We start from the raw sequence: 140,813 nt of genomic DNA, 5'->3' as shown, positions 1-140,813 counted from the left end.
TCCTAACTTCCAATCTCAATCTACCCATTGCTAATTTTGCTCCATGCCCCCCAGTCCTATCACTCCCTGACACCCTCAGAAGTCCCCCCCCAGCTTTCTTGTAGCCCCCTTCAGATACTGGAAGGCCACAATTAGGTCTCAGAGCCTTCTCTTCTCCAGACTGCACAGCCCCAGCTCTCTTCTCTTGGGGCTTCTTCTCCTTAAAAAATCTCATTGCATTAAAGAATTCTTGACTACTCTCTGCCAGAAGAGTGAGGGTTAGGTGTTTAGGAGCTGACACCACAGGTGCAACTGAGAGGTCTGGAGCACAGCCCTGTGAGGAGAGGCTGAGGGAGCTGGGGTTGCTTAGCCTGGAGAAGAGGAGGCTCAGGGGAGACCTTCTTGCTCTCTACAGCTACCTGAAGGGAGGTTGTAGCCAGGTGGGGGTTGGTCTCTTCTCCCAGGAAACCAGCAGCAGAACAAGAGGACACAGTCTCAAGCTGTGCCAGGGGAGGTTTAGGCTAGAGGTTAGGAAGAAGTTCTTCCCAGCAAGAGAGATTGGCCATTGGGATGTGCTGCCCAGGGAGGTGGTGGAGTCACCATCCCTGGAGGTGTTTAGGAAGAGCCTGGATGAGGCACTTGGTGCCATGGTTTAGCTGATCAGATGGTGTTGGGTGATAGGTTGGACTCAATGATCTCTGAGGTCTTTTCCAGCCTGGTTAATTCCATTCTATTCCCTCACCCCAAGACCTCAGTGCAAAAGAAAGTGAAGGAATTACTCAGATATTTTTTCCTTGTTTTTAGGCTGCACCTCTTGAGGAACCAGTTTGGGGCTGGGGTTTTGCAGCTGGCTTCTGAGTTGTGCTGCTCTTAGGGAGCTCTGGCTGGGGGAGGTCTGCAGGGCTGGGCTCTTGGTGTGTTTCTAGGAGGGGAAGGCTGGCTCCACTCCCTGTATGCTGGTATAATTCTCTGCCTGGGTGTAAATAATGGCAGCTGCTCAAAAGGAGACAATGTGCAGGGTGCTCAGACACTTCACAAACACTCTCATCCTGCCTGGCCTTGATTTAGGAAACAGCCTTGCCATGGAGCTGCACCATGAATGGAAAATCCAGATGCATGCTCTGAAGGGGCTGGTGGGAGCCCTCTGATAGAACCACAAAGTCTGTGTGGCTGCCAAAGACCTTTAGGAGCATGGAGCCCAACCATTGGCTGACTTAATGAAGTCTGGTGCTAAACCATGGCCCTCAGCACCACAGCTCTGCCTCTCTGAAACACCTCCAGGGATGGAGATTCAGCCACCTCCCTGGGCAGCCTGTGCCAGGCTTTGAGAACCCTTTCAGGGAAGAAATTTTTCCTAATACCCAACCAAAGCCTTCCCTGGTGCAATCTGAGGCCATCTGCTTTCTTCCTGTCACTTGTTACTAGGGGAAGTGCTTCCTATTTGCACCCATGACTAGGGGAATGATGCTGTAGGATGCATTTTATCTCTGATCTGAATCCATATCCTGGGAATATGACTTACAGTCCATGTCCATTACACTAGGATGTACCAAAAGCTTCAAGCAACTGCTCTCCTTACCCCCAAGAGCCAAATTAATTCCTTTTGTGCCATACCTATGTGAGATGGAGGCTGTTCCATCTGCCCTTCTGTGCTGCCTGCATTGTGGTGGAAACCTGTGCTGCTTTGGATCATGGGATCACAGAATCTTAGGGGTTGGAAGGGACCTCCAGAGATCCTCAAGTCCAACCCCTCTGCCAGAGCAGGACCAGAGAATCCAGCACAGGAACACATCCAGATGGGGCTGGAAAGGCTCCAGAGAAGGAGACTCCACAACCTCTCTGAGCAGCCTGCTCCAGGGCTCTGTGAGCCTCACAGTGAAGAAGTTCCTCCTCCTGTTGAGGTGGAACCTCCTGTGCTGTAGTTTCTATCCATTGCCCCTTGTCCTGTCACAGGGTGCAGCTGAGCAGAGTCTCTCCCCTGCTTCTTGACACTCAGCCCTCAGATATTTATAGACATTTATTAAATCCCCTCTCAGTCTTCTCTTCTCCAGACTAAAAAGCCTCTAGGTGTGGTTCTTGGGTACCACAGCAGTGATTATCTTCCCCAGAATCCAGCTTGGGAACTTGTCCTCCCTGCCAGTACACATAGCTCCTAGCACTGGGTGGAAGCTGGGACATGGCTCAAACTTCCAAAGCTTCAGTGCAGACAGCTGATGGTTGGACTGGATGGTTTTAAATCACAGACTGGTAGGGGTTGGAAGGGACCTCTGGAGATCATTGAGTCCAAAACCCCAGCAGGAGTCCTTTCCATCTGAAGTGACTCTGTGATGCTGTGAGCTAGGAGCAGCCTGTGTGAATTATGCTCTTTGAAGCTTACTCCCCACCCAGCAGCTGCACTGAAAGATTTAGATGCCAGTTCCTTCAGGTACCTTGGGGACCTCCTCTGATCTTTGCTGTTGAGACAGTCTAGTCCAGAATGTGTTCAGAACTTCCCCTCTGCAATGCTGCTGCTTAGGCCTGAAGTCCCAGGGGCATGCAAAGTGAGCCTCACCACCAGGAGTCTGCAAAGTTTGCTCAGGCCTTGGGTGTGCTCTTGAATGCAAGTTTTGGCTGGCTGGTGCCAGGCTTCCTCTGGGGTCACACAGAGATGCAAGTGTCATCAGCAGGCGTGTGGAGGGCTGAGCCGTGCAGGCAGTGCCTGATCCTCAGCCTCGTGGCTCCCAACCGTTGCCACCTCACACTCTGCAGGCTGAGTGCTGAGATAGCAAAGCTGAGGTTTCAGATGTGGTTGAGTCCTGTGTCCAGTTCTGGGCTCCTCAGGTTAGGAAAGATGTTGAGTTGCTGGAAGGTGTCCAGAGAAGGGCAACAAAGCTGGGGAGGGGTCTGGAGCACAGCCCTGTGAGGAGAGGCTGAGGGAGCTGGGGTTGCTTAGCCTGCAGAAGAGGAGGCTCAGGGGAGACCTTCTTGCTCTCTCCAACTCCCTGAAGGGAGGTTGTAGCCAGGAGGGGGTTGGTCTCTTCTCCCAGGCAAGCAGCACCAGAACAAGAGGACACAGTCTCAAGCTGTGCCAGGGGAGGTTTAGGCTGGAGGTGAGGAGAAAGTTCTTCCCAGCAAGAGAGATTGGCCATTGGAATGTGCTGCCCAGGGAGGTGGTGGAGTCACCATCCCTGGAGGTGTTTAGGAAGAGCCTGGATGGGATGCTTGGTGCCATGGTTTAGTTGATTAGATGGTGTTGGGTGATAGGTTGGACTTGATGATCTTTGAGGCTTTTTGCAACCTGGTTTATTCCATTCCATTCCATTCCATTCCATTCCATTCCATTCCATTCCATTCCATTCCATTCCATTCCATTCTTTAACACCTCCAGTGATGGTGACTGCAAGACCTGCCTGGGCAGCACATCCCAATGGCCAATTACTCTTTCTGGGAAGAGTTACTCTTCCTGTGCAAGTGCTGGATATGCCAAGGCACTCCTGTTGGCAGGCATGGTGGACACAGAGCTGTAGAATCTGCCTGTTGTGCTTCAAGCTGGCTTTAATGCCGAGGCAGCTGCCTTAGGGCTATGTGAGGGCTGCTGTGTTACACCAGTGTCTAAGCAGCAGAGGGCTTGGAGCTTCTGGCAGAGCAAGAATGGCTCTCAGGTGTTTTGTTTGGCCAGAGACAGCAACAAAGTCCACTCAGTTCTCTAGCCACCTGTCTTATGAACCAGTGTGCTGGCTGTGCCTTTCTTCCCTTTGCTAAGGAAAACAGAAGGGCTGCATCCTGCTAAACCCATGGCTGGTCCAGCCCACTGTGGTTAGTGGTTGACCTGCCTGTGGGGAACTGGCTCCTGAATCTTCCCCCCAGTGATTTCAGTAGAGAATATTTGGTTTCCCTGTGCTTCTGGTGGTCTCTGATCAAAGATCCCCTTAAGAGTAACTGTGAAACCACCCTAAAGAGAACTCCTCCACTCCTGAGAGGATGCTGGAAGGGAAGAGAACAATGCACTTCCCCCAGGTTGTGGGAACCATTCTGCCTTGGCAGGCTGCTTGCAAGGCATTTGCTGTTTGTTTGGCTTGGGACTGGCTGCCCCTGGCAGCTGCATTTCTTATCTGCTCTTTTCTAGAACAAACTCTGGAGCTGAGGTTTGGCATTAGTCACTTTGGAGGCCCTGCCTGCCTGCCTTTTCAGCTTCTGCCTTATCTCACTTTTGGACTCCTCAACCTTTTCTACTTTGTTCCATGCCTCTTGGTTTGTTTCTCTTCTCACTGAACTGACACAGCAGAGAGCTCTTTAAAACACCCCTTTAAGTGTATGCCACCTGGATGGGTTCCTGTGCAACCTGATCTAGGTGACCCTGCTTCAGCAGGGGGGGTGGACTAGAGATGATGCCCAGGGAGGTGGTGGAAGCCTCCTGCCTGGAGGTGTTTGCAGCCAGGCTGGCTGTGGCTGTGAGCAACCTGCTGTAGTGTGAGGTGTCCCTGGCCATGGCAGGGGGTTTGGAACTGGCTGATCCTTGAGGTCCCTTCCAGCCCTGACAATTCTATGATCTCCAGAGGTTCCTTCCAGCCCCTGCCATTCTGTGTGATCCCCAGGACTGCCTGCATCCCAAAATATACCTGGGACAGCTGCTGCTGGGTACTACAGAGATTTTTCTAGCATGACTTACCTAATCCAGCTGGATGAGTTGTTCTGGCTGGTGTCTGTTCAGATGAGCAGCCCAGAGGCATCCCAGCCCACTGCTAAGATCCTGAAAGCATCCTGGGGACCTGGCACCGTGTCCTGCTTGTTAGTGCAGCGTTAACCACAGGGCAGCTGGAGGGAGGGCAGCCACAGGCAGCACCTCCAGAGGCACAGGGCTGTGTGGTCCTCATGCAGAGAGCTGAGCAATTCCCAGGGCTTTGCTTCCATTTAAAATCTTCCTGGTGATCTCCAAGTGTGGTCTTGAGAAAATCTTGCTTCTGAGGGTATGAGCAGGCAGGGTGCAAGAATCTCTCTCTCTGTCTCTGGTCTCATCTCACTTTACAAATACACAGAACTCAATATTTCACTCAGCACATGCAAATCCTGCTTCCTATCTGCTCTTGCTCTGCCTCTTGAAGGGCAGGCAGGCAGCCTGCCAGGCCAGTGCCGCTCGGCGTGCAAGGTGTTTCAGAGGTGGTCCTGGTGGCAGGATCAGAGCAGGAGAGGACAGCAGCCTACACTAACCCCACAGCACAGCAAAGGCACCCAGTGGGGATGTCAGTCTAAGAACACAGAATAAACCAGGTGGGAAAAGACCTTTGAGATCATCAAGTCCAACCTATCACCCAACACCATCTGATCAACTAAACCATGGCACCAAGCACCCCATCCAGGCTCTTCCTGAACACCTCCAGGGATGGTGACTCTACCACCTCCCTGGGCAGCACAACCCAATGGCCAATCTCTCTTGCTGGGAAGAATTTCTTTCCATCATCCAACTTAAACCTCCCCTGGCACAGCTTGAGACTGTGTCCTCTCCTTCTGGTGCTGCTTGCCTGGGAGAAGAGACCAGCCCCCTCCTGGCTACAGCTTCCCTTCAGGTAGTTGTAGACAGCAATGAGGTCTCCCCTGAGCCTCTTCTTCTGCAGGCTAAGCAACCCCAGCTCCCTCAGCCTCTCCTCACAGGGCTGTGCTCCAGACCCCTCCCCATCTTTGTTGCCCTTCTCTGGACACCTTCCAGCATCTCAACATCTTTCCTAAACTGAGGGGCCCAGAACTGGACACAGGACTCAAGGTGTGGCCTTGCAAGAGATGAGTAGAGGGGCAGGATGACCTCCCTGCTCCTGCTGGCCACACTCATCAGTTCTGTCCAGCTTTGCTTTGTGGGATTCATCTTGAAGGTCTCTTCCAACCTATTCTATTCTATTCTATTCTATTCTATTCTATTCTATTCTATTCTATTCTATTCTATTCTATTCTATTCTATTCTATTCTATTCTATTCTATCTGCATGGCATCCACCTCCTGCCATGATCTTCCCTATTCTCACCATAATGATTTTGAGCTGGAGGTGGATGTGTCTCTGGGGTGAGTTTCTTGCAGTGAGTAGAGGACCCAACCTGCCTGCTTTCATTTCAGAAGGCTGGCCTGGGGGCTTAGCCACAGGTCACATATTTTGATCAGCATTTCAGCTTGCTAGATTGAGTCACAGAGGTATTTTCCAGCCTGAATGACTCTGAGCTGATCAAGTCCAACCATCAACCCCACACTAAACCACGTACCACGGTGCCATGGTTGTGCCTTTCTTGAGCACCTTCAGGCATGGGCACTCCACCACCTCCCTGGGCAGCCTGTGCCAGTCCCTGAGCACTCCTGCAGCAAAGACATTTTCCCTGATGTCCAACCTAAACCTCCTGAACTGGTCAGGGCAGAGCTTTTCTTTCCTGCAAACCCATGTTCAGTTACACCACCCCCCCCCCCCCCCCCCCCCCATACCCTTTGCTAAGTGTAGGAGGACATCTGAGCAACTTCTGAGCTGCATCTTGGCTCAGGCTTAGGTGTGACAGAGACACAGACATCACTCATCTCTTTCAAGCACTCTAAGCCTTGCAGATGGGAGCAGGCAATTCCCTCGGGGTTAGTCTTGCTTGGCATCTCAGTGCCCTTTGTGCTGAGCCCTGGGAGGATGAACGTGAGGAGATCCCTGGCCAGGAGCACCAACAGGCAGCAAATCCTAAGACTACCTTCTGTCCTCATAGACCTGACATGTGCAGTGAAGCTGCTGAAGGCTGGTGTCAGTGGATGTGCTGACGGCCTCAGACCCTCCTGGTACCTGCTTCAGGCAAAGGCTTCTGGCTGGAGAGGGCTGCGAACTCTGTTGTGCTGGAGGGAGCTGGGATGGCAGGGGGCTGCCAAGCAGGGTCACCTGCAGTGTGTGTCAGTGAGGACCTCACACCTCCTTTTCTCAGTTTCATGTGGCTGGGCTCAGACCTGAAGGCAGCTTTCCCTTTGCCCTCCAGCCCCATCTCCACGGCAGTGGCTGCAAATACTTTGCTCCGGGCTCTTCTACCCCAGGCTGCCTCGGTGCTGTGGTGTGGCGAAGCTCTCTGTGCACTTCACTGGACACTGGAACAAACAAGCAATCAATCTCTTGGGAAGCAGTGAGGGGTTTGTTTTGGTTACCAGGGAGACTGCCAAGTGCAAATTCCACCCCAACCTGAAATAGCGATGAGCTCACGCTCTGGTGCCGGCGCTGGAGCAGCCGGATAGGAAGGGAAGCAGAGCCAGGAGCTCTGGCTGGCTGCTCTGACAGCTGGAGGCTCTGGGAGATGCTTAGCCAGAGAGGTTTGGCCTTCTGAAAGAGATCCTGCATAGGCTTGGTTGCTGAGCCACACCTGGAGGTGTGGGTGATGACATCCCTGGTGGGACCACGGGCTGGAGAGCCCTGGGCTTGGGTTAAGGTAGTCTGCCTGGACTCCAGCAAGGGCTTTGACACCGTCCCCCACAGCAAACTCCTGGCCAAGCTGGCAGCCCCTGGCTTGGACAGCAGCACTCTGAGCTGGGTTAGGAACTGGCTGGAGGCTGAGCCCAGAGAGTGGTGGTGAATGGTGCCACAGCCAGCTGGCAGCCAGGCACCAGTGGTGTGCCCCAGGGATCAGTGCTGGGCCCCATCCTCTTTAACATCTTCATTGATGATCTGGAGGAGGGGATTGAGTCCATCAGCAGTAAGTTTGCAGATGACACCAAGCTGGGGGCAGGAGTTGATCTGTTAGAGGGTAGGAGAGCTCTGCAGAGGGACCTTGCCAGGCTGGGCAGATGGGCAGAGTCCAAGGGCAGGAGATTGAACACATCCAAGTGCCAGGTGCTGCACTTTGGCCACAGCAACCCCAGGCAGTGCTACAGGCTGGGGTCAGAGTGGCTGGAGAGCAGCCAGGCAGAGAGGGACCTGGGGGTGCTGGTTGAGAGTAGGCTGAACATGAGCCAGCAGTGTGCCCAGGCAGCCAAGAAGGCCAATGGCATCCTGGCCTGCATCAGGGACAGTGTGGCCAGCAGGAGCAGGGAGGTCATTCTGCTCAGCACTGGTTAGGCAACATCTTGAGTCCTGTGTCCAGTTCTGAGCTCCTCAGGTTAGGAAAGATGTTGAGATGCTGGAAGGTGTCCAGAGAAGGGCAACAAAGCTGGGGAGGGGTCTGGAGCACAGCCCTGTGAGGAGAGGCTGAGGGAGCTGGGGTTGCTTAGCCTGGAGAAGAGGAGGCTCAGGGGAGACCTCATTGCTGTCTACAACTCCCTGAAGGGAGGTTGTAGCCAGGTGGGGGTTGGTCTCTTCTCCCAGGCAAGCAGCACCAGAACAAGAGGACACAGTCTCAAGCTGTGCCAGGGGAGGTTTGGGATGGATGTTAAGAAGAAGTTCTTCCCAGCAAGAGAGATTGGCCATTAGAATGTGCTGCCCAGGGAGGTGGTGGAGTCCCCATCCCTGGAGGTGTTTAGGAAGAGCCTGGATGGGGTGCTTGGTGCCATGGTTTAGTTGATTGGATGGTGTTGGATGATAGGTTGGACTCAATCTGTGAGGCCTTTCCCAACCTGATTAATTCTGTTCTGTTCCAAGGTGTTGCAGAGGTGACCTCCTTCACTGTCCCAGCCACATTCAATGTGTTCATCCATGAGCTGGATGAAGGGACAGAGTGGTCCCTTGGCCAGTTTGCTGATGATACCACACTGGCAGGAGTGGATGCCCCCCTGCCAGGCTGTGCTGCCAGGCAGTGAGACCTGGCCAGGCTGCCAAGCTGGGCAGGCAGAAATCCAATGGACTTGAACAAAGCCAAGTCCTGCAGCTGAGGGATAGCAATGCCATGGACCAGGAGAGGCTGGGGGCTGATCTGTTGGAGAGCACCTCTGGGGAAAAGGGCCTGAGTGTGCTGGTGGACAGCAGGATGGCCATGAGCCAGTAATGTGCCAAAAAGGCCAAGGGCATCCTGGGATGCATCGAGAAGAGTGTGGCCAGCAGGTCGAGGGAGGTCCTCTTCCCCCTCAGCTCTGCACTTGTGAGGCTTCATCTGCAGTGTTGTGTCCAGGTCTGGGCTACCCAGCCCAAGAAGGGCAGGGACTTGCTGGAGAGGGTACAGCAAAGGGCTACAAAGATGATGAAGGGACTGGAACATCTCTGATGAGGAAAGACTGAGAGAATTGGGGCTTTAGGCTGGAAGAGAGCAGACTGAGGGGGATCTCATTAATGCTAATCAATCCTTAAAGGGTGAGTCTCCAGGAGGATGGGACCAGGTTTTTTCAGTGGTGCCCAGTGACAGGGCAAGGAGTAACAGGCACAAATTTGAACAGAGGAGTTTCATCTAAAGATGAGGAGGAACTTCTTTAACCTAAGTGTGCTGGAGCAGGCTGCCCAGAGAGGTAGTGGAGTCTTCATCTCTGGAGACATTCAAAACCTCTCTGGATATGTTCCTGTGTGACCTTCTTCAGGTGAACCTGCCTTGGCAAGGGGCTTGGACCCAGTGATCTCCAGAGCTGCCTTCCATCCACTATAGTTCTTCCCAGAGAGAGTTGTTAGCCATTGGGATGTGCTGCCCAGGGAGGTGGTGGAGTCCCCATCCCTGGAGGTGTTCAAGAGGGGATTGGATGTGGCACTTGGTGCCATGGTCTAGTAGTCATGAGGTGTTGGATGACAGGTTGGACTTGATGATCTCTGAGGTCTTTTCCAACCTTGTTGGTTCTATGACTCTGAGTGTTTTGTGATCTCCCCTGTCTGGGAATTTCTTCCTGTGCAAGGATTATAGGACAAACCAGGATGCTTGACTTGTAGCTAAGGGTCAGTTTTGGACAGCTGGTTAAGGGTATTTGACAGGCAGAGCCTCAGCCCTGCTGCTGCTCCAGGAGCTGGAGCAAGGACCTGGGCAAATCTCACCCTCTTCTGCAGCATACTTGGGACAGGTGATTGACAATCTGGGCTCTGCCCTCATTTATTTCATCTTGAAGTGTCCCCAGTTTGAAGTAGACCAGGACTTGAGGAGCTGCTGCTAGAGGCAAGGTTTGGCAGCTTTGTGTTTCTGTCCATCCCTGCAGGCTGGAGGTGAGGAGAAAGTTCTTCCCAGAGAGAGCTGTTAGCCATTGGAATGTGCTGCCCAGGGAGGTGGTGGAGTCACCGTCCCTGGAGGTGTTCCAGAGGGGATTGGATGTGGCACTTGGTGCCATGGTCTAGTCATGAGGTCTGTGGTGCCAGGTTGGACTTGATGATCTTTGAGGTCTCCTCCAACCTTGGTGATTCTGTGAACAAGCCCATAAGTGACACTAAGTACTAGGAGACCCTCTGCTTGGACAGCCACTGGGGTCACCTCCTGCCAGGACACAGCAGGCAGCGTGGCAGCAACTGCTGCAAGCAGAGAGATGGCTTGGTGCTCCCTGCTGTGGATCCAGGGTGATGGAGGCTGGGGTTAGAAAAGGCTCTTGCAGGGCTGCTGGCTGTGTCAGTTAGAAGGGAAGGGCAGGACAAGGAGGTTCAACTGAAAGTGGTGCTGGACTTGGCCAGCACCAGGTCCAACCTTGCTCAGCAGTGGCAGGCAGGCAGCAGGCAAGGCTTGCTAGTGAGCTTGCTCTAGCACAGCTGAGAAGAGAATCTGGCTCAGGAGGTGCAACTTTGTCAAAGGGATATTACAGTCCCTGCTACTGCAGGAAAAGTCCTCAAGGGTTTGGAAGCCTCACCCTCTTCCCCATGGTCCTGCAGCATTCCCAGTGGGACAGGAGTGCTGGTGGGCTCTCAATGCAAGGCAGCTGCACAAGCTGCTCTTCAAAAGAGAGCAGAGCGCTGGCTCCCATCTGCTTGAGCTTTCTGGCAGTTTGCTCTGGCACTTGTGTGCAATTAGCACTGCTCTTTGGCCCCATGGAGCTGCCCCTCCGTGGGTCAGAGGGTGGTGTGGAGGGCAGGCTGACAGCTAAGCAGCAGTGGCACTGAGGAGGGCTGCTTCCCTTTGCAGGCTGTGCTGCTCCTTGTCCCTCCTTTTATTGCCTCCCTGCTACTTGAAAAAGGAAACAGAATCATGTTTTGGGCACGGCTCCAGCCACAGAGGATGGCTTAATGAGACACAGCAGTGGGTTATTTCTGTGGTTGAAATCCAGCACTTGTCTAAGGATCTCATTTTTCTTCCCCCCTGGTGCCAAGGGTTGTGCTTGACAGCCCCTAGACCTTGGCTGTTGCTCCAGCAGTGCTCACTGCGGGAAGTGCTGGAACCTGCGGTGCTGCTGTGAGACCCTTGGTGGGAGCAGACAGAAAGAGGTCTTCTCTTACCTTCCCTTCTCTGTGGGCCTGCTTGCCACACTCTGGTGGATGTCTTCTCCTTGGCTTGCCCTGGGGGAATGGAACAAAGCTAGAAATGGGTAGATTCAGATTGGATGTTGGGAAGAAGTTGTTCCCCAGGAGGGTGGTGAGAGCCTGGCACAGGTTGCCCAGGGAGGTGGTGGAAGCCTCCTGCCTGGAGGTGTTTGCAGCCAGGCTGGATGTGGCTGTGAGCAACCTGCTGTAGTGTGAGGTGTCCCTGGCCATGGCAGGGGGGTTGGAACTGGCTGAGCCTTGAGGTCCCTTCCAACCCTAACAGTTCTCTGATTCTATGTTCCCCACCATGCCCAGCAAGTGCCCATGGGATATGGTACCAGAACACAGTGAATCTGAAGCCACTCCAAGGTGAAGGAAGGGCTTTCACTTCTACCCTTGGTGGTGCAATGTGGCCCAGCCTGGCTGAACCTTTGTTGTGAGTGCTGGGCTCTGAGGAGCATGACCCTTTCTTCCCTTTTAAACCACACTTATCTGAAGCTGGAAGCTGAATCAAACCCTCCCAGTGCTGAGGTTTCTGAGAATAGCTTTTGTGACTAATCCAAGCCCCCAGGCCTGACTTGGAGGGGGACTTGGCAGCTTTGCTTTTCCAGGCAAAGAATGCCCAGCATATGTCCTGACAGTTAGTCAGAGTGCCCAAAAATACCCAGCAGCCCTGCAAGCTGATCTGCTTCAGCTCTGCCTGACAGACACAGGCTGGTGCACTGTGGGGCTCTGGGGAAGGTTATTTTTGCAGTGGCCACATAACCAGGGTCCCCTCAGCCACCCAGCACTGTCTGACAACTGAAGGGGTGTGTGGCCAAATGCTTACTGTCCTGCACCCAGGCTAATGGGTGGGCTGTGCTGCTAAACCCCTCTGGGGTGGGTTGAAATTCCCCCCTTATTACCTAAACCTACCACACCATGGAATTGCTTTGGTTGAAAAAGACCTTTAAGGTCATCAGAGGGCTGGCAGCCCTGCCATGTGAGGAAAGGCTGAGATTCACTGGGTTTGGTCAGCCTGGAGGAGAGAAGGCTCAGGGGAGACCTTGTCACCATAGATCAGTACTTACAGGGTGGCTGCCAGGAGGATGGAGACTCCCTTTGTACATGGAGTGCTACGGAACAGCCAAGGGGGGATGGGGACAAGGTACTGCTGGGCACATTCCCATTGGACTCCAGAAGAAAATATTGCCCCATGAGCACAGTCAGCCCCTGGAATCATCTCCCAAGGGCAGCAGTGGAGTGCCCTGCACTGGGCAGTTTGAAGACTCGGCTTGGCAGGGTGCTGGGGCAGCTCATTTCGCTTCTAAAAGGTTGGAGCAGATGATCTTTGGGGCCCCTTCCAACCTGACGTTCTGTGATCCTGTGATCATCAAGTCCAACCATTATCTAACTCTGCCAAACCTGCTGCTGGCTCCTGTCAGCTCTAGATCAGTGCTCAGGGCACAGCCCTGGGCCAAGGCTGGGCACTGCTTTGATGGCGTGCTGGACGATGCCCAGTTCAAGCAGCGCTTTGATGGTGAGCTGGATGTCAGGGAGCCTTCCCAGCTGGCATGCCAATGATTGGGAGGGCATGGCCTTCTCCTTGGGGCTGTGTGCCTGGCTTCACCCTGAGCAAGGCTGTGTGCCTCTGCCCAGCAGCTTTCTGAGGAGCTTTTTGCTTCCCCTGATCACCTGAGCTGGAGCCTTTTATCCTCAGTGGCTCCCACGTGCTGAATTTCTGGAGGATGCTGAGACCCTGAAATGTGTCCAGAGAGCGACAAAGCTGGGGAGGGGTCTGGGGCACAGCCCTGTGAGGAGAGGCTGAGGGAGCTGGGGTTGCTTAGCCTGCAGAAGAGGAGGCTCAGGGGAGACCTTCTTGCTCTCTCCAACTCCCTGAAGGGAGGTTGTAGCCAGGCAGAGGTTGGTCTCTCCTCCCAGGCACCCAGCACCAGCACAAGAGGACACAGTCTCAAGCTGTGCCAGGGGAGGTTTAGGCTGGAGGCGAGGAGAAAGTTCTTCCCAGAGAGAGTAATTGGCCACTGGAATGTGCTGCCCAGGGAGGTGGTGGAGTCCCCATCCCTGGAGGTGTTCAAAAAAGGCTTGGATGTGGCACTTGGAGCCATGGTTTAGTTGCCAGGAGGTGTTGGGTGACAGGTTGGACTTGATGATCTCTGAGGTCTTCTTCAACCTGGTTGATTCTATGTTTTCTCAGGGTCACAGTTCTGCCACCAAGAGCCCTTTCTTCTCCTCCTCTGGAAGTAAAGCTCCTTAAGGGGTGACACTAAGGTCACTTGGTCTTGCAGAGCACCACTTCTGGGGAGCTTTGGCTTGGCCCATTCTTCTGTGGGGGCAGAAGAAGGCCTCCCCTGCAGACCAACCTGCCCAGCAGCTTCCTGGGAGCACGAAGCTTTCCTAGAAAACATCACACCAAAAGTGTTGAGGAAAAGCTTGGGCACAGCTTGCAGTGCCTGCCAGCAAGTCCTTCTGGCTGCCAAGAGCTGTTGAATGAGTGCAGGAGGATGGCAGAGCTCCTGCAAAGCCCTGTGTGGGATGCTGGAGAGCCACGTGCGGTGTTAGCTGATGGCTGCTGTCTGCCTCGTAGTGGGTAGGCTTCCAGGGATGGTGAATGACCCAGCTTCCAAACAGTGATGTAAGCTAATCCTCCTGTGCTCCCCAGTGAGCTCTTCAACTCCATTGGGCAAAAGCATGGCTCAGCCAGCTGCTGTGCCTGGGAGAAGCCATTGAGAGCACTGAGGAGCGTGGAGAGTGTAATGAGGGCTGGGAAATATCCTTTCATGGATGGCTCCCTGGCAGCTTGGTGGAGCCTCAGCACCATGAGCATGTCTTGTGTGGCTTTGGTGGGATTCCATTGCTGTGAATGTTCACCAGACCTCATCCTTCCTGCAGTGCTGCCTCCCTGGGCTCAGTGGGACTTCAGCTCCTTGGTTAATTCAGCTCTGAAGTCAGGACTAAGCTATAGAAGAGAAAGCTGAGGCTGAGAAACCTTTGCCTCGTGTTTGGCTCCACTGATCACTCCTCCTTGTGGCTGTGCCTAAACTAGAACAAAAAAGGCCTCCTGCAGTTGGCCAAGATGGCCCTGAGGAGCTCCTCTGGCCTCACTGTGAAGCTTTTGGGGAATAACTGAGTTGTGGTGCAGCTTGCTTGGCTCCAGGGACATCAGCCCTGGAAGTGCTGCTGGTGTCTGAGAGGCCTCATTCCCTTGCCACCACTGAGCAGCCAAAGCTGTGGGCATTGTGGTGAGCTCCCCATGCCACCTTTGGATGCAGGGGGCTGGCTGGTGTGGGTGAGAGCCTGGCGCTGCAGGGGCCCCAGGATGCAAACCTGGAGACCTTCCCTGCTGCTCCCCTGTGGCAGGACACCCAGGCTGCTTTGCCTGTGCCTGCTGGCTCATCCTCCCTGGTAGATGCTGTACACCTTAGTCCTGCACCCTCAGCTGCTGTTGTGGCAAAGGAACTTGGGAGAACCACCTGCATTCTGCTCCTCTCAGGGCAGCTCTCCTCTGAGGAGCACTTCACACCTGGCTGTAGGGTACCAAGGTTGCTTTTGCTCAGGCTGGGCACTGCTGGGTGAACTGTGCATGGCAGACATAAAGCTGCTGGGAAGGGAGAGGTGAAGGCTGTGTCTGAGGCTTTTAAGCCCAGTTATTGGCTTAATGCTCTTCCAAGGCATTCTGAATGGTTGGACTTGGTGATCTTAAAGGTCTCTCCTAACCAAAATGATTCTCTGATCAGACCAGTCCTGGGGATACAGCTGGATCCTCCTCCCAAGAGCAGCAAAAGAAGTCTTGGTGTCCCCTTAGGGCTGGCTGAAGTCCAGGCACGTTCAGACCTGTGGTCTTCAACTAGCAGTTCCTGCAAGGGGGTTGTAGGCAGCCTGCCAAGCCTGTCAAACTGCTCCATGCACACTCAATCTGCTCCTCTGGAGACTGACTTGAGGCACAAGGACATGGGAGACAGAGCTGGAAAGAGAAACATGGCCCAGGTTGAACCCAGTTCATTTAAGACCAGTTTGCCTAAGATCCTTTTGGGCCTCAAGGGTCAAGACTTAGGGTCTGGAGAGCAAGTCTTCTGTGGAGTGGCTAAAGGAACTGGGGTTGTTCAGTCTGGAGAAGAGGAGGCTGAGGGGAGACCTCATTACTCTTTACTACTCCCTGAAAAGGAGGCAGGAGTGAGGTGGTCTCTTCTCCCTGGTAATAAGTGACAGGACAAGAGGGAATGGCCTTGAGTTGCACCAGGAAAGGTTTTGGTTGGATCTTAGGAAGAATCCCTTCACTGCAGGAGTGGTCAGGCACTGGAACAGGCTGCCCAGGGGGGTGGTGGAGTCACCACCCCTGGAGGTGTTAAAAAGCCATGTGGTCATGGCACCTGGGGGCATGGATGAGTGGCCATGGAGGTGAGCTGATGGTTGGACTTGATGAGCTTAGAGGTCTGCTCCAGCTGAAGCAATTCTATGATTCTATGACTTGAGCTTGTGCTGAAGGTCTAAATCCAGCTGTAGGCACCACAGCAGGCACTCAACATCCCTGCTGCTCCAAGACAGAGGCTTGGCATATTCTCTGGGACACAGCAAAGAGCACAAGAAGGAGGAAGCAGGGATGGGAGCAGGAAATGGACTTCCTCATGCAGTTGGTTCAAAGCCAAGCCTTTACTGCTCCGGTGCTGCTGCAGCCTCTCCTCACCTGGAGCCTGGCTGTCCCGGGGCTGCTGCCATGCTGTGTGGCGCCTGTGCCCCACCACGCTGCAGCTTCTCTTCTCCAACCCTGACCTAGTCAGGAGTGGGGCCAGGAGCTGAACAAAACTGTAGGCCAACGAAGCAGCTCTTGATTTATGCACAGCCTTGGTGTCACTTGGTTTCTCAGCAGCAGCCAGAGGTCTGCCATGTCTGCAACAGGTGACGGGGAAGCAGTGCCAGCCGGGAGCGTGCGTGGAAGGGAGCTGCAGAGCAGATGGCAGCAGGGAAACAAACTGGGAGCTGCCACAGGAATGGCCCTGGCAGCAGGCCAGCCTGTGGCTGGAGGCAGATGGGAACAACTCTCTTATCTCTTCCAACTTTTGCTATTTTTTGGCATGCCTTTATTTCCAGACCTGCTATCTCCTGACCATTCTACCCTGTCACCGCATCCCCATCCTTATTCCCACCCCCTCCACTTCTTATCCTGCCACAGTTTCCCCCTTTTGTTTCTACTCACACTCTGAGTTCATGAGGGGTTACCCGGTCTGCTTCCTTGGAAAGCTATTTCTAGCTCCTCTAACTCTACCTACACAGATGAGCCTGAAAGATTCTCTTGGCACTGAAAGGCTCAGCACATAGATGTGACCCAGCTGGAGTTGAGCATGGGAGGAAGGGAAAACACCCTGTGTGCCCTTGCCATGTGCTGCCCATTTCCTTCTGCACCGTTCCCACCTGGGGGCATGGGGCTCAGCTGCTGGCTGGTGTGTTCATCCCTCTGGCACAGCGATGTCCTTGAGGGCTGTGCTCTGGGTGGGGGTGCCTCCTGGAGCAGGGTTTCTCTGTCTGGTGCTTCTCTTGTCCTTGCATGCAGAGCAGGGGAGCTGAGCCAGGTTTGAGTCTTCTGAAGTGGTTTTGTGGTACTTGAAAGAGAAGGTGCCCAGTTTGGAACTGAGCTGGCTGCTTGGAAGGACCTCCCTACGGGGACTGGCTGAGGGAGTAGGGTCTTTCCATCTTGGAGAAGTGAAGGTTGTGGGGAGACCTTAGAGCAGCCTTCCAGTACCTGAAGGGGTACTGAGGAGCTGGGGAGGGACTTGTGACAAGGGCTGGGAGTGCCAGGATGAGGGACAATGGCTTTGAGCTGGGAGAGGGGAGATTGAGACTGGAGATTGGGAAGACATTCTTGTGAGTGAGGGTGGGGAGAGGCTGGCACAGGTTGCCCAGGGAGGCTGTGGCTGCCCCCTCCCTAGAGGTCTTCAAAGTCAGGTTGGATGAGGACTTGAGCAACCTGAATTGGTGGGAGGTGTCCCTGCCCATGGCAGGGGGTTTGGACCAGATGATCTTTTGAGGTCCCTTCCAGCCCCTAACATTCTATGATTCAGTTAGGTGCTGGAAGGGACCTTGAAAGCTCATCCAGTCCAACCCCCTGCCAGAGCAGGAGCACCTACAGCAGGTCACACAGGAACACAGCCAGGTGGGGGGTTTGAATATCTCCAGAGAGGGAGACTCCACAACCCCCCCTGGGCAGCCTGTTCTGTCACCCTCACAGGGGAAAATTCTTCCTCATGTACACATGGAACTTCCTCTGCCTCAGCTTCCACCACTGCCCCTTGTGCTGGCATTGGGCAGCACCCAGCAGAGCCTGGCTCCAGCCTCTGGGCACTCACCCTGCACATCTTTATAGACCTTGAGGTGAATGAGGGATGCTCACCCCCAAGCTGCCTGGGGCAGCCCCAGCTGGTGGGACTGTGCTGGTCCTGTGCTGTGAGAGCAGCAGCCTCCAGGCTGGGGTGAGGAGGTGCTGTGAGAGCAGCAGCCTCCAGGCTGGGGCGAGGAGGTGCTGTGAGAGCAGCAGCCTCCAGGCTGGGGCGAGGAGGCGCTGTGAGAGCAGCAGCCTCCAGGCTGGGGCGAGGAGGCGCTGTGAGAGCAGCAGCCTCCAGGCTGGGGTGAGGAGGCGCTGTGAGAGCAGCAGCCTCCAGGCTGGAGTGAGGAGGTGCTGTGAGAGCAGCAGCCTCCAGGCTGGGGCGAGGAGGTGCTGTGAGAGCAGCAGCCTCCAGGCTGGGGTGAGGAGGCGCTGTGAGAGCAGCAGCCTCCAGGCTGGAGTGAGGAGGTGCTGTGAGAGCAGCAGCCTCCAGGCTGGGGCGAGGAGGTGCTGTGAGAGCAGCAGCCTCCAGGCTGGGGCGAGGAGGCGCTGTGAGAGCAGCAGCCTCCAGGCTGGGGCGAGGAGGCGCTGTGAGAGCAGCAGCCTCCAGGCTGGGGCGAGGAGGCGCGGTGAGAGCAGCAGCCTCCAGGCTGGGGCGAGGAGGCGCTGTGAGAGCAGCAGCCTCCAGGCTGGGGCGAGGAGGCGCTGTGAGAGCAGCAGCCTCCAGGCTGGGGCGAGGAGGCGCTGTGAGAGCAGCAGCCTCCAGGCTGGGGCGAGGAGGCGCTGTGAGAGCAGCAGCCTCCAGGCTGGGGCGAGGAGGTGCTGTGAGAGCAGCAGCCTCCAGGCTGGGGCGAGGAGGCGCTGTGAGAGCAGCAGCCTCCAGGCTGGGGCGAGGAGGCGCTGTGAGAGCAGCAGCCTCCAGGCTGGGGTGAGGAGGCGCTGTGAGAGCAGCAGCCTCCAGGCTGGGGTGAGGAGGCGCTGTGAACCTCCCTGCACGACAGGAAAAGCAGGCAGCAGTCTGGGGCTCTTGTTTGATGGGGCAGGACCAGTGGAGGGCTGGGGTGCTGCTTTTTTCCCCTGTGCAGGCTGGCTGAGTGTGCAGTGCTGAGCAATGGTCATGGAAGCAGAAGGTGCAGTGTTACCCTCGGGGGCTGACAGGTGCTCCTCTCCTGCTGGGATTTACTGCTGCCCGCTGCTTGCTTTGATGATTCTGACTAACAGTTCATCAATGCCTGGGTTACACCAGCTCTATTTCGGACCTTCTGTGTGGTGATTGACAGCAGGATGTGTGAGCAAGCTGAGACCTCTCCTGGCAGGACTGCTGGGGCAAGAAAATACTCTGGAAACCACGCCGTGAATCATTTGTCTATCCGAGCGGATGATACTATGGCCCAGTCATGCCACGTTGCTGTCAGGCCTGTCTGAAGGGGTCAGAGTGTTCAGACCAGCTCCCTGGAGCCCTGCAGGGCAGGTTTAATGCTCAAAACACGAACACTCAAGCTTGCATGCCCTGCTGTGTGTGCCCTGCTGCGCCCTCGCCGAGCCGTTCCCCTGGGCCCGGTGGGTGCGTGGTGCCCGGCTGGCAGAGCAGGGCTCGGACAGGGCTGGCACACCTCCTTCCTGGGGCATCACAGTATCACCAAGGGTGCAGGAGACCTCAGGGATCATCAAGTCCAACCTATCACCCAACACATCATGACTAAACCATGGCACCAAGTGCCACGTCCAATCCCCTCTTGAACCCCTCCAGGGATGGGGACTCCATCACCTCCCTGGGCAGCACATTCCAATGGCCAAGCTCTCTTGCTGGGAAGAACTTCTTCCTAACATCCAACCTAGACCTCCCCTGGCACAGCTTGAGGCTGTGTCCTCTTGTTCTGGTGCTGCTTGCCTGGGAGAAGAGACCAACCCCCACCTGGCTACAACCTCCCTTCAGGGAGTTGCAGAGAGCAAGAAGGTCTCCCCTGAGCCTCCTCTTCTGCAGGCTAAGCAACCCCAGCTCCCTCAGCCTCTCCTCACAGGGCTGGGCTCCAGACCCCTCCCCTGAGCCTGTGTGGATGAAGAGGGGCTTGGAGAGGAGATGAGAGTTGTCTCAAGGTCATACAGCTAAAACCAGCCAAGGAACTGTGAGCAGCCCTGTCCTCTCAGCAAGAGCTGTTCCTCAGCCTGTCCCTGCTGCACTGACCAAGGAGGTCACCAGCCAAGGAGGCTGGTGTGTTCATCCCTCTGGCACAGCGATGTCCTTGAGGGCTGTGCTCTGGGTAGGGGTGACTCCTGGAGCAGGGTTTCTCTGTCTGGTGCTTCTCTTGTCCTTGCATGCAGAGCAGGGGAGCTGAGCCAGGTTTGAGTCTTCTGAAGTGGTTTTGTGGTACTTGAAAGAGAAGGTGCCCAGTTTGGAACTGAGCTGGCTGCTTGGAAGGACCTCCCTATGGGGACTGGCTGAGGGAGTAGGGTCTTTCCGTCTTGGAGAAGTGAAGGTTGTGGGGAGACCTTAGAGCAGCCTTCCAGTACCTGAAGGGGTACTGAGGAGCTGGGGAGGGACTTGTGACAAGGGCTGGGAGTGCCAGGATGAGGGACAATGGCTTTGAGCTGGGAGAGGGGAGATTGAGACTGGAGATTGGGAAGAAATTCTTGTGAGTGAGGGTGGGGAGAGGCTGGCACAGGTCACCCAGGGAGGCTGTGGCTGCCCCCTCCCTGCTCTAACCATGGGGAATAAAGTTCTCTGCTCTGCTCTGGTGGAAGCTGGAGAGGACTGCTGGGTGGGAGGGTGCCAGAGCTTGATGTGGGGAGCTAGAAACAGGAATGAGGATGGTTGCTGGTGGAAACTCAATGTGCGCTGCCAAAACCCCAACTCGTGTCCGTAAACACTGCTCTGTGCCCAGCAAGATTAGCACAGGAAAGTATCAGTTGTTAGGGTTCCTCTTACCATCTGAATTGTGCAAACAGTTTTGCTGGAGCTGATTGAGGAGCTGAGGCAGAACAAGCTGTGGCTGGGCTTTTTCTCCCCAGCCAAACTGTTCCAGCGTGCTGGCATTGCCAGGCTCCATCTGCTGCACGAGTGGATCCACGCTGTGCTCTTTTGGCACAGCCTGCTGTCAATGATGGCCTTTTCCAGGCCACACTGGAAACCTGGAGATGTTGGGATGCTGGTGGGATGTTGACCTTCTGTGCATGCTGCCTAAGGGGCCCTAAGATGGGTACAAAGACCCAGGGAGGTTCTCCTCCCCTTCTACTCTGTGCTGGTGAGGCCATACCTGAGTATTGTGTCCGCTTCTGGCCTCCACAGTTCAGGAGGGACAGGGAACTTCTGGAGAGAGTCCAATGGAGGCTACAAAGATGCTGAAGGGACTGGAGCATCTCTGTGAGGAGGAGAGGCTGAGGGACTTGGGGCTGTTTAGCCTCTGGAGAAGAGCAGCCTGGAAGGGGATCTGATCAGTGTTGGTCATTATCTAAAGGTGACCCTGCTCTGGCAGGGGAGCTGGACCGGGTGACCTCCAGAGGTCACTTCCATTCCCCACCATTCTGTGGTTTTGTGAAGGCTCAAGGGATCACCAAGTCCACTGCTAGAGGTGGAGGCTGTGCTTGGCCTTGTGTGTGTGTCAAGGAGCTCTTGGGACCCCTGCAAGAGGGCAGAGGTTCCTTGCTCCTGGCTGCAGCAGGACCAGTTGGGCTGAAGACGTCTGTTTGGCTGTTTGGAGGCCAGACACCAGTGAGATGGGTGCTGTGGAAGGAATGATAAACATTGGCTCTTCCCAGTGGCTGTCTGGGAGGCTGAGTGACTTTCCCACAGGCAGTGTGGAGGCAGGATTAGCAGCTGGCTGTCCCTGGCCCCCAGCCCTGAGCGTGCACCGACACCAGTCGCATAACCCAGAGCAAGGACGTGGCCGTGGAGCTGCTGCAGCCTCTGCATCCCCATGGGGACAAGCCCCGAACCAGAGCTCCCTCTGCTCCCTCTTGCCACTGGGGTGGAAAGAGGTTGGTTGGAGCTGTGGAGCTGGGGTCTTCAGGGAGCCTTGTGGCTGCCTCAGCCAAGCCCAGCCATAGTGGATGCTAGAGAAGCTCTGTAAGCATGGAACCTGACTTTGGATGTGCTGCTGGTCAGGGGCTTGCTCGCTTGGGATAGTTGGTGCCTTGAGCTTCCTCGGGGTAAAAGTTGGATTCTCCTTCTCTGGAAACTATCAAAACCCATCTGGATGTGTTCCTGTGCAAGCTGCAGGAGAGACTGAGGGAGCTGAGGGCTCTTTAGCTCAGAGAAGAGGAGACTGAGAGGTTACCTCATCATTGTTTATAAAGATGTGCAGGGCGAGTGCCAAACTGCTCCCTGCTTTTCCTGTGGTGCAGGGAGGTTCACAGCACCTCCTCGCCCCAGCCTGGAGGCTGCTGCTCTCACAGCGCCTCCTCGCCCCAGCCTGGAGGCTGCTGCTCTCACAGCACCTCCTCGCCCCAGCCTGGAGGCTGCTGCTCTCACAGCGCCTCCTCGCCCCAGCCTGGAGGCTGCTGCTCTCACAGTGCCTCCTCGCCCCAGCCTGGAGGCTGCTGCTCTCACAGCACAGGACCAGCACAGTCCCACCAGCTGGGGCTACTCCAGGCAGCTTGGGGGTGAGCATCCCTCATTCACCTCAAGGTCTATAAAGATGTGCAGGGTGAGTGCCCAGAGGCTGGAGCCAGGCTCTGCTGGGTGCTGCCCAATGCCAGCACAAGGGGCAGTGGTGGAAGCTGAGGCAGAGGAAGTGCCATGTGAACATGAGGAAGAATTTTTCCCCTGTGAGGGTGACAGAGCCCTGGAGCAGGCTGCCCAGGGGGGTTGTGGAGTCTCCCTCTCTGGAGATATTCAACCCCCACCTGGCTGTGTTCCTGTGTGCTGTGCTCCTGCTCTGGCAGGACTGGATGAGCTTTTGAGGTCCCTTCCAGCCCCTGGCATTGTGTGATTCTGCTCAGGGTGAGCCTTTATTAGCACAGGGGTTGGACTAGATGATCTCCAGAGGTTCCTTCCAACCCTCACTGTGCTGGGGTCCTGGGCCAGGTATTGTAGTTGTACCAGCAGCAAAACTGCAGTGTGACACTTGTGTCAAAGACAAGTCATACAATCATAGAATCAGTAAGGTTGGAAAAGACCTCAAGGCTCATGAACCTGTCACCCAAGACCTCATGACTACTAGACCATGGCACCAAGTGCCACATCCAATCCCCTCTTGAACACCTCCAGGGATGGTGACTCCACCACCTCCCTGGGCAGTACATTCCAATGGCTAACAACTCTCTCTAGGAAGAACTTTCTCCTCACCTCCAGCCTAAATTTCCCCTGGCACAGCTTGAGACTGTGTCCTCTTGTTCTGGTGCTGGTTGCCTGGGAGAAGAGACCAACCCCCACCTGGCTGCAATCTCCCTTCAGGGAGTTGTAGAGAGCAAGAAGGTCTCCCCTGAGCCTCCTCTTCTCCAGGAAGTCTGACCTCCTCCATGAAGGTGTCTTCTCTTCCTCCTGTGGGCTGTCAGCTGGATTCTCAGGGGTACAACCCATGCCCTTTCTGGGCCCTACAGCCAGGGGACAGCCCCTTGCCCGTTGCTGGGAGCGCAGCCACTCCAGCCCCCAGGGGGCTGTGATCCACCTCTTCCCCTCAGCACCACCAGTGCAGGATGAGTGTTGGGTCTGTAACTTATCTCAGGACTGTTATGAGGCACAATTTAGCTCCAAAGCCAAGGCCACATAGTAGTAGTGTGGGGTCAGGTTCCTAGGGCACACTTTGCCTTTGGGACTAATTTGGGTGCTGAGTAGCCGGCCAGGTATTTACATGTTGCCTACAGAGACCTAGAGGTCTCTGGATCCTATTCTTCTCCCTTGGATCACCTAAAATGGTAAGAATTTGCAAGGGGGGATTAAGGTTGTGATCTCTGGGGAGGGGAGTGGACATCTGGTAGGAGCCCTGTCCATATTAATAGCCTCCCTTTAAATGTATGTTATCAAAGGAAGGAGCTCCTGATCGGCCAGGCACCGGCCACTCTCTCACCTAAGGGGCTGCTGGTGGCTTTGGGCTGCTCACCATGGCTTTCCACAGGCACACAGGTAAAGTGGGACATGCTGCCAGGCTGGTGCTGTGGGGGAAGCCCCCATCTGAGCAATACCTGGTAAATGGGGAGAAAGGTTTTGCTTGTGACCAGGCTCCTGCACCAAGCAAAAAAGCTTCTGAGTGCAGCCTCAGCAGCCTCCAGCTGATGGTGGCAAACAGGCTTCTAAGCAGCATGGGGCACTGGTGCTGGGAGCACAGTGATGGCAAACAGGCTCCTAAGCAGCATGGGGCACTGGTGCTGGGAGCACAGTGATGGCAAACAGGCTCCTAAGCAGCGTGGGGGACTGGTGCTGGGAGCACAGTGATGGCAAACAGGCTCCTAAGCAGTGTGGGGCACTGGTGCTGGGAGCACAGTGATGGCAAACAGGCTCCTAAGCAGCATGGGGCACTGGTGCTGGGAGCACAGTGATGGCAAACAGGCTCCTAAGCAGTGTGGGGGACTGGTGCTGGGAGCACAGTGATGGCAAACAGGCTCCTAAGCAGTGTGGGGCACTGGTGCTGGGAGCACAGTGATGGCAAACAGGCTCCTAAGCAGCATGGGGCACTGGTGCTGGGAGCACAGTGATGGCAAACAGGCTCCTAAGCAGCGTGGGGCACTGGTGCTGGGAGCACAGTGATGGCAAACAGGCTCCTAAGCAGCATGGGGGACTGGTGCTGGGAGCACAGTGATGGCAAACAGGCTCCTAAGCAGCGTGGGGGACTGGTGCTGGGAGCACAGTGATGGCAAACAGGCTCCTAAGCAGAGTGGGGCACTGGTGCTGGGAGCACAGTGATGGCAAACAGGCTCCTAAGCAGAGTGGGGCACTGGTGCTGGGAGCACAGTGATGGCAAGCAGGCTCCTAAGCAGTGTGGGGCACTGGTGCTGGGAGCACAGTGATGGCAAACAGGCTCCTAAGCAGCATGGGGGACTGGTGCTGGGAGCACAGTGATGGCAAACAGGCTCCTAAGCAGAGTGGGGCACTGGTGCTGGGAGCACAGTGATGGCAAGCAGGCTCCTAAGCAGCGTGGGGCACTGGTGCTGGGAGCACAGTGATGGCAAACAGGCTCCTAAGCAGCATGGGGGACTGGTGCTGGGAGCACAGTGATGGCAAACAGGCTCCTAAGCAGCATGGGGGACTGGTGCTGGGAGCACAGTGATGGCAAACAGGCTCCTAAGCAGCATGGGGCACTGGTGCTGGGAGCACAGTGATGGCAAACAGGCTCCTAAGCAGAGTGGGGCACATTGGTGATGGTGACCTCATCCCTTTTGTCATAGGCATGGGATGGGAAGTGTTTCTGTGTCTGCTGCTGTGGGAAGGCTGGGGCTCAGCTGTTTGTTTGAGGAAGATGAAGGTGGCTCAGTGCTCCTCCTTGCAGCCAGCTTGCTGTGGCAGTTACTGCAGTGAGCAGGGGAAGCCTGCAGCAGTGGGAAGCTGTGAACCCAGGAGTCTTGCTTTGCTCTGGTGGGAGGTTTGTGGTGCCTCCTCCTCTGGATTTGTCTTGTAGAACAAATGGGCTCAGCCTCACCAGTGATAGGAAAATGTTCCCTTTCCCTTCCCACTAGCACTGACAGGCTTCTTGAGAGCAGGTTTTGCATGTCCCCTGTGGCATGGAGAAGAGTTTTGTCTTCTCTCTTCAGCCCTGACTGAACTCCAGTGGAGTCCCTCCAGTTACAGACAACTGAAAGCTCCTTGGGGTTGCCAAAAGCTTAGCTGGTGGTTAGAAGCTTTCCATGTCTGTGTGTGTCCAGCCTGTCTCCACAGCCCTGCATCACCACACACAGCAGCAGTGCTGCTGCACCTCTTGGTGAGGCATAGTCCAAGAGGTAATCCTGCCTGGAGAGAGGGCACCAGGCTTGGAGCACAGCTCCCATGGGCATCAAGCACAGCTGAATCTACCCATTTCTATTGTTATAGAATCATAGGGTTGGAAGGGACCTCAAGGCTCAGCCAGTTCCAACCCCCCTGCCATGGCCAGGGACACCTCACACTACAGCAGGTTGCTCACAGCCACATCCAGCCTGGCTGCAAACACCTCCAGGCAGGAGGCTTCCACCACCTCCCTGGGCAACCTGTGCCAGGCTCTCACCACCCTCATGGGGAACAACTTCTTCCTCACAGCCAATCTGAATCTAGCTGCCACACACCAGGAGCCAGTGGTGCTCAGGAAACTTGGCTGGAAGCATAAAAGCTCTTTAACACTGAGGAGGAAAGTCACACCATGCTGTTCAACTTCATGCTCCAAGGACCAGGCATGAGCATGAGGCTTCTGGCATGGCATAGAACTACTTAGGATCTGCTGGTGTGACAGCCAGCCAGCCAGCAGGCAAGGAGGACTCCATTTTACAAGGAGACACATGGAAAACACCAGGGGGTCAGGGAAAAGTTGCCTGTCTTTGGCTGAGAGAGTTGGGGATGTTCAGCCTGGAGGAGAGAAGGCTCTGGGGAGACCTTAGAGCTGCATCTCAGTATTTGGAGGGAGCTACAGGAAAGCTGGGGAGAGACTTTTGACAGGAGCTTATGGTGACAATGGCTTTGAGTTGGAAGAGGGGAGATTGAGACTGGAGATGAGGAAGACATTCTTTAGCGTGAGGGTGGGGAGACACTGGAACAGGCTGCCCAGGGGGGCTGTGGATGCCTCATGCCTGCAAATGTTCAAGGCCAGGTTGGGTGAAGCCTTGAGCAGCCTGGGCTGGTGGGAGGTGTCCCTGCCCATGGCAGAGGGGTTGGAAGTAGGTGATCTTTCAGTTTCCTTCCAACCCAAACCTTCTAAGTTACTGATTCTAAGTCACTCCTGGGGAGATTCTGATTAGACACAAGGAGAAAATGTTTCACAGCAGGAACTGGACTAATCTGCCCAGGGCTGGATTCCCCAGCAGTGGACACTTTGCAGATTCAGCTGGAAAGGGTCTAGGCTGTGCTTTTTTTTTCCTGAGAGGAGCTGCTCCTTCTTGTCCCTTCCAACCTGATAATGATTTCTTCTCTGACTTCATCCCACAAGCCTGCCTGATGCTGCAGCATCCTTTCGCCGCCCTCTCAGCTCTCTCTTTCCTTTCCCCTCTTCCTCAGGGAGGTGTTCTCTGGGGCAAGGACCCCCATGGATTTGCTGTTGTGCTGTAACATAGAATGCTGAAGTGGCTTCTGAGCAGATGCTGCAGCTGGAAGGCTGCCAACAGCAAGCTCCAGCTCAACCCCCACTCCCAGGCCCCGTGGGGAGTCCGTCTCCGCAGGACAGCTGCGGTGGGGTACCGCAGTGCCTGCCCTGGAGGGTGAATCCACAGCAGAGGAAAGCCTCATGCTTGGCTTTTGGGGGGCACCTGCACTTGAGAAGGGCATCCAGCTGGTGAGGTGGGGGCAGATAGGTGCATAGCTGGCAACATGAGGAGCAGCTGAGGGAACTGGGGTTGTTGAATGTGGAGGAGGCCCAGGGGAGACCTCATTGCTCTCTCCAACTCCCCGAGAGGAGGCTGGAGTGAGGCAGAGGTTGGTCTCTTCTCCCAAGGAACAAGTGATGGCCCTAGAGAAAATGACCTGGAATTGCACCAGGAAAGGTTTAGGTTGGATGTGAGAAGAAACTTCTTCAGGGAAAGAGTTCTCCAAGAGTGGCAGAGGCTGCTCAGGGAGGAGGTTGGATCCTCAGCCCTGGGGGTGTTAAAAAAATGTGCAGACGTGGCACTTGGTGAAGTGGTTTAGCAGTCGTGGTGGTGGTGGATTTGATGATCTTGGAGGTATTTTCTGGCCTGGAACTGAAGGATCTCAGAGGTCAAAGCTTCAGGCAGGCTCAGAGGGAGGTGCTGAGCAGGACTTTTGCACTTGAGCTGGTTTTGGTTAAGTTTTGAAAGGTTGGGATTTCATTTCTCGGACTCTAGCCAAAGCGCTCAGCCTTCCTCCAGGCACTGGCAGCCTGGTTAGCCTTAGCTGAGCTCTGTGTTAAGTGCAAAAGGCCTGGAGGGGGGGAAGTGTTTGCAGGACTGGAGCAGTCTGGTTTTGAATAGCATGTCCCAGCTTCCCTGGGGAACTGTGAAGATGAAATAGTGATTGAGATGCACTCAGCCATGGTGGCAATGGGACCGCAGGGAACGCTCTTGGCAAGCGCTTGAGGAACTTGGAGCTGCTCTTGTTCTAAATAAAGAAGCTTCCACTTTATCAACAGGGCAATTCTTCTTGAGTTATGGACTAAGAGACTCACATGTGGCACAGCCTGGCAAGAGCACAGCATTGCTCTCCCCTCATAGTGCCAGTCCCACCCCCCAGCAAAAAAATGACCTGCAAGTGACCTGCAGGAGCAGGGAAGGGATTTTTCCCCCCCTGGACTCGGCACTGGGGTGGTCACACCTTGAGTCCTGGGTTCAGGTTTGGAGCCCTCACTCCAAGAAGGACATTGAGCAGGTCCAGAGAAGGGCAATGAAGCTGGGAAAGGGTCTGGAGAAAAGGGCTGGGGAGGAGCAGCTGAGGGAGCTGGGGTTCAGTGTGGAGAAGAAGAGGCCAAAGGGAGAGCTCTCTGCTCTCTACAGCTCCCAGAAGGAGGCTGGAGTGAGGTGGGGGTTGGTCTCTTCTCCCCAGTGACATGGGACAGAAGGAGAGGAAATGGCCTCAAGTTGCAGTGGGAAAGGTTTAAGTTGGACATGAGAAGAAACTTCTTCCCTGAAAGGGTTCTTAAAGGCTGGCACAGGCTGCCCAGGGAGGTGATGGAATCCCCATCCCCGGAGGTGTCTCAGAGCAGCAGAGATGTGGTGCTGAGAGCCATGGCTTAGCACTAGCCTTGGTATTTCTGGTAACCCACGTGGCCATTGCATAGAGGAACGCTGAGAGGAGTCTCTGAGGTGGGAGAGCAGGGGATGGCAGGCTGTGAGCTGGAACAGGCAGGTGCAGCCAGCACCTGGGGGTGTGGGAGCAGTGTTCACTCGGTCTGCTGAGAAAAATCAGTGATGGGAAGCCAAAAAGCAGCTGCTCTTTCCTTCCCTGACTGCCAGAGCATGCAGGTGTGCACAGGGTTAACACCTTCAGCCAAACCTCCTTTCCCAAGTGGCAGAATAATCCCTCAAGTTGAAGCACAGTTTCCCTTGGTGTTTTGAGACCACACTTGAGGTTCTTCCTTGGTGGTTTCTCACATTTGAACACGTTCCCCAGAGACATGAACACACATCCTCTGCTAAGTGCTTTGCTTATCAGCTATGCTTCAGCTCCCTTTGCTGAGTGCTTGGGTTTCATCTGGCCTGCAAGCCACTGCCTTGTGGCAGACAGCTCAGAGAGCTCAGGCAGCTCAACTGAAGCAGGAGGAAGCAGCCCAGGGGCTGTGGGAGACAGCAGCTCACAGGAGGGGCAGGAGGTTGCATTAAACAGCTTTGGTGGAGTGGTGCTTCTTAGGCCTGTGCCCTTTCCATCCCAAAGCTTGCCATGCTGCAGGGTGCAGATCACAGTGCCACAGTACATTACAGCTTGGAAGGGACCTCCAGAGACCATCCAGTCCAACCCCCCTGCCCAAGCAGGAGCACCCAGAGTAGTCTGCACAGGAATGCATCCAGGTGGGGTTTGAAAGTCTCCAGAGCAGGAGACTCCACAACCTCTCTGGGCAGCCTGCTCCAGGGCTGTCACCCCCACTGTAAAGAAGTTTCTCCTCGTGTTGAGGTGAAATCTTCTCTGTTCAAGTTTGATGTAGCCCTGACTGCTGCCTGGGAGAGCTTTGTGGCTGCTCCACAGCGTGGTGTCAGCGTGACTTGAGGTGCATGGAGGCTGCTGGTGGAGCCCAGACGTTGGAGGTCTTTGGAAGGGGATGGAAGGTATGCTTGTCCAAGGGCTGAGCAGATGCTTCTGAAGAGCAAGAGATGCTCTCTGGAGACATGTGGCTAACTGGCAGCCCTGTGGTCAGGTAAATGTTAGGGCTGTATTCCAGTGGGTCCCTGTGCCAAACACCCTGACACTCGAGAAGGCCACCAGCCTGGCCAGCTGCCCTCGAGCCATAGCCAAATCCATCAGGGAGCTACATTTAGAGAAGCACCCTGCCAGGGCTGGTGGGAGAGGGACACCATGCTTGAAGGGGGATTAGTTTCTGGAAGTATTGCTGGACTTTTCCTTGAGCTTTTATTTTTATTGAGGGTCCTCTAGGCTATTTAAGGATGGGCATGTCCTGAACTCAGCCCTCTCCTCAGCAGCCTGCACTCTTCCCACCTGCTTCTCTCTCTGAGCAGAACATCCTCTGCTCAGGGAGGTCAGCCTGGGTCAGTGCCAGTCTGTCCAGATTTTTCCCTCTGTTTTTCAAACCCTCTTCTATAGAATCATAGAATTGTTAGGGTTGGAAGGGACCTCAAGGATCAGCCAGTCCCAACCCCCCTGCCATGGGCAGGGACACCTCACACTACAGCAGGTTGCTCACAGCCACATCCAGCCTGGCTGCAAACACCTCCAGGCAGGAGGCTGCCACCACCTCCCTGGGCAACCTGTGCCAGGCTCTCACCACCCTCATGGGCAACAACTTCTTCCTAACATCCAATCTCAATCTCCCCACTTCTAGTTTTGCTCCATCCCCCCCAGTCCTATCACTCCCTGACACCCTCAAAAGTCCCTCCCCAGCTTTCTTGGAGCCCCCAGAGTCAAGCTGGAAGAGGGGCTGGATCAGTGCATGCCTTCAGGGTAGGCTTTTGGGGCTCTCATGCACAGTGGTCTGCTGCCATGGAGGGGTTGCAGAACATGCTCTGGCTGTTGTGGGCTCTTGGTGTGATGCAGGTGAGCAGAGGCCACGAGCAGCCAGCACATTTGCTGGGGCAGGGTGGTCAGTGCATCTTCATTGCAGGCAAGGGGAGAGAGATGACTTTGCTGGGTCTAGATCAGGAATCATGGAATGGTTTGGGTTGGAAGAGACCTTAGACATCACCTGGTTCCAAACCCCTTGCCTTGGGCAGGGACACCTCCCACTAGCCCAGGTTGCTCAAGGCCTCATCCAGCCTGGCTTTGAGCAATTCCAGGGATAGGGAAAGTGCAATCTCTTCCAGTCTCTCATCCCCCTCTCTGTGAAGAATTGCTTCCTAATCTCCAGTCTGAATCTCCCCTCTGTCCCATTGCCCCTTGTCTTGTCACTCCCAGCCCTTGTCAAAAGTCTCTCCCCAGCTCCCCTGCAGCCCCTTCAGGTACTGGAAGGCTGCTCTGAGGTCTCCCTGGAGCCTTCTCTTCCTCAGGCTGAACAGCCCCAACTCTCTCAGCTTGTCCTCATAGGGGAGATGCTGCAGCCCTCTGATCATCTTTTTAGCCTCCTCTGGCCCCAAGCTGACAGTTCCATGTCCTCCTTGTGAACTGGACCCAGCACAGGTGGGGATGATACTGCCGAGGGCAGACCTCTCCTTGAGAGGCTGGAGGCAAACTCACGCCCTGGCTTGTGTACCAGAGGGACCTTTGGTCCTCCAGCTGACACAAGGGTAGGCAGAAGCTGGGCTGCCTGGCTGCACAGCCTGCTCCTGGGGCTGCCAGCCCCAGTGTTAATCTGTCTGTGGAGCTCCCCAGCGTGACAAATGTGTCTCCCATTAGCACAGCAGGAGTTAGGTGGCAAGGCAGGCTCCTGTTACTCCCCGAGCCGTGTGCAGGGGGTTATGTGTTCTGGTGGAAAGCAGCCCTAGCCCTGCCACCAGGAAGGCTTCAATCCCATCTGCCTTGGCCTCTGGGCAGTGGCATTCCTGCTAAATCAAGCCCCACGTGCTCCAGGAGGCTCTGCAGGCCTGGCAGGGGCTCACATAGTTTCCAGGCTTCCCAGCCCAGCGTTTGTTTCGGGTTACTTGAAGCGCTGCAAGCACAGCCCCTGGCCTAGCTGCCAGCCAGGACGTGGCTGCCTCCTGACCTTGGCAAGGTGGCACTGCCAGAGCTTGGTCCCCACAGAGGGCAGCTCCTGCCAGCTCAGCCTCCAGCCTGCTGCTGCTGGGCTGGGGGAAGCAGTTGTAGGGGAAGGGTATGAAGGCAGTGTCCAGCTCTGCTGCAGCCCTCCTGTGCCATGCTTGCTGGCACAGGAGCAAGCACATGCATGCTTGCTTCCAGGACTTGCTGTCTGGAAGGGGAACTGCTCCAACTTGCTATGGCCTGGTGTTGTCAAAAAGGTTACACTGAGATGACCCTTGGGTTTTAATCTGTAGAAGAACAGAACCACAGAATGGTTGGGGCTGGAAGGGACCTCTGGAGATCATCCAGTCCAAGCTCCCTGCTAGAGCAGGGTCACCCAGAGCAGGTCCTACAGGAATGTGTCCAGGTGGGTTTTGAAGGTCCCCAGAGAAGGAGGCTCCATAATCTCTCTGGGCAGCCTGCTCCTGGGCTCCAGCACCCTCACAGCACAGGAGTTTTTTCTGAAGTCAGTGAAACCTCCTGGGTGGTAGTTTGTGCCCACTGCCCCTTGTCCTATCACTGACAAGAGCCCAGCCCCATCCTCACGACCTCCCCTCTTTAGCTGTTGATCAGATCCCCTCTCAGGCTGCTCTTCTCCAGGCTGAGCAGCCCTGGGTCTCTCAGCTTATCCTCCTCACCTCCACTCCCCTCAGCATCTTTGTGGCTCTCCACTGAACTCCTTCCAGTAGTTCCCAGTCTCTCTTGAACCTGGGGAGTCCAGAACTGGACACAATACTCCAGGTGTGGCCTCACCAGGGCAGAGTGGAGGGGAGAACTTCCCCCAGCCTGCTGGCCACACTCTTCTTAATGCCCCCCATGAGTAGTGACTTAATGCAGTGAGTCCAGTCTCCTGCCCCAGCATCTTCCACTATCTGTCCACCAGCATCCAGAGCACAGAGATGAGGCTTAAGGGCTCTGAACTAGCAGCAAAATGTTTATGTGGGGGTAGGAACCTCCCTGGGCTTTGCAGGTGGCTGCTCATGGTGTGCTGCCAGCAGTGCAAGAGGGACAAATGAAAGGGGGAGGGGAGGGTGGCAAAGGAGATACTGGAGGCAGCAGCCACCCCTCACTTGTTGCTGTGGTGGTAGGGCAGTGCCAGGAGCTGTTGGGTTGGGTGTGGGCTTGGCTGGTGAGGTTTGGAGGGGTCGTGGAGTCTCCTTCTCTGGAGACTTTCCAGACCCCTCTGGATGTGCTCCTGTGTGACCTGTGCTGGATTCTCTGCTCCTGCTCTGGCAGGGGGGTTGGACTCAGTGCTCTGTGGGGCTCCCTTCCAACCCCTAACATCCTGTGAGCCTGTGTGCTCCCACCAGTGCTGCAAGCTCCCACTCCTCACTGACCCCTTGGCCACACATGCCACCCTGGGGACGACTCTTGGGGCCAGGTTGGGCCACACAGTTGATCTAGAGTGACTGTTGGTGGGCAAGAGTCTGAAAGCAAGCTGAGTGCACAGCTCCTTGTGCTGTGCCCACACAGCAGTCCTGCCTAGGCAGCATCCTGTGGCCAGGGGTGGGCCTGGTGGGGTCCTGCTGTGCTGTGAGGGCACAGCTGGGAACGATTTGCCCTCCACAAAACGCCCCAGAGAGCCCAGTCCCTGCCCTGTGGCTGTGAGGGGGCTTGGAGCAGCATGGCTGGAGCCAGCAGTCACCCTGCCACCCAGCTCCAGCAGGAGAAGGAAGCACAGCAGCCTCTCAACCCTGGAGCTTGGTGGGGTGCTCTAAGGTGAGGCTACAGGTTCCTAATGGTAGGAGGTGCTAACAGCAGGAAGCAGCAGCAATCTGTGTGGCCTGACCACATCCTTCTCCCTTTCCTGCTCTGTGCTGGGCTGCAGCTCCATCAGGAATAATCACATCTCTTGGCAGCCCTGCTGCCAGGCCACTGCCACATCTCCTGCCTGCTTGGCTGGTGGTGCAGGAAGCTCAAGGCTGTGTCCTGGGTGCTGGGCATGCAGGGGACACTGGGCTCTGCAGTGCTGGCCATGGGTGACACAGATAGAGGTGGAACAGCTCCTGGGGCTGCAGGACTTTGTGTAACCCAGCCTGTGTTTGTCTGAGGTGGGGCTCGAAAGTCTCCAGAGAAGGAGACTCCACAACCTGTCTGGAAAGCCTGCTCCAGGGGTCTGGCACTCTCACAGGGAAGAGTTTTTGGGTCCTTACTGCAAGAAGGACATTGAGGAGCTGGAGCAGGTCCAGAGAAGGGCAAGGCAACTGGGGAAGGGTCTGGAGAACAGGGCTGGGGAGGAGCAGCTGAGGGAGCTGGGGGTGGTTAGTGTGGAGAGGAGGAGGCTGAGGGGAGACCACCTCACTCTCAGGCTACTCAAAGGAGGTTGGAGTGAGATGGGGTTGGTCTCTTCTCCCCAGTATCAGTTGATAGAGTGAGAGGAAATGGTGGAAACTGTGCCTGGGGAGGTTTAGGTTGGAGGTTAGGAAAAATGTCTTTGCTGCAAGGGTGGTCAGGGACTGGCAGAGGCTGCCCAGGGAGGTGGTGGAGTCCCCATCCCTGGAGGTGCTCAAGAAACCTGTGGCCATGGCACTGTGGGATGTCATTTAATGGACATGGTGGTGGTGGGTTGATGGTTGGAGTCAATGATCTTAAAGGTCTTTTCCAGCTGAAACAATGATTCTAAGTGGCCTGGGAGGCTGAGACTGGATGTGTAGGCTGGGGTGGGTGTGTGGGGAGAACGTGTGAGCCTGAACCTCTGTCCAAAGTGCAAAATGTGCAAAAAGTGCAGGGTTCCCTGCACCCACTGATGAGCTGGCTGCCTGGCCATGGTGGGACATCATGCCTTGGCACAGCCCTGCTGGCATGAGCTGAAGAAGTATCTGTGCGTGTGGGGAGAGATGTCTTGCATTGCTCTTTCCCCCTCATGACTCTGTAAGTGAAAGCCTGGTGAAAAGAGGCAGCTGGAAGCTGCACAACTATCCAGCACAAAAGGCCTCAGAGGGCTGCAGCTGGCTGTGGGCTTAGGCTGGAGACATGGAAACTATTCCTGGCTCCTCTTGTTTGGCAGAGATCTCTGCACACAAATGATGCAGCACCTCAGCCAGGACCTCACCCAGGCCTGCAGTGGGCCTGGCCATAAAGCACCAAGTGGCTCTCAGCAAGTGGTTAGGCACTGAGGGGAGGCTGAGAGAATGGGTGGTGTTCAACCTGGAGAAGAGAAGGCTCTGGGGAGACCTTAGAGTAACTTTCCAGTACCTAAAGGGTCCTACAAGAAAGCTGGGGAAGGGCTTTCTACAAAGGCTTGCAGCACTAGGACAAGGGGCAGTGGACTAGGGCAGGGGAGATTTAGGTTGGACATTAGGAAGATCTTTACTGTGAGGGTGGTGGAACACTGGAACAGGTTGCCTGGGGAGGTGGTGGAGACCCCATCCCTGGAGACATTCAAGTTCAGGCTCGATGGGGCTCTGAGCAACCTGATCTAGTTGGAGATGTCCCTGCTGACTGCAGGGGGGTTGGTCTGGATGACCTCTGGTGGTGCCTTCCATCCCAGTGCATTCTGTGATCATTATCCAAGCTTGATGTGAAACAGGTAAATAAACCAGTCTGGGGTCCTACAGAGGCTGAGGGGGAAAGGCTGCTGTGGGACTTGGCCTGCACTCACAGCAGGTTGGAGCCCAGGAGACAGCTGCATAGAAACATGTTGGGTGGAAAAGCTCAACCATCACAGCACAACCATTATCTAACTCCACTCTCTGAGCCCACCCTGCCTCCCTGTCCACAGCAATCTGGCATTTGTATCTCAGATGGTTAGCAAGGGAGCTGGAAATGGTTGTGCTCCTGCTGCACTGCTGTATTGGGTTTGCATGGCAAGGGTCTGCTGGCAGGGTGAAGGGGCTGTGAGGGTGGCTTCTGCCTGAAGCAGCTCGAGGTTTCCTCTCTGTCTGGTAGAGCAAATGCCAGCTGGCTCCAAGGTGGAGCCACCAGTGGCCAAACCTCAGCCCAGCAGCACCTCTTCAGTTGCTGGAGCATGCCCAGAGAAGGGCATGTGTACAGTGCAGGAACTACACCAGCTAACACAACAGCACAAGAATGCTGACCAGGGGTAATTTGTACTGCTCTTCTTCCACAAGCCAGGAATGTCTGCTGGAAGAAAAGAAAGAACCATCTGAGGCTGCACCTCATGTCCTGGGTTCAGTTTTGGGCCCCTCACTCCAAGAAGGACATTGAGGTGCCAGAGCAAGGGAGAGGAAGCTGATGGAAGCTCTGGAGAACAGGGCTGGGGGGGAGCAGCTGAGGGAGCTGGGGGTGTTTAGTGTGGAGAAGAGGAGGCTGAGGGGAGACCTCATTGCTGGGGAAGGGTCTGGAGAACAGGGCTGGGGGGGAGCAGCTGTGGTAGCTGGGGGTGTTTAGTGTGGAGAAGAGGAGGCTGAGGGGAGACCTCATTGCTGGGGAAGGGTCTGGAGAACAGGGCTGGGGGGGAGCAGCTGTGGTAGCTGGGGGTGTTTAGTGTGGAGAAGAAGAGGCTGAGGGGAGAACTCATTGCTGGGGAAGGGTCTGGAGAACAGGGCTGGGGGGGAGCAGCTGTGGTAGCTGGGGGTGTTTAGTGTGGAGAAGAGGAGGCTGAGGGGAGACCTCATTGCTCTCTGCAGCTCCCTGAAAGGAGGTCAGAGTGAGGTGGGGATTGGACTCTTCTCCCTAGTATCAGGTGATAGAATAAGAGGGAATAGAATAGAATAGAATAGAATAGAATAGAATCAACCAGGTTGGAAGAGACCTTCAAGATCATTGTGTCCAACCTATCACCCAACACCACCTAATCAACTAACCCATGGCACCAGGCACCCTGTCAAGTCTCCTGCTGAACACCTCTGGTGATGGGTGCACCGGGGGATGTTTAGGTTGGACACCAGAAGAAACTCCTTGACTGAAAGGGCTCTCCAAGCCTGGCCCTGGCTGCCCAAGGTGGTGGTTGAATCCCCATCCCTGGAGCTGCTTCAAAGCAGCAGAGACACGGTGCTGAGGGCCAGGGTTCAGCCCCAGCCTCGGCAGCGTTAGAGACCGCTCGGACTCGTGATCCTCAAGGTCCCTCCCTGGGCGCCTCTCCTCTCACAGACCCCCACGAAGCCCTCAGGGCTCCCAGGGTGGTGAAGTTTTTGCCCTCCTCCCCTCCCGCAGGGCCTGGCAGCTACACCGTGGGCACCATGTCGGAGCGCTTCGACTGCCACTACTGCCGGGAGCCGCTGCAGGGCAAGAAGTACGTGCAGAAGGAGGGGCGGCACTGCTGCGTCAAGTGCTTCGACAAGATCTGCGCCAACACCTGCATCGAGTGCAAGAAACCCATCGGGGCCGACTCCAAGGTGAGCCGCGGCCCGCAGCTGCTCGGGGCCTCCACCCTCACAGCTTTCCACAGCTCTCCAACAGCAAGCAGTGGAGGGTAAAGAAATCCCCAGTGGGGGTGGAAAGGGCGGAGAAGGGCAAGGAGGATGGGGAGGGGTCTGGAGCACAGCCCTGTGAGGAGAGGCTGAGGGAGCTGGGGTTGCTTAGCCTGGAGAGGAGGAGACTCAGGGGTGACCTTCTTGCTCTCTACAGCTACCTTAAGGGAGGTTGTAGACAGGCAGAGGTTGGTCTCTTCTCCCAGGCAAGCAGCACCAGAACAAGAGGACACAGTCTCAAGCTGTGCCAGGGGAGGTTTAGGCTGGAGGTTAGGAAGAAGTTTTACAGAGAGAGTGAATGCCCATTGGAATGGGCTGAGGAGACTTGATAGGGTGCTTGGTTGCATGGTTTAGTTGATTAGGTGGTGTTGGATGATAGGTTGGACGCCATGATCTTGAAGGTCTTTTCCAACCTGACTTATTCTATTCTAAACCTCCTATTCTAACCCATCCAACCTTTCTTGCCAAGCTGCTGAGACAGTGGCTCGGTTCTAGGGCTGCTCAGCAAGAGAGAAGGGCTCACTGCTCACTCCTTTTGTGCTCTCTGCAGGAGCTGCACTTCAGGAACCGCTACTGGCACGACAGCTGCTTCCGCTGCTTCAAGTGCTACACGTCCCTGGTCAACGAGCCCTTCATGCTGAGGGAGAACAACAAGGTCTGGTGCAGCAACTGCACAGCTGCTGAGGATGCACCCAGGTGTAAGGGCTGCTTCAAGCCTATTATTGCAGGTACTGGTGCCAGTCAGGGGGGTAGAGCCACCAAGTTCTGCTCTAGGGCAAAACCATGGTGGGGTGGCAGGCTGTGGCGGCTGCACTGAGGGGTATGGGCATCAGAGTGGGAGGCTGGAGCAGCACAGCATGGCTTCAGCTGTGACTGTTCTTTTTGTTCAAGTGTTGAAAGGCTGCTTAGCAGTTAACCCTCATGTGGAGAGGTCAGCCTGCAGCTAGTGTTTAATGCAAGGTCCTCTTCTCGGAGTGTTTGTCAGGCAGATAAATATGGTAAGAGAATCCAGAAGTCAGAAACAGAAAGGAGAGGCTGACTCCTTGTCCACCTTTCAATCAGATCCTGAGCATAGGTAGGGTCAGGGCTTGCCCCCAGGTGCTGCCTTGCCTGGGGTGGGGACCTTGGCACCAGCCTGAGATGCCACATGACAAGTTAATTTTGTCCCTTGTAGGAGACCAAAACGTCGAGTACAAGAAGATGGTCTGGCACAAGGACTGTTTCACTTGCAGCCAGTGCAAGAAAGTGATTGGATCTGGGAGCTTCTTCCCCAAGGATGATGACTTCTACTGTGTCTCCTGCCACGAGCTTAAGTTTGCCAAGACCTGTGCTAAATGCAAGAATGTAAGTCCTTGCCTTTGCAGAGGCAGCTGCCAGACTAACCTCCCTGTGTCTTTTGAAAGCTGGGAGAGTAAACCGAGACAGATCCTGCTGAAGCTGTACCAGGCAATGCTCCAGGCTTGGGGCAGTGGCTGGCAAGCTGCCCAGCAGAAAAAGATGTGGAGGTGCTTGTTGACAGCTGGCTCAACATGAGCCAGCAAGTGCCCAGCTAGCCAAGGCCAACAGCATCCTGGCCTGGATCAGCAGTAATGGGGCCAGCAGGAGGGCAGTGATTGTCCTCCTGGCCTTGGCACTGGTGAGGCCACACAGTGAGTCCTGGGTTCAGTTTGGGCTCCTCACTCCAAGGATGACACTGAGGTGCTGGAGCAGGTCCAGAGAAGGGCAATGAAGTTGGGGAAGGGTCTGGAGAACAGGGCTGGGAAGGAGCAGCTGAGGGAACTGGGGTGGTTTAGCGTGAAGAGGAGGCTGAGGGGAGACCTCATTGCTCTCTACAACTCCCTGAAAGGAAGCTGGGGCCAGGTCAGGATCAATCTCTTCTCCCAAGTAGCAAGGGACAGGCCTTTGGGTTGCACCAGGGGTGGTTTCAGCTGAACATTGGAAGAAACTTCTTTCCTGAAAAGGTTTTCAGACACTGGCAGAGGCTGCCCAGGCAGGTGGCTGAATCCCCATCCCTGCCTTCAGAGAGGCAGAGATGTGGTGCTGAGGACCATGGTTTAGCACCAGCCTTGGCAGAGTTAGAGAAGGGTTGGCTTCCATGACCAGCCAAAATGATTCTGTGGTTCTGTGCCTGTGCTCCTTCCTTGAGCTACTGGTGGTGCAAGCTGCTGGCTGTATAATGGAGAGCTAATGGCTCACACAGAGTGCAGTGTCTGAGCAGGGGCTGCAGGCTTAGCTGATGGCAACGCTGCCGAACCCACCTGGGCACCAGCCTTGGGGGATGGTTTCAGCTCTCCAGCAGGTCTTGTGGACTCCAGCAGTAAGCATTTTATGAAACAGCTGGTTCAGAAGTTTTTTGATCAGTGCAGAACTGTGGAGTCACTGCAGGTAAACCAAGCCCTCATGAAAGCTCCAGGCATGCAGGAGTACAGACAGAGGAACTCATGTGCACCGCACTGTTTAATTTGGGGATCATCTCCACGGCAGAGCCCTTCCAACCCTCCATACACCCTGTGCTTGCATCTCCTCTCTTCCTCCCTGCCCCTCCTGAAACACATCTCTGCTCTTTGCCTCCTAGCCCATCACTTCTGGAGGCCTCACTTACCAGGAACAGCCTTGGCATTCCGAGTGTTTCATCTGCTCCAACTGCAAGAAGCAGCTGGGTGGGAAGCGCTTCACCGCCGTGGAGGATCAGTTCTACTGCGTGGAATGCTACAAGGAGTGCGTGGCCAAGAAGTGTGCTGGCTGCAAGAACCCCATCACAGGTATGTTGCATTCAGTGCAGCTTGGGCCAGTGGGTGCTTAAAGTCAGGACAGCCACCCACAGATACACACAGCTCAGGTCTAGTGTCCCAAGCCCAGCAATTTACGTGGGATCCAGCCCTGGGCCATGTGCTCTTGGGACTCTTGAGTTAAGTGACTGAGCTCCTCACCCTCTGCATGCCTCATTTCCCTCCTTCAAAACTTGCCCAACTAGAACTGTTCCCACCTGTATTTTGATCTTAAGTCTAAAAAAAGAGCTGTGTTTTATTGTACCAAAATGATATTTGCTTGGTTTCTAACATCTTTCACATGTAACAGCTCACAGAATGGTTCAGGTTGGAAGGGATGTTAAAGCTTGTGTGGTTCCAACCCCCTGCTATGGAGCAGGCTCCTCAAGGCCTCATCCAGCCTGGCCCTGAGCACTTGCAGGGAGGGGGCAACCACAACAAGCTATTCCAATGCCTCACCACCCTCACTGTAAAGAGTTTCTTCCTAACCTACTGGATGATAAAGCTGAGCCCTGAACTATGGGCACCACTCTGCCAGTGCCATGACACTTGCATTCCACTCAGCATGGGGCTGAGCCCTTTCAAGGGTCAAGGAGGTAGGGTGTTTAACCCCACTTGAGCTTGCTCTACATCTTGATGTTTCCTTCAGCCTAACTGCTTCCTGCAGAAAGAATCCAAGGGGAAAAATTCATTGCAGAGGCCAACCCCCACAAGCTGCCTGTTTCTCCAACAGCAGCAACCACTGTGGTTCAGCTGCAACTGGGGCCAGTGTTTCAGGCAGGCAGATATGGGCTGCACCAAAAAGAGTGTGGCCAGCAGGTTGAGAGGTGATTCTTCCCCTTCTCTCTGCTCTTGTGAGACAACACCCTGGATACTGCAGCCAGTTCTGCTGTCCCTAGTGGAATAAGGGCACAGAGTTGTTGGAGGGAGTCCAGAGGAGGGCCCCCAAGATGATCCAAGAGGTGCTATGAGGACAGGGTGATGGAGATGAAGGTTGGTCACAGATGACTCCACTGAGTCTTTAGAGCTACTTTCCAGTACCTGAAAGGAACCTACAGGAAGGCTGGAGAGGGACTTTTCATGAGGGTGTCTAGAGGCAGGACAAGGGGGAATGGTTTGAAGCTGAGGGAGAACAGGGTTAGACTGCAGCTGAGGAAGAAGTTCTTCAGTACAAGGGTGGTGAGACCCAGGAATAGGCTGTGCACCTCCCTGGAGGTGATCAAGTCCAGGTTGGATAAGGCCTTGAGCAGCTGACTCTAGTTGAGAGCTGTCCCTACCTGTAGTGGGGAGGTTGGAGTAGATGACCTGCATCTGGGTTGGGGTAATCCCAAGCACCAATATAGGCTGGGCAGGGACTGGCTTGAGAGCAGCCCTCAAGGACTTGGGGGTGCTGGGGGATGAGAAGCTCAAGAGGAGCCAGCAGTGAGCACTTGCAGCCCAGAGAGCCAAGCAGAGCCTGGGCTGCAGCAAGAGAAGCAGAGCCAGCAGGGCCAGGGAGGGGATTCTCCCCCTCTACTCTGCTCTAGTAAGACCACACCAGTGTCCAGTTCTGGAGCCTCTGTGCCAGGAAGGATCTGGAGGTGCTGGAAGGTGTCCAGAGAAGGGCCACGAGGATGAGCAGAGGGCTGGAGCTGCTCTGCTATGAGGACAGACTGAGGGAGCTGGGGTTGTGCAGTCTGGAGAAGAGAAGGCTCCAAGGTGACCTAATTGAGGCCTTCCAGAATCTGAAGGGCGCTACAAGAAAGCTGGGGAGGGACTTTTGAGGGTGTCAGGGAGTGATAGGAATTGGGGGGATGGAGCAAAACTAGAAGTGGGGAGATTGAGATTGGATGTTAGGAAGAAGTTGTTCCCCAGGAGGGTGGTGAGAGCCTGGCACAGGTTGCCCAGGGAGGTGGTGGAAGCCTCCTACCTGGAGGATTTTGGGGCCAGGCTGGAGGTGGCTGTGAGCAACCTGCTGTAGTGTGAGGTGTCCCTGGCCATGGCAGGGGGGGTTGGAACTAGATGATTCTTGAGGTCCCTTCCAACCCTGACACTTCTGTGATTCTATCATCTCTCTAAGGTCCCTTCCAACCAGAGCCATTCTGTGGTCTGCCAGCCTCCAGCAGGCCAGGGAGCAGCGAGGAGGGCAGGCGCCGCCCGGTGGGGGCGAACCCAGCCGCGGGGGCAGCTACTATCGCCGTCCTATAATCGTGTGTTCTCTCCTAGCAGGATTTGGAAGAGGAACCAGTGTGGTTAACTACGAGGATGAGTCCTGGCACGATTACTGTTTCAAGTGCACGAGGTGTGCCCGGGGCCTGGCCAACAAGCGCTTTGTCCGCCACGACGGAAAGATTTACTGTGCCGAGTGCCCCAAGCGCCACTAGGAGCAGACGCAAAGCGCTCTAGAACGAAACCAAAGCCCTGCTTTCCCAAAACAGCCCTGAGAAAAGGTGGTTGGTTGGTTGGTTGGTTTGTTGTTTGCATGTTAAGAATGCTAACCTTTGTTCTTCTCCATTGTAGTCCAAAACCTGAAGTAGCCTCAAGATAACTTCAGTTTGACTTTCGAAGCTCCCGCGCTGCAAAAGCCGAGGCGCAACAATCTAACTCTGCTCCCTAGTAACTCTTAGTGCAAAAGGGCTTGCAAGGACGCTAGGTTTAGCATTAGACCTTCCCCTACCTACCTAACCTGTGTGTGGCTTCAACTAAAACCCAGCTGGTGTTAAGCTTGCCTGGTGTATGTTTGAGATTAGCTCTTAGCTGAAGCGGGTTTGGCAAGGCAGGCAGCTGGGGGTCGGAGCTCCACGATGATGCTGCACACCCACACCCCACTCAATACCCAATCAATACCTGAGCTTTTCTCCTACCACACCAAACTGCAGCATGTGTATGGAATGGCTTCATCTTACCTAGAAGAACATGGGGTTTTTTTTTGGCAGTAAGATTTAGCTCTAGTTAAGCATCCATAACCTTGGTTTAGCCTTGATTTCTGCATGGGTTTGCCCAGAAGAGTTTTGCTCACCAGCTTTTTATACATGGTTGTTTAAACAAGGCTGTCTGCACACACTTAACTCCTCGTGGTTAGAGGAAGAGTAAATCTTTCAACTACAACCAAAGGGCACAGGGCATTTAGAGGTGCCTTAAAACCAGCTCAGACAATGCCAGCTCTCCTCTGGTGGCAGTGTATGCTTCATCACTTAATAAAAACGACACCCGTGCCTGCTTGAGTCCTGCAGTCTGCAAAACTCTTCCTTCGTGGTGCCAGCTTTCCTTCTCACATGATTGACACCTCTTACAGAGGAGCTACCAAAAAGACCAAGCCCCACCCCAAATCAAGCCTCATGCAGTGATACTGAGAGAGCAGTGTCAGCTGCTCTGCCACAACGCCCTGAAATAGCTGAGGACCAAAGCAACAACTTCCATAAACTAATTGATTTGGTTTGACATATGAGTGGCACTGGACCATCGGCCAGAAAGAGCCCCTTGGAGAACACATGTACAAGCCCCCATCCACACAAAGGCTCACTACCCTTCAGCAACCTCCAGGCTGATTTAAGGCAGCAACTTCCAGGCTGATTTAAGGCTTTATGCTTACCCCTAGCAGTGAAAGAGAGAGATTTAGCAGCGAGCTCATTCCCTTTTGTTCACAAGAGCCAGCCAGAAACGAAGCAGCCTTGCAGGAAAAACAAGGCAGCAGCATCTTGCTGTCTTCCTCCTGGTCACCACTCCACTGGGAACATAAATCACAGGATCACAAAATGCAGCATGTTGGAAGGGACCCTCGAAAGTTCACCTAGTCCACTCCCCTCTGCAGTCAGCAGGGACATGTCCAACTAGATCAGGTTGCTCAGAGCCGCCTCAAGCCTTACCTTGAATGGCTCCAGGGATGGGGCCTCCACCACATTGCTGTGCATCCTGTTCCAGCGTCTCACCGCCTTCACTGGTAAGAATGTCTTCCTTATATCCAGTCTCAATCTCCCCTCTTTCAGCTCAAAGCCATTGCCTCTCAGCCTACTGCTACAAGCCCTTGTGAAAAGTGCCTCCCCAGCTCTCCTGTAGCCTCTTTCAGGTACAGAAAGGCTGCTCAAAGGTCTCCCTGGAGCCTTCTCTTCTCTAGGATGAACAGCCCCAACTTTCTCAGCCTGCCCTCACAGGAGAGATGCTGCAGCCCTCTGGTCATTTCTGTAGCCTTCCTCTGGACCTGCTCCATCAGGTCCCTGTCCTTCCTGTGTGAGGGTCTCAGAGCTGGACACTGTAGACCAGAGTAGGACAGAAGCACCTCTCTTGAGCTGCTGTCCGTAACGATGCTGGTGCTACAGCAAAAGGCAAAGGCTTTCGGTGAGAAGCAAGTTACAGAACTCAGCAGCTATGAACACACCAGCAGCACAAACACACACACAGAGCCAGCTCTGAAGGTGTTAGCACCAACAGCAATTTCCCAGCCACTCCACCGCTGTCACTTTCCCAAGCACACCACTGCCACCTTCCCAGCCACACCACCACCACTGCCACCTTCCCAGCCACACCACCACCACTGCCACCTTCCCAGCCACACCACCACCACCACTGCCACCATCCCAGCCACAACACCACCAATGCCACCGTTCCAGCCACACCACCACTGCCACCATCCCAACCACACCAATGCCACTGTCCCAGCCACTCCACCACCTTCCCAGCCACTCCACCACCACTGCCACCTTCCCAGCCACACCAATGCCACTTTCCAAGCCATTCCTCCGCTGCCATCCCAACCACACCACTGCCACCTTCCCAGCCACTCCACCACCACTGCCACCTTCCCAGCCACACCAATGCCACCTTCCCTGCCACTCCACCACCACTGCCACCTTCCCAGCCACACCAATGCCACCTTCCCTGCCACTCCACCAATGCCACCTTCCAAGCCATTCCTCCGCTGCCATCCCAACCACACCACTGCCACCTTCCCAGCCACTCCACCACCACTGCCACCACCGTCCCAAGCACACCAATGCTGCTGTCCCAGCCACTCCACCACTGCCACCACCGCCCCAAACACACCAGCGCCGCTGCCGCCATCCCGGCCACTCCTCAACCGCCACCACCGCCCCAAGCACACCAATGCCACCTTCCTGGCCACACCACCGCTGCCTTCTTCCCAACCACGCAGCTGCAACTGCCAAAAAGGTTCCTAGTTTTGGGGCTCTGCAGTATGGAGCAGTGGGGGCAGCAGCAGGGTGCATCTCCAGGCAGGTCAGCATGGCAAAGGGGAGAAGCCTCCTAGTAAGGGAAACGTTCAGCATTACAGAAAGAAAGCGCTGTTCAACTGCAAAGTTTATTTAACAGGGTGCACATATGTACACAGAGCTGGTAACAGACCATTCAACAAACAATATCAGCACAGAGGAGGAAAAAAAAACCATCATCACAATATCAGCATCTCTCTGTTGGGTTAGAATGATTGTCTCTGCCAGCACGAAACTGCTATCATACAAAAATACATTTCTCCTTTTACCTAAGGCACTGCTCTAAGGCCTAAAACAGCTCTAACCGTGTTCTGAGCAGCAAACAGCAAGAGTAAGACTGCTGAGGGCTTCCTATCCTAACTGCCCTGGTGGAGGGGAGGGCACTTCTAGTGCCAGCATAACCATTTGCATTTCACCACTGAAAACACAGCTGCCCCTTGGGTGATGCTGGTTTGGATTGTTCCAGCCAATGGTTTTAAGAGCAGGATTTGAGACGGCTAGTCTTTAAAAGAGAGAGATCACTTATCCACCACATCTGTTGCAGGAGACCTAAGAAGAACAAGGCTGCATTCTGCCTTTTAGTAGCAGTTCTGAGAAGATGCTTAGTTAATCTCTTCATGCTGTTAAAAAGCAGGCAGATCTGGGTTAAATAGACTGCTGGATGCAGGCTTCAGGGGAAGGGGAATATATGTATTTATATATGTATATGCAGCTTACAGCCACTGTTACAAAGCTAGAACAGGAACACATAGGCTCAGGAACACGAACAAAACATGACTCCAGTGGTCTAATACTGTTATGTACACAATAAAATAATACTTCCATAAGTGTAGATAAATAAGCAACTCAAAAGGGAAACAACTTTTAAAAGCAATGACATGTTAAACTGCCAGACAAACAGACAAAACAAGGGACTCAACACCTGGGTCACGGGTTAGTGCATCTGCTGCAAGGTGGTTTGATGGCTGCCAACAGACTAAAACATCAGTGGGGGCACAAAACCTGCCAATATTTTGATGTCAGAGAGTTTTCTTCTCCCCTCAAAGCTGAAGGTTCTTCATTTTGTGGTTTGTGACAGACAGCACAGGAACCAACAAGTGTTGAGGGTGTTACAAAGGGAGCTCAGCTTTAACACCCTCTGAAGGAGTCTTCTATTCCAAGTGCCACCTTAGGAATATGTAAAACCTGGCCAGTGTGGCACTTTGCTGTGATACTGATATGACAATAAAAACCCACACCCCCCAAAACCAAACAACCCCAGACTCAAACAGGCTCCTGCAAAGGCTGTAGAAGTGGAAAGGAGCGAGAGCTGAAGAAGGGAATCTCACCTAACAGTTTAGCTGAACAAAGGGAAGAGAGAGAACAACAGCACAAGCGTGTCCCTGAAATGTTTCAAGGTGCAAATTACAAGGTTTGGGTGGCTTTGTTTGTTTGCAAACTCGAAGATGGGTAAAGGTAAACAAGCAGCTTTTCAAAGCAAGGCCTTCTGGTACTTGCTAAAACACTTGGGTTACTGAAGTGCAATCAGATTATTTCCAGGTCTCTAGTGTTCACAGTTCTGTCCAGAGAGCAAAGAGAAGAAAACATTTAACAAGTCATAACTCTGTCTGTGCCACACTGTCAGAGCCTACGTGCAGCAAGTCAGCACACAGCCACCTGCTTGCTCACAGGCCCAAGAGAAGCACAGCAGCTTTGGGGTCTGTCATTGACACAAGCACGTTACGTTCTCAAAGCCATGGACATCAGTCTTTATCCTACACATAATTCAAGCTCTAAATTAAAAAGGCAAGGCTTCCTTCACTAAAAAGTGAATGGTTTGGATCAGAACAAGCAGCTGCACCCCATGAAATCCATCTCTTCCCGTGGCCCGGTTAGCTGTGGCCCCAAGGGAAGGCTCGGTAGGGCTGAAGTGGACGAGACGCAGAGTGACAGAGGAGACTCAGGAAACAGTTCAGGCTAGGAAAGTGCTACACTTTAATTAAAACAAAAGTGCTACACATCACTGAAGGAAAATGTGGACAACAAGTCTTGGCTTTTTTTTCCCCCACTACTGCTCATTTCAACTGCTCACACCCCCATTTCTCTCTCAGAACGGGATCTGCTGCGTGGGGTTCAGCTCCAAGACCAGGGAAGTTTAGTCTGACTCTAGCTTCCTGAAGCCTCTCTGACCTCCTGTGCTTGTACTGCATCAGGGCATGGCCTCTCAAGTTCCTGTGGCTTCAGATGCAGCCCTGCTTTATTTTGGGGGAAATTCAGAGCATTGTATGTGCAGCTTTATTACTCCTCTCAGAATGCAACTCAACTGTCTGGGGAGTTTAAGGTTGGTCTTACCCCTCTCTCAATGGAGTGAAAGACCTACTCTACAGTAAGTACAAAGGGCAGGTAATGCCTTGCCAGAGCCTGAGGAGACCTTGTAAGACCAGGCAGGCCAGCAAGAGAAAGCTACAAGACATGCCTAGGAGTGGAAAGGTCTTATCTGCAGAGTTACATCAGATACCCTCTGAACTGCCAGTATCTTCAAATGTAACATGTGCCATTTAAGACAGCATAGAAAAAGCCTAAAACTGCAACAGCTGGGCTAGTGTGCTGGTACAGCTGCTTCACAGGGGCCCAGCTGTGTCTTTGGAAGAGCCTTAATGTTGGGCCTAGGCTGCTGCCTAAAGCAAGTCCCTAAAAAGGCATCAGTTGGTGACTCCTTTTGACAGAATGCAAGTTACAAGCACTAAAAGAAAGAGCTTTCCCTCCAGTCAACACATTGGAAAAAGTGCCTCAAAAAGAAGAAGCTGAAGTTAAGGCAAGGAGAGTAAAATGCAAGGAAGTTAATTACCTAGGGCAGAGGAAGAGACAAGACAGGGAAATCAGCTGGGATTACCTGATGAAGCATCTATAGGTTTGGTCAATGAATTCACTGCACCATCTTCCTCAAAAGCCAATTTGGGACTAGAAGGTAAGGTAGTAGCAGCATCATTCAAGTTGTGTTTGCAGTCCCCAGCAGAGATGCTGTCTGAGCTCAGCTTAGCTGACCTGGAATGTACTCCGTCGATGAACTCCTCCAAAGTCCAGGAGCCAGATTTGCCATTCAGATTCGGAATGAGTCCCCTTGTATGGTCAGCTTCCTTAACCCCCAGCTTCCCTGGCTCATCAACCACTGCTTCTTTTGCAGGATGGCTGGGGAAAAAGGAAAAGGAAAAGGATGGCTACTTGCATTGCAGTTTCTGTATGCTTAACCTTTAGACTGATTGCAGGCCCAGGCAATTAGCAGCAACTGCGTACTTTGCAAGGCACTAAATATCCTGGAGGACGTGTCCAGATGAGCTGCTCCAGCTGCCATGCAGGACCTCCCATCCAGGAGGCAACTCACACACACACACAGCCCCTCAGGTGAGCTCTGCTTCCAGACATTTGAGCTAAGAAAGCAACAGCTTTAAAGCCCTGCACCACTGTGTCCAGTTCTGGGGCCCTCAGTTCAAGAAGGGCCTCAGGGAACTGCCTGAATGAGTCCAGCACAGAGCCACAAAGATGCTGAAGGGAGTGGAACATCTCCCTGCTGAGAAAAGGCTGAGGGAGCTGAGGCTCTTGAGCTTGGAGAAGAGGAGCCTGAGGGGTGACCTCTACTTCTCTGGAGAGATTCAAACCCCACCTGGATGTGTTCCTGTGTGACCTACTCTAGGTGATCCTGCTCTGGCAGCGGGGTTTTGGACTGGATGATCTTTTGAGGTCCCTTCCAACCCTTAACATCCAAAGACAGGACAAGGGGCAATGGGTGCAGGCTGGAGCACAGGAGGTCCAGGGGAACATAAGGAAAACTTTTCCACTGCAAGGGTGACAGAGCCCTGGAGCAGGCTACACAGAGGGGTTGTGGAGTCTCCTTCTCTGGAGACTTTCCAACCCTACCTGGCTGTGTTCCTGTGTGACCTGCCCTAGGTGACCCTGCTCTGGCAGGGGGGGTTGGATAGGGTGACCTTTCAAGGTCCTTTGCAACCCCTACCATGCTGTGATTAAAATCCTATTTAAGTAGTCTTCCTTTTCCCCTTTTGTTCATCTGCAGTTTAGTTTTTTAAACACCACAGTGAGCCTCAGAAGCCTGGCAATATTTAAAACCTAAACCCAGATCCCTGAGGTCAATTTTCCCTCATTCTTAAGAGAATCACAAAGAAGTCCTTATGTCCCATCACTGAAGGAAGATGAATTTATCATCACTTGAAGAAAAAAGTAAAGAGCTCACAATGTCATTTGAACATCATTAGCATTTAGATGAGCAGGGGAGGGGAGAGGGATGAGGAGGGGAGGGGAGAGGGGAGGGGATGAGCAAGGGAGGGGCAGGGGATGTGGATGAGCAAGGGAGGGGCAGGGGAGGGGGATGAGCAAGGGAGGGGCAGGGGAGGGGGATGAGCAAGGGAGGGGAGAGGGGATGAGCAGGGGAGGAGAGATTTTTCCATAGTAGATGGGAATGCTTTATGTTCAAAAAGTTAGAATGTGCAATACTAAAAAGCCAACCCAAACCTTGCCAGTAGGGGAAGCTTTTGTGTTGTATCTACTGCTCCAGTGCAACTGGAACTGCTCTAGAGCTTTCTGCTGGTGTGAGGTTTGATGAGGCCAAGTGCCAGGTCCCACACTTGGGTCACAACGACCCAAAGGTAAGCTACAGACTTGGAGATGTGTGGGTGCCAAGTTGTAACCTGGAGAGGGGCCTGGGGGTACTGGTTGGTAGTCAACTGAACATGAGTCAGCAGTGTGCCCAGGTGGCCAAGAAAGCCAATGGCATCCTAGCTTGGATTAGAAACTCGGTGGCCAGCAGGGACAGGGAGCTGATCATCCCTCTGTGCTCAGCACCGGTGAGGCCACAGCTCAAGTGCTGGGTTCAGTTCTGGGCCCCTGTAGGCAGGACCCTGAGGTTCTGGAGCACATCCAGAGAAGGGCAATGAGGCTGGTGAAGGGCCTGGAGCACGTGGCCTAAGGGGAGCATCTGAGGGAGCTGGGGGTGTTCAGTCTGGAGAAGAGGAGGCAGAGGGGAGACCTCCTTGCTCTCTGCAACTCCCTGCAGGGAGGTTGGAGTGAGGAAGGGGCCAGCCTCTTCTCACTGGTGGCCAAGTGACAGGACTATAGGAGATGGTTACAAGCTCTGCCAGGGGAGGTTCAGGCTGGGTATTAGTAAATACTTCTTCACTGAAGGGGTTCTCCAACACTGGAATGGTCTGCCCAGGGCAGTGGTGGAGTCACCATCCCTGGGGGTGGTCAAGAAATGTGTGGACATGGCACCTTGGACATGGTTTAGTGTTGAACCTTCAGGGGCTGGACTGGATGATCTTCCAACCAGATAAATTCTGGGATTCTTTTAGTGTAGCCTCTTCTCCCTCTTGTTTGATTTTTTGTGTTGATGAGAAGGACTGCTGCCCACTTCCAGAGCAAAGATTTCAAGGCCAGTGCAGTTATGTTTAACCCTGGTACACTGCTGGTTCTGTTCCTCCCTTCTTAGCAGTGGCAGTGCTGGGAACACAGTGCCATCTAAACAAGCAATCATCCTGGATTAACTGCCTCTGTGTGAAGCACTACACTGACAGCACACCCCCCCCATGCCTGCAGCAAGCCAGAGAAACACCACAGAGCTGGCAGGGTGAAGGGTCTAAATTTAGTGCTTTTGAGCATTGCTTCAATTTAAACAGAGAGAGAGAGATTTCTTGTGCTGACTGCTCTGGCAGTAAAGCAGCCAGTGACAGAGACTCACCTGGAATCCTGTAATTCAGCAACACTTTTCAAGTCACCTCCATTCATAAACACTTCAGTGGCCTTCAGCTCTGACACATCTTGTTCCTCAGCTTCTGCAGAGATCAAGCTGTGTGCAGTTTCTAAACCACCCTCCTCCTCCTCCTCCTCCTTGACATCCTGGGGTAAGTCAACACCATTTAGCTTTCCTGAAAGTGAGGGAGAAAGAAAAAACAAAGATGAATTAAAAAGAAGAGCTTCAGTAAGAGAATGGCTGATCTAAAAGAAAGAAAAGTGCCCAAAGGACCTTCCCTAGCCAAAACTTGAGGGACTTGGCTTCAGCAGACTCATCTCTCTCCAGACAAGCTGCCTCTAACAACATGGTATTTGCTCTCCATCTTGAAAAACATACTTGTAAAAGGAAAACTTCCTCTCTGCATTTCACTCTCAATTCATTGTTGCATTTAGTCATTTTGACTGTTTCCTGTGGTAGAGAACAGGCAATGGTCTGAATCTCTGGTCAAGCAGAGAGCCTCCTGGCATTTCTGGGACTTGTGTCTCACCATCACGCTGCCAGTGACCTTTTTAATGATGCTGAAAGATCCCTGAGACACCAACTGCCACTTACACCTCACCAAGTGTCCTTACCTGGCTGATCAGTCTTCTCGAGACTCAGCTCTTCCTCCTCTTCAATATCCTCTCCCTCCATGGCCTCAGAGGCAGCTTTCCCTTCATTCTGCAACTGAATTGCCAGAGTGTTACTCACAATAACTCAGCTCCCCTCTAGCATGTCCCAGTCCCAGCTCCTACACAGGACTCCTCTGTACCCAGCAGTAAGGCCAGGTTAGTACAAAGGCTAACAGACAAGCAGCTCACCCAGCAACACATGAGCTGCTGAGCCAGAGCTGTGAGGGAATCACAGGATGTCAGGGGTTGGAAGGGACCTCCAGAGATGCCCCATGCCAGAGCAGGACCATAGAATCCAGCACAGGTCACACAGGAACACATCCAGATAGGGCCTGAAAGTCTCCAGAGAAGGAGACTCCACAGCCTCTCTGGGCAGCCTGCTCCAGGGCTCTGAGACTCTCACAGTAAAGAAGTTCTTTCTCATATTGAGGTGGAACCTCCTGTGCTGGAGTTTATATTCACTGCCCCTTGTCCTATCCCAGGGTGCAACTGAGCAGAGCCTGACCCTCCCTCCTGCCCCCCAGCCCTCAGATATTGATAGACATTTATTAGATCCCCTCTCAGTCTTCTCTCCAGACTGAACAGCCCCAGGGCTCTCAGCCTCTCCTCATAAGGCCCTTAACCATTTTGTATCTCTCTGTTGGACTCTGCCAAGTAGATCTGAGTCCCTGCTGAACTGGGGAGCCCAGAACTGGATGCAATATTCCAGGTGAGGTCTCACTAGGGCAGAGTAGAGTGGGAGGAGAACCTCCCTGGCTCTGTTGGCCACACTCCTCTGAATGCACCCCAGGACCCCATTGGCCTTCTTGGCCACAAGGCACACTGCTGTTTGTGACCCACTTCCATCTCCTACCTATCAACTATTCCTGAGTTGTTCTTCCCCTCATTCCTCCACATATTTATTGCCTTTCAGCTACATGAAGTCTCTGCATGTTCAGAGAAGAACAGCTACTCCTCCAATATAACATGCATCATTTACCACAAACCTCAGGTCACCACATTAACAGATATCTCTGTCTGGTTTGCTACAGCAATCCAAAGGGGCAACTAAGATTTGCTTTAAGCTGAAAGATGGAGAGAGACTTGAAGAACAGGTCTTAGGAGGAGCAGCTGAGGGAACTGAGGGTGCTCAGCGTGGAGAAGAGGAGGCTGAGAGGAGACCTCATTGATCTCTATAGCTACCTGAGAAGAGGTTGGAGCCAGGTGGGGCTTGGTCTCTTTTCCCTAGTATGATGAAATGAGGAAATGACCTCAAGTTGTACCAAGGGAGGTTTAGGTTGGATCTTAGGAAAGATGGCTTTGCTGCAAGAGTGCTCAGGGATTGGCACAGGCTGCCCAGGGAGGTGGTGGAGTCCCTACTTCTGCAGGTGTTCAAGAAACCTGTGGCCATGGTACTTCAGGACATGGTTCAATGGCCATGGTGGTGTTGGGTTGATGGTTGGACTTGATACCCTTGGAGGTTTTATCCAAAATTAACCAGGTTGGAAAAGACCTTTGAGATCATTGAGTCCAACCTATCACCCAGCACCATCTGATCAACTAAACCATGGCACTAAGTGCCTCAGCCAGGCTCTTCCTAAACACCTCCAGTGATGGTGACTCCACCACCTCCCTGGGCAGCACATCCCAATGGCCAATCTCTCCATGAAGAATTTCTTCCTAGCATCCAGCCTAAACCTCCCCTGGCACAGCTTGAGACTGTGTCCTCTTGTTCTGGCGCTGCTTGCCTGAGAGAAGAGACCAACCCCCTCCTGGCTACAACCTCCCTTCAGGGAGTTGTAGACAGCAAGCAGGTCTCCCCTGAGCCTCCTCTTCTGCAGGCTAAGCAACCCCAGCTCCCTCAGCCTCTCCTCACAGGGCTGTGCTCCAGAACAAGCAAAGCAGAACAACATGTGCAGCGGGAAGCTGCTGAGAATTAGCCTGGGGCAGCAGAACCCTGCCCACCCCCTGGAAGCCAGTTTAAGGGCAACAGAGGAAGACAGGACAGCAGGCAAAGCCTCACTGGGATGAGTCCATGCTGTCATCACAAAGACCTGAAGAAGCACCTTGGATTCGTGCTGATCCGATTTCCGCGTCCTCTTCATTATTTCTTCAATCCTCTGTTAAAGCAGGGAGAAGATTTGCAGTGAGATCCAGAGCTTTGCATTTCAGCACTCTGCTGCTTGCCATGTTCAGCCATCCCAACACATTCTCCCATTCATTTTACACCATTTTGCCTGTTTTCTCCCTGTTTTCACAAGCTCCCAAAGCAGAGCAGCCTCTTTTTTAAAGGACACACTGCTATGTGAAGTGCATCAGAGACTATTTGCCTGCTCACTTTAACTCCTCCAGCACTACTGTAGGCTGAGAAAGTCCTCTGCTTACCTTCTTTCTCTCAAGCCTTTCCTGCATGTTCTGCTGCATAATTCTCTCCCTTTCCAGCCTCTGTCTTTCTGCCTCCTCTTGAGCTTTTGCTTCAGCTTCTTCTCTCTGAATGTCAAAACAAAACAGAAGAGAGCACCAAGTGCACAACTCATTCCCCAGAGTCAAAAGCAGAGAGATTCTGGTTCAACAGAGACAGGAACAGCAGACAATCACTGCTTAATATGACCACACACTGCAGATAAATGCCAATTAGCCAGCCACTCACATGAAATATGCATTACTGTGACATTCAGAAACTGATCTGAAAAGAAAAATGATGTGCAAGGCTAGATGGTGATTATGCAAATGCTCTGGATGTTGTGAGCTACCCAGGACTCAAACTAGACTTCAGGTTGAAGATTTGCCTAGGAAGGATAATTTAGAAAGTAACAAGACAGCCATTCAATTCTGAATCATAGAAGCATAGAATTGTCAGGGTGGGAAGGGACCTCAAGGCTCAGCCAGTTCCAACCCCCCTGCCATGGCCAGGGACACCTCACACTGCAGCAGGTTGCTCACAGCCACATCCAGCCTGGCTGCAAACACCTCCAGGCAGGAGGCTTCCACCACCTCCCTGGGCAACCTCTGCCAGGCTCTCACCACCCTCCTGGGGAACAACTTCTTCCTAACATCCAATTCCAATCTACCCATTTCTAGCTTTGTTCCATCCCCCCAGTCCTATCACTCCCTGACACCCTCAAAAGTCCCTCCCCAGCTTTCTTGGAGCCCCCTTCAGATCCTGGAAGGCCACAAGAAGGTCTCCTGGGAGCCTTCTCCTCTCCAGCCTGCACAACCCCAACTCCCTCAGTCTGTCCTCACAGCAGAGCAGCTCCAGCCCTCTGCTCATCCTTGTGGCCCTTCTCTGGACACCTTCCAGCACCTCCAGATCCTTCCTGTACTAGGGGCTCCCAAACTGGACACAGTGCTCTAGGTGGAGGCTCAGCAGTGTGGAGCAGAGGGGGAGAATCCCCTCTCTGGCCCTGCTTCTCTTGATGCCATCTCACCATCCGTTCTCCATGCCACACTTGCTCCAGGGGTGGTGACTCCACCACCTCCCTGGGCAGCTTGAGGCCACAAGAAGTTGTGCCCAGGTAGCCAAGAAGACCAAGGGCATCCTGGCCTGCATCAGGAACAGTGTGACCAGCAGGAGCAGGGAAGTCATTCTGCCCCTGTACACTGCACTGGTTAGGCCACACCTTGAGTCCTGTGTCCAGTTCTGGGTTCCTCAGTTTAGGAAAGATGTTGAGCTGCTGGAAGGTGTCCAGAGAAGGGCAACGAAGCTGGGGAGGGGTCTGGAGCACAGCCCTGTGAGGAGAGGCTGAGGGAGCTGGGGTTGCTTAGCCTGGAGGAGGCTCAGGGGAGACCTTCTTGCTCTCTACAACTCCCTGAAGGGAGGTTGTAGCCAGGTGGGGGTTGGTCTCTTCTCCCAGGCAAGCAGCACCAGAACAAGAGGACACAGTCTCAAGCTGTGCCAGGGGAGGTTTAGGCTGGAGGTGAGGAGAAAGTTCTTCCCAGAGAGAGCTTTTAGCCATTGGAATGTGCTGCCCAGGGAGGTGGTGGAGTCCCTGTCCCTGGTGGTGTTTAAGAGGGGATTGGATGTGGCACTTGGAGCCATGGTTTAGTTGTCATGAGGTGCTGGGTGACAGGTTGGGCTTGATGATCTCTGAGGTCTTTTCCAGCCTTATTGATTCTATGAACTAGAGGAGCAAAATTGGAAAGAGTAGCCATCATTCTTTTGAAAGAACCAGAGCAAGCCTCAACACTTCCCAGACAGAGCACATCCCCATCCTCCACAGCAGGAGGCTGCCAACGTGGGCTCAGGGCAAATATTTGATGCATGTTAGAGAGCATCCCAGGTACAGCTAAAGAAATCCTGCTTCTGCCCCATACTTGGATTTATCAAATGGTGAAAAAACCACCTCAAAACCAAACACAGACTAGGACAATGGAAGGCCTTCAGGACAGCCCTCTCAGACAGGATGAGCTCTGCTTTACATCACTCCTGGCAGACTGGCCAAATGTGTCCCTACCCTTCTGTGAAGGCAAACCAAGGACAACCCCTGCCAAAAAAAAAAACCCAAGTCAGCAGTTTGCCCAAGGAACACAGCTGGAGCCTACAGACAGCAGACCTGGTGCTGAAGCTCTGCCAGCTTTTCCTGCTCCTCCTGTTCTCTGCGGGTCCTCTCCTCCTCAGCCTGTCTCTGCTGTTCCTCGTGAGCCAGCTTCTTCTCCTCCTCCTGCCTGCGCAGCTCCTCCTCCTGCCGGGCCTTCTCCTCAAGGGCTCTCCTGGCCATCCCTTCTTCTCTGATTCTAGTGAGCCCAAGACACAGATTACCAAGTGGAAGCTTGTTTCTTTGCTAGTGTGCATGCACATGAGACAGTCTAGGAAAGCAGGAGGGGGTCTGAGTCATTCAGCCCAGGACAGCAGGAGGAAGACCAAGGCATTCAGCCCAGGACAGCAGGAGGGGGACCAAGGCATTCAGCCCAGGACAGCAGGAGGAGGACCAAGGCATTCAGCCCAGGACAGCAGGAGGGGGTCCAAGTCATTCAGCCCAGGACAGCAGGAGGAAGACCAAGTCATTCAGCCCAGGACAGCAGGAGGGGGTCCAAGTCATTCAGCCCAGGACAGCAGGAGGAAGACCAAGGCATTCAGCCCAGGACAGCAGGAGGAGGACCAAGTCATTCAGCCCAGGACAGCAGGAGGAAGACCAAGTCATTCAGCCCAGGACAGCAGGAGGGGGTCCAAGTCATTCAGCCCAGGACAGCAGGAGGGGGACCAAGTCATTCAGCCCAGGACAGCAGGAGGGGGACCAAGTCATTCAGCCCAGAACAGCAGGAGGGGGACCAAGGCATTCAGCCCAGGACAGCAGGAGGGGGTCCAAGTCATTCAGCCCAGGACAGCAGGAGGGGGACCAAGGCATTCAGCCCAGGACAGCAGGAGGGGGACCAAGGCATTCAGCCCAGGACAGCAGGAGGGGGACCAAGGCATTCAGCCCAGGACAGCAGGAGGGGGACCAAGGCATTCAGCCCAGGACAGCAGGAGGGGGACCAAGGCATTCAGCCCAGGACAGCAGGAGGGGGACCAAGGCATTCAGCCCAGGACAGCAGGAGGGGGTCCAAGTCATTCAGCCCAGGACAGCAGGAGGGGGACCAAGGCATTCAGCCCAGGACAGCAGGAGGGGGACCAAGGCATTCAGCCCAGGACAGCAGGAGGGGGACCAAGGCATTCAGCCCAGGACAGCAGGAGGGGGACCAAGGCATTCAGCCCAGGACAGCAGGAGGGGGACCAAGGCATTCAGCCCAGGACAGCAGGAGGGGGACCAAGGCATTCAGCCCAGGACAGCAGGAGGGGGACCAAGGCATTCAGCCCAGGACAGCAGGAGGGGGACCAAGGCATTCAGCTAGTGCTTCTGGTTCAGGAGCTGTACTAAGATTTCCAGGACATTTAAGTGATGTTTTGGAAGAGTTCACTAGACAGCAATGTGCCCTGGTGGTCAAGAAGTCCAGTGGTATCCTGGGGTGCATTAAGAAGAGCATGGCCAGCAGGTCAAGGGAGGTTCTCCTCCCCCTCTGCTCTGCCCTGGTGTGGCCACACCTAGTATATTGTATCCAGTCCTGGGCTCCCCAGTTCAAGAGGGACAGGGAACTACTGGAATGAGTCCAGTCAAGGCACTAAGGACAATGAAGGGACTGGAACATGTCTGATTGGAGACCTGAGGCTGTTTAGAAGGCTGAGGGGGGATCTGGTCCACGTTTACAAATACCTGAAGGGTGAGTGTCAGGAAGAAGGGGCCAGGCTCTTTTCAGTGGTGTCCTGTGACAGGACAAGGGGCAATGGATACAAACTGGAACACAGAAAGTGCCACCTCAATATGAGGAGGAACTTCCTTGCTTTGATGGTGCTGGAGCCCTGGAGCAGGCTGCCCAGAAAGGTTGTGGAGTCTCCTTCTCTGGAGACTTTCAAGACCCTCCTGGATGTGTTGCTGTGTGATCTGCCCTAGGTGATGCTGCTGCTCTGGCAGTGGGGCTGGACTTGATGACCTGTGGAGGTCCCTTCCAACCTGTACCATTGTGTGATTGTATGACACACAGTTCAAGTGTCCACTCCAACCAGAGCCCACCACTGAAAGCATCCCTCCCTTCTCCTGCATCCTTACCTTTCCTCTTCCTGTCTCTGAACTCTTTCTTGGTCTTCCCGCTCTCGCTGCTCCCGTGCTAGACGCCGTTTCTCTGCTAAGATTTTAGCAGCTTCTTCAGCTGTGGTGGTCCCTGCTACAGTTTTGCTACCTGATTCTGCAAAGGTTAAAAGAAAATGCTGTCAAAAAGGCCCAACAAAATAAGGCAGACATTATCATCACTGTGAGATGAGGTTTTTCTGCTAGCCAGCTGAGCAAGCGCACCCTGCCTCGGAAGGCTCCCAAGAGCCAACAGGGAGCCCTACGGAGATGCAGAGCCACAACAGCTCACTGACACTGAAATTCCAACTCATTTCAACTGCACTCATCCAGCCACATTCCAGATGATACACTTGAAAAGACAGTCTCCAACTACCAAGGTGGCCAATGGGATCCTGGGGTGCATTCAGAGAAGTGTGGCCAAGCAGAGCCAGGGAGGTTCTCCTCCCCCTCTGCTCTGCCCTGGTGAGGCCACACCTGGAATACAGCATCCAGTTTTGGGCTCCCCAGTTCAGGAGGGACAGGGATCTGCTGGAGTTCAACAGGGGGCTACCAGGATGACTGAGGGACTGGAGCACTGCCCCTTGAGTAGAGGCTGACAGCCCTGGGGCTTTTTAGTCTGGAGAAGAGAAGACTGAGAGGGGATCTAATAAATGTCTATAAATATCTGAGGGCTGGGGGTCAGGAGGGAGGGGACAGCTCTGCTCAGCTGCACCCTGGGATAGGACAAGGAGCCATGGATATAACCTACAGCACAGGAGGTTCCACCTCAACATGAGGAAGAACTTCTTCACTGTGAGGGTCCCAGAGCCCTGGAATAGGCTGCCCAGAGAGGTTGTGGAGTCTCCTTCTCTGGAGCCTTTCCAGCCCTGTCTGGATGTGTTCCTGTGTGACCTGTGCCGGATTCTCTGGTCCTGCTCTGACAGGGGGGATTGGACTTGATGATATCCCAAGATCTCTTCCAAGCCTTAACATCCTGTGATACTGCAGTAGTTAAAAACATATTTCTCCAAAGACACATCTATTTCTCTAACACTTAAAACCACTTTAAAGAACACTGAAAAGATCCACCTTTAGGAAACACATACAGTTCCTACTCAAAAAACCAAACCCTGGCTCTGCAGATGGAACATTCATTTCCATTTCTCTTGTTTCGTAGCACTGACATTCCTGTCTTTAAATCTACACATTATCTGAGGGTGCACATAATCATTGTGTTATCTGGCCCTGCAGGCACATGCCAGTCACTTCAGGAATGCTGGGCTTCCACACATTTTAGCAACAAATCAATATCCAGTTTTCATGGTGATCAAAAGAGCTTCAAGCACCAGCTCAGCAGATACTTGTGCGGTCCCAGAGGTTACGTGTGCGCTCACGGCCTGCCTGCTGTTAGCATCAGAGATACTGGAGGTTATGATCAGAGAAACTGGAGGTTATCATCAGAGATACTGGAGATATTAGTAAGAAATTCTTTACAGTAAGGCTGGTGAAACACTGCAACAAGTTGCCCAGGGAGGTTGTGGATGCCCCCTCCCTAGAGAGCATAGAATCAATAAGGTTGGAAAAGACCTCAGAGATCATCAAGTCCAACCTGTCACCCAACACCTCCTCACTAACTAAGCCATGGCTTCGAGTGCCACGTCCAATCCTCTCTTGAACACCTCCAGGGATGGGGACTCCACCACCTCCCTAGGCAGCACATCCCAATGGCCAGTCTCTCTTGCTGGGAAGAACTTTCTCCTCACCTCCAGCCTAAACCTCCCCTGGCACAGCTTGAGACTGTGTCCTCTTGTTCTGGTGCTGCTTGCCTGGGAGAAGAGACCAACCCCCACCTGGCTACAACCTCCCTTCAGGGAGTTGGAGAGAGCAAGAAGGTCTCTCCTGAGCCTCCTCTTCTCCAGGCTAAGCAACCCCAGCTCCCTCAGCCTCTCCTCACAGGGCTGTGCTCCAGACCCCTCCCCAGCCTCATTGCCCTTCTTTGGACACCTTCCAGCATCTCAACATCTTTCCTTAGCTGAGGGGCCCAGAACTGGACACAGGACTCAAGGTGTGGCCTAACCAGTGCTGAGTACAGAGACTAACCCCCACCTGGCTACAACCTCCTTTCATGTAATTGTAGAGAGCAATAAGGTCTCCCCTGAGCCTCCTCTTCTCCAGGCTAAACACCCCCAGCTCCCTTAGCCTGTTCAAGGCCACGTTGGATGAAGCCTTGAGCAACCTGGTCAAGGGGAAGGTGACCCTGCCCATGGCAGGGGGGTTAGAACTGGATGATCTTTCAGGTCTCTTCCAACCCAAACCATTCTATGAATCTATATTAGAAGTCACACATGATCAATCTTTCATTTATATATACACATATATATATTTACTATACATTATAAATTAATATTAGGAAAACTCCCACCCTTGTCATTCAGTTTCTCTCAGTAGGTATTGAAAGAGCTCTGATTTTAAACCAGTTATTCCAGCTGCCTAGAAATACTGCTATTTGAATGGGACCAAAGAGCTGGGTGAAGATGCAGCTTTTGGTGTCACTCAAGTAACAGCATCACAATGTAGGCAAGGATTTGGCCTTTCTTCTTCTTTAGTGTTTCACAACTCAACACACAGCTGTCTGCCCAGCAATTACAGAGCCTTGAGGCCACAGCAATTTTAATACACAATGACATCAGTTTTTCATCAGTTACTTTGCTTCTAACCTAAAGACAAATCATTCAGAAGACACCACCAGCATTTAAGAACTCTTAATACCTGTAAAGCTGCTTAAGCTCCATGGACACATAATCACTACCTGCAGCTGTAATTACCCAGACTACACCCAGAGCAACTGAACCATGGCACTGTTCTGTGCAGAAAAATGGTTCTTGCAGTCCTAGGAAAAGCATTCCAGAGACAGAGTGCAGTCAAAGGGAAGGTTTATAAAAGTTAAGATTTATCCAACACTGCAAAAGTAAAACACAACCTCCCCAGGCCAGAGACTGTGTCTGCTTTGGGCAAAAATGCAGTCATGTTGGTACAAACATCTATAGGCCACACCGCTTCCAAATTTGAACTCAGCCAACAGGGGTTCTCCTGCTCCTCAGCCCTGAGCAGGGAAGATCAGTCCTTTGCAGTTCAAAGAACCATTAGCAGGAGCTGCCTACTTGAGACCTGCAGGTTATTAAGTGCCCTTCTCCCTACATTTGGCAGCTTGCCTTTTTTATTACTTAAAGAAAAGGCAGGAGGTTTCACTTCCTGTTGCCAGTATAGAAGCATGAAGAAATCAAAATGCCTCTCTTCTCTTCTACCACTTGAATGTCTCACCAGTTGAGATCAGTCACTCTTTGCAGCAGAAGCTATCTTGCCACAGCAACCCCATGCAGTGCTACAGGCTGGGGTCAGAGTGGCTGGAGAGTAGCCAGGCAGAGAGGGACCTGGTCGATGGTAGGCTGAACATGAGCCAGCAGTGTGCCCAGACAGCCAAGAAGGCCAATGGCATCCTGGCCTGGGTCAAGAACTGCATGGCCAGCAGGAGCAGGGAGGTCATTCTGCCCCTGTACACTGCACTGGTTAGGCCACACCTTGAGTACTGTGTCCAGTTCTGGTCCCCTCAGTTTAGGAAGGAGGTTGACTTGCTGGAAGGTGTCCAGAGAAGGGCAACAAAGCTGGGGAGGGGTCTGGAGCACAGTCCTGTGAGGAGAGGCTGAGGGAGCTGGGGTTGCTTAGCCTGGAGAAGAGGAGGCTCAGGGGAGACCTTCTTGCTCTCTACAACTCCCTGAAGGGAGGTTGTAGCCAGGTGGGGGTTGGTCTCTTCTCCCAGGCAACCAGCACCAGAATAAGAGGACACAGTCTCAAGCTGTGCCAGGGGAGGTTCTGACTGGATGTTAGGAAGACATTCTACACAGAGTGATTGGAATGTGCTGCCCAGGGAGGTGGTGGAGTCACCATCACTGGAGGTGTTTAGGAGGAGACTTGATAGGGTGCTTGGTTGCATGGTTTAGTTTATTAGCTAGTGTTGGATAATAGGTTGGACTTGATGATCTTGAAGGCCTCTTGCAACCTGGTTTATTCTATTCTATTCTATTCTGCACTGGCACAGCAACCCACACAGCAGTCCCATTTTAACCCTACTGGAATCTCACTTCTATCAAAATTGGTTGACATTTGACATCAGGGGCAAACTATTTCCTCCTTTGAAAATTCATCCTCAAGAAGCCAATTTAATCCTCAGCAGGAGGAACCCTAAAGGTTTTAGGCTTTTAGGTGATAGGGTTGCAGCACAGTAATGATAGCTTGAAATGTGGTTAAGTATCTGCTGCAGAAGATAATAGAAGACAATTAGTTGTAACCATTCACAACACAGGTATAGAGTGGGCATAAAACCAAGACAGGGTCAAGAGATCTCAAGCCTGGGGGGGGGGAAATCTTCCCATTGAATTTTCACTTTGGGAGTTACTGGATTGCAGGCAATGCCAATCCACTGACTGAATCACACAAAGCCACGTTGTTGTGCTGATTTTTCACCCCTTGTGCAGTCTGTTCCCATGGGGCTTCCCAACATGATTGCTAACATGCCTTAAGAAGGTTCTTCCAGTGTTTCCTACTCAGCTCCATCTTCTTTCTAGACTCCCAACTGTCATTCCTGCCAAGAACTGTTTTCACTCAAAAGCCCTTTTTGTGATGGAAGGAGAAAGAGGGAAACAGGCAAGAGAAATGTTCTTAGAAGTGTGCAATGCATCTACAGGACTGAGTGTTGGCCTTACCAATTCCAGCCTGTGGTTTAAGAGCAAAGAGGCACTATCAAGATACTTGCAGCCATTAAGAATGCAGACTGCCTTTAGCAGTCTCCTCTTCAGCAATATTTAGTTGCCAATTGAGCAAGAAGGACGCAGGAGATCTGCAACTTGTGAAGAGGTGGAAGTTGAACCTCCTCCTTTTCTCTCATTGATCTGTTCAGGTTTTCTTCCCACAGACAGAGAAGAATAGTGCAGATTTGCTATCTGAGGAGAAGCTTGTGTCAGTTCCTCACTGGACTGTTATTTCCCAGTTTGACAGCAAGAACACAAACACGCTTGTGTTGTGGCATCAGCTGGGTGGAGGGATGGTTCCAACACATTTCAAGGCAAGTCATTTATTTACAATCAGTCTGGGAATCACATGGCAAAGCCTTCACTACCCAAATAAAAAGACAGAAAGAAAAAAAAATGGAGGCTCCATGATAGTTTATTACCTATCATCATGCATAAGGTGAGAGCTCGTGAAGGAGCACTTCTTATGCTTTAAGTTGAAACAAGCCTTTTAACTCTCACAGAAGCTGCCAAAGGCTGCTGCCAGAAATGACAACTGCTCCAAGTCACTGAAAAATAGAAAGTGTTTTACTGCAGAACAGTGTATTTTAGCAGAAGACACAAAAAAAACCCCACCCCAAAACCAAGACAAAACTTGATTGCTGTTTGTCAGCAACAGGCAACCAAACTGAGTTTGAAGGAGAAGAGATGGGTATGAAGATACAAGGACACAAAGCTGAGATTACGTTGAACCTAGAAGACCTAGAGACTGATTTGCCACATGCCATTGACTGATGTGCTCTGACTTCAGAAGCTGTCTGGAATATGGTACTGCACCAACCCACAGGGGGAACAGATGTGCAAAGTTGCCTTGACGACTGAAAGCAACTTGTTTTAAGAACAAGGATTTTGCCTCACTGAGCACTACTGCAGTGTACCACGACATCCCCAGAGACAAAGGAAATCATCTCTAGGGTGGAGAACATGGCCACTCTTTCCTTATCTTGCCAAAGAGTTTCACTCCCAGCCATGATGACCCACTCCAAAGACAATTAGCTTGGACATTAGCAATAAGGTAAAATAGATAAACTGTGTTAATACAGTTCCAGAAGCCAGTGTGGAGAGGAGACAGATGGGGCACCAAGGAACAAGGACAGGTTCCAGAACAACTGGAAGACAGAGAAACAGGACAAGCTGTTAGAGGTGTCAACCTCTCTTTCAACACTGGTTACAACTGATTATGCCCCCTCTGAGGCATGCAAAGACATTTATCACACTAATGCAGGGACATCAAGGGATGGACGTTCTGACTGCAGAGATGAATGACGCGACACTGAAGATGGATGTGCAACTTCACACAAACATCCACATTTGACTATGACATCCAGGCTGCTTTCTACAGCAGCAGATGATCAAAGAACTCTAGACAGGAGTTCTTCAGCCAGCTAACACTATTGAACATCCAGATCTGAGCAGTGGCAGGAAGAGCCTCAGAAGTCACAGAGGATGGCAGCAGCTGAGGAATGCACAAGAGGAACTGTACATGCAGTAACATGCAGCGAGCGCGGCTCCCACTTACCTTGTGTCTGAAGGATTTTTGCCCTCAGTACTGCCCACTGGCTGCAGTTTAAACTCCAGAGATCACTTCTTTTCCTGTTAAGTGTCCCCTAAGTCCTTCTCCACAGAGAAGTGCCTGCCAGATCCCATTGGAAGGCTCTCCCAGATTCTTTTCTGGAGATGGTAGATGGCGTTCTTCCGGTCAGAGGGGCAGGGGCTGTGCTCACTTGGCACAACGAAGAGGACCGGGACACTAATTGTTCATCTGGTGTATGGCTCTCCTTATTTGCCAAGCTAATTGTTCTGTGTGACCTGTGAACTGGCCACTTTTTCCTGAGGCAGCAGGGATTACACATTCACTGTAACTGACACTGAGGCAAGTTTTCCAGCTTGGTGAAAGCTGTCTCTGGCTGGGCTGCACCAATAGCTGACTTCTTCCTCCAAGCAGGTCCCTTGCATGAGCAATTATAACAACTACCAACTGCACTGAAAGACTTTTGCATAGTTCAACTACTGATTCTGCCAACCTAAGCTAGTAGATTTCTCAGCTAGTGTGCCTGAAGTCCAAAAGGCAAATAGGATTTTCCCAATGACAGTGGAAGCTCTGGACTTAAATCTCCGAGTCCAATAAACCGCCTGCTGCACTAAAATCCATACCCCCAAAGTCCTACCATGTAAAATCACTGCATGAATTTTCAGCAATGAACAGCTTCTGCTCTAAAACATCCTACACTCTAGTGGTCTGCCTCCTGAAGCAATGATTTCACCAGTCCCAGCACACACTGTAGATGTCTTGAGGAAGAGTTCAGCAGTCACCGAGAAACACTCACCTTCTTTGGTCTTTGGGCTAGCTGCTACAGCATCTCTGTCCAAGGCCGGTGAAGCACCTTGTTCTTGCCCTGTTCCTTCTGTGCTCTTATCCTTTGGTTTGCTCTCTACTTCAGTTTTCTTTTTGGTAATGTTTAGAACACCTGGTGTGAGAGGTGGCCGTTGGATGGGTGCTGGTTTAGAGACTGGCGTCGGAGACGGTGGCCTTTGCTTCGCCACGCTCGGTGAAGGTGGGCGAGTCTTTTGCCTGTTGAAACCAAGAACATTTTGCAGGGCTAGCACTGAAAAAATCTCAAAACATGCAACTAGGACAGCAGTCTGCTTTGGTTAGCTGACATTACACATGACAAGGGTGACAGAACACTGGAACAGGCTGCACAGAGGGGCTGTGGAGTCTCCTTCTCTGGTGACCTTCAAAACCCTCCTGGATGTGTTGCTGTGTGACCTGCCTTAGGTGATCCTGCTCTAGCAGGGGGGTTGGACTGGATGAGTTTTAGAGGGCCCTTCCAACCCCCAATATTCTGTGAGTCTTCATGAATCTCCAATAAAAGAATCCAAAAACACCCTGGGCACAATGCATTCACTACTTGTTGGCTAACATCAAAACAGGTCTTCTAGCCCAGACTTCCATTAACATCAAGGATGAATCCTATGATTCTAGTCACAGAATCACCAAGGTTGGAAGAGACCTCACAGATCACCAAGTCCAACCTGGCACCACAGACCTCATGACTAGACCATGGCACCAAGTGCCACATCCAATCCCCTCCTGAACACCTCCAGGGATGGGGACTCCACCACCTCCCTGGGCAGCACATTCCAGTGCCTAACAACTCTCTCTGGGAAGAACTTTCTCCTCACCTCCAGCCTAAACTTCCCCTGGCACAGCTTGAGACTGTGTCTTCTTGTTCTGGTGCTGCTTGCCTGGGAGAAGAGACCAACCCCCTCCTGGCTACAACCTCCCTTCAGGTAGTTGTAGATGGCAAGAAGGTCTCCTCTGAGCCTCCTCTTCTCCAGGCTAAACAACCCCAGCTCCCTCAGCCTCATAGGGCTTGTGCTCGAGGCCTCTCCCCAGCCTTGTTACCCTTCTCTGGACACGTTCAAGATTCTCAGTGTCCTTCTTAAACCAAGGGGCCCAGAAGTGGACACAGGACTCAAGGAACTTCCTACAAAGATCCAGTCTGGAAGTTTGCATGCTCCCTGTTGGTTTTAGAATCACAGAATCAACCATATTGGAAGAGACCTCCAAGATCATTAAGCCCAACTGATCACCCAACCCCATCCAATCAACTAGACCATGGCACTAAGTGCCTCATCCAGATTTCTTCTTAAACACCTCCAGGGATGTTGACTCCACCACCTCCCTGGGCAGTGCACAGGCTGTACAGAAAATCAGGGTATAAATATTTGTGTGTTTATGGATAAATATAGAATGTTTATATAATACAAATATCTGCACAAACGAGACAAAGGTTCAAGGGCTGCATCCCTACCACGGAAAAGAGAACTCAGATCAGAAGTCCTTAGATGTATAAACATGGCACAGCATGGGTCATCCAAATGCTAAGAGTGCAGCTGTCTGAGGCAGGCAGCAGCCTTCCTCTCCTCCTCAGCAGAAGGTTTTTAAGGAGGACACTGGACACATACCTAAGTGTAGATGGTGAGGGAGGACGCTTCACCACGTTAGCAGGAGACGGGGATCTTCTATGGGCAGACACAGATGGTGAGGGAGGGCGCCTGAAGCCAGACCCTGGGGATGGCTTTTCAGGTTCTGATTTCTATGAAGACACATAAAAGCAAACAATGCTTACTCTAGAATCCTTCACAGACAGGAGAGCTGTTAGCACAACAAATGCAGGCCTTCTCAGAATACACAATTAACCAGGCTGGAAGAGACCTTTGAGATCATTGAGTCCAGCCTGTCACCCAACACCATCTAATCAACTAAACCATGGCACCAAGCGCCTCATCCAGACTCCTCCTAAACACCTTCAGTGATGGTAACTCCACCACCTCCCTGGGCAGCACATTCCAATGGCCAATCTCTCTTGCTGGGAAGAACTTCTTTTTAACATCCAACCTAAACTTCCCCCTGCACAGCTTGAGACTGCATCCGCTTGTTCTGTCACAGGTTGCCTGGGAGAAGAGACCAACCCCCACCTGGCTACAACCTCCCTTCAGGTAGTTGTAGGTGGCAACAAGGACTCCCCTGAGCCTCCTCTTCTCCAGGCTAAATAACCTTAGCTCCCTCAGCCTCTCCTTACAGGGCTGTGCTCCAAACCCCTCTCCAGCCTTGTTGTCCTTTGGACATGTTTCAGCAACTCAACATCTTCCTTCAACTGACGGACCCAGAACTGGAAACAGGACTTGAGGTGTGGCCTAACCACTGCTGAGTACAGGGGCAGAATGACCACCCTGCTTCTGCTGGCCACACTATTCCTGAACCAGGCCAGTACATCTCAACAAGATGTGCTTGACAGTTGCTTTATATATTGCAAAACACAGATCCAGTCTATACCTTACCTAAATGAAACTGTGGCAACCAAGATACCAGAGAGATGAAGGACCAAAAATCCCATTTTGATTTCAATACTGCCTTTTGAAGCAAATTGATGCTACTAACCATTCCAATAAGCAAGCAAACCACTGAAGAAGAGCCCCATCCTGAGCTGTTCCAACCTCTCCCCCAACCCCACTGATACAAACCTAATTCCTGAGCATCTTCAACACACCTGAGTTGAATCTGGTGAGCTTGCATCAAATGAAGACAGAGAGGACCTCAACCAAACCAATAAGCAAGCAAACCACTGAAGAAGAGCCCCATCCTGAGCTGTTCCAACCTCTTCCCCCCACCCCACTGATACAAACCTAATTCCTGAGGATCTTCAACACACCTGAGTTGAATCTGGTGAGCTTGCATCAGATGAAGACAGAGAGGACTTCAACCTGTCGATGCTACGACTGCGCACGGGCACTTTAGGAGCTGGGGCTGGGGAATTGATGGAACTGGCTGAAGCTGAACGAGGACAGAGGTGAGATGCTATAAAAGTTAGGAATTTGACAAGACACAACAAGAAGCAAGTGCACAGTATAAGAACAGGAGAAAAAGAGGGAGAGAAAGAGAGAAAGATTGTGCGTGTTAGAAACCATACAGAGGAACACGGCAGGCAGTGCACAATGCGGTGGGTCACGGGCACAAGACACCATCACCACACGATTAGTACTTTGGAAGCAACAGCACCAGGAATGAAACCATTTTGAAAGCAGCAGTCTGGAGCAGATAAAAATAAAATGCTTTTCCAAACAACACATCAGGCACTGCTTCAATTGTGATGGAGCTGCATCTAATCACAAATAGTTCAGATCCAGCGGCTTAGCCTCTTTCTCTACAAGTTCTCCATTACAGGTTCAACATTTTAAGTGAGTTCCCTCCAATTCTCAAGGAGGAAATCTCTTCCAAGGACTCTGGGCATTCCCTTACAAATTGTTCTTGTGAAAGAATTTGTGCAACATTATTGTATTTCACTTTCCCCTCCCTGGCCCCTGTTACTATGTGCCTTTTATCCACATTAACCCAAACAGGTGGTATAAAAAGAACCAAACCTGTGAAGAGAAAAAGGATGAGAGGGAAGGGATTGAATCTTGAGGAGGGCAAATTTAGACTAGAGATTAGGAAGAAATTCTTTACAGTGATGAAGGTGTGATACTGGAACAAATTGCCCAGGGTGGTTGCCCCCTCCCTGGAGGTGTTCGGGGCCAGGTTGGATGAGGCCTTGAGCAACCTGGGCTGGTGGGAGGTGTCCCTGCCCATGGCAGAGGGCTTGGAACTAGATAGTCTTTAAGGTCCCTTCCAACCCAAACCATTCTATAATCTAGGAACTCTCAAACCAAATTACCTACCCTACTAGAAGTGTCAGTGTCCTCATGTATAAGACAGGGACAGAAACTGTGGTTTGCAATTCCTGACAACTAAACCGTGGCACTTCCAATCCCCTCTTGAACACCTCCAGGGATGGGGACTCCACCACCTCCCTGGGCAGCACATTTCAGTGGCCAGTTACTCTTTCTGGGAAGAACTTCCTCCTCACCTCCAGCCTAAACCTCCCCTGGTGCAATTTGAGACTGTATCCTCTTGTTCTGGTGCTGACTGAGGGAGGGAGTTGGTCTCTTCTCTCAAGCAACAAGCGCCAGAACAAGAGGACACAGTCTCAAGCTGCACCAGGGCAAGTGTAGGCTCAAGGTGAGGAGAAAGTTCTTCACTGAGAGAGTTGTTAGCCATTGGAATGTGCTGCCCAGGGAGGTGGTGGAGTCACCATCCCTGGAGGTGTTCAAGAGGGGACTGGACGTGGCACTTGGTGCCATGGTTTAGTAGTCATGAGGTCTGTGGTGACAGGTTGGACTTGATGATCTTTGAGGTCTCTTCCAACCTTGGTGATTCTGTGATTGCCTGGGAGAAGAGACCAACCCCCACCTGGCTACAACCTCCCTTCAGGGAGTTGGAGAGAGCAAGAAGGTCTCCCCTGAGCCCCCTCTTCTGCAAGCTAAACCACCCCAGCTCCCTCAGCCTCTCCTCACAGGGCTGTGCTCGAGGCCTCTCCCTAGCCTCTGGACACGTTCAAGTTGATGCTGGATTTTTTTTTACAGTCTGACTAAATTGTGACAGATGGCAGCACTTAGAATTTTGTAAGTTTGTGGAAAATACATTTTATTTTTATATTCACAGCATTTGTGCAAGGAGAACTGCATTCTGCTTGTGCAGTTTCTGCTAAAGCACAGGTAGGCTTCTGCTGGAATGCAGAAAGCACCTTGAAGGCAAACTGATGAACATGTAGTTCTCTTTACTTCAGCAGTAGTGAATAAGTCACATGCTGTCAGTAACAGTGGAAAAAAGATGGTATTTCCCCACGTGACATGAACTGGAATATTCATGGCCAAATAACAGTGGCACATAGATAGGTGTGCAAAACAAAAATATGACCAACAACTGGAAACCCAACAAAGTCAAACCTGAGCATTACACAAGGGGAGCAGTGTGGAAAGGTCACCATTACCAACAAGGACCAAGGTAAGTGGCATAAGATCAAAAATAAAAATGGAGCAATGTACTAAAGAGGAAACAAGCAAAACTGGGAAGGCAAGAGAGGAGAAAGGACTCCACATTGGTTCCAGCTATGCATTTACTGGGGCATTCTTCTAACTGCTAACAATTTTAAGTGCAGGATGCAGTCAGCGTTGGCCCATGATGCAGATTCCTGCACAAGTATTCAGCTGAGCCACACTCTGGGCTTATCAGCTCAGTCAGGACCAATATGAAATTGCTTGAGCCAGTCAGGGTTACTCTACAGTATCCTCTCTTCCTGGTATGCTTCTATGTCTACAGTCAGCCTTAGTGAAGCCAGCTCAGGGCTCCCTGTGCTTAAGGAAATCCCTCTGCCGTGTACCTACAGGAGTTTCTCCTCCTCAAGAAATTCAGGCTTTGCACTTAATTCCTTTCAGCCTCCTTTGAAATGGGTTTGTTTGGGTTTCTGCCCCTTTAATTTCCTAACACCCCTCTCTGACTAGTATTTCTGATTCATTAGAGGGTGCTCCCAAGCCCAGGTCTCCCTCAGTCAAAACACAAACAAAACCCAAACCGAAATGGCAGCATCTGGTTCTCTGCAGAGCAAGTTCACTGGCACTGGAGTTTAAAAGCCAGTAATTCTTCAATGGTTTTGTAAAGAAACATGCAACAGAGCACATGAATTGGTTACTGCTGACCAAAGAAAGGACCGGGTAAGTTGTATTACACACAACCAGCTATCGGCTGGCTGCTTCACGCTTCAGTGCAGCACAGTTAGCAACTATCAGGTAAGTTCTTGCTTGAAGAGCAACTGCAGAAAACTTTTCAGGCTTTGCTGCCCTCCTGTTACCTGAGGGATCTTGTCCATCAGCCGACAATGCAGCAGCACTTTTACTCCTAGCTAAAGAGGCCTGTGTGGGGGCGAGGAGGCGACTGATTACGCTACTGTCCAGGGGACTGAGCTGGGAGCGGCGAGCTGAATGGTGAGAACAAACCAAAAAAGGATCCAACATGAAATCATAACATGAGAAAAAGACAAGCAGTACAAAGCAAAGGCAGTCTGTGAGCATTATGGCAAACTGTAACACCTTTGGAAGGAAAATGCAGAAGTCAAGGAGAGAAGAAGTCAAGGAATGCAGAAGTCGAACTCCAACTAAAAGCACAGAAGGGTTAAACGCCGCAATCTCTTATGCTACACTTCTTGTCCTTGGCTTGCTTAACACTGATCATTTTAATGTGCAAAGCCTGGCATGCATACAACAGAGATGAAAGCTGAAGTTGGTCAAAATATGAACTGATTTTGACCCAGCTCTTCAGAGCTGTGCTGTTTAGACTGCAGGTAAGGCCCTTCTACAAGGCCCACGGTGATCATCAGCCATCATCTGCACGTAACACATTTGCAAGGACAGCATCCATCACCCTCCCATACAAAAAGAGCAGAGTATCATTTCCACTGCTGGCAAAAGCTGCTAAAAAGGAAAGTTTGAAAGCTGTTAAAGAGGAAAAAAAAGAAAGATGTTAGAAAAGTTGCTGGTCTTCAGGTTTAGGAAGAGTTCCTAGAAAAGGAGGGATTTGTAACCTAGTGGGGAATACACAGACCAAAAGAGACTCAAGTAAGAACAGGCTTCCTCCTTCATTTGCATGCACAAAGTTTAGGCCAGCAGCAGGAACAGAGAAGTTGCTTTCAAACTAAATAAAGAGAGAGTTCAAAAAGCAAAGAGAAGATTTAAGTAAGAAGTGAACACAGCACTGACATTTTTACTCTTACATTTAAGCCTACAAGCTTTCAAGTAAGTCTCTCTTAAGCAGAGAGACATTTTGCCATCTACTTAGAGGGCCACTTGAAAGTCCTTCTTAAAGGATCTCCTTTTTGTCCAAAGGGAGAAATTTAATCTTTACCATTTACAATTTTTGCTTTAGCACAGGATTCCTCAAAGGCCATTAAAAAGGCCCTAAAAATTTAAGAACCAAGGAAAGGAGTGAAATTAAGCCTATCCAAACTTGACTGTGAACAGCTTGAAAGAGAAATACTCAGCTTTATGAAACAACCACCTGTTTTTTCTTCCTTTTTCACTTTTTCTAGGTCTGGAGAGGACTGGGGTTTACTACTCATTCTACTCAAAGATGTGCTCCTCTTCTTTTCTGCTCCTCCTAGAGACCAAGCGTAAGGAAGATTATTTTTAACAAGATATTCATAGATATGATCTTCCAAGCTGCCCTCCCCATGCTTTGCTTTTGCTAACACCCCCCAATCTATCATCACAAACCACTATTTTCTCATGAGATCAATGGTTTGCCTACTCTTCTCCCCACCCTTCCACTTTTCAGATGGAACAAGGCTGGTTTACAGACAGTTACCCAACAGCTGGCGCTGCAAGGTCTGTAATATTTATGCCACAGTGCTCTCAAGGAAAGCATGAGTGAAAACACTTCATCATGAAACTGGGGTGTGGTTTAAAGCCAGCCTGAAATACCCCATGTACTGCCTCCCAAGTCTCCAAACAAACTGGCTTCTAGCACCTTTCTGTTCCACCTGTGAACCTTTGAGTGCTGACTGCTGCGAATGTAGAGGAACTTTGTTATTCAGCCTGTTTAATGAGGCACTCCTCTTTGTGGTACCTAGAAGTGAAAGTGCATGGATTAATCACACTGAAAAGCCTCCAAGTCCCCTCCAACACCTGCCCCACTTCCCTGAGATACAGAAGAATTAAGTCACTTTATAGCATGAATCCTTCAGAAGCAGGAAAGCTGGATCAGGGAAGAATTACTCTATAGGAAGCATTATTTCTCATATTCCTGTAAGCTACTGATCAGAGCAGCAGGGTGCCAGTCTCAGTAGATGTCTTGGCTGACCTACTGAGGCCACCCTTGTACTCCTTTTAGGTAAGTAAAACACCCTTTGAGGAAAGATAATTCATTTTAAAGGCCACAGCTCACAATCTGTATGAGTAAGAGCGAGCTCAGGGTTTACATTGAACACAGCGGACAGAACACTCCACTGATCCAGGGCCAAGCATCTCCCTCTCATTTCTGCATTCTGCTCCTCCACCTTCCCAGGCAACAAGAGCATGGCAGAAGCCACCTGGTGAATTCTGTGGCTGGATTTTGTGTTGCCTGAATTGAACCACCTTTTACCAAAGAGCCAAGTTCTCCTTGAGTGCCAAACAAAGAGCACAGAATCACTCCAACTTGCTGTGCTGACCGAAACCAGTCAGTCCACCTCTACATCCTGACCACACAGATCAGCTGTAGCCAAGTCCACATTTCTTCTGGTTTAGGCCACTTGGAATTTTTTTTCCTCCAATGTGAACAAGGAATCATAAAGGATTTTCAGGGATGACAGTGAGTTTGAGAGCAATCCCAATTAGCTGATAAATAGTGCCTTCCTGTGTACTTAATTTAGACTTTACAACCCCGTCTCTGACTCAGAGCTGAAGCCTGCAGACACATTATATATCATTTAAAATCACAAGCAGTCTCCAGTGACTCAGAGTCCCTTGCAGCTATGCCAGTGTAGATATCTTCACTGACTCCCTACTAGGCATGCAGTGCATGAGTACAAGTTTTTCTGCTGCATCCCCTTCCAACATGAACCCACAAAAATCCCTGTTAGTTGTGTCCAGGTCAGGGAATCTTCTAGCATGGCTCATTTGATTGAAGGCTCCAGACTGACAAAAACCACTGGAGCACAGACATAGCTGAAGTTGTGCTCATATTAAACAGCTCTTAGCTTATTAATCATTGCTTTTTTAATCATTGGGATAAAAACCCAGAGCAACACATCTGGGATACAGGCAGGCTCCTACGAGACATGGAGCAGATGCCCCATAGGGAAATCTCAGGTTGAAACAAGTTGATATAGCATCATAGAATCAGTCAGGGTTGGAAGAGACCACAAAGAGCATCTAGTTCCAATCCCCCTGCCATGGGCAGGGACACCTCACACTAGATCAGGCTGCCCAGAGTCTCACCCAGCCTGGTCTTGAACACCTCCAGGGATGGGACCTCAACCACCTCTCCCCGGACAACCCATTCCAGGGCTTCACCACTCTCACAGTGAAGAACTTCTTCATCAACCTCCTCATATGTACTCATGCAAATAATTTTCACTTGGAGAGGGCAAATAGCCATCATTGACAGAATGCATTGGATGGGGCAGAGAGGAAACTCACATGAGCAGATTTACTGGAGAGTGTTAAAAACAGAGGTCTATGTCACTCTCTACATCCTTGTTAAGACTACTTGTGTGGTGCACAGTTTAAACATGACACACTGCAGTCTGGAGCTTCATCTGCCTTGCAGCTGCAGTTTAAAATGAGACCCGAAGCCACAGAAATTGGTAAAACTCAAGATAATTAAAAGATAATTGAAGATAATTAAAATAATATTAAAATAATTGCCTTCCAGGCTATTTCTATTCCTTGGTAGTCAATGGCACATTAAGCAACTCAGAATGCTTGCAAGCAGAGGAGTGCACTAGCAGTTTGAGATATCTGAGTGTCAGTAGCAAGACGACACCAAGCTAGGGGCAGGAGCTGATCTGCTGGAGGGTAGAGAGGCTCTGCAGAGGGACCTCGACAGGCTGGACAGATGGGCAGAGGCCAAGGGCATGAGATTGAACATATCTAAGTGCCAGGTTCTGCACACTGGCCACAGCAACCCCATGCACTGCTACAGGCTGGGGTCAGAGTAGCTGGAGAGCGGCCAGGCAGAGAGAGACCTGGGGGTACTGGTCGATGGTAGGCTGAACATGAGCCTGCAGTGTGCCCAGGTCACCAAGAAGGACAAGGGCATCCTGGCCTGCATGGGGAACAGTATGGCCAGCAGGAGCAGGGAGGTCATTCTGCCCCTGTACACTGCACTGGTTAGGCCACACCTGGAGTCCTGTGTCCAGTTCTGGGCCCCTCAGTTTAGGAAGGAGGTTGACTTGCTGGAGCGTGTCCAGAGAAGGGCAACAAAGTTGGTGAGGGGTTTGGAACACAGCCCTGTGAGGAGAGGCTGAGAGAGCTGGGGTTGCTTAGCCTGGAGAAGGAGACGACTCAGGGGTGACCTTATTGCTCTCTACAACTACCTGAAAGGAGGTTGTAGACAGGCAGAGGTTGGTCTCTTCTGCCATGCAGCCAGCACCAGAACAAGAGGACACAGTCTCAGGTTGCACCAGGGGAAGTTTAGGCTGGATGTTAGGAAGAAGTTCTATACAGAGAGAGTGATTGCCCATTGGAATGGGCTGCCTGGGGAGGTGGTGGAGTCACCATCATTGGAGGTGTTCAGGAGGAGACTTGATGGGGTGCTTGGTGCCATGGGTTAGTTGCTTTAGGTGGTGTTGGATTGGTTGATGGGTTGGACTCGAGGATCTTGAAGGTCTCTTCCAACCTATTCTATTCTATTCTACTTTGTTGGGCTAGGAAATGGTGGCAGAGCTGCAGGCTAAGGCTACAACCATGCCAGAACTCCAAATCAAAAAATCAACCAATCTCCTCCCAAATGTCAAGAACTTTTCATGCACCCCTTCTCTCATTTGGTTAAAGCAGAACTCCACTATTCCAGTGTGTGCCTACAGAGTACAGGACTGATGCAACAGAAAGATGTCACAACTAAGCTGATTTTCCCCTTCCCACAGGCAATCAAACAACTGAAGCTCTCTACCCCAAGCAAGGCAAAGCTGCTATCATTTTCTGTACCATTTCTAGTTTGCCAAATTTATCAGGTGTGATTTAAGGCATGCAAACCCCCTCAAGATGATGTGAAATGATTTGTGGAGCAATCATTCCCCAAGATTTGACTGGAGTAGGACAACTGGAGGGATCAGAGGTAACAAACCAGAGGCGTTTACCGTCGTCGTTCTCCTCTAACAGAGGTCACAGCAAGCGGCTCAAAGCCCTCACCAGTCAAGCTGGATCGACAAATTGCACAGAACACATCTCAGATCAACACATCAAGAGAGTCACACAGGGAGGGAGGAAGAGGAGGAGCACTGCCCCTCTTGGCTCCCCGCTCCCCAGCCAACAGGGAAGCAGTAGCCACAAAGACTTACTTCGCTCGGAAGCGTTGAGGAGCGCCGCAGAGGATGACAACCGCTTGGTCATGACAGCTTCGGTCTGCTTCAGGTTTGCTGTGGAGGTGGACCTCTTGCTGCCTGGGGACAGAGTTGCTTACTTTAGAATCCATCTTCACACTTGAGCAAGCACCTTTCACACACTGCTGTGAGCTGGCTTTGGAAGTGTTACATCCTGAAAGCTATTTGCACTTTTGCTTAATGAGAGCGAGAAATAGGAACGATTTGGGTTGGGTGTTTTTCCCCCCGCTCTTTGAACAGACTTGGTACAATTAACACCAGCTGTAAGGTGCAGAGAAAAGGCACTGAGCTGGTTTTTTTCCAGTGGAGCAATGCCAAAGTTTTGTGTGCATCTAAGTGATTGTTACATGGGCTTAAAGAGCAAGATGTACTGAGGGGGTGTGTGTTGTGACCGGACTGGTCACGGAGGGAATGCAACACTAAGGCTTGAAAAACCAGGCATGCATTTCATCATTTGTGTTTGTGCAAGCAGCTTTTTCAATCACTAATTAACCAAACCAAACTAAACAAATGCTTTTGGAGGAAGAAAAGCAAGCCCTGAGGAACAGGAAGACAGCCTTCCCGTTTCTGATGACTTCCTGAGAGCTGCTTGTGGATGTTTTAGAGATGCACCATTTTTCTCTTGAAATTTCCTTCTTTTTTCCCTTGAGCCAGCCCTTAAGCTCATGTGTCCTATCAATTTTGCAGCTCTTCTGAAACAGAATTGCCACAAGAGGCATTAAGTCTTTTTTTCCCCCCCCTCGCTGTGTGTATACACCGAGGCGTGCATACACGCATTAGAAACAACCAACCAATCACATCTCACCTGGCAACATCTCAAGTGTCCTACAAGCCAGGTCAATATCTGCTTTTTTAATGTCAAATGATGGGACTTTCAGGATGAACACTGCTCCAGAGTGTGAAGGCATCTACCTCTTTCTAGGGACACTTCAGTCAGCAATGCACACAAAGTAGTGCAGACTAGAACAATAAACACAAGAACGTCTACACATCAAACACACATCAGCCAGTTTGCTGGCACGTTGGACAGCAAAGATGATTGACATGGACTCATTAGTGCATAAGTACCAAAGGAAAAAGCAGCACTGCTCACCACACAGGCAGCATCTTTTCCCTTTAGCCAGCATGTTACAGCAAGAGCCAGGCCATAAGGATCCCCAGGGACAGCCCTGCCATTGTACTTTTGACTCATGCACTCACCCCAGGCTTCCTGAGCTAGGGGACTCCTGCAAAAACCATGTCAAGAGAAAACCAGATTTTGGAGCTGAAGCTCCAAAGTCATAGAATCACTAGGATTGGAAAAGACCCACTAAACCATGTCCTGAAGTGCCACATCTACACGTTTTCTGAGCACCTCCAGGGATGGTGACTCCACCACCTCCCTGGGCAGCCTGTGCCACTCTTGCAGGAAAGAAATTGTTCCTATTATCCAACCTACATCTCCCCTGGTGCAGCTTGATGCCATTTCCTCCTGTCCTGTTGTTAGTTCCTTAAGAGAAGAGACCAAAATAGGCCTCACTCCCCCTCCTTTCAAGTAGCTGTAGAGAACAAGGAAGTTTCTTCTAAGCCTCCTCTTTTTCAGGCTAAACAATCACAGATCCCTCACAAGCCTTTCCTCCTAAGACCTGCTCTCAAAGCCCCTCTCCAATTTCCTTGACCTGCTCCAGCACATCTCACAGGGTGAGAGGGAGACAGGAGAATCTCCAGTGAAGAAATTAAGACCTGAGCTTAGCAGATGCTTTCCCAGCATCCTAACAGTAACAAAAGAGAGTCATTTTATGAACGAAGCCTGAGCACTGGGCTAACTAAAACAGCTGAGAGGTTTCATACACCAACATCAGGAAGCTCATTCAATCATGCAGTTGGGTGTTTTGGAAGGTGAAGACTACCCTCTAGTGTCTGCTCTTAAAAAGCTCCTGCCTGACCTCAGTTATGTGAGCCTAAGGCCTCCAAACATCATACAAATTCCTTTCAGAATAGAATAAACCAGGTTGGAAGAGACCTCTGAGATGACATCGAGTCCAACCTATCACCCAACACTATCTGATCAACTAACCCATAGCACCAAGCACCCCATCTTGGTTCAGACTAGGACTTCAGCACTTGCACAAATTCTAAGATTGAGTCAGTGACTTAGTGAGGCTCAGGGGACAAGAATTCTTGGCCTGAGGCACAAAAACCACGCTGAGCAAAGTAATTCTTCCCCAGCAAATGAGCAAGTTCTGGAGGCGTTCAGTAAAGAGACAAGGGATGAAATTTGCACTAGAAGACTCAAGAAAGTACAGGGCATAAAGATGATTGTTCAGAAAACAATCAAACAAGCCACAAAACTCCCAAAACCAACCCTCCAAACAAAAATGTATCACAGAATCATAGAATTGATTGGGTTCACAGACCATGCAGTTCCCATCCCCCTGACATGGGACACCTTCCACTAGCCCAGGTTGCTCAAGGCCCTTGTCCAAACTGGCCTTGAACACTTCCAGAGAGAGGACAGCCACAACCTCCCTGGGCAACCTGTGCCAGTGTCTCACCACCCTCACTCTCAAGAATTTCTTCCTAATCTCCAGTCTCAATCTCCCCTCTTCCAGTTTCACACCATTGCCTCTCATCCTATCACTATGAGCCCCTGTCAAAAGTCCCTCCCCAGCTTTCTTGTAGCCCCCTCCAGGCACTGAAAGTCTCTGCTTCTCAGAGAGCAGTGGTGAGGGCATGAGCTAATCTCAACTGATGCCTTGACAGAGAAGATGTAATTGGTGAGGGGTATTCATACAGGTATTTCAGGTTTCTTTTTCCAGAGGATTTTAGTTTGCTCTGTTTGGCTAAAACCTTAAGAAGTCAATGGCTTTTTTGACAATAAATTTGCATACAAATGCTCAGATGGCCTCAACTTGATGGCCACACCCAGAGAGTGTGGCCCAGTGGAGGCCAGTGACAAGCACAGTCCCTCAGGGATCAGTCCTGGGACCAGTCTTGTTCAACATCTTTGTGGGTGCCATGGACAGTGGCACTGAGTGCACCCTCAGCAGGGTTGCTGATGGCACCAAGCTGTGTGGTGCAGCAGACAGGCTGGAGGGAAGGGATCCATCCAGAGGGACCTGGACAGGCTGGAGATGTGGGCACAAGCCAACCTCAGGAGCTTCAACAAGACCAAGTGCAGGGTCCTGCAGCTAGGCTGAGGCAATGCCAGGCACAAATCCAGGCTGGGCAGGGACTGGCTGGAAAGCAGCCCTGAGGAGAGAGACTTGGGGGTGCTGGGGGAGGAAAGCCTGGAAAGCCAATCAGATCCTGGGCTGCAGCAAGAGAAGTGTGGCCAGCAGGGCCAGGGAGGGGATTCTCCCTCTCTGCTCAGCTCTGCTGAGACCACACCTGGAGTACTGCCTCCAGTTCTGGAGCCCCTATTGCAAGAGGGGTTTAGGCATGAGGTCTGTGGTGACAGGTTGGACTTGATGATCTTTGAGGTCTCTTCCAACCTGGGTGATTCTGTGACGTGCTGGAAGGTGTCCAGAGAAGGGCCACAGGGATGAGTAGAGGGCTGGAGCACCTCTCCTGTGAGGATAGACTGAAGGAGTTGGGGCTGTTCAGTCTGGAGAAGAGAAGGCTCTGAGGTGACCTAATTGTGGCCTTCCAGTATCTGAAGGGGGCTACAAGAAGGCTGGGGAGGGACTGCTCAGGATCTCAGGGAGTGAGAGGACTAGGGGGAATGGAATGAAGCTGGAGGTGGGGAGGAAGTTCTTCCCCATGAGAGTGGTGAAGCCCTGGAATGGGTTGTCCAGGGAGGTGGTTGAGGCCCCATCCCTGGAGGTGTTTAAGCCCAGGCTGGATGAGGATCTGGCCAGCCTGATCTAGTGAGGGGTGTCCCTGCCCATGGCAGGGGGGTTGGAACTAGCTGATCCTTGTGGTCCCTTCCAACCCTGACTGATACTATGAACTTTTCTCCTATCTTGCCTACAGAACAGTTACTGCAAACTTTAAGGCTTTGGACAACTCACTTGGGGGAAAAAAACAGCTTTAAAAGACAGTATATTCTTAAGCAAGTTCATCTGGTCATGGAGGTATTCACAAAGTAGCTTTTAAAGAAGTAACTCAAATACCTTTTGTATTCTGGAAGGAAAATTACCATCCTTACCTCAAGGGATTTGAAATGCAAGAAGCATACTGCACTGCATAATGGTTTGGGTTGGAAGGGACCTTAAAGATCATCTAGTGAGATACCAAGCATCTGTGTTTCTTTTAACAGAAGAGGGAAAGCAAACTGCAGCAGCAAAGCCAAAGAAAACATACAGCTGCCCTGGAGGAAGGCTTGTAAGTGGGAAAGGAGCTGGGGAACACAGGATCTTAAGAGAGCAATGTTGAGAGAGCAGCTCTCAGTCAGAGCTTCTCCCAGAGTTTCACTGAGAGAGGGTGCTGCAGCACTGCCTGTCTGAGGTTGGATAAAATTAGGCTAAGATTCTCTCTCACTTCCTTCCAAACTTCTACTAGGACAAGGAAGTTCTTTATTTAGAAAGGAGAGATTCTGGCAGCCCAATTTCTATTCTAATAGCACAGCTTCACCACAGAGGCACCTGAACATCTAGTTTTGCTTTGCAGTCCTAAGCAAACCTCATTTACAAGGATGCTTTATGACACAGCCCTGACACTTCTCCTTGCAGGCCCACATGCTGCATGTTTCACCTCAGAACAGACAGCAATGCCAAGAATGGAATATTTGACTCAGGAGCTTTCACTGATTTTTTAATTTCAGAACTCCAGGTGGGTTTTGAATGTCTCCAGAGGAGACTGCATAACCTCTCTGGGCAGCCTGTTCCAGTGTTCTGTCACCCTCACAGTGAAAGAGTTTTCCTTTCTGTTCCCATGGAACCTCCTCTGCTCCAGCTTGCACCCACTGCTCCTTGTCCTGTCGCTGGACATCACCAAGCAGAGCCTGGCTCCATGCTCCTGACACTGCCCTGCACATCTTCATCAACATTAATGAGCTCACCCCTTAGTCTCTTCTTCTCCAAGCTAAAGTTACCCAGCTCCCTCATCCTTTCCCCAGAAGAAAGATGTTCCACTCCCTTAATGATCTTTGTGGCTGTGCACTGGACTCTTTCAAGCAGTTCCCTGAGGTCCTTCTTGAACTGAAGGGCCCAGAACTGGACACAATATTCCAGATGTGGCCTCACCAGGGCAGAGTAGAGAGGAGGAGGAGAATCTCTCTCAAGCTACTAACCATACCCCTTCTAATACACCCCAAGATGCCATTGGCCTTCTTGGCCACAAGGGCATATTGCTGGTTCATGATCCTCCTTTTATCTACCAGGACCCCCAGGTTCCATTCCTGTCCAAAAGGTCAGGTATCCAAATTTGATCTACTTGGTTGAACTTAGCTGCTTCTCCTCTTATTAATGATACTTAAGCACCTATTACTACATTTCACAAGGCTGCCTGGCAACAGGACAAGGGGGAATGGTTTTAAGCTGAGGGAGAATAGGGTTAGACTGGATCTTGGGAAGAGTTCTTCAGTAGGAGGGTGGTGAGACTCTGGAATGTGCTGTCCAGGGATGTTGTGGATGGCTCCTCTCTGGAGGTGCTCAAGGCCAGGTTGGATGAGGCCTTGGGCAACTAAGTCTAGTTGAAAGGTGTCCCTGCCCATGCAGGGGGCGTTGGAATAGCTGATCTGAAGGGTGGCTGTAGCCAGGTGGGGGTTGGTCTCTTCTCCCAGGCACCCAGCACCAGAACAAGACGACACAGTCTCAAGCTGTGCCAGGGGAGGTTTAGGCTGGGTGTTAGGAAGAAGTTCTTCACAGAAAGAGAGACTGGCCATTGGGATGTGCTGCCCAGGGAGCTGGTGGAGTCACCATCACTGGAGGTGTTCAGGAGGAGACTTGATAGGGTGCTTGGTGCCATGGTTTAGTTGATTAGATGGTGTTGGGTGAGAGGTTGGACTCAATGATCTCCAAGGTCACTTCCAACCTGGTTAATTCTATTCTATTCTATCTCTGAGGTCCCTTCCAACCTAAGCCATTCCATGATTATTACAACAGCAGGATGTTTATTGGAAGGCACTTTTATTTTTCATGGGCTTGAGTGGCACTGAAGATCATCCTCCACAACCACAAGACAGTCAAGACTTACTTCCTTCCCATAAATCAGGAGAGAACAAAGAATGTTATTTTTTTTGTTTGTTGTAAAGTTTAGCTTTAAAATTATGCAAGGTAGAATGCAGGAGGAAAACAAATGAAAATCAAGCCAGGGCTTTCCCAAACAAGTAAGGCAAAATGTGATTTCCTAGTTTCAAGGTTAAATGGCATTTGGGAAGGAGGAATGGAGTACTAGGATTTATAAAGGTATCCAAGGCACATGTGTTGAACAGGTAAAACAATCCACAGTGGCTAATTTGGGAGAACATCAGGGATTTGTGCTGTGCAGAGACAGGTTAAATGCAACACACATGCTTCTAGTGTTGCCAGAATCAGCCACAGCAGTTAAATCATCCTCAGCCAGACTTTCGTTGCATTTTGAAGTCTCGTGCTGTCAGCATTTGGAGGCAGCTGTACTGAATTAGCAATGCTGGAAGCAGGCACAGACTGTTCAGAATTCAGGTTTAGCTGAGCCTCAGTAGAGAGCTGTCATCTTCAAGAAGTAATTTTGCTTATTAAACATATGTATCAGTGAACCAAAGCATTTCCATGAATGGGCTCAGCCTGTGTACTGGAAAGTGCCAGAAATCTAATGAAAACATTAAATTAGGGGTGGGGTGGGGTAGGATAGGGTAGGATAGACTAAACCAGGTTGGAAGAGACCTTCAAGATCATCACATCCAACCCATCATCCAACACCACCTAATCAACTAAACCATGCAACCAAGCACCCTATCAAGTCTCCTCCTAAACACCTCCAATGATGGTGACTCCACCACCTCCCTGGGCAGCACATTCCAATTACTCTCTCTGTGTAGAATGCTTTCCTAACATCCAGTCTGAACCTCCCCTGGTGCAGCTTGAGACTGTGTCCTCTTGTTCTGGTGCTGGTTGGACACATCTGATTTTTCACAAATCCTTCATGGCAGAAGTATCAAACTGCACAAAGAAGCCATTCCCTTCCAAAGTGTCAAGAAGCTGCCATTTGGTGTTGCAAATGTTACCTCAGTTGCTGGTAAAACAAAGCAGAAAGAGGACAGAGTCCCCAACCCTACCATGCATCTTCTGCAAACTGGGGAACAATGAAAGGATTCAAAATTGCCCTTACAAAAAGGCTTTGAACACTGAACTGATTTATATTCAAATACATGTCACTGAGATTTTTCTCTTCTGCTCTCCCTGTGCTGCATCCACTTATCTTAAAAAAACAACCCCAAGTGCACATATCCCTGGCCCTGCAAAATTCCCTCAGGATGCCATGACTTATGCTGTGGTTTAATTAGCTGGGAGGGATAGTTAAAAAAACACAGGGGGGGCTGCTTTCTACTTAGGAAGCATATTTGTTGGACAGCTGGCCAAGAGTCAGGAAAAGACCTTGGAAGAAGATGGCTCTCCTTAGTTCCACAGAAAGAACAACTCAAGTTTAAAAGGTTAGTAGTGAGTGTGAAACAACAGAAAACAAGGAACATTTCAGAAATCAATACCATCAGTTCCACCTTCATCAGCAGTCTGTTGTTCTGTAGAAGAAGAAGGTTTGTAAGCTAAGTCACAAGGTCAAAGAGGGAACAATGCAAGTTAACCAAAAAAAATATCAAATGGGGAAGCTGGATATCATCATCATGATCATTTCTATCACAGCACTTTCAAACATGTCATAAACAAAAGACTTAGAAGTCAACTCACAAGGTGACAGGAGAAGACACTACTCAAACACACGCCATGCAGTTCCACCAATCCAGAAGATTGGCTGAACTGAAGCTTTTTGCTTTGTTATTTTATGCCTGGGCAGTAACTTATGTTACTTATATAGGCTGGGTCTTTCAGCTATGGCAGTGCATGAAAACATCCCTTCCACTGCAATCCTGAATTTGCTGGGCTGATCTCAGAATGGTTACAAGCAGAAACAGTTAACTGCCTGCAACAGGAAACAGCTCAAATTAAAACGTGTTAAATGCATCATCTAATCTGGAGCAGAACTTATTCCCTGAGGAGCTCAGAGACTGCCCACTGCAGCTCCTCATCCATTAGTGGTTGTTCAAATATTAGTTGGAATTCTGCAACTGTAAGGGTAAACACTGTAGATGTAATACAGGAGAGGAACAGAGCACAGCTGGGGTTTTTTGTTATCAGTCTCAGCACACTGTTAAATGTATTGTGTTTGAAGGACTTCAGATTTATTTTACTGTATGTTGCAGTTCCCCTTCTCTGATGGTTTGAGACTGGCAATGCAATGCTGCCAGGTGTTGTGTTGCCCATGTGGTTTCTTCTCTAGCTCTTGCCCAAAGCAAAAAAAACAGCTCTAAGTCTGAGCAGCATTTCAGGGCAAGCACAGATACGATTCTCTGCCCAAGAGCTACCCACAAACCTGGTTGGAAGACCCAAGCTAGGAAAGGATGCCCAGGTCCCCATGGATAGCACTGCACCTGCCAGTGTTCACACCCAGCATTCTGGGGTTTTAGCTGTGCTACTCACCAGGTTTGCTCTCTGAATCTGGAGTAACAGAGCCTCCCCACGACCACCTCTTCTGTCGCGTCTCCAGTCGCTGGTTCCGTTCCAAGGTGCGATGCATCACAGCTTCATATCGCTCCTAGCAAACAACACCTCCATGAAGCTTTCAACTGCACAGCACAGCCATGCCAGAACACAAAGCAGAGATTCCCCATCCCAGTATCATTTTAAATCTGCTTCACCTACCCTGTCTGACAACAGGCTTTTGTTGCAAAAGCTATCACACCACGAATGTTATGGGCAAGGAATGGTTTCAATCACTGCAAACATTCTTAGGTTGAGCTAAAGCACAGATAAGCTTTTCTACTCTTTGCTTAAAATAGCTACCAGATTTCCTATGCAGTAAACAACACTACTTACTCTCTAAACAGGGATGAACCCCAGACTGAGCAAAAAGAACTGCTTAACCTCTACATGGTTTGATATTCTGAAGCTCCTTCTAAAAGGTGGTAACAATTCGTCATCATAAAAGATGGAGTCTAAGGTTATCTGTATTTTCAGGGGGCTATGCAAGCACTGAGCCAAGGTACTGGCATCAACAGAGGTGTGATGAAAGCAGAAATAGCAAGACATGAATGCAACTGCAAGAAAGACCAACTCCAGACCACAGCAAAGAAGACTGAAAGAAGCCATCTCCAGGACTAGCAACTGCTAACGGGAGCCATCTCCAGGACTAGCAACTGCTAACAGGAGTGGGGGAGAACTTCAGCTCCTGTGCATAAAGATGAAGTGCAACCATGCTAGACTACTTCTTCCCAGCCAGGTCATGTGTCAACCACAGATTTCTCTTCTAGAGCAGTCATACCCCAAGTGATCTTTTGAAGCAGTGTTTACTGCTGATGCGCTGCAGAAAGCTACCAAGGGGACTCGTTATCCAAACATTTCTCTCCCCGAGAGCACAAGGCTTTCACCACCTCTCAACACCATTGCACAACACAAACTAAGAAAGTCACAACATACAACAGACAAAGTAAACTTGGAAGGAAGGGAGGAAGGATTCCATGCAGTGACAAGAGATAAAATTAGGAGTCTGTGCTAGAGATCTAAGGCTTAGCTTCCCCTCTGTTAAAGAAACCTGAGCTAGAGTTTACCTAAGGTGCCAGAGCACCCAGACATTATGTAATCTGTATCTGGTATTTCAGAAGGTCCTGCAGTGAGGTAATTCTTCAAAGTCACAGTTAAGACATAGGCTTCACTTTACAAACACCAACAAAAAAATCAGTTATTAGCTCCAGACATCAACACAGGAAGCTGCACACTTGTGCAGAAGAACTAGGAGAAGGCAGGTAACTTAACCCTAGCCATGGCTATTTGCCTTTAAGACTCTGTTAGGCAGACAACCTTTTTTTTCCCCCCCACAGTATTTGCTGCTGCTTCTTTCTTATCTAAGGAAGTTGATTAAGTGAGACTTGGCTGAAGTACCAAAGAAGAAAGTTGGAGACTTTGTGTTTTTCTCTACCCTTCTGTCTATTACAACTGTAGGTGGCATTTTGCTGGCAAACTAAGATAGTTAGCTTCTTTGAAAGTGAAACTTTTTCATTGCACCAAAGTCAAGAGCTGTTTTCACCTCCTGGTTGAAAGCAAGGTTTGCACATCAAGTGCACAAGGTCATCATCCTCCAGGGACCAAATAAAAGACAAGGCTAACACAAATCAAACACTCCTGGGCCAGGCCTTGTCTTCCAGCATTGGAAGTGTTCAAGAGGAGACTTGATAGGGTGCTTGGTTGCATGGTTTAGTTGATTAGGTGGTGTTGGATGATAGGTTGGATGTGATGATCTTGAAGGTCCTTTCCAACCTGGTCTATTCTATTAAATTCCTCAATTATTCACCCTGATAGCCACTTAAAACACAGCCACCATCCTCAAAAGTACATGAAGAAAGGTGCTGCAGGCTTAGAGTTAACCCCTCTTGGAGTGTAAGGGATGGCTTTTTGCTTAAAGAGATGATACTGCACTGGACAGCAGTCAAGGCCCACCCAAACATTTCTGCTTGTCCTCCAGCAATGCAAACTATCCCATGAAGTTCCAATGGAATATCAATCTGAACACACCCAGAAGCTGACTACAGAAAGAGAGATTTGCCATTGGAATGGGCTGCCCAGGGAGGTGGTGGAGTCACCATCACTGGAGGTGTTTAGGAGGAGACTGGATGAGGCACTTAGTGCCATGGTTTAGTTGATCAGATGGTGGTGGATGATAGGTTGGACTCAATGATCTCAAAGGTCTTTTCCAACCTGGATAATTCTATTCTATAGATAGCCAAACACTAGCATACAATACTGACACTCAAAAAGGGTGAAAAAGAGGTACTGCTACAACAATGTAACCATGGCTGGGCTCCAAGGGAACAGCCAGCCAGGCTTACAAGTTCTTCCTCAATGGGATGTGGCACTTGGTGCCATGGTCTAGTCATGAGGTCTGTGGCGACAGGTTGGACTTGGTGATCTTTGAGGTCTCTTCCAACCTTGGTGATTCAGTGAATGATTCACAGCATCAAAGTACACCTCTCTGTCACATCTTTACTGCTGATTATCTTGACAATGAACCCTTTGCAAACTTGCATGACCCTTAATAGGCACTAGAAGACACAGTCTTCAGAAAGGATGGCCTTAACTCCATGTATTTGTTTCTACTTTATCAATCTGCAGCAAACACTCTGAGCCCAACACCACCCTGCAGGTCTGCCTGCAGTCAAAGCAAGGCCAAAGAGTGGAGCAAGAACACCCAACACAGTTCAAAGCAGCAAATGGTAACTACACTGGTAACAATTTTATAACAGCTTATCACAGGATGGCAAACTGTCATTTAGAAGAACTGAGAGAATGTGAGCCTCTTAGGCCACAGTGGGGCTCCCAGGAAGCAAGACACAGATTTAAGGTAAGTCTAAGACCTGTCACCCATGTTGATTTAGAAAGGATCTACAAAGTGCAGTGAAAGGAATCCAGAAATGTGGGGTGATGTTTCTGCTTATGTGAAAAATAACCAGTGGCCAAAGAGCAGCCACAGCTCCTGAAGTCCTTAGTGCCTCAGCTATAGCTAAGGCCAGATCTGGGTCAGGGAAGGAGGACTTGTCTACATAGGCCACTGTACAGATATGGACAATATTTATGTTCTAATACATTCACCATTTCTGTAACTATTTCACACCATTTCAGAGCATAGAATCATAGAATTGTTATAAAGTTGGAAGGGACCTCAAGGACCATCCAGTTCCAACCCCCTGCCATGGCCAGGGACACCTCACACTACAGCAGGTTGCTCACAGCCACATCCAGCCTGGCTGCAAACACCTCCAGGCAGGAGGCTTCCACCACCTCCCTGGGCAACCTCTGCCAGGCTCTCATCACCCTCCTGGGGAACAACTTCTTCCTAACATCCAATCTGAACCTACTCCTTCCTATTTTGTTCCATTCCCCCCAGTCCTATCACTCCCTGATGCCCTACAAAGTCCCTGCCCAGCTTTCTTGAAGCCCCCTTCAGATACTGCAAGGCCACAATTAGGTCTCCTCAGAGCCTTCTCCTCTCCAGACTGCACAACCCCAACTCCCTCAGTCTGTCCTCATAGCAGAGCAGCTCCAGCCCTCTGCTCATCCTCATGGCCCTTCTCTGGACACTTTCCAGCACCTCCAGATCCCTCCTGTAATAGGAAGCATGGTAATGTAGGAAAGCAACATAAGAGTTTCTTTAAAAGTACAGAACTTTGACATGTGGTACCTTTTCCTCTTCTATTTTTTGTTTTCTCTTTTCTTCCACTGCTGCCCTCCGTTGCTCCTCTTTCTGCTTCTGTTCTTTCAGCTTCCTCTGCCTTTCTTCCAGCTGTTTTTCATACTGGAGTTTTGCTTTTCTCTCCTTTTCCAGGAGCTGGGTCTCTTTGGCAGCTGTAAATTGTGAAGCAAATGAGGGAAGTGAAACTATTTGTTGCCATTAAAACACAAGTCACAGGTGAGAGACTAGAAAGAAAATCATCACTACTTGATGTGAAAACATACAGCAGGAGTAGCTTGCAGAGCTGGATGACACTGCACATGATGACAGAGGAGTCTTTCATTCTGCCCCAGGTTAGGCTGCAATTAGAACCTTTCCTGCCATTAGATTCTTACTGTCTAGACAGGCATGTCAGGATATGCACACACCCTGTGTTAAGCACATACTTTGCTTGCCATCACAATAGCAAGCTGAGTTATCAAAAGGCAGAATTTTCCATGTTGTGATTTTTGTATTGCAGAGAAACCAGAAGTGGGTAGATTCAGATTGGATGTTAGGAAGAAGTTCTTCCCCATGAAGACACTGGCACAGGTTGCCCAGGGAAGAGGTAGAAGCCTCATCCTTGGAGGTTTTTTAAGGCCAGGCTGGATGTGGCTGTGAGCAAGCTGCTCCAGTATGAGATGTTCCCTGTCCATGGCAGGGGGGTTGGAACTGGATGATCCTAGAGGTCCCTTTCCACCCTAACAATTCTATGATTGGTTTATTTTTAGAACAAGATACAATGAAAATGTTTAAAACACCAAGTCATAAGCTGTGAAAAGCTCACAGTTCAAAAGAGTTAGGTCACTATTCTCCACAGCTTCCACCCAGGAAAAGCTGTGTGCAGTTTAACAGGAAGCTTCAGGTCCTGTGACCAAAAGCAGGTGGTTGAATCCACAGTGCCAATCATTTTCCATGGCTAGGCAGACAAAAGGAGCTGAGAGGCCAGATAATTACAGCAACAACTCACAGGCAGCACAGAGCATGGTGTGCTCTAGAAAGTGAATCCCATCCAGCTGAGCATTTCACCAACCATCAGCTGTTCTGGATGATGTACAGAAGCATACAATGGTTTGGGTCAGAAGGGACTTCCAAAGGTCACCTAGTCCTATCCCCCCTGCAGTGAGCAGGTTGCTCAAAGCCTTTTTGAGCCTGACCTTGAATATCTCCAGGGATGGGACCTCAACTACCTCCCTGGGCAACCTGTTCCAGCGTCACACCACCCTCATGCTGCAGAATTTGTTCTTAACATCCAATCTAAATCTCCTCTTCTCTAATTTCAAACCCTTGGCCCTCATCCTAGCATTGCAGGCCTTTGGAAACAGACCCTTTGCAGTCTTCTTGTAGCCCTCTTCAGGTACTGGAAGGCTGCTGTTAGGTCTCCCTGGAGCCTTCTCTTCAGGCTGAACAACCCCAGTTCCCTCAGCCTGTCCTCTCAGGAGAGGTGGCTCCATCCCCCCCCCTCCAGTCATCTTCATGGCCCTCCTTTGTAGCATCTACACACAAGGCCCTTAAAATATTTCTGAGCTGTGTCCTAGTCCTATTCTCTCTCTGTGTTAGGATGACAGAATCCTTCCTGCTGCTGTGTCTGCTCTTATGTTAAGAAACAAACACACAGGCCAGAGAGACAGCACTCCTCACAATCTGGGAGACCAAACAGCAGGACTGCAGGGCATACTGTTACCCTTTCACCTGCTGCTGCACATACATGCACTGATTCACATCACAGCATAAAGCTGGGCAAGAGCTCTATGCTCTTCTCTAGGCCTCAGATTCCTTGCTGAGATAAAGTGTACAGTGCTGACACTTCAAGTCAGGACCCATGTCAGAGTGCTAGGAAACAAGGGAAGCAGTGTTCACAGAAGAAAAGCCATTCAGCTAGCTAAACCTTTTCTGGTTTTCTCTGAATCAGCATTCCCCAAACTTCAGCCTTCAAGGAGACAGGAAAACAACTCTAAGCATGAAAGTTTTACTCTCAGGAGTGTTTTTTGCTAAGGCTTTCAATGAGTAGTTGGCTTAATTTGCTTGGTGGTCCCTAAGAAATGGAAGGTCAGATGTGCCAAGAAGCTTCAAGAAGCTCAAACCTTCTGGCAAGTTTCCTTCTCTAATACTCCTCCATTTAGGTTCACAGATAGTCTGTGACACAAGGCCAAGAGCAGACATCCTCTTGTCCCCAGCAAGCTGAAAAAAGTGACTGAGCAAGGAGTGAGGCATTCCTTTCTCACAACCAGGTTAGGAAATGCTATTTAAAGAGAGAATAAAAAATACCATGTTGCTTTTCTCTCTCTTCTCTACGCTCCCTGGCCAGTCTTTGTCTTTCCTCTGTTCTCAGAGTGGAGCCATCTATCACTGTCAGAAGAGAAAGTGGAGATCCATCAGTGTGAGTTATTGTGAACATTCCAAGTCAGAAGTCTTTAAAATCAAATGCAACTTGTTGAGAGATACACTTTACCAGACTAGAGATACATCTTACATGAAAAAAACAAACACAGGAAGCTGAATCCCTTCCTTCCCCCCACCCCCTTTCCATTCCCTCCCAGCAACCAATCCCCTGTTTTTAACAGGTGCAGCAGAAAGCAAACACAGGATTAAAAGGGCCAAGGCCTAGAGTCAAATGCAAGCCTGAGCAGCAGTCACATGTGTGAGAACAGACCCTTACTACAAATTCAGTTCTGCTCCTCACTCTTGTATGTATTAACTCCTCTGATCAAGAATTGCAATAACCTGGGAGAACTCATTCTAAGAACAGATAGCTGACCCATTATGACAAACCCAAAGTGCAGCAGCAGAGCCAGTTTGCAGGCTAAGCAGAACCAAGACTGTTTAGAGTCCTTGCAGCTACAAAAACCTGAATTTCAGCAAGAAATGACCTGCTAACCTGACCAGAGCACCAAATATATGTCTTTGTTGTTAGGCCTCACTGGAAAGTTAAAACAACTTTACCAACTGAACTCTCAGAGACTTAGGAGCAACAGTCTGTCATTAAAAGCAGACCTTCAACAAATCTATGAACCATCTACCAGGTGCTTTATGCTCTGATGCTCCATGAACAAAGAGGAGCAAACTTTGATTTGAAAGATGTTTTATTCATTCCCTATTAACTCTCCCTGGTGAGCCCAGTACTTCATTGAAAACAGTGATCAATAATTATACCTGGTTTAGTTGCTGTCCTTAGGTTTATTGAGGTCTGGACTGCATGAGGGCTAATGCCACTTTGGATTCTTCTTTCTTCTGCTATGGCTTGGGCTGCAGCAACTGTGAGGAAGAATGGTTCCAGATCAACAAAAACTCTGCAACCCAAACTCATAAAAGAAACACATAACATTCTATCTGAGGCTGCAAAGCCTTTTATCAAACAACTAACTTGGGACTACTCAACTTGTAAGAATGATTGAAAAAAACACAACATTGACTGAGACTTCAGACATGGCACAGCTTTTCTGTGTGATAAAAACACTCCCAAAATGGTATTTTCAGGTTGAGAGAGTTGGGTTTGTTCAGCCTGCAAAAGAGAAGGCTCCAGAGATACCTTAGAGCACCCTCCCAGTATTTGAGGAGGGCTAAAGGAGAGCTCAAGAAAGGGACTTTTGGCCCAGGCATGGAGAGACAGGATGAGGAGCAGTGGCTTCAAGCTGGAAGAAGCTGGATTTAGATTAGACATTGGGAAGAATTCCCCATGAGGGTGCTGAGGCAGAGAAGTCCTGGAGGCTCCAAGCCTGCAGTGTTCAAGGCCAGGCTGGATGGGACCTTGAGTAACTTGGTTGGCAAAGGTGTCCCTGCCCACTGCAGGGGGTTTGGAACTGGCTTATCTTCAAGGCCCTCTCCAACCCAAACCAGTCTGTGTTGCAAATGGACTACAGAGTTGAAACACACAAACCTATGAAATAGCTTTCCTGTGAAGAAAAGGAGTATTTATCAAAGTGATCAGTCTGATTTATACTTCATCATAAAAACCTCTTTGCTACCACACATGTATTTTCAGGCTGAGCACATGCATGCAGCAGTCACTCAGCACTGGCAAGAGTCATACTCAGGTGAAACCCAAGCAGGGAAAGGCTTAAGAAGACATTTCATTACATGAAACAAAGTGAATCTGCTGAACAAACCAAACTCTTAGGAGCTGCTTACAGTGTACTTACAAAGCTGGATCTTTAAAAGGACATGTTAATCATAAATTAGCCTCCAGAATGGTAATTTGAGTATTTGTGCAGAGACTCCTTCACCTTGACTCAAGTTTCACCAAGGTGAGCACAGTGAACTGCTGGACTAGGACTCCCCACTCACACAGAAATGAAATGCTAGCAACACTCATGTTGCTAAATAACAGAAGCCATTAAGAAGTCAGGGAGAGTAAATTTACTGTATGGCATTGCACAGATGTTCTTTATTCTGGTATCAGCTTTCACTTTAACTCATCACCCTTTAGGCTGTGAAGTGCTCCAGGGAAATCAGACTGGGTAACCTGTAGGACAGCATTACCCCATTTTCCTGCACAGCTTTGATCAGGAGTGTCCTCACCCAAGTGACACCTTGTTCTCACCTTGGCTGGCAGATATGGGGAGCTCAACCTGGTTCTTACAGCAAAGCAAAAGAGCACACCGTGCAGTGAAGCAGACATGAGAAAGCAGATGCCTGGTTCACACAGAGAAAGCAATCCACAGAAGCAACACCCAACGTGCCCTGCTTTCAGGCAGGAAGACTACAATTTGGTGCTACACAGCTTTGTTAATGGTCTCAGGCTTCCCTTCAACAGAGGAGTGCAGAATGCAAAGGAGGAAGGAAGAGTCTCCCTCTTCTCCATGCATTGCCATGACAACTAGTTGTGTTATGGTAATAACCCTCCCCAAGGCTGTGCCCAAGAACAATCACCTCAAAGTGTTTAATCCCATGTGATGCCAGTGATAAATGCCCATTACAATACTTATTCAGCAACTCGAAATTGTCACCCCCAGCTGTTGCCACATCTTGAATTAATTCTTCATTGCAGCACCAAACAAAAGTCTTCCTCAGTTCCCTCCCATACATCTCTGAGGATCTTTTCTAACAAATCAGACCAGATACCCACTGGCATGGTAAGATTACTAACTGGCAAAGAGAACAGCTCCAGAGGGGCTCACTCCCTGCTGGGCAAGCTCCAGAGGGGCTCACTCTGCAGACCAGAAGTCAGTCAAGAAGCTGATTTTGTACACTGCTGCATGCCACACAGATGGGAATCCATCCCCCAAATTCACTAAGTGCAGAACAGCAAAACTGGCCTCAAAACCATTAGATGTGAAAACAGCCTGAGGAAAACCAACCCACTACAGGTTTTTCTGAGAGCAAAAGTCACAGAATCACCAAGGTTGGAAGAGGCCTCAAAGATCATCAAGTCCAACCTGTCACAACAGACCTCATGACTAAATCATGGCACCAAGTGCCACGTCCAATCCCCTCTTGAACACCTCCAGGGATGGGGACTCCACCACCCCCCTGGACAGCACACTCCAGTGGTGAAGAACCTTCTCCTCACCTCGAGCCTAAACTTCCCCTGGCACAGGGCACTGATATCAAGTGATGCCTTTGTGGATCACAAAGACTGATGCTGGTGGAGTAGAAGCTCTCAGTGTGCACTTGCAGCCCGGAAAGCCAATCAGATCCTGGGCTGCAGCAAGAGAAGTGTGGCCAGCAGGGCAAGGGAGGGGATTCTCCTCCTCTGCTCAGCTCTGGGGAGACCCCACCTGCAGTACTGCCTCCAGTTCTGGAGCCCCTATTGCAAGAGGGATCTGGAGGTGCTGGAAGGTGTCCAGAGAAGGGCCACGAGGATGAGCAGAGGGCTGGAGCACCTCTCCTGTGAGGACAGATTGAAAGAGTTGGGGCTGTTTAGTCTGGAGAAGAGAAGGCTCTGAGGTGACCTCATTGTGGCCTTCCAGTATCTGAAGGGGGCTACAAGAAGGCTGGGGAGGGACTGCTCAGGATCTCAGGGAGTGAGCGGACTAGGGGGAATGGAATGAAGCTGGAGGTGGGGAGATTCAGGCTGGAGGTGAGGAGGAAGTTCTTCCCCATGAGAGTGGTGAAGCCCTGGAATGGGTTGTCCAGAGAGGTGGTTGAGGCCCCATCCCTGGAGGTGTTTAAGCCCAGGCTGGATGAGGCTCTGGCCAGCCTGATCTAGTGAGGGGTGTCCCTGCCCAAGGCAGGGGGGGTTGGAACTAGATGATCCTTGTGGTCCCTTCCAACCCTGACTGATACTGTGATACTATGCAACAGAATCTTCTTCAAACACTATTTAAGTGAAATACAGAAGCCCAGCTGCATCTCTCCTTCAGCCTCCATCAGCAAAAGGGAGGAGAGGCAGGAGGTATACAGGCAGACTGAGCCAACTCAGAAACGAACCCACCAGAATAACTTTGCCCTACACCAGGCTTAGTTAAGACCAACACTGGAATTTTGCCTGAACTCCCAAAGTTCAAACATCCCAATTTCTGCAACAGAGTGACAGTAAACAGCAAGCTGCAATTCAAACAGGCACAATGTTCACCTTATTTTCACTTGCAGAAGCAGCTTATTAATAGCTATCTTGCTGAGCAAGACAATCATGTGAGGGGATTATGGCTTTATTCATTTAAAAACAAACAAACACTTGAAGAATGCCCATGATTAGAAAGCACTCATTAAAAAGTCATAGCTGGAAAGCAATTAGTCAGTTCTTCTTCACTAATTAAGGTTGCAAAGAATTACTTGGGAGGTTCTACAGAAGGGGGGAAGTGGGTTACAGAAAACAGTTCAGCCTGAAAGGACACAGAGGTGAAAAAGAAGTCTAGAAATACTTAGGCAAAGGATTATTTTTTTAATGTCAGTTCAAATATTTATATTCACTGCTCACTGCTTTGCTTTTGGCGCAGAAGCCTCCTGCTTGCAAATTTGGCAGCAGCAGAATTCAGGGCTCTGGGGGTGCACCTCCGTGTTACACCGAAGCCATCCATCTAACTAAGGGCAAGGACTGTAACAAGGGATCTGAACAACGGGATTATTAGAAGGGGAACAGCCACCACATTAGATGCACCCCCTGAGACGTGGGAGCTCAATTTCACCAAGTCTCAGGTCAACTGACAGGTTTAGCAGCCCTTGTCAACTCCAGGGTACATTTACAAGGGGAACTGTGATCTCCCAAATCAAAATGCAAATAGAATAGTATAGTATAGAATAGTATAGTATAGAATAGTATAGTATAGAATAGTATAGTATAGAATAGTATAGTATAGAATAGTATAGTATAGAATAGTATAGTATAGAATAGTATAGTATAGAATAGTATAGTATAGAATAGTATAGTATAGAATAGTATAGACCAGACCAGACCAGGTTGGAAGATCAAGATCATCGCATCCAACCCATCAACCAATCCAACACCACCTAAACAACTAACCCATGGCACCAAGCACCCTATCAAGTCTCCTCCTGAACACCTCCAGTGATGGTGACTCCACCACCTCCCCAGGCAGCCCATTCCAATGGGCAATCACTCTCTCTGTATAGAACTTCTTCCTAACATCCAGCCTAAACCTCCCCTGGTGCAGCCTGAGACTGTGTCCTCTTGTTCTGGGGCTGGCTGCCTGGGAGAAGAGACCAATCTCTGCCTGTCCACAGCCTCCCTTCAGGTAGTTGTAGAGAGCAAGAAGGTCTCCCCTGAGCCTCCTCTTCTCCAGGCTAAGCAACCCCAGCTCCCTCAGTCTCTCCTCACAGGGCTGTGTTCCAAGCCCCTCCCCAGCTTTGTTGCCCTTCTCTGGACACGCTCCAGCAAGTCAACCTCCTTCCTAAACTGAGGGCACCAGAACTGGACACAGGACTCGAGGTGCAGCCTAACCAGTGCAGTGTACAGGGGCAGAATGACCTGCCTGCTCCTGCTGGCCATACTGTTCCTGATGCAGGCCAGGATGCCATTGGCCCTCTTGGCTGCCTGTGCACACTGCAGGCTCATGTTCAGTCTACCATTGACCAGTACCCCCAGATCCCTCTCTGCCTGGCTGCTCTCCAGCCACTCTGACCCCAGCCTGTAGCAGTGCCTGGGGTTGCTGTGGCCAATGTGCAGAACCTGGCACTTGGATGTGTTCAATCTCCTGCCCTTGGACTCTGCTCATCTGTCCAGCCTGTCGAGGTCCCTCTGCAGAGCCTCTCTACCCTCCAGCAGATCAACTCCTGCCCCCAGCTTGGTGTCATCTGCAAATTTACTGATGATGGACTCAATGCCCTTTTACTAGAGTAAAAGAAAATGAACTGCATGCTGCTGTACTCTGCAACCTTTCAAAAACAACAAAGGTTTTATCTGGCTTTAATGTGATAAACTAAATCCCTTTTTCCTTTAAAGAACCTCATTTAAATATTCTTTGGCACAAGTACCTGCATTTTGGGGGGGGGGAGGGGTCTGCTTTCCCATAATGAAGGCAGCAGCCTGCCACGGAGCAAAGCTTCACTGGAATGAATTCTCCCCCAAAATCTAACCACCTCTGTAAAGTAAGGAATTAATCAGGATTCCCTGGAATGGGAAACTAGTCAACCATTTCACTATAACCTGTGCCCTGTGCTGGGATTACTGAGGGCTGTCTTCATCGACATGTTCAGCAAGACAAATTCTCTCCGAGGCAAATTAAATCTCCTTTCTATTTGGAGCTTCCCCTCCCACAGTAGGCACACTGAAGGCTTTCACAACTATAATTTGTGAGCAGCATAATGGGTATGCTTATTTTACAGCAGTCTGCCTTTAAATACTCAAAGCTAAAACTTAATCAAAGTACGAGCTACACATGTGGCCAATAACATTTGCATTCATGCATAATAAAACAGGGTGACTGGGAACATCAAATTGTTAGGTGATCTGGGAAGCTCTTTTCCTTCTGCACCTCCATCAATGTGTCTGTATTGTGGATAACCCCAACCAAGGGAAGCTCCAGGGAGGTGCCAGATAAAGCCAGCTCTCCCAGTTTCCCCTTCCAGCTGTGTGGGTACGGTGGTGCCTGGCTCCCAGGGAGCAGGATGGTACTTCCCTTCGCTGCTCAGGTTTCCAACATGCCCTGAAGAGACCAGTGCTAAAAATAAAACTTAAGTTCTATTTCAGTCCTTGCACTGAGTTAATACCCTTGGCCCTTGCCAAGACTGCCAAAGGACCAATACAGTTGCTGTTCTTAATAAACCTCATTAGGGACTGAACTGGCTCCATCCCTTTACCTTAGTGAGGTTCAGGACTTCCATTCTATCGCCTCTGTCACTATCTGTGACTTGGCCAGAGGCTGCCCCATGCACTCTTCCCTTCCAGTGCCAGACCAGAAAGGAGAGCAGAATGTGCTGAATTTTGCAGCAATCATAGAATCATCTCATTTGGAAAAGACCTCTAAGATCATCAAGTCCAATCTTCAACCCAACACCATCATGGCCACTCAACCATGGCCCAAAGTGCCATGTCCACAGGTTTCCTGAACACCTGCAGGGATGACGACTCCACCACCTCCCTGAGCAGCCTGTTCCAATCCCTGACCACTCTTGCAGGAAAGACATTTTTCCTAGTATCCAACCTAAACCTCCCTTGGTGCAACTTGAGGCCATCTCCTCTTGCCTCTCACTTCATACTAGGGAGAAGAGACCAACCCCCCCACCTCACTCCGACCTCCTTTACAGACAGCTGGAGAGAGCAATGAGGCAATCCTTATCCTTCTGGTTCTTATGATTTATTAACTCAGCAAACAAATAAAAAACAATCCAAGCCTGAGCCTTTGAAACCAAAGCTGGCAGGTCCCCTGCAAGTTAACCATGGTTATGAACACAAAGTATTTTCACCCAAGTTTAGCAAGGAAGCCAGCAAGCTGCCATAACCCAAAAGTGAACTCCCCAGCAAAGCAGCTCTGATTTTACAACAACCTGTGTCAAATCTGCAAGATGTCAGTTTTATCTAGCTCCACTACAGGCAGCTACTCTTTGTCTAGCAGATTGTAAACCTTTCCAGTAACACTGTTCAGCTCCTTATCCTTTAAATCATTTTCTGTACATGCTTTCAAGGGAAGTCGCCATCCAAGTTTGAGATCTCTGCACGCTGCTTTTTAAGCTGATTTCCCCTCGTTAATTAGCACAGGTTAAGACAAATGGATGCAAGATCCTATGTTAGATGCTTTAAAAGTCAGGTATTGGCTTTATAGCATTGTTTAAAGGACAGCAGAAGGCTGCACCCTCACACAAACAGGTGGGTAACAGTTTCTGATGAGCCCTCTCTGCATGCATTCCTCTTTCCCCTGCTTTCCCTCTTCTTACTGTCTTTCCCTGTTGATCCTCACATCCCATCACTGGGCTGCAAGGCCTGACAGGCTCCACAACCAAACACACGAGCCACCCAGTAGGCACCTTCTGACAGACCAGCTGGAAGGCAGATGGTTTGTCTGGGCAGTCAGCAGATGGGAAGCACGCAGATCTCCAGAACGCTGCGCCCGCCGCCTCTCAGCTTCAGCAGGCCAGAAGAGCTTCCTGTTGCTTATCTTTGTCCCAGACTGTATTTGCACACTTCTGTTCTGTGTTTGTTCCCTGCATAGGATACCTATTTCATCACCTTTATGTGCTTTCCTCTCCCTAAGCCCATTTCTGCAGCTAATTCTGGACAACAACCTGACTTTCTTCCCAATGCTCAAGGCAGTTCAGGAGGATTTCTTCAGCTCATCACAAGTCTCAAACCCCACTGGAAAGCTCCTGACAAAAGCATTCCTTTGTAGGATACGAATTAGCAGCTCCACAAGGATGTGAGCCATACTTGCAGTAATGCCTGGCTTTTACTTCTTACACATCCATGCTCTGACTAAGAGCTGGAAACATTAAAAAGGAAGTATGAATTTACATAATTAACAAAATCCCACCCATTTCTTACCAGGAAACCTACAAAGACAGGGTTGAAACAACCTCCAAGACATGGTACTGCATTCATCCAGCCTCAGGCATGATCAGAGAGGCACCAGGAAGGTTGCTAGTTGATTTGTGAGCTCATCTCTGCACATTTTTTTCCTGAGGGGAAGGACCTGTCTAAATCAAGCTTGAATACAAGCACAGACCAAGGAATGAAAATTTGTCTTTAAAAGAACTGGCAGCCAGCTCCAAAAAAACCCAACTTTCTGCACTCAGAGATGCTTCCCCATCATCTGACAGCCACATCAGGCACCTACCACCCTTGATCCACATGCAAGTGACACCTGCTGCAAACCTGTCTCCTACCAAGTCTTACTGATCCCTCCTGTCACTTCCATTCCCTTATTCTAACCTTGCTCACACTGCTCCAGCCAGCAGCTTTGCTTCTCTCTACTTAATGGGAAAAGCAACTGCCAGCAGAATGCTTAAGGAGCACCCAACTCTTGCAGAAGCAATCACACAGTTGGTAAGAAGCACAGGGCTGACAGGCTTAAGCCACCCTTCTCTGGGAAAAGACATTTGGCTTCACAATTTGGGATCCTGTATTAGCAAGGTATGTTGTTATTCACCACCTGAAAGAATGAAACTGAACCACAGCACATTCTCTCACTGATGTGCTTGCTTTCTGCTGCCTGCACTTTCCCCTTTGCCATACTCTTCCTCCCCACAGCTCTTCCTCACCTTCCCAAAGAGCTGTGAAAAAGCTTTGCATTCTGCATGAGCCCCTTGGCATCTTCTCCTTTAAAGAACAAAATCCTTCACCATGTCTCTTGATATGGTAACATGACTTCTACAAAGGGGCTCTTCAAAGGGGACACTTCTCCCACTCACACTTTCCCAACTCTCTGCAAGCTTTAATGCATCTCAGATCATTTCTCTGTTCTCCAACTCACACCTTCCCAGCTCTCTGCAAGCTTTAATGCATCTCAGATCATTTCTCTGTTCTCCAACTCACACTTTCCCAGCTCTGCTCAAGCTTTAATGCATCTCAGATCATTTCTCTGTTCTCCAACTCACACCTTCCCAGCTCTCTGCAAGCTTTAATGCAACTCAGATCAGTTCCCTGTTCTACCTGGCATTAGGTATTAATCTGTTCACTGCATTGTGCTTGCTAAGCTTATCTGCACAATGACCTCTCTTCAGAGCTGATGCTTCCAGCATAAAGGATGTAAAAGCCTTACAATCCCAACTCTGTTCTTCAGCAAACAGCCCTGCACTGCTGTCTTGCCTTTGCTGTCTAGAAGCACAGTCAGTAAGACACAGCCACAGGGAAGCCAAGCCAGGGCTTTGGAAAGGCTGGAGTGCTCATTATTTTCCTCAGTGAAAGAGCAAGGCACGAAGGTATTTGTACTCTGTGGAATTCTCCACCAGGATACATCAAAGCTGCATTTTAGATGTAAAGAGAGGATTTCTGAAGTTTCTGGGGGCTGGCAACTACAAACTCTTTCTTGCCAACTGCACAACAAACAAACAGAAACTGCTTTCATCCACTTTGAGTGATGTATTTTAAAGCTACATTAGACACTGACTGCAATGCTGATGCAAGAAACTGTGACTAAGTGTCCCTTGTGACCCTTCCCAGGTGTAACAGGAATCAGTATTTTACCTGCTTCTGCATGATGGAAATTCCAAAGTATCCTAATACACTGGACTAAAATGAAAGCAGATCATGTAACAAATATGCCCTTAGACAGTGAAATTTAGCAGATGTGTGACTTAAATGCTTGTATATAGATGTGTACAGATCAAACACTCCAAACCTGACAGACTTGCAGACAGGTTTACCAGCTGCAGAAGGCCTGAAAAGGTTATCAGTACTCACTCTGCTGTACAGAACATTGTCTTTAATAATACTTTTTGATGCCTCAGTCTCCTGGAGTGCACTGGACAAAAGCAAGCTTTAACCTATTTTGCTCCTTAGACTGGACTGGCTTAAGAGATGTCACAGTACTTCCACTTTTAAGCTACTCTGAGCAGTTTAGTTTCCACTGAAGCTAGACAGACATAAATGAGCTACTTCTGCTTTTCTCCTAACTCTGGAGCCTGCCTTAAATTGACACTTGTCCAACCCCTTGCACAGCCACTGCAAATTGTAACTTTAAGACAAACTCCTGCTCTCTCCTCCTCTTTCACATCTGTTTTTCCCATTGTACTTTCTTTTTCTTTTAATGTTGCACTATCCTCAACACTGGAAATCAGCTAACTTCCATCCAACACTTCCCCCTTTTCCTGAGCAGCCTGGTGTCTTTGGCCTGCTGGAAGCCATGTTCCTGTAAATGCTTTTGTCCTCTTGTTTGCAGGCTGGCTATTGTTTAACACACTCAGCCCAAACAATGCCAGCAACCAACACAGCCTAGAACTGCAAGTCACAACTAACAGACAAACCCTGTGAAAACACCATTTGGAGCTTTCTTTAGATGGAAGGATAATAGCTCCTTTACACCACAGCAGTGCACACTACTGCTGCTTTTGCCCTTTACACTTGATGAATTACTTATGGCAATTTTAGAACTCATTCAAACCCCTGCTTCAGAGGAAGAGGGCTGTGCTGGCATTTATACCCAAGAGCCCAGCCTCCAGGCTCAAATCAAATCACTTAATACCACTGGGCACCAGAATAGTGCTGTAAGACACTGACAGGCCTGCAGCACGTCTCTCATGCAGCCAACAGCTAAAGCAGAACACAGTGGTGCAAAATGCAAAAGGAATTAAACTGCCAGCTTCCAGAAAACTCTATGCTTAACCAAACTCATTAAAAAAAGAAATGAGAGCTCTGAGGCATTCCACTCCAAGTCATGAAATACTGCAGCAAAACCAGCACAAATCAGTCCCTGTCTCAAAGAATGGGCAAAGGAAAGGCAACAAATGGGTGGAAGAAAAACAAAAGGGGCAAGAGAGACCAGCAAAGAGGCTGTATTTTATCTTAATTCATTACCTAGTGGCAGAAAGCCTTTCAGAGAAACCTGAAAGTGACTAAGGTGACCCTGCTGAGCTGGGCTGGAAACAACCATTCTTGGTTTTGAACGTCAAGAGCACAACTTACAGATCTGCCACTGATCAACAGTGCTGCAAAAATGTGCTCTTTTCATCAAGACTCTTGGCCAATCTAAGCAGATGATAAACTCTCAAATGAGTAAATGTGCTCTGCTCTTTAAATATAAAGCTCACTACAGGATTTCTATATTCTTGTAGCCAACCTCTCTCTGCCTTGGGAGAGGAATTTGAACACTTGGAAGCACTAAAACACTTGTCCACAGAAGGCTATTCACAGCATCTTTGCTCCCTTCCAAGATTCAGGTCAGTGCATTTAAATAGCAGAGGGTGCCTGTAAGTTAAGAGCCAGTTAAGTACTCATAAACCAGGATTTTAAATGTTCCCTGTGAATCATGATGGCAAATAAAACCTATGAGGAAAGACAGAGGTGTTCTGAAAAGGGTTGATGATAACTGCCTGCTTCAAAAGCAGCTTCAGCTGTGGATCCTGTATCTAGAAAGGTCTGAACAGATGAGAAAATAAAAATCATGTTAGAAGAAAACAAATGTCAAGCAACCAGGCCAGCAAACACTTGTGTCCATTTATGAACAGCACAGGGCTCTAGGGTGGATGGCTGAGGCACTATGCAGGGCAGCTGAGGCTTCCCTGTCAAACAAAAAACACTTTGAGGGACATTTGGTTTTTCCTCCACTAATCCCACACCCCCAAAAAGTTCATCACCAGCACGAAGAGCAGTTTTAATATTGGCCAGGAAAGCATACTGGGAATCACCTGCTTGTAAGCAGCATGACTGGAAGCTAAATGGTGCTAATTTACCTGTGACAGAGCAGGAACCAGGAGCCCTCCGGTATCACAAGGAATCTGGTGAGTCATATTCACACAAGGCATCAGAACTGCTTGTGCAGGATTTCATTTGCCCAGGAAGCCCTTCACAACAGGACTGCAAGCATCTCCAATTATTTCATCAAGTTCAAAAAGCAGTCAGCAGCATTTGACACCTCCATGCTTATGACAAATCCATTTATCTTCCATTTCCCTCACTGTAAAACCCGGTGCTTTCCTTCTTAACTCTCTGATCACTTTTAAGAGCTGAGAACTATTAATAGCATAGAAGTACTTTAACTGTTCCTGCCTGCTTGCTTGTGTTGGAAAACACAAGGATAAAAAGAAGCAGCAGTCCTTAACCCTAGTCATAATTTCAGGCTAGTTAGGGGACAGCACAAGCCACAGCATCTCTGGGCTCTCACCATTAGAGTTATGATCCTTGCAAGCCATTATTTAATGCTTCCATTTCAATTTGGGTTCCATGCTTCATCTCCTGCGACTGCAGCATGAAATAAAAATGAAAGTACACAAAATGTTCCATTCCCTACAAGGATTTTTTTCTTCAGCTATGCTGTGCATGCACATGGTTTTGATAGCTGGGGTGTCCTGGTTTTCAGCAAGGGGGGGGATCCTTTTTGAAAGCATATGGAGAAATCTCAAGAATTTCAAGTTAAAATAAAATCTTTCTAATAAACCACTTCCAATTGGAAGTAATCTTCCAAATGCTAAGCACCTACTACCTAGCAAAGTTCTTCCCAGAGAGAGTTGTTAGCCATTGGAATGTGGTGCCCAGGGAGGTGGTTGAATCGCCATCCCTGGAGGTGCTCAAGAGGGGATTGGACGTGGCACTTGGTGCCATGGTTTAGTCCTGAGGTCTGTGGTGACAGGTTGGACTTGATCTTTGAGGTCTCTTCCAACCTTGGTGATTCTGTGATACTGTGTGATTATTCCTACTCTGCACTACTGCATTTCCACAAACAAGAAGAAAATGAAGTTAGAGTTCACAGCCATTACAGTTACATTAAGGTCTCAGCCTGACTTGGGAATCTTCTCCCTCACTGCTGGGATCTGTGTGAGATTCAAATTCTGTGCAGTTCCTTGCCTTGGCACTCTGTAAAGCAGTGCAACTACTACTTGTCATACTACAGTATGAGATTGAACACACCCAAGTGCTGGGTTCTGCACATTGGCCACAGCAACCCCATGCAGTGCTACAGGCTGGGGTCAGAGTGACTGGAGAGCAGCCAGGCAGAGAGGGACCTGGGGGTGCTGGTCGATGGTAGGCTGAACATGAGCCTGCAGTGTGCCCAGGCAGCCAAGAGGGCCAATGGCATCCTGGCCTGCATCAGAACGGTGTGGCCAGCAGGAGCAGGGAGGTCATTCTGCCCCTGTACACTGCACTGGTTAGGCCGCACCTTGAGTCCTGTGTCCAGTTCTGGGCTCCTCAGTTTAGGAAGGAGGTTGACCTGCTGGAAGGTGTCCAGAGAAGGGCAACAAAGTTGGTGAGGGGCTTGGAACACAGCTCTGTGAGGAGAGACTGAGGGAGCTGGGGTTGCTTAGCCTGGAGAAGCCTCAGGGGAGACCTTCTTGATGTCTACAACTCCCTGAAGGGAGGCTGTGGACAGGCAGAGGTTGGTCTCTTCTCCCAGGCAGCCAGCCCCAGAACAAGAGGACACAGTCTCAAGCTGCACCAGGGGAAGCTTAGGCTGGAGGTGAGCAAGAAATTGTACACAGAGAGAGTGATTGCCCATTGGAATGGGCTGCCTGGGGAGGTGGTGGAGTCACCATCATTGGAGGTGTTTAGGAGGAGACTTGATGGGGTGCTTGGTGCCATGGTTTAGTTGATTAGGTGGTGTTGGATAACAGATTGGATGTGATGATCTCAAAGGTCTCTTTCAACCTGGTCTATTCTATTCTACTTCCATCTGCTTGAAGAGGCACCAAAAAAGCTTAAAGGTCCACTCCTTTAAGCCAGAATTTGCCAGAACAAGAAACTGAGGCCAGATCTACTGAATGTCACTTGAATGCCCCAGTCACTGGGCCACCTTTGCTTCACACAAGTATGTCCAAGTCATTCCAGGAAGACAACAAATGAATGCTGAAGATGCTTTTCCTCACAGAAACCTGGCAAGAGAAAAGTTTCCTTCTCTTGCAGCTTCCCAGACATGTCTACTCACCACCACTCTCTAAAACTCAAGGCTTTAAAGGATCCAAATTCAAAAGATATTTCCTTCTCTCTTCCAGCAAGCAGCTCTGATGCAAAGGATAAGTCATCCTTGTGTGACAGGTGAAAGCCTGGACTGGATGATCTTTGAAGTCTTTTCCAACCTTATTGATTCTATGATTCTGGAGCCTAGGTATCCATCTCTAGACTGCACTCATTAGCTCCTGTTGTGGGACTCTGCCATCATGACCACCAAGGAGCTCTCTGGTACTTCCACAGGTGCTGGTATGAACTTGTGTTCTAAAGTTCTGTTTTCCCTAACCATTGCCTAGAGAGCAGCCAAATCTGCACATGTCTGACTACTTCAGCAAAGCACTTTCACTACTGGTTGCCATCCAGCCTTCTTTCCAGAACCATAGAATCACAGAATCAGTAAGGTTGGAAAAGACCTCAAAGATCATCAAGTCCAACCTGTCACCCAAGACCTCATGGCTACTAAACCATGGCACCAAGTGCCACGTCCAATCCTCTCTTGAACACCTCTAGGGACAGTGACCCCACCACCTCCCTGGGCAGCCCATTCCAATGGCTAACAACTCTCTCTGGGAAGAACTTTCCTCACCTTGAGTCCTTTATACACACATTTGGTAAAGAACCTGCCAAGGACTGTGCTCCAGGCTCCAACAGTGTCACACAGGGGGGGAAAAATAAAATCATTGGATGGAATGAAGCTGTTATTTTATTAGACAACTTCTAACCAAACTGGCTTGAGCATACAGCTCACAGGAACTATGCTAGCAGCCACATTTGTTGGAAAATGCACTTCACTGTCCAGCTCTGGGCCCCTCAGTTTAAGAAGGACATTGAGACACTTGAATGCATCCAGAGAAGGGCAACGAGGTTGGGGAGAGGCCTTGAGCACAGTCCTGTGAGGAGAGGCTGAGGGAGCTGGGGTTGCTTAGCCTGAAGAAGAGGAGGCTCAGGGGAGACCTTCTTGCTCTCTCCAACTCCCTGAAGGGAGGCTGTAGCCAGGAGGGGGTTGGTCTCTTCTCCCAGGCACCCAGCACCAGAACAAGAGGACACAGTCTCAAGCTGTGCCAGGGGAAGTTTAGGCTGGAGGTGAGGAGAAAGCTCTTCACAGAAAGAGTAATTGGCCACTGGAATGTGCTGCCCAGGGAGGTGGTGGAGTCCCCATCCCTGGAGGTGTTCAAGAGGGGATTGGACGTGGCACTTGTTGCCATGGTTTAGCCATGAGGCCTGTGGTGACAGGTTGGACTTGATGATCTTTGAGGTCTCTTCCAACCGTGGTGATTCTGTGACTTTTGTCCCATGTCCTGAGAAAGGTTTCCCAAAAGACCACTTAGGTCTTGGAAAGGAAGGAAATAATCCATACAGCATTTTAATATACTGTTTGGACAACCTCCACAACAGTGATTCAATGCTCTAATGGAAATCCTAGCAACAGCACTGTCAAGCTCTGGCAAAAGCAAATCCATGTTCTCTACCATTGATACTACAAAAGGCAGGAGAGAAGATTTCAGTATTTCAGTGAAAGCAATGAATAAATAAATGTGGGCTCCATGTATTTTTATCCTGATTACCCATACCACTCAAGAACAACCTCACTTTACTGGGTAAACCCCAAGTAACTGTCTATTGCCCTCTTCTCAAATCTTAATAAGCTCAGCTTATAGTATTAGAATAGGGGCAAAAATTCCTCTTCATCCCTGAAGGATGACAGCAGCAAGCATGGATCACAGAATGAAGCAAGCAACTGACACTTATGCCCTGCTGTTTCACAGTGTAAGATAACAACTCATTTCTCATTTTAAGTGATCTTCATGCATCACTGATAGAAATGTTAACTGGCTTCCACTTGTAGTCATGAATTCTGCTTTCTGTCATCCCCCCTGAAGGAAGTAAGATTGGACAAGTCAGTCAGGGAAGAAAGTTACTGCAAAGGAACAGCAGAACTGTCACAGCAAGCGTGATTTGGCCTGCAGAATCTTCATTACAGCTGATACTCAGAGAAAAACACCTTTTCCTTACCTTAATACTGACTTGAGCTGGCAAAAAACCACCTCTTTAAACTTACCACATTGGTACAGAAGTTAGTAACAAGTGGCACCATGGGATTCTGCACTTTCAATGCCTAAAAGCACCAATCAGCCACAGACCAAACCAGTACCAAGAGGCTGGTGACAGAGAGGGGAGGCAGGGAACAAGAACCCAGCAATCTTGTCACAATGACCCACAAAGGGACCCTCTGCACAAACTACAGATACAGCTCTTAGCCAGAAAGAGCCACGGTTTCCCAGCAAGATGTTGCTCATTTATTGCCTTTAATTGTGTGATTCCCAAGCAGAAGTTTACTGGCAAATGAGTCAAGGTGCATGGCACTACATTTGTTTTGTACAGAGCTCTGGTTTTCCAGCTGGAGACAGCCAGCTACATAACTGTCTGCTCACTAGCAGAAACTGGGTGCAAGTATTTTAGCTAAGCAAGCCCTCTGGAACTAAGCAGCTCCCCACACAGCCAGCTGAGCTTATAAAGGCAGGAAATGATGTCCCTTTCCGACCTTGCAGAACAGTAGCAGGAGACTCAACAAGGTTTCTCCTGCTTTTCCCTTTTTTGCCCCTACACCTTATCCAAACAGCTGCAGTATCAGACTTGAGCTGCTGCTCACAGCCCCTCCAAACAGCAGCAAACACAGCAGCAATTATCTTGCAAATTCCACTGTCAGCCACTGGACTGCAAGGACAATTTCTAAACATCACTTGCTCTCCCCAGAGAGCTGAGGGAGCGCTGCTGACAAGAAGAGCAGAGCAGCAAGCAGCCTGCACGCTCACAGAGAGCTCTGCTTCAATTCACACCAGCAGTGAGTTCACCTTCCAGCACCTAACTGCCAGAAATGCCTTCTATGTAAACTGAAGCTTAGATTCTGGTTCAGTGACTTCTGCTCCCTCAGGGCAAAGAAGAAAATAAATCAATAAATTAAGGTCTAGCCCTTCCAGGATCTAGTGAGGGATTATGGTTTTTGTTTTAACATGATGTACATATCAGACCAAGTGTGTATCTAAAGGGAGATGGAGCTGCCTGGTTTAAGCAACATTTCACCTCTGGTTTTGGGATTAAGCCCAGGTCATGAAGGCTGTCAGCAAATGTAGGTGCCTGCCTTTAGAAAACAAAGCTTAGAAGCCACACTACAAATGCCCCCAATATACAAAATCCAGCAGTTGCAGCAGGGAGGATAAGGATCAGGCAGACACGGTCTGCGCAGGTGAGGAGTGCTATCTTTAGGCAGATGGTTATCCTTCTGGAGCACTAGATGGCCTTAAGCTTGAAAGGGAAATAAAAAAGTGATAGAAAGGTATTTCTGACACACAACTCACTGAAGACAGACTGCCAGAGGAGGCTTGTGCATCGAGGCACTTTTGCCAGCACTCTTCTTCATGTAAGTACACAGGTATATCAAAAACAACCAAGCCAGAGGCTGTCACAGCAGTATTTGTAGATGGTCCAAGTTAATTTAGATCAAACCACAATTCTCTTTCCTTGTTTATATTCTCTACTGGCTCACCCACAAAGCTAATCTGTGGAGATGTGCCACGAAATTACGCTTGGAACATGCATCAGGCACACACAATACTCGTCTCAGAGTATGACACTATTAAGGACCTTGAGGATGAGGAGATACATAAACACACCCAAGGGAAAGAAACACAGCAGGGTTTCTTTAGCCCTCTTCAGACATCAGTGTAAAGAAGTGAAAAATGAACACCCCCCCCCCAAAAAAAACACCCAAGGCATTATCCAATCTGTGATTAGGCATCCATGCCACAGACTGTCCCTTCCTGCACTCGGGGCTGGGAGCAGTCATCGCTGGGACAAACCATCTGCAGGAGCTGCCAGCCTGAACCAAAGAGCCGCTTCGAGAAGCCGAGAAGTTCAGAGCGTCAGAAGCGGTGGAAAAATGGGCGGCTGGTGTAACGAAGCGGTCCCGCCGCCGCTTCCGCCGCTGCCTACGGTCTGCGAGAGGTCCCAAGTCAGCAGTTAACGCCTCAAGACGGGGAGAGGACGCTCTGCAGCCTGGCAGTCCCGGCCGGGCCGGGGAGCGGGGAGAGGAGAGGGTCCGGAGAGCCCCGCCGGCGGGAGCCGCACCTCTCCCTCAGCCCGCCGCCAGCCGGACACAAAGCCCGGCGGCCTGCGGCGGCCCCAGGTCCCGCTACCGGAGCCCCCTTCCCCCGCAGAGGAGGCCGGGCGTACTGCGGAGCGGAAGGCGAGCGGGGGGCACCCGGCCCTACCTCCGCGGGCCGTGCCCTTGGGCCGCTGGTGCGCCGGGGGGTCCCCCAGACCGCCCCGCCGGGACCGACGCCCCCTCCCGCCCCTTTCCTTTCCTTTCGTTCCCCTCCCGGCCTGGGGCCGCGCTGCCCGCTCTCACCCATCTGCTCCCGCAGCCCCTTCAAGGAGGAAGAGGAGGAAGAGCAGGACGGGGGGGCCGCGCCGCCGCCGCCCTCCGCCATCTTCAGCGCCGGGACGCGCGACTGCCGGCCGGGCAGAAAGGGGACGCGGGAGCGCAGTGCGCAGGCTCCACAGCGCCCGCCAGCGCCGCCGCGGGGGAGGGCAGCGCCGCGCCGCGCCGCGCAACCCGCCCGGCGCCAGCCCCTTGCGGCCGCCGCTCGGCTCGGGACGGGGACTGGGCCGGGCAGGGCGGTGGCGACGGCCGGGCGGGGCTTGCCTCGAAGACCCGGGGCTAGCCCCCGCCCCTACTCCGGCGACGTCGGAGGCCTCAGGCTGTGGTGGTGGGAAAAGCTCTTTCTCCACTTTGCTCCATCCCGCCCGGTGCAGCGGCGGGTAGGGAGCATCGAAGCGGTTAGGAACGGCCGCGCCGCGGGAGCCGTCCGGGCCCCCGTGGCACTGGCCCTCGAGGGGCACCCAGTGCCCCAGGCGTCATGAGGCTGGCAGGGCGTGCAGTGCCAGCTCTCCGACTACCCCACAGAGGTGCATAGACGTAAGACCACAGAGTGGTCAGGCATTGGCACAGGCTGCCCAGGGAGGTGGTGGAGTGTCTGTCCCTGGAGGTGTTCGAGAAACGTGGACATGACACTTTGGGAGGTGGTTTAACGGCCGTGGTGGTGTTGGGTTGATGGTTTGAGTCTCTGATCGTAGAGGTCAAAAATTATTACAACTGTAACAATTCTGTGATGCTGTGATTGTAAATTTTGGCCCTACAACAACTGCAAATGTTGTCCATCAAGATGGTGAATCACTAAGATGATGATGATGAACAACCACTAAGATGATGAATCTCCTCCTGATAGGCAAGTCCCAAAGAATAGAATAGAGTAGACCAGGTTGGAAAAGATCTTTGAGATCATCCAGTCCAACCTATCACCCAACACCATCTAATCAACTAAACCATGGCACCAAGTGCCTCATCCAGTCTCTTCTTAAACACCTCCAGTGATGGTGACTCCACCACCTCCCTGGGCAGCCCATTCCAATGGCCAATCACTCTGTGAAGAACTTCTTCCTAACATCCAGCCTAAACCTCCCCTGGTGCAGTTAGAGACACCTCCAGGTCACACATGGGGTAGGGGGCAATTATTGTGGGATCACACAATGGCTTCAGTTTGGAAAAGACCTTTAAGATCCAACCATTCCCTAACTCTGCCAAGGCTGCTGCTGAACCAGATCCCTCAGCACCACCTGTCAGCCTCTTTGAAACACTTCACTGGGGAGCCTGGTCCAGCCTTTGAGACCCATTTCAATGAAGAAGTTTCTTCTAATTACAAACACTCCATACATCTATAAACTCACTTTTCCAACAGAGGGAGTTCCAAAAGTGATCCTCGACTCACCTTTTAAACCAAGAGACTCAAGCAAAAGGGAAGCAGGCTGAATTTTGAGATGATGCACCAAGCTTTAGTCTCAGCTTGGATGGATGAGAGTTGACGACCATCAGAGTTATCTTGCTGTGGCAAATGCAGTGTTGGCCTGAAGCTGTGAAACACACAGAGCTCGATGAGCTCAGGAGGGTTTCAGCTGCTGATGCTGCTTGGTGCTGCAGACAGTTTGCTGGGCTGGAGTGCTCCATGGTCTAAAGGTGAAGAACATCCCATGCTTATTGGTCTTCTGGAAATTTCAGTTGAGTGGATACTAAAGGAAGCAGCAGACACAAATCTCCCAGCTGAGTTGCACCCACTGCAGAACTGAGCACTCAAGGGCTTGCGGCAGGGCTGGGAGTCGAGTCCTGTGCTTCATGCATTCCTGCTTTTGTAGGAGAGGACATGAGGGTGAACTGGTCAGGCCAGTCAGGAATGAAATTACAAGAGCCTGTGTAGGGAGAACTGTGTAGGTTCTGGAGGGAACTCTGACACATGGAGTGGTGAGATAAAATGAATTTTCAAATGAGAGAGTATTTTCTATTCCTTCCATTCCAACAGGCAATGTCTGTCAATATCTGAGGGGTGGGTGTCAAGTGGATGGGGGCCAATCTCTTCTCAGGAACAGCAGATACTAACTTGAACATAGAAGATTTCACCTCAATGTGAGGAGAAACTTCTTTACAGTGAGGGTGACAGAGCCTTGGAGCAGGCTGCCCAGAGAGGTTGTGGAGTCTCCTTCTCTGGAGACTTTCAAAACCCACCTGGATGCATTCCAGTGCAGACTGCCCTGGGTGATCCTGCTTTGGCAGGGAGGTTGGACTCGATCTCTGGAGGTCCCTTCCAACCTCTAACATTCTATGATTCCATCTAGGAGTGGCCCCAGTGCTTGCAATTTAATCCATCTGATATCCTACACATGCGAAGCTTCCGAGTAGAAGGGATGCATTACAGGAAGGGAAATACACCCCAGTGTTGCACACTCAGGATATTTATGGTGGGGCAGGGGAGGCTGTCAACCTGAACTGAAGAGGCCAAGCACACACAAATTCATGAGAGATAAAAGGACTCTTGAAGTGGAGCCTTATCCTTTCCTGCTCTCCCTACTGCTCCATATGCATATCTTTGATCTTCAGGCACACAGCAACTGAGCTGAGAAAATCTGCCCCAGTGTGGAAAACCTTATTGGTGAGCAATGTAGGAATCTTTGAGCTAATGCATCAGGAGCTGTAACATCCATCTTGTTGCCTGCTAAACCTTGTTTCCCAGATCTTCAGGTCAGCCCTGTAATTACTGCTCAGGCATTATTAGTGGGACTTCATTAAAACTGTGACCTTCAGCAGCACTTGCAATCATCTTTCAGGTTTTTTGCAGCATTTGCAGATTTGATGGCAGTAGCTGATTTCATCCTCTAAAGACTGCCATTTGGGTTGGGTTGTTTTTTTTTTCCTTCCCATTGTCCCTGTGGAAAAGTGAATAATTTACAGCCATTTCTCCTGTCCTTTTGGGTTTCATGAGATAGGCTCTGACACATCTTTCAAAAGTGTTTCAGGCCAAATCACTGATGGGAGCACTGTGAGATGAAAATCAATAGAGGCCTGGCACTGTGTGCAGTATGAAATTTCAGGGGGGGAGGTGTTACACTCTCAGTTTCAGTTTAAGAAATACCAAAATTGGTCAAAACTGACAGGTGCCTTAACATGAGCCAGCAGTGTGCCCAGGTGGCCAAGAGGGCCAATGGCATCCTGGCCACATTAGGAATAGTGTGGCCAGCAGGAGCAGGGAAGTCATTGTGCCCCTGTACTCTGCATTGGTTAGTTCTGGGCCCCTCAGTTTAAGAAGGACATTGAGACACTTGAACGTGTCCAGAGAAGGGCAACAAGGCTGGGGAGAGGCCTTGAGCGCAGCCCTGTGAGGAGAGGCTGAGGGAGCTGGGGTTGTTTAGCCTGGAGAAGAGGAGGCTCAGGGGTGACCTCATTGCCCTCTACAACTACCTGAAGGGAGGTTGTAGCCAGGTGGGGGTTGGTCTCTTCTCCCAGGCAACCGGCACCAGAACAAGAGGACACAGTCTCAAGCTGCACCAGGGGGGGTTTAGACTCGAGGTGAGGAGAAAGTTCTTCACCGAGCAAGTCGTTCATCATTGGAATGTGCTGCCCAGGGAGGTTGTGGAGTCACCATCCCTGGAGGTGTTCAAGAGGGGATTGGACGTGGCACTTGGTGCCATGGTCTAGTCATGAGATCTGTGGAGACAGGTTGGACTCGATGAACCTCGAGGTTTCTTCCAACCTTAGTGATACTGTGATAAAATAGTAGGAGCTTAAATTAGTCAAGTAGAAGGTTGCACATGCAATGACCCAGATGCAAAAAGTCAGCTCAGAAAAGACTTCAGCCATTGGTAGATCTGGGAAGGGTGTTAGAGGAAGAATAGAATCCCTAGAACAGTTTTGGTTGGAAAGGACCTCTAAGATTTTTGAGTCCAACTGTCATCCTAACACCACTATGGTCATTAAACTCTGTTCCCCAGTGCCATGGCCACAGGCTTCTTGAACACCTCCAGGGATGGGGACTCCACCACCTCCCTGGGCAGCCTGTTCCAGTTCCTGACCACTCTTGCATTGAAGAATTTTTTTTTTTTATATCTCCAACCTAAACCTCCCCTGACACATTTCAGGCCATTTCCTCTGGTTCTGTCACTTGATGCTAGGGAGAAGAGCCCAACCCCCACCTCACTCCAGCCTCCTTTCAGGGAACTATAGAAAGCAATGAAGTCTCCCCTCATCTCTTCTCCACACTAAACACCCCCAGCTCCCTCAGCTGCTCCTCACCAGCCCTGTTCTCCAGACCCTTCCCCAGCTTTGCTGCCCTTCTCTGGACACACTCCAGCCCCTCAATGTCCTTCTTGGAGTGAAAGGCCCCAAACTGAAGTTAGTATTCAAGATGTGTCCTCACCAGTGCTGAGTACAGGGGGACAGTCACTTCTCTGGTCCTGCAGGGCACACTGTTCCCGATCCAGACCAGGATGCTGTTGGCCTTCTTGGCCAACTTGGCACACAGTGGCTCATCCTGAGCCAGCTGCCAAGCAGCACCCACAGGTCTTTTTCTGCTGGACAGCCTTTCAGCTACTCTGCCCCAAGCCCATAGCACCCACACATTAATGTACTTCTTATGCTGTCTCCCAAAGTGTCCAGTGTTACCCAGTATTAAATCTTGTGCTTGACTGGTCTTAGTCTGCCCTCAGATCTAACAGTTTGTATCTTTTACTTCAGAAAAAACAAACAGCCCCAGGTTTTCTGTGATTCTGTAGATCCTAATTGCTTTGCTCACTGAAGTATCTAATAGCAAAACATTGCTGCATATTCAACTTCATTTCTGTCAGAGTATTTGAGTAAGAGCTCAAAGAAGAGCCTGGAGAAATGAGATGTATCTGGACCCTTCTCTCTGTGCACAAGACTTTGAAACATCAGGAAGAAGCCTTTCCAAATGCTCTAAATCTGAAAGTGCAAGGCATATATTGTGAGAGATTATGGTGGGTTTCCTGTGGTGAAGGTAAGTGCCCTGGCTGATGGAAAGAAAATTGGTGGCATAAAGATTACTGCAGCCATCCAGCCTTTTGTTTCCAATTGGACTTTAACTGCTCATTCTTGTTTATTACTCTCCTGCTGGGACAAGAACCTGCAACAATCTGTGGTACTAATGCATCTCTTCTCTAAAGACCTCATTTCTCAGTCCTGGCTCGAGCTGGCTTGTATTTATCTGGGTGAATAATCCCTTAGCTGTAAGGTTATTACACAGTAAATCAAGCCCTTAGTTTGTCCTTGGTCCAGTGTGTTCATAGAATCACAGAACTGCTTTGGTTGAATAAGACCTCAAAGATCATCAAGTCCAACCATCAATCCAACACCGCCATGGCCATTAAACCATGTCCCCAAGTGCCATGGCCACACGTTTTTGACCACCTCCAGGGATGGGGACTCCACCACCTCCCTGGGCAGCCTGTGCCAATCCCTGACTGCTCTTGCAGTGAAGAAGTTTTTTGTAATATCCAACCTAACCCTCCCCTGGTGCAGTTTCAGCCATTTCCTCTCATTCCATCACCTGATACTAGGGAGAAGAGACCAACTCCCACCTCACACCAACCTCCTTTCAGGGAACTGTAGAGAGCAATGAGGTCTCCCCCCCATCTCCTCCACACTAAACACCCCCAGCTCCCTCAGCTGCTCCTCCCCAGCCCTGTTCTCCAGACCCTTCCCCAGCTTCCTTGCCCTTCTCAGAACACACTTCAGCCCCTCAGTGTCCTTCTTGGAGGGAGGGGTCCCAAACTGAACCCAGGACTCCAGATGTGGCCTCACCAGTGCTGAATACAGGGATATGATGACTTCCTTGGTCCTGCTGGCCACACCATTGCTGATCCAGGCCAGGATGCACAATACATGTGGAAAGGGGGTCCACCCCTTTCCTGTCTAACCCAGTTCATGGAGTCACACCTGTGTGTTGTCTTAGCATGCATATTGCCACCCAAACTGTCATTCTTACTGGGGTCAGGCATGGGACTATGAAAGCCTCTTCTCACTACCTCTTGTCTTTTCAGTCTTTATGTATCCACTAATTTATTCTATGGCTTTCCATCAAGCAGAAGCTCTCTCTGAGGTCTACAGTCATGAAGTCATTTGGATTGGAAAAGACCTGCAGGATCATTGAGTCCAACCACAAATGGGCCATTTGCTCCAGGCACTGCAATACACTTTAGAGTCTACTTGTGGAAATCCATTTAGGATTTGCCCACTTTAGAGACAGCATAAAGTAATATGGTCACAGTTTGGAGCAGTCTGCCTTAGGTTTAACCATCTCCTACTCTATTGCTTACAGTAGTTACAGCCCTTTGTATCTGATTCAGTCTAAATGTTTCATTTCTGATCAGGAACCATCAATGCTCAACACACTGTAAAATCACATTCATATTTCAGTGTCCATGCCTTGATTCAGTTTCTCAAAGCTTACTCCATGATTTCAGTAGCTGTACTCCTGCCTGTCTCTTGTTCTAGCTGCTGGTGGAACTTGTTTGGATAGTCTTCTGTGTTCAGCTCCATGGACAAGCACGAATATTGGTTGGGTGAGGAGTGGCTGGGGACCAGTCTGCAGGAGAAGGACTTGGGGGTGTCAGTTGGTGACAAACTCCCCAGGAGCCAGCACTGGTCCCTGGCAGCCCAGCAGGCAGCTGTGAGCTGAGCTGCATCCAGAGCAGGGAGAGCAGCAGCACAGGGAGGGGATTCTGCCCCTCTGCTCTGCTCAGACCCCACCTGCAACACTGAGTCTAGTTCTGGTGCCCCCAACACAAGAAGAACCTGGAGCTGATGGAGAGGATCCAGAGGAGGCCATGAAGATGATCAGAGGGCTGCAGAACCTCCCCTATGGGGACAGGCTGAGAGCTTTGGGGCTGTTCAGCCTGGAGAAGAGAAGGCTCCAAGGAGACCTTAGAGCAGCCTTCCAGTACCTGAAGGGAGCTACAGAAGAGCAGAGGAGGGACTTTTTGTAAGGGCTGATAGTGATAGGATGAGAGGCAATGGATTTGAACTGGAAGAGGGGAGATTGAGACTGGAGATTAGGAAGAAATTCTTTGCAGTGATGGTGGTGAGATGTTGGAACCAGGTTGCCTAGGAGGTGTGGATGTCCCCTCCCTGGAGGTGTTCAAGGCCAGGTTGGATGAGGCCCTGAGCAACCTGGGCTAGTGGAGGTGTCCTTGCCCATGGTAGGGACATGTTGGAACTGAATGATCTTTAAGGTCCCTTCCAACCCAAACCATTCTGTGAATCTCAGACATGTGCCAGGCCATGCTCACGATGCCAGCACAGAATAGAGTGGTCCCAGCAGCCAGCCTGCCCTGCTCAGGTAAGAGGGCTCAAGTAGGGTTGACAGCTACTGTAGTTATTTGTGTCTGGTAGGTGGAGCACACTGAAGGTAGTAAACAAATAATGGTCAGTAATAAAAGCTGAGTTCCTGGGCCATTTGGTGGAAGTGACTGTATAAACTGTGTGTAAAAGCTGCATCTGTTCACCTCAACTGAGGTGCTCTGTGCTCAAGTGCCCACTGCATGTGTAAACACCTACTGCTGTCATCACTGGCTAGTTATTTCTACTGCCACAGTGTCTAGGAGGCTGCAGGCATAGCAGCTAAAAGAGACAGCAGCAGGCAGCTTTCTGCCCCAAAGAGCCCAGATCTGGTACAGAATTTGTTGCAGGATCTGTAGAGCAGTGTGGTGGTTTGAGCCTTAACTGGGGCTTAAAAGCTCAGATGGGGGCAAGGCTGAGAATCCCTCCCCCCCATTTCCCCCCCTCCTCTTCCCCAATAGAGAGAGAAAAAAAGGGAGGGGAGCAAATCCACCAAGAAACCATTTGGGCTCAGCTTGGAATTAGAGAGGCAAAGCATTTTTCTTTAAACAATCTATATGTCTATATTTGTGTAACAATGACAGGCAGGGCTCACAAGGGTAAGGAACAAGGATGGATGGGAAAAGGAAAAGAAAAATATGAGGTAAAGAGCCAGTCCTTTGCAAAGGGTGGAAGCAGCAGGGAGGACCACGTGGCAGGCGAGCAGCAAGCCAGCAGCAACTCTTTCGTCCCTGTGAAGCAGAAGGAAGAGAGAGGGCAATGGCTGCAATGTCCTCCCTCTTATACCCCTGGTGGACAAGGAGGGGGGAGGGTGGTGGGGAGGGAGTGGAACAGACCAAGTCAGTTTCCCAGGAAAGAAAACACCCTCCAGAGAGGGCAAAAAAATTCTCACAAGCCCTCCCCTGCTGTTTTTTTTTCCAGGATGGGTGTAGCCCACCACAAGCAGCCCAAAAGAGTTTTCTGACCTGTTTTCCCTTGTCCTGCTCCTGGTTTGTGTGGTAGCTTTAGGCTATGCCTTTAAAAATCATACAATCATAGAATCAATAAGGTTGGAAGAGACCTCAAAGGTCATCAAGTCCAACCTGTCACCCAACACCTCATGCCTACTAAACCATGGCTCCAAGTGCCATGTCCAATCCCCTCTTGAACACCTCCAGGGATGGGGACTCCACCACCTCCCTGGGCAGCACATCCCAATGGCTAACAACTCTCTCTGGGAAGAACTTTCTCCTCACCTCCAGCCTAAACTTCCCCTGGCACAGCTTGAGACTGTGTCCTCTTGTTCTGGTGCTGGGAGAAGAGACCAACCCCTTCCTGGCTACAACCTCCCTTGAGGTAGTTGTAGAGAGCAGTTTTTACAGACCTTGAGCAGAAGAGCAGTGAAATGCAAATAAATCACTGTTGGGTGTAGAAGGAAAAGAATGGTAGTTCTGAACAGTCTGGGGGACTGAACAGAGTTCTAAAAAACCCAAAGGCTAAGGAGTTCTAAACAGAGATAAGGGACTATAACTAGTTGGACCCAAACAACCCTTTTCCTCTTCTTGCTTCTTCACTCTGGGAGAGATACTAACTTGCTTCTGCTTGACCTTGGCTGCATTGTTTTGGCTAAGTCTAACATCCCTCTGCTCATTTCTCTCCTCCCTTTTGTACAGGTGGAAAGGAGGAGGCAGGGAAGGAGAAGCTAGTAGCTTCCCCAGGTACCTGACCCAGGGGGTTTCTTGTGCTGTTTATCAATTGTAAATCCCTGTCAATATTGTCAATCCTGTGTACTTTGTACCTATTCATTGCACCCCATTGTAGAGTGTGGTTTTGCTTGTAAATCCAGCTTCCATTTGCTTCCAACTGAGCTGGTCTGGAAAATCTGATGCTGAGGGGGAATTTCACACCCACCACAATTTGGAGCAAGGAAATGTACCCAAAGAGAAGACAAAGGTGAATCAGCTCAGTCAGTTTTCTTGAGGTGCAAACCCCATCAGACTGAGTCATTGCACAAACACTGTGCTGGCTGTGCAGATCCCAGCATTTCCCTTTGCCTCCAGCACTGTCTGGTAATTATTAAGTGACTCATTTGAAAGGCTCCAGAATTTTGATGTGCTTACTATCAATGGCACTAAGTAATACAATTGCAGCAAGCTGAACACTGATATGGTAATCCTTTATCACTTCTAAGTGCTAAACAATTTGATCTCATCATCACCATGTGCTGATGGGATAATAGATTCCAGGTGCCTCTCATTGGACTTGATCTTGAAAGTCTTTTCCCAGGTAAAAGATTCTATGATATAATGAATCCACCCATACCCAGTTCCATATGGGATAAAAGCTACATGGGTCCTGTTACAGAATGAAGAATACAGAAGACAGAATGCAGAATACAGAATGGAGAATGCAGAATACTGAATGGAGAATACAGAATGGAGAATGCAGAATGGAGAATACAGAATACAGAATGCAGAATGGAGAATGCAGAATACAGAATGCAGAATGCAGAATGCAGAATACAGAATACAGAATGCAGAATGCAGAATGCAGAATACAGAATGCAGAATGAAGAATACAGAATGCAGAATACAGAATGCAGAATGAAGAATGCAGAATGAACAATACAGAATACAGAATACAGAATGGAGAATGCAGAATACAGAATGCAGAATGAAGAATACAGAATGCAGAATACAGAATGAAGAATACAGAATACAGAATACAGAATACAGAATGGAGAATGCAGAATGAAGAATGCAGAATACAGAATACAGAATGAATAATGAAGAATTCAGCATACAGAATACAGAATGCAGAATGAAGAATACAGAATGCAGAATACAGAATGAATAATGTAGAATGCAGAATGAAGAATGCAGAATGCAGAATGAAGAATACAGAATGCAGAATAGAGAATACAGGATGCAGAATACAGAATGAATAATGTAGAATACAGAATGCAGAATGCAGAATGCAGAATACAGAATGAATAATGTAGAATACAGAATGCAGAATGCAGAATACAGAATGCAGAATGCAGAATACAGAATGCAGAATACAGAATGCAGAATGCAAAATGCAGAATACAGAATGCAGAATGCAGAATGCAGAATACAGAATGAAGAATACAGAATGCAGAATACAGAATGCGGAATGGAGAATGCAGAATGCAGAATACAGAATGCGGAATACAGAATGCGGAATGCAGAATACAGAATGAAGAATACAGAATGCAGAATGAAGAATACAGAATGAAGAATGCAGAATGCAGAATACAGAATGCAGAATACAGAATTAATGTAGAATACAGAATGCAGAATGCAGAATACAGAATGCAAAATAGAGAATAGAGAAAGCAGCATGCAGAATACAGAATGCAGAATGCAGAACGCAGAATTAATCAGGTTGGAAAAGACCTTTGAGATCATCAAGTCCAACCTATCACCCAGCACCATCTAATCAACTTAGCCCCAGCACTATTTGGCTCTTGGATGACATAATGAGTTTTGAAAGAGCAATTTCTAACTGGAATGGTGCTTGGGCAAACACAGAGCAGTTCCTTTTTGAAAGGCAAATATTTAGAGAAGAGGCTTTGGCCATAGAGTTGTGACTCAAGTCCGCGGGGTTCCTTCCTGTCTTGGCCTGGAGATCGCTGCTTTGGCAATTCCCACCGGCCTGTTGCAGGGCTTGGAAAGACCTTGGTCTCACAGGCTGCTTTGCCATAGACCCTACCTTGTCCTCCCATGAAATGGGCCCTCTGCTCCTGACTCAGCTGAGGGAACTGAAGTGGGATTCTGCAGATGAACTCGGCAGGGACGGCGGGAGGCCCCTGCCGCAGTTTGAAACTGCAGACTGTGAAGCTCCTGTGTTCCAGCACAGAAAGAGGGCAAGGAGATAAATGACTGCAGTGTTTGTTTGTTTGTTTTGCCTAAAGAAGCTTCTTTGTAAGCGTGTTCCACATGAGTATTCTTCTGGCCACGTAGAATGGGTGCCTTGTGTTGGAATTTCAGTCTCTGTATATTGTTCCTTGTGCAATGGCTTAGAAATACTTTGGGGGCATTATCTAGGAGCTTTTATGACTTCTCTCACATATTTCCTCTGCCTCCCTGCACCCACACATCCATGGACACATACTGAGGGATGCAGGGGCCGACTCTCATCAGACTTCTGCTCATTTTACGTGAACAGAGCTCCCTTTTTACACCCTGAGTTTAACTCAAATGTCAACATGGGGCTGTTTAGACAGCTCTGGGTGAACACTAACCCAGAGAGCTGTGCTACCGAGGACCTCAGCCTCTGGAAGGAATGAAAAGTGGCTAGATTTGGAATTCAGAGCTTAAAACCCAAACATCAGCCCCACTGCGGCCAATATCAGGAACAGTGTGGCCAGCAGGAGCAGGGAGGTCATTCTGCCCCTGTACACTGCACTGGTTAGGCCACACTTTGAGTCCTGTGTCCGGTTCTGGGCCCCTCAGTTTAAGAAGGACGTGTCCAGAGAAGGGCAACAAAGTTGAGGTTTGGAACACAAGCCCTATGAGGAGAGGCTGAGGGAGCTGGGGTTGCTTAGCCTGGAGAAGAGGAGGCTCAGGGGAGACCTTCGTGCTCTCTACAACTACCTGAAGGGAGGTTGTAGCTAGGAAGGGGTTGGACTCTTCTCCTTGGCACACAGCACCAGAACAAGGGGACACAGTGTCAATCTGTGCCAGGGGAAGTTTAGGCTGGAGGTGAGGAGGAAGTTCTTCCCAGAAAGAGTAATTGGCCATTGGAATGTGCTGCCCAGGGAGGTGGTGGAGTCACCATCCCTGGAGGTGTTCAAGAGGGGATTGGATATGGCACTTGGACCCATGGTTTAGCTGTCAGGAGGTGTTAGGCATTAGGTAGTAGGTTGGACTTGATGATCTCTGAGGTCTTTTCCAATCTGATTGATTCTAGTGTCAACATGAATGAGTTCACCTCTCAGGCTCCTCCTCTCCAAGCTAGATAGCCAAGACAGATATTTCTGAAATAAATGAGATGTAGGCATAACAGGTAGGAATCCTTTAGATCCATTTTGTGGCTCAGGAAGGATGCCAACTCCAGAAGAACCCTCCAGACCACTCACTCTAACTCCCTCCCATAGCATTGCCCAGCAAGCCTGCAAACCAGCCACCTGAACATCCAGTAGCCACCTAAATAGTCAGTGAAACACTAAGCACCTTCTCTGGGGAGCTTTTCAAGGTGAACCCTTTGGGTTTGGTGCTCTCCAACCTTCTTACCAGAAAGAGAAACCTCTAGGGCTCTTGTCTTCTGGGAGTTGGTGGCTTTCAGTCTGAGTGCTGGCAGCAAGGGTCATAGAATTGTTAATAGGCTTTCTTCTGGTTTGTTTGCCACAACTTCTGCTTTCCTGTGTGAAGGTTTCTGGCTCAGGTCAACAGCAGTGAGCTCAAAGTGGTTTGAAATTCTGTGGTAAGTGGCCCAGTATGAATTGCCATGAACCCAGTTTGATGCTCCCCATATCTGTACTAACTCAGCTGCAAGTGCAGCGTTGAGGTTGCATGGTTCATCCAGTGAAGAAGAAAAAGGGAGAGAAGTTTGGAAAGCCCTGAATATGGTCCTTTGGCTTCCTGCTTTGACACCTGTGATTCCTAATTTCAGGGTGAGTTAACACTGAATCAAAGCAGGCAGCTCACACTGAGGCCCTCTGGAGCTTGCTCTGCTGTAGAAAAGGAAAAGGAAAGCAGCACCCAGTGCCTCAGTAGGTCTGAGGATGAGGTGCTCACGTTCCACCAGCAGTGCTGGTTCTTCTTAGTATGACAGCCTGCTAAGCCTACTAGGTCTGCAGCCTTGTCTTTCCTCAGGGGATTCCCAAGGGCAAGGCTTTCAGCCAGCATGCACCACACTGACTGAAAGAGGAGTTGGGGCTGCAGAACTCATGTCAAAGGAAGTTAGAATCACAGAATGGGTTGGGTTGGAAGGGACCTTAAAGATCATCGAGTTCCAACCCCCCCTGCCATGGCCAGGGACACCTCTCACCAGCTCAGGTTGCTCAAGGTCTTGTCCAGCCTGGCCTTGAAGACCTCCAAGGAGGGGACATCCACAGCCTCCCTGGGCACCCTGTGCCAGTGTCTCACCACCCTCCCTCTCAAGAATTTCTTCTTAATCTCCAGCCTCAATCTCCTCCCTTCCAGCTCCAAGCTATTGCCCTCATCCTGTCACTATAAGCCCTTATAAAAAGTCCCACCCTAGCTCTCCTGCAGCCCCTTCAGGTCCTGGAAGGCTGTTCTAAGGTCTGCCCAGAGCCTTCTCTTCTCCAGCCTGAACAGCCCCAACTGCCTCAGCCTGTCCCCATGGGGAAAGTTCTGCAGCCCTCTGATCATCTTTTTGGCCTCCTCTGGATCCATTCCAGCAGCTCTAGGTCCTTCTTGTGCTGGGGGCCCCAGAACTGTAGGCATCTCTCTAGGTGGAGTCTCACAGAGCAGAGCAGAGGGACAGAATCCCCTCCCTGTGCTGCTGCTCTCCCTGCTCTGGATGCAGCTCAGCACACAGCTGCCTGCTGGGCTGCCAGGGACCAGTGCTGGCTCCTGGGGAGTTTGTCACCAACTGACACCCCCAAGTCCTCCCCCTCCAGACTGTTCTCCAGCCACTCCTCACCCAGGCTGTATTTGTGGTTGGAATTTCCCCAAGCCAGGTGTAGAACCTTGCACCTGGCCTTGTTGAACTGGGCACGGGCTCACCTCTGCAGCCTGCCCGGGTGCCTCTGGATTGCATCCCCCACCTCCAGCCTGTCAGCCAGCCCACACAGCCTGGTGCCATCACACACTTGCTGAGGGTGCCTCCATCCCACTGTCCCCAGTGGAAGCCCTGTGATGGCTGAGCTTTAGCTGAGCAACCTTTGCTGGTGTGTGGGTGGAAGGGGTGATGTGGGTGGGGGGTTTCCATTTCAGTCCTGACATTTGCCAGTCATTACTGCCCAGAGAGCCAACTCAGTTGTTGTGCTGTTCCACACCTGGGAAAGGAACTGCTGCAGCCTGCACCTCAGGGTAATAAGTGTTGGCTGCTACTCTGCTTGTCAGTGGAAGTTGCTTATCTGCTTCGAGGTGATGCCAGGAACCTCAATTAGTTTGTGGTTTTGAAGTTCTAAGACACCTTTTAGGTATTATAATGTTTCTGTAAGGTATTGTGGCAAGTACATGCTTCAGTGCACAGAAGCACAGCCAGCTGCAGGCCAGAAAAGCCACCTCAGTGAAGCAACAATCTGGGATTTGGGGTTTTAATCATAGAATCAACAAGGTTGGAAAAGACCTCAAAGATCACCAAGTCCAACCTGTCACCCAAGACCTCATGACTACTAGACCAGGACACAAGGAAATGGAGGAAAATCTTCATCTGTGCTAAATTTACAGCCTCTGTACCCTGACTATATGGGTAGCCCAGCTAAGAAAATGAAGCACAGTCCAAGCAGCTCTCAGTCATAATCCAGGTAGAATCACAAAGATCTTTTCCAACCTTAGTGATTCCAAGAACATCAAGTCCAACCATCAACCCAACAGCACCGTGCCCACTAACCCATGTCCCTAAGTGCCATGTCTACATAGTTTTTGAACACCTCCAGGGATGGGGACTCCACCACCTCCCTGGGCAGCCTCTGCCAATCCCTGACCATTCTTTTAGTAAAGACATTTTTCCTGATTTCCAACCTAAACCTCTCCTGGTGCAACTTGAGGCCATTTCCTCTCATCCAGTAAACAGCAGAGTGTTTTGATGAGTAGCATCAGGAGGAGGCTAGGCCAGGCCTATATAGCATCTAGTGCTCATGGAGGTGTTGGGTAGAAGGTTGGACTTGATCCTAGAGGTCTTTTCCAACCTTAGTGATTCTGTGATCTTCTATTTCCAGTGATTTCCTTCACCATCCATCCCTGGAGCTCATGGATGCTCTGAGCATGACTGTGCAGGGCTAGGGATGTTCTTTTGTTTTGGCCCATGGGAAACAAGACTTCCTCCTGTTGCTCTTCAACTGCCACTGCTAGTGGTGAATCAAATGCATTGCTAAATTAACAAGTCATAATCACAGTGTCATGGAGGCTGGAATAGACCTCTGAGATCACCAAGTCCAGCCTATGACCTAACACCACCACACTGACCAGACCATGGCACTGAGTGCCACATCCAGTCTTGCCTTAAACACCTCCAGGGATGGTGACTCCACCCTGGGCAGCACATTCCAGGCTCTAATTCCCCTTTACTTGAGGAAGTGCTTCCTAACATCCCACCTAACCCTCCCCTGGTGCAGCTTCAGGCCATGCCCTCTGGTCTTGTCACAATTGCCTGGGAGAAGAGACCAACCCCCACCTTACTACAACTTCCTTTCAGGTAGTTGTAGTGTGATAAGGTCCTCTCCTCTTCTACAGCTCCCTCAGCCTCTCCTCATCAGGCTTTCCCTCCAGTCCCTTCCCCAGGCTTGTCACTTAGTGGCTTGGGCCACTGAGCTGTCCCTCTCTGCTTTGCACGTGAGTATGGGAGATATGTTAGCCTGGGGATAGAGTAACAGCTCCAAAAGGCTGCAGTGAAATGCAATCTGATTCTGACACAATGCACCCAGCCAGGCCCAGCTGTGTGAAAGAGCACCCAAAAAGGGAACTGGCAAAGGCTGACAGTCCCCAGCACAGCCTCCAAAACTCAAAGCACCCAGCCTAGCTGTGGGGGAGCTTACAGCTGGCAAATCTGAGACACTGAAGCTCTGCAGTGAGGACAAGGGGTTAGGCATAAGGATAGTTGGGGTTTCTTTCTTGGTAAGGGTCCACTTCTAACCCCAGATCTTTCCCTGGTTCACCAGATCAGGATGGGCATGCAGGTTAGGCATGGAGCAGGATGCTGTGGTGTCAGCACCTGGCTGCACAGACCACACTGCTCAAAGGAAAGGGTGCCCTGGCCTTGTGGTACCTGCCCCTTGGTACCTCTGTGGGATTAAATGGGCAGAAGAGTGACCCTGTGGGAGGGGGTCTGAGGGCACAGCTTCCTGCAGGCAAGGCTGGGTGGGTGGTGTGAGGCATGGGGAGCACTGCAGGGCTGGGAGCTTGGTTAGTGATACCCCTCCCTGGCTTGCCTCAGCTGTAACCCCACACTCACTCATGCCACTGGCATCTGTCCAGTCTCCCCCTTGGCTGGGGCTATCTATGCCTCACACCTCAGCTCCCACCACGGCTGCAGAGACAGCAAGGATTGATGGGTGAACCACTGACCAGCTGGGCCTGGTACATGGACTGCAGGGCTGGAGAGAGGCCAGGAGCAGTGCAGCCCCTGAGGGTGTGCAGATGGGCAGGATGCATCCAGGCAAGTTCTGCACAGTGCAGCACAACACTCTTGCCTCTGAATGCCCTTATAAATGTGATTGCCCTGCCTCTGAGTGCCTTATGTTGTGTGGAAGGCTGCAGAGAGTCATCATTCCTTGCCTCTGAGGGGTGGCTGTAGCCAGGTGGGGCTTGGTCTCTTCTCCCAGGCAACCAGCACCAGAACAAGAGGACACAGTCTCAAGGTGCTCAGGGGAGGTTTAGGCTGGGTGTTAGGAAGAAATTGGTCACAGAAAGAGAGATTGGCCATTGGAATGTGCTGCCCAAAGAGGTGATGGAGTCACCATCACTGGAAGTGTTTAAAAAGAGCCTGGATGAGGCACTTGGTGCCATGGTTTAATTGATTAGATGGTGTTGGGTGATAGGCTGGACTTGATGATCTTGAAGGTCTTTTCCAACCTTATTGATTCTATGATTCTATGGCTGACTGAATCATCCCAGCTGTGCATGGCTGTGGTGTTCATCCCTCAGGGAGCACTCCTTGTGGAGATCAGCCCAGGGGAGTGGAGCAGAGGAATAAGGGTCTAAAAATAAGGGGAAAAGAAACCCCACCAACCACAAACAAAGCCCTTTGAAAAATGAAATGGTGCTCTGCTTTGTCTGTATGTCATTCTAGCATAGGTTGTGATATGGGGAGGGTTGGGAGGATAGCACAGAGAGCATCTTGCAGCTGTCCCAAAATAGCTTTAGTGCCTCAGAACTAAATGCTTGGTGCCACCTGCAGAAATAAAGAGAGAACTGCTCGTGCCTCTTTGCTGCTTTTGCTGCTCTTTCCAGAGAGAAGTGTCACAAGCCCAAAGCTGTACTCTGCATTCAGGTTTCACCCTGCTTTCATGGGGCCCTTTTCCTTGCAGGCTTTTGATGCGTCTCAGCCCTTAAGAAACCATTCACTTGAGCACGCCGCAGGGTTTACCACCAGAAATGAAATGTGGTGCATGCCTGTATGGAGAGACTAAATGTAGGATAGAGCACAGAAGGATGTTGTGCAAGCATCTGATATGGAACAGGAGCCAGCAGTGTGCACTTGCAGCCCAGAAAACCAACGAGAGCCTGGGCTGCAGCAAGAGAAGCAGAGCCAGCAGGGCCAGGGAGGGAATTCTGCCCCTCTGCTCCACTCTGCTGAGACCACAGCTGGAGCTCTGGGGCCAGTTCTGGAGCCTCTGTGCCAGGAAGGATCTGGAGGTGCTGGAAGGTGTCCAGAGAAGGGCCATAAGGATGAGCAGAGGGCTGGAGCTGCTCTGCTCTGAGGACAGACTGAGGGAGTTGGGGTTGTGCAGTCTGGAGAAGAGAAGGCTCTGAGGAGACCTAATTGTGGCCTTCCAGTATCTGAAGGGGGCTACAAGAAAGCTGGGGAGGGACTTTTGAGGGTGTCAGGGAGTGATAGGACTGGGGGGAATGGAACAAAACTAGCAATGGGTAGATTGAGATTGGATGTTAGGAAGAAGTTGTTGCCCAGGAGGGTGGTGAGAGCCTGGCACAGGTTGCCCAGGGAGGTGGTGGAAGCCTCCTGCCTGGAGGTGTTTGCAGCCAGGCTGGATGTGGCTGTGAGCAACCTGCTGTAGTGTGAGGTGTCCCTGGCCATGGCAGGGGGGTTGGAACTGGCTGAGCCTTGAGGTCCCTTCCAACCCTGACAACTCTATCATGCTGTGATTCTCTCCAGCAGGCTGTGGCAGAGCAGAATGAAATGGGAATTATGGATGCTTCATGTGTGGTGGAGGGTGCCTCAACTTCAGCCTTGGTTAAAGCTGCTGGTTCAGTTTCCACTGTGCTCTTGGAAACTGAAGGGAAAGACAAATTGCCTCCTATTTCTGTGATGACAGCTGAGGGTGGATGTTTCTATTTGGCTCCCTGGCCAAAGCAGTGGGTTGCATGTCAGAGCTTCTACTTGCCAAAGGTAAAGGATGGAGCCTGTGAGGCACACTGGATGGTTTCTATGTCAGTGAGAAAAGGAATCATCTAATGGACTCCTGAAATAACAGGAGGATAGACTGCCTTGGGTGTAGGTCATCCTAGTGACCCTGATTTGGAAACAGTGAATAGGACAAGCCCTGCTTGGTTTTCCTCTTCTGTGTTCAAGGAAACAAGGCTTGGTATTGTAAATAGCTACACTTTCCTCTCAGCCTCTCTTCCCAATGGGACCATTCCAGTGCAGCTCTGGTCATTACCTGCTATAAATCAGCTGAACATGCTTCTGACTCAGGGAAGGTTCCCTCCCTCTCAATTATCAGCCCTTCTCATGTAGAGACAATAAAGCACAATTCAATTACAAGTGAGCTGGGAGTGCACAATTAAAAGCCAGCTCCATCTCCAAGATGCCCAGAGCAGTCAGAGAATGATGGAATCACAGTGTCACAGTACATTAGAGGTTGGAAGGGGCCTCCAGAGATCATCCAGTTCAATCTCCCTCCCAGGGCAGGATCACTTGGGGTAGTCTTGCACAGGAATGCATCCAGGTGGGGTTTCAAAGGCTCCAGGGAAGGAGACTCCACAATCTCTCTGGGCAGCCTACTCCAGGGTTCTGTCAACCTCACTGTAAAGAAGTTTCTCCTCATGTTGAGCTGAAACCTTCTATGTTCAAGCCTGAACCAGTAGTTTATCATTATTGTGCACCCATTACAACCACTGAAAAGAGCTTGGCTCCCTCCACTTGACCCCCACCCCTCAGCTATTGGTAGGCATTGATCAGATCCCCTCTCAGCCTTCTCTTCTCCAGACTAAACAGCCCCAGGGCTCTCAGTCTCTCTTCACAGGGGAGATGCTCAACTCCCCTAACCATCCTCATGGCTCTTTATTGGATTCTCCCCAGCAGGTCTCTGTCTCTCTTGAGCTGGGGAGCCCAAAGCTGGACACAGCATTGAAGGTGTGGTCTCAGCAGGGCAGAGTAGAGAAAGAGAAGAACCTCCCCAGCCCTGCTGGCCACATTTTGCTTGATGCAGCCCAGGACACCATCAGCTCTCTTGGCCACAAGGGCACATTGCTGTCCCATGCAGGACTTGCTGTCCACCAGGAATCATTAGGGCTGGAAAAGACCTCTGAGATCATCAAGTCCAACTGTCAGCCAACACCAGCATGGCCACGCAAAGTGCCAAGTCTACATGCTTTTTGAATGTGTAATGTTCTGAGCTGCCCCTCAGCAGAGTTCAGATCAAGGTTTAGGTTTAAGCATCCCCTGAGCTGCAGGGGTTTCAGACAGGCTTGTGGCCATGGCTTATTTCTGCCCAAAGCAGTGAATGGGGTGCTCCTGAAAGAGATGCCTGGAAAGTTGCTTGGCAGAGAAGGATCTCTGGGTGTTGATTGACAGCTGGCTGAATATAAGCTAACAGTGTGCTCAGGTGGACAAAAAGGCCAAGAGCATCCTGGCCTGGATCAGCAACAGTGTGACCAGCAGGACCTGGGAAGTGATTGTCCCCCTGTACTCTGCACTGGTGAGGCCACATCTTAAGTACTGACTTCAGTTTTGGGCCTCTCAAGCCAAGAGGACATTGAGGTGCTGGAGCAGTTCCAGAGAAGGGCAATGGAGCTGGGGAATGGTTTGGAGGACAGGGTTGGTGAGGAGCAGCTGAGGGAGCTGGGGGTGTTTGGTGTGGAGAAGAAGAGCCTGAGGGGAGACCTCATTGCTCTCTACAACTCTCTGAAAGGAGGTTGCAGTGAGGTGGGGGTTGGGCTCTCTTGTAACTAGAGATGGGATGAAAACAAATGGCTTTAACTTGCACCAGGGGGGTGGTGGGTTGGATATTAGCAAAAATTTCTTCACCAGAAGTGCCTTCAGACACTGGAACAGGTTGCCCAGGGCAGTGGTGGAGCCACCACCTCTGGAGGTGTTTATAACACCTTTGGATGAGGTGCAGAGGGACATGGTCTAACAGTTGTGGACAGGGAGAAGTTAGATTATGGTTGAACTGGAGGATCTTCGAGGAGAGGCTGAGGGAGCTAGGATTGTTTAGCCTGCAGAAGAGGAGGCTCAGGGGAGACCTTCTTGCTCTCTACAGCTACCTGAAGGGAGGTTGTAGCCAGGAAGGGTTTGGTCTCTTCTCCCAGGCAAGCAGCACCAGAACAAGAGGACACAGTCTCAAGCTGTGCCAGGAGAGGTTTAGTCTGGAGGTGAGGAGAAAGTTCTTCACTGAGAGAGTTGTTAGCCACTGGAATGTGCTGCCCAGGGAGGTGGTGGAGTCCCCATCCCTGGAGGTGTTCAAGAGGGGATTGGATGTGGCACTTGGTGCCATGGTTTAGTCATGAGGTCTGTGGTGCCAGGTTGGACTTGATGATCTTTGAGGTCCCTTCCAACCTTAGTGATACTGTGATCTTAAGGTCTTTTCCCACCAGGCAATTCTATGATTCTATGGTTTAGGGGTGGGTGGGGGTGGTTTAGGACCCCTCAAATGCACCTTTTCTTTTGCCCCAAGACTTCACAGCGTTTATGCAAGTGAAAACAGAATGATTCTGAGAAAGGGCTTGAAAAGATCTGGTAGTATTGATTTTGCAAACACAGAGTGTGAGCCTGCTGCTATTTTTAACAGCCTGCCTCAGCTAAAAAAGGGAAAAATATCAGAAGATGTAGAAAATGTGAAGAGGAAGTGCTGCAGAGTGAGCCCAGAGGATTGCTCGGGGAGGAAATGAGTCAGGCAGTTGCAAAGAAAAGGCAGCTGCCTGCATGCAGAGGAATCCAAAGAGTTAAAGGGGTGCCTGATGGAATTCCCAAGCTAAATTTTCTGAGCAGAGTGCAGATGATGTGAGGATGCAGCACTTAGAACAAACACATCTGGGTGGAACCACTGAACAGCCTGAGGTTTGCCCTGTGCCAGCAGAGAGAAACCAGGGATCAGCCACGGTCTCAGCAGGGGTCAGAATCATAGAGTCACAGAATTGTTAGGGTTGGAAGGGACCTCAAGGCTCAGCCAGTTCCAACCCCCTGCCATGGCCAGGGATACCTCACACTACAGCAGGTTGCTCACAGCCACATCCAGCCTGGCTGCAAACACCTCCAGGCAGGAGGCTTCCACCACCTCCCTGGGCAACCTGTGCCAGGCTCTCACCACCCTCATGGGGAACAACTTCTTCCTAACATCCAATCACAATCTACCCACTTCTAGTTTTGCTCCATCCCCCCCAGTCCTATCACTCCCTGACACCCTCAAAAGTCCCTCCCCAGCTTTCTTGTAGCCCCCTTCAGATACTGGAAGGCTACAAAAAGGTCTCCTTGGAGCCTTCTCTTCTCCAGACTGCACAACCCCAACTCCCTCAGTCTGTCCTCACAGCAGAGCAGCTCCAGCCCTCTGCTCCTCCTCATGGCCCTTCTCTGGACACCTTCCAGCACCTCCAGATCCTTCCTGGCACAGAGGCTCCAGAACTGGACCCAGAGCTCCAGCTGTGGTCTCAGCAGAGTGGAGCAGAGGGGCAGAATCCCCTCCCTGGCCCTGCTGGCTCTGCTTCTCTTGCTGCAGCCCAGCCTCTGCTTGGCTCTCTGGGCTGCAAGTGCACACTGAAGCCACAGGGCAAACCTATTTCAACCCTCAGCAAACCCTGGTGATGTGGACACTGTTGTGGCTGTGATCTGGATCTTGCAGGCAGGGGAGGAAGCTCTCTGACAGCCAGGACCTCAGCCCTCCTGTTGACCACCACTTATGTGGTGGTGAGGGAGAACACTCAACCATTCTGGCCTAATCCATCCACCCATCCTACAGCAGAGTCCCATCTTCCTTTTCTCCCTTTAAAGACCATTTGCAGTCCTTCCTGGAGGAACTAATATTTGGAGCTTGTGGAATGGAGAGCCCCTGGGTTCTCCTGGCAGAGTGCCACACTGGTGGCCACTTCTGTGAGATCATAGAATCAATAAGGTTGGAAAAGACCTCAAAGATCATCAAGTCCAACCTGTCACCCAGCACCTCATGACTACTAAACCATGGAACCAAGTGCCACATCCAATCCCCTCTTGAACATCTGTGTCCAGTTCTGGGCCCCTCACTTTCGGAAAGATGTTGAGCTGCTGGAAGGTGTCCAGAGAAGGGCAACAAAGCTGGGGAGGGGTCTGGAGCACAGCCCTGTGAGGAGAGGCTGAGGGAGCTGGGGTTGCTTAGCCTGGAGAAGAGAGGAGGCTCAGGGGAGACCTTCTTGCTCTCTCCAACTCCCTGAAGGGAGGTTGTAGCCAGGTGGGGGTTGGTCTCTTCTCCCAGGCAAGCAGCACCAGAACAAGAGCACAGAGTCTCAAGCTGTGTCAGGGGAGGTTTAGGCTGGATGTTAGGAAGACTTCTTCCCAGCAAGAGAGATTGGCCATGGGAATGTGCTGCCCAGGGAGGTGATGGAGTCACCATCACTGGAAGTGTTTAAAAAGAGCCTGGCTGAGGCACTTGGTGCCATGGTTTAGTTGATCAGATGGTGTTGGGTGATAGGTTGGACTTGATGATCTCAGAGCTCTTTCCCAACCTGGTTAATTCAGTGTTCTGTATGATTCCCACCCTGTTATGTCTCACCTGGAAGCTTTAACAGGGGTTTGGTTCTTGCCCAGTGGAAAGGTGATTATCACTTTAAGAAACTGCCCAGCCCCAGGGAATGAGAGCAGCAGCATTGCTGTGACACACTGAATTCAGGCTGTGGAAAAAAACTCTGGGCTATGACACTTGATCTCTTGGAGCTGCTGTGTCATCTGTACTTTCCCAGCAGAATAGTTCACATAGTTCAGGCAGCTCCAAATCCCCAGCTGGATGCAGTGGCTGCAGAGCAAACCCTGCCTTGATGTGCTGCTCCCTCCCACATCTGCAGCCCCGTGCCTGTGGGCTGTTGTGGAACAGGACTGCTTCCTGTGGCTTTGTCTGTTTGCAGCCCCAGCTGACTGTCTGAAATATTTAGGCTGTTATCCCAGCTGAACTGCCCAGGTTTGGGTGGCTCTCAGAGTGACTGCAGCTTTTGTGCTTTTGAGCAGCAGCAGCATAGAATCACAGAAAGGTTTGAGTTGGAAGGGACCTTAAAGATCATTCAGTTCCACAACCCCCCTGCCATGGGCAAGGACACCTCCCCCTAGCCCAGGTTGCTCAAAGCCTCATCCAAGCTGGCCTTGAACACCTCCAAGGAGGGGACATCCACAGCCTCCCTGGACAACCTGTGCCAGTGTCTCCCCACCCTCACTCTCAAGAATTTCTTCCACATCTCTAGTCTCAGTCTCACTTCTTCCAGCTCAAAGCCATTGTCCCTCATCCTGTCACTAAAAGCCCTTATAAATAGTCCCTCCCCAGCTCTCCTGGAGCCCCCTTCAGGTACTAGAAGGCTGCTGGGGTTGGAGTGGCTGGAGAGCTGCCAAACAGAAAGGGACCTGGGGGTGCTGATTGACAGCCACCTGAACATGAGCCAGCAGTGTGCCCAAGTGGCCCAAGAAGGCCAAGGGCATCCTGGCCTGCATCAGGAACAGTGTGGCCAGCAGGAGCAGGGAAGTCATTGTGCCCTGTGCTCAGCACTGATTCAGCCACACCTCGAGTCCTGTGTCCAGTTCTGGGCTCCTCAGTTTAAGGACATTGAGACACTTGAACGTGCCCAGAGAAGGGCAACGAGGCTGGGGAGAGGTCTGGAGCACAGCCCTGGGAGGAGAGGCTGAGGGAGCTGGGGTTGCTTAGCCTGGAGAAGAGGAGGCTCAGGGGAGACCTTCTTGCTCTCTACAACTCCCTGAAAGGCGGTTGTAGCCAGGAGGGGGTTGGTCTTTTCTCCCAGGCAAGCAGCACCAGAACAAGGGGACACAGTCTCAAGCTGTGCCAGGGGAGGTTTAGGCTGGAGGTGAGGAGAAAGTTCTTCCCTGAGAGAGTTGTTAGCCATTGGAATGTGCTGCCCAGGGAGGTGGTGGAGTCCCCATCCCTGGAGGTGTTCAAGAGGGGATTGGATGTGGCACTTGGAGCCATGGTTTAGTCATGAGGTCTGTGGTGCCAGGTTGGACTTGATGATCTCTGAGGTCTCTTCCAACCTTGGTGATTCTGTGATTCTCTTCTCCAGCCTGAACAGCCCCAACTGCCTCAGCCTGTCCCCATGGGGGAGGTTCTCCAGCCCTCTGCTCATCTTTGTGGCTTCCTGTGGACCTGTTCCAACAGCCCCATGCCCTTCCTGTGCTAGGGGCACCAGAACCATGCAGAAATCCTTGAGTTATGAACAGTAAGTTTCCAGCTTTGAGGTAACTTCTAAGTGTAGGTGGATGCATGAAGAAACTTGGCCTCAGGGATTTCCTCCACTTGCATGCAAGGAAGGAAGCTGCACATGTAAGAGACTTTAGGAATTCCATCAGGAGCCCTGTTTGGAAATAGCACTGACCAGACATGCACAGCTGATGGAGCAGACCATGAGGAGAGCAGGGAGGGAAATCCTGTTGCAGAGGGGAAAGAAACAGCCAGGCAGGTTCTCCAGGACTTGTTTCCAATGCAAATGGACCAATGCAAAATTCAGAGCAGGAGATCATTTTTCCTGAAGCCACATCCACCAGGCATGCAGCACTCAAAGAGAAGAATCAGGCCTTAGGAACTTGAAGGAAGCTCCTTCTCCACACTCTTATTCAGGTCCCCATCTTCCTGAACTCCTGCCTGGCCAGTGGTCTTCAGCTTAGATGATATTGACATGAATGCCACTCAGATTTTTACCCAGGAAGGAAGGGTTTGAAGTGTTAAGCTGGCACAGCTTAAAGGCATGGAGGCAAACCTTGGAGGTCCTGTGCAAGAGGGACTCTGTCTCAGTGGTAAAAATTGATTTCAATTAGTTTTAACTCTAAGAAATGTCTGAGGTCAGCTTAGGGAATCACAGAATCATTGAATCATTTGGGTTGGGGAAGACCTCCAAGGTCACTGAGTCCAACTGTGGAGCTAACACCACCAAGGCCATTAAACCATGTCCCAATGCACCATGGCCACAGGCTTCTTGAACACCGCCAGGGATGGGGACTCCACCACCTCCTTGGGCAGCCTGTGCCAGTCCCTGACCACTCCTGCAGCAAAGACATTTTTCCAGCCTAACCCTCCCCTGGCTCAATTTCAGGCCATTTCCTCATGTTCTATCACCTTATACTAGAGAGAGGAGACCAACCCCCATCTCAGCCCAACCTCCTTTCAGGGAGCTGTAGAGAGCAATGAGGTCTCCCCTCAGCCTCCTCTTCTCCACACTAAACCCCCCCAGCTCCCTCAGCTGCTCCTCCCCAGCCCTGTTCTCCAGACCCTTCCCCAGCTTCCTGGGGTCTCTGGACCTGCTCTGGCACCTCAATATCCTTCTTGTATTGAGGGCCCCCAAACTGAGGCCAGTATTTAAGGTGTGGCCTCGAAAGGTTCCTGCTTTTCTTCCAGAAGATGTTTCTGGCTTGTGGAAGAAGAGCAGTACAAATTACTGACCCCTGGCCAGTGTTCCTGTGCTGTTGGTTTTGCTGGTTTAGTTCCTGCGCTGTAGGTGTGCCCAGGATCTGGACAGGAGCACGTTTAAGAAGGAGCTGAAGGAGGGGCAGAGGACTCGGCGGTGCTGCAGAGCAGCCCTCCCGCTCTGCAGACGGATTACAGCGCAGGGTGAGCTGCGCTCAGCAGCCTTTCCAGCCTCCCAGGCTCACACATTCAGCACTAAGGTGGAGCTGCCAGGGCCACAATCCGGGTCTGGTTCCACCACGTGTCAGCTTGGCACAGGCTTCCTTCTGCAGGGCTGTGAGTGAGCGGCTGGCCGGGCTCTGAGCTCACCCTGCTGCAAGCCCAAGGAGCTGAGCTTACACCATCCCCTTTGGGGGGACAGCAATGAACCCTCAGCAGGATCCACTCCCTGTTTCTTGCAATTCCCTTCTGTTTCATGCCGCTTGTGAAAAAAACAAGCAGCTCTCTTATTTATTCCTCTTTTAATAGCTTTTTCTTTCGCTGCTGCTTTTCCTCTTGCTCCGGCGACAGCGTTTTCTTTGCGAGAGCCGCCTGCTGTGTGCCCAGGGAGAGGAGCATCAGCAGCGCTTGTGTGGGGCAACAGTGACATCCAGTGGTGCCGAGGCAGCCCGGGCTCTGCAAACACCGGCATGCATCCGCCGGCCGGGGCTCAGCTCCGACTCTGCGCTGAGCAAAGCAGCACCCAGCCATGGAAGCTGAGGATTGGTTTGGTTGGAAAAGGCCTCCATCTCACCAAGTCCACAGCCCTGCGTCCAGCAATCCACTCGCCAGGCCAATCTCTCTCTGTGCCTATGAGCAATCTCCTCCTCCTGGGGACAGCCTGCTCATCCCACCTGAGCACGATGCAAGCCTCAGCGCTATTGCCTCTGTGTCCAGTTCTGGGCCCCTCAGTTTAAGAAGGACATTGAGACTCTGGAAGGTGTCCAGAGAAGGGCAAGGAGGCTGGGGAGGGGTCTGGAGCACAGCCCTGGGAGGAGAGGCTGAGGGAGCTGGGGTTGCTTAGTCTAGAGAAGAGGAGGCTCAGGGGAGACCTTCTTGCTCTCTACAACTCCCTGAAGGGAGGTTGTAGCCAGGTGGGGTTTGGTCTCTTCTCCCAGGCAAGCAGCACCAGAGCAAGAGGACACAGTCTCAAGCTGCACCAGGGGAAGTTTAGGCTGGAGGTGAGGAGAAAGTTCTTCCCAGAGAGAGTTGTTAGCCATTGGGATGTGCTGCCCAGGGAGGTGGTGGAGTCCCCATCCCTGGAGGTGTTCAAGAGGGGATTGGATGTGGCACTTGGTGCCATGGTTTAGTAGTCATGAGGTGTTGGGTGACAGGTTGGACTTGATGGTCTTTGAGGTCTCTTCCAACCTTGGTGATTCTATGATTCTATGATTCTATGACTCTATGATTCTATGTGGGGGAAGCCCCTAAAGCAAAGCTGGCTGTTTACACAGGCCTGTAGTGATAGGGCAAGGGGAATGGCTTCAAATTAGAAAAGAGCAGGCTTAGGTTGGATGTTAGGAACAGGTTCTTCGCCATGGGGGATGTGGAACACTGGAACAGCTTGCCCAAAGAGGTGGTTGGGGTCCCATCCCTGGAGATATTCAAGGTGAGGCTTGAGAGGGCTCTGGGCAGCCTGATGTAGTTGGGGATGCCCCTGCTAACTGCAAAGGGGATTGGACTAGATGAGCTTTGGAGGTCCCTTCCATCCCAGACCATTCTATGATTCTGTGATTCATCAAGGGCAGCTAAATGCTGTCAAGCACTCCACACTGACAGAATCTGAAGTGACAGAGGTGAGGGGATTTGATCAGTGCCCTTGCTAGGGACTCACATCACTCTTTTGGATGTGCCTGTGACTTCTGCTGTGTCCTGTGCTCCAGACAGAAGTGTGATGAATCAGCTTGTGCAGAGCAGTGCAGCTGAGCTGCTGCTTTCAGAGCAAGCCAGGTGCCTTTAACCCTACCATGTTGTGGAGGTAAGCCAGGCTTAAACAGGTCACCTCAGAATCTGGCTTTGGCTTTTCATTTCCTGCAAGTTTTGCTGCAAATCTCTCTCTCAGTCTTTTGAACTTCCACCACGGCCACTCAGCTCTGTTTCAGCTTTCCTTCTCTCCTCTTTCCTTACTTCAACCTCCCACAGTGTGAGTCTGACAAGGTAGGAACCACTCAAGCCATAAAGCTCTTGTTCCAAAGGCTCATTACATCAAATTACCTTCAAGGCAATTTTCATAATCCATAATGCCAGAGGACTAAGAGGGTGACACTGCCAATAAAAGCAGTTAGGAGATTGACATTGCAATTTGTCTCCATCACTCTGGGACCATTAAGCCAGTGAGTGGAAGGTAGATGTGCTGCAATGGAAGCAGCACTTTCCCATCCCAGCAATTATGGGGTTGTGGTTGCAACAGAAGTGTCAGGCTGGATCGATGAACCACCTGCTAGGTGCTGCAGAGACATTCCTGGGGTGTGCAGGAGCTTCTCCACTTAGTTTGCTGGCAGAAAGGTTGGGGAGGCTTGATCCTTGGGGGTAGTGCAATGTTTCTGGCAGGGGAAAGGCCACTCCAGCTGACAGGGAGCCATCAGGATCCTCAGAAGAGATGCAGTGTGCTGTGGCCATGCTCCTGACACAAGTGTCTGCAAAGGGGTTTGGATGGGGGGGGGGGGGGAATAGCCTTGAGCTCAGTGCCTGGGTGCCAGGTGGAGGTCCCTTATGCTGGGGGACCTGGGAGGATTTGAGAGGTGGAGCAAGCCCAAGAATAACTGCAAACCAGATGTTCAGGTGCAGTTCTTACAGCTGTGCCTTTTGCAGTCATGGAGGGGAAAGAAAGATTAAAGGCTGCAAAGAGCAGCTGGAGAGCTGCTAAGAGTGAACAAATGGAGTGCACAGGAGAGCTGGAGAGGGACTACTCATAAAGGGCTGTGGTGGTAGGACAAGGGGCAATGGTTTGATACTAGAGCAGGGCAGACTGGACATTAGGAGGAAGAGGAGGCTGAGGGGACACCTCATTGCTCTCTGCAACTCCCTGAAAGGAGGTTGGGCTGAGGTGGGGGTTGGTCTCTACTCTCTAGTCTGAGGTGATAGAAAGAGAGGAAATGGCCTGAAATTGAGCCAGGGGAGGTTTAGGCTGGAAAAATGTCTTTGCTGCAAGAGTGGTCAGGGATGGGCACAGGCTGCCCAGGGAGGTGGTGGAGTCCCCATCCCTGGAGGTGTTCATGAAACGTGGACATGCCACTTTGGGCCATGGTTTAGTGGCCATGGTGGTGGTGGGTTGGCAGGTGGACTTGATGATCTTAGAGGTCTTTCCCAACCTAAACAATTCTATGACATGGGTTTGGTTTGGGGTTTTCACCCTTTTATACTGGTGTGTTGTCCCGGGGGAGCTGTACAAAGCTGGGTGGATTCATAGGCTGGAAGATGTGGAGAATATTTCCCCAGCCTCTGGGCTCTCAGCACTCTCAGTCTCAGGCTCTCAGTCAGTGGCAACTGAAGGAAAGAAAAGCCAAGGAGATGCAAAACTCCTCCTCTTATTCTGCATGTTTTAGTTTAGGGACCAAATCACAGAATCACAGAATCACCGAGGTTGGAAGAGACCTCAAAGATCATCAAGTCCAACCTGGCACCACAGACCTCATGACTAAACCATGGCACCAAGTGCCACATCCAATCCCCTCTTGAACACCTCCAGGGATGGGGACTCCATCACCTCCCTGGGCAGCACATCCCAATGGCTAACAACTCTCTCTGGGAAGAACTTTCTCCTCACCTCCAGCCTAAACTTCCCCTGGCACAGCTTGAGACTATGTCCCCTTGTTCTGGTGCTGCTTGCTTGGGAGAAGAGACCAACCCCCTTCTGGCTGCAACCTCCCTTCAGGGAGTTGTAGAGAGCAAGAAGGTCTCCCCTGAGCCTCCTCTTCTGCAGGCTAAGCAACCCCAGCTCCCTCAGCCTCTCCTCACAGGGCTGTGCTCCAGACCCCTCCCCAGCCTTGTTGCCCTTCTCTGGACACCTTCAAGTGTCTCAATGTACTTCTTAAATTGAGGGGCCCAGAACTGGACACAGGACTCGAGGTGTGGCCTTAACCAGTGCTGAGTACAGGGCACAATGATTTCCCTGCTCCTGCTGGCCACACTGTTCCTGATGCAGGCCAGGATGCCATTGGCCTTCTTGGCCACCTGGGCACACTGCTGGCTCATGTTTAGGCAGCTGTCCATCAGCACCCCCAGGTCCCTCTCTGCCTGGCTGCTCTCAGCCACTCTGACCCCAGCCTGTAGCTCTGTCTGGGGTTGCTGTGGCCAAAGTGCAGCCCCTGGCACTTGGACTTGTTGAATGCCATCCTGTTGGCCTCTGCCCATCTGTCCAGCCAGTCGAGGTCCCTCTGCAGAGCCCTTCTGCCCTGTAACAGATCAACATCTGCTCCCAACTTGGTGTCATCTGCAAATCTGCTGATGGAAAGGTCCAGCTCAGTTCAGCTGGGAGCTAACCATCCTCTAAATACCCTTCCCTGATGCCTAACGCAGGGCTGAGGTGCTCTGAAGGGAGAGCCTTTTAGTTACACATTACTCAGGAATGTCTTGGGAGGACGGCAGCCTGTGAGGCCAGGAGGTTTCACAGAAACTCTGACCAGCTGTTAATGAATCTTCTTTGTTTTGTTTAAGCAGGAAAAAAATAAAAAGGGCTGGCTGAGAAACATCCTGAAGAGTCAGCCACCCACATTCTTCCTCCAAAGAACCAAAGACTCCCAGCTCCCAGGCTTTGAGCTGTAATTACAGTACGAGGAGGCTTGGGAGAGCGAAAAAGTCACCATAGCAACCTCTTGGCAAAAAAACCCACCCCAACCTCTTTGCACATCCAGAGTAAAGCAACATTCCTTTTTACCCAGATCTCCCCAGGGAGCCTGAATGTGATCTGCCTTCGGTTTCTGCTTCTCATCGTTTCGTAGGGCTCCTCCGTCGCAGGTGGTTCTCCTGCTCCCAGCCCTAAGTGTCCTCTTCCAAAGGATCCCAGGACAATGTTGACCAGAAATGGATTCAGGGTGTTGGGTATTGGATCAGCCTGTGGCATGGTTAGA

The 140,813-nt window shown here is 50.8% G+C and overlaps 2 protein-coding genes across 5 annotated transcripts; one reads left to right on the top strand and one right to left on the bottom strand.

Moving 5' to 3' along the window:
- Positions 1–23,521: 23,521 nt before the first annotated feature.
- Positions 23,522–41,955, top strand: FHL1 (four and a half LIM domains 1). The gene is made up of 6 exons (XM_009904263.2): positions 23,522–23,610; positions 36,568–36,749; positions 37,375–37,552; positions 37,999–38,168; positions 39,400–39,586; positions 41,801–41,955. The coding sequence occupies exons 1-6, from the start codon at positions 23,589–23,591 to the stop codon at positions 41,953–41,955; spliced, it is 894 nt and encodes a 297-aa protein (XP_009902565.2). The 5' UTR covers positions 23,522–23,588.
- A 4,171-nt stretch (positions 41,956–46,126) lies between these two features.
- Positions 46,127–109,875, bottom strand: MAP7D3 (MAP7 domain containing 3). 4 transcript variants are annotated; one of them, XM_054169366.1, is made up of 20 exons: positions 109,761–109,875; positions 91,579–91,680; positions 90,694–90,774; positions 88,396–88,559; positions 84,645–84,759; positions 83,657–83,689; positions 76,009–76,110; positions 72,495–72,593; positions 72,027–72,125; positions 70,825–70,950; positions 67,810–67,955; positions 66,563–66,693; positions 64,918–65,162; positions 57,747–57,882; positions 55,719–55,899; positions 53,551–53,655; positions 53,232–53,285; positions 51,148–51,241; positions 50,522–50,708; positions 46,892–47,964 (listed from the first exon to the last, which is right to left on the bottom strand). In XM_054169366.1, the coding sequence occupies exons 1-20, from the start codon at positions 109,840–109,842 to the stop codon at positions 47,655–47,657; spliced, it is 2,592 nt and encodes an 863-aa protein (XP_054025341.1). In that variant the 5' UTR covers positions 109,843–109,875; the 3' UTR covers positions 46,892–47,654. The 4 variants fall into 4 exon arrangements, with proteins under 4 accessions (XP_054025337.1, XP_054025341.1, XP_054025339.1 ...); XM_054169362.1 differs by lacking the exons at positions 88,396–88,559; positions 90,694–90,774; positions 91,579–91,680; positions 109,761–109,875 and adding an exon at positions 46,127–46,354 and having other exon boundaries at positions 47,669–47,964; positions 84,645–84,779; XM_054169364.1 differs by lacking the exons at positions 88,396–88,559; positions 90,694–90,774; positions 91,579–91,680; positions 109,761–109,875 and having other exon boundaries at positions 67,810–67,931; positions 84,645–84,779.
- Between the last annotated feature and the right edge of the window lie 30,938 nt (positions 109,876–140,813).

This window comes from Dryobates pubescens, chromosome 18 (assembly GCF_014839835.1).
Source record: "Dryobates pubescens isolate bDryPub1 chromosome 18, bDryPub1.pri, whole genome shotgun sequence".
Classification (NCBI taxonomy): Eukaryota; Metazoa; Chordata; class Aves; order Piciformes; family Picidae; genus Dryobates; species Dryobates pubescens.
Note: the sequence above shows the minus strand (reverse complement) of the source record. Positions and strands in the feature narration are given on the sequence as shown.

What these genes read in the sequence shown, in the direction of transcription:
- FHL1 (XM_009904263.2), top strand. Translation starts at nt 23,589, where the DNA reads ATGGCTTTCCACAGGCACACAG. An exon ending in CCATCGGGGCCGACTCCAAG is followed by an intron (nt 36,750 to 37,374) that starts GTGAGCCGCGGC and finishes TGCTCTCTGCAG; the next exon opens with GAGCTGCACTTCAGGAACCG. An exon ending in CTGCAAGAACCCCATCACAG is followed by an intron (nt 39,587 to 41,800) that starts GTATGTTGCATT and finishes CTCTCCTAGCAG; the next exon opens with GATTTGGAAGAGGAACCAGT.
- MAP7D3 (XM_054169366.1), bottom strand. Translation starts at nt 109,842, where the DNA reads ATGGCGGAGGGCGGCGGCGGCGCGGCCCCCCCGTCCTGCTCTTCCTCC. An exon ending in AAGGACAGCAACTAAACCAG is followed by an intron (nt 90,775 to 91,578) that starts GTATAATTATTG and finishes CTCTTCTGACAG; the next exon opens with TGATAGATGGCTCCACTCTG. An exon ending in TGGCAGAGCTTCAGCACCAG is followed by an intron (nt 53,656 to 55,718) that starts GTCTGCTGTCTG and finishes TTTGACATTCAG; the next exon opens with AGAGAAGAAGCTGAAGCAAA.